Source organism: Pan paniscus, chromosome 1, assembly GCF_029289425.2.
Source record: "Pan paniscus chromosome 1, NHGRI_mPanPan1-v2.0_pri, whole genome shotgun sequence".
NCBI lineage: Eukaryota > Metazoa > Chordata > Mammalia > Primates > Hominidae > Pan > Pan paniscus.
Window position 1 is genome coordinate 19,497,614 of NC_073249.2, and position 124,194 is coordinate 19,621,807.

Genomic DNA, 124,194 nt, shown 5'->3' on the forward strand with positions numbered 1-124,194 from the left:
GGTGCTTACATATTTCAAATTATGATGTCTTCCTGACCCCTTTATCAATATAAAATATTCCTCTTTATTTCTGGTAATATTTCCTGTTCTGAGATCTAGTTTCCTGATATTAGTATAGCCACATCAGCTTTTATTTAATGGGTAGTGTTTGCGTAGTATATTTTTTCTCATTCTTTCACTTCTAATCCACCTGTGTTTTCATATTTAATGAGCGTATCTGTAGACTTCATATAATTGGGTCTCGATTTTTATATCTACTCTGGCAATATCTGACTTTTGATAGTAGTGTTTAGATTCTTTATTATAATTACAAATATGGTTGGAATTGAGTCTACCATGTTGCTATTTGTATTTTATTTATCCTCGTATTTTCTTTCTTGCTATTTCACTTCACCTGCCTTCTTTGGATAACTGATTATAATTTTAGGATTCCATTTTATCTCTAATATTGGCTTATTAGCTATTTCTCTGTTTTCTTTATTTTTAAGTGTTGTTCTAAGACTTAACATATGAATTTTTAGCCAGGCAAGCTGTAGTTCCAGCTACTTCAGAGGCTGAGGTGGGAAGATCTCTTGAGCCCAGGAGTTCAAGGCATTAGTGTACAATGATCACACCTGTCAATAGCCACTGCACTCCAAGCCTGGGAAACATAGCTGAGAACGTGTCTCTAAAAATGACAAAAATGAAAAAAACAATATTATACTTCTTCAAGTACAATTAAGAAACCTGTAGGCCGGGTGCAGTGGCTCACACCTGTAATCCCAGCACTTTGGGAGGCCGAGGCAGCGGATCACCTGAGGTCAGGAGTTTGAGACCAGCCTGGCCAACATGATGAAACCCCATCTCTACTAAAAATTCAAAAATTAGCCAACAAGGTGGCACATGCCTGTAATCCCAGCTACTCGGGAGGCTGAGGCACAAGAATCGCTTGAACCTGGGAGACGGAGGTTGCAGTGAGGCAAGATCGCGCCACTGCGCTTCAGCCTGGGCGACAGAGCAAGACGCCATCTAAAAAAAAAAAGAAAAGAAACCTGTAACACCATAGTTCCAAAGTATACTTTCTATCTTTATGCTATTGTTTTAATAGATTTTTACTTTTATATATGTTATAAACCCCATGATAGATTGTTACTACAGTTATACATTACATAACAATGTTTTGGTCAGTGATGGACCCCATACAAAACAGTGATCCCATAAGACTATAATTGAGCTGAAAAATTCCTATCACTTGGTAACATTGTAGCACAATACATTATTTACATGATTTGGTAATGCTGGTGTAAACAAATGAACTGTGTTGTCGGTTATATAAAAGTATAGCACATACAATTACACACAATATGTAATACTTGATAGTGATAATAAATGACTATGTTGCTGGTTTATGTATTTACTATACTATACTTTTTATTGTTATTTTAGAGTGTATTCCTTCTACTTACATTATTAAAAAAAAGTTAATGGTAAGATAGCGTTGGCCAGGTCCTTTGGGAGGTATCAGAAGAAGGCATTGTTATCATAGGAGATGACGGCTCCATGCGTGTTTTTGCCTTGAAGACTTTCCAGTGAGACAAGATGTGGAGGTGGAAGACAGTGATGATCCTGACCTGGTGTAGACCTGGGCTAATATGTGTGTTTGTGTCTGTTTTTAACAAAAACATTTAAAATGTATCTAAAAAGCTTTAAAAATAGAAAAGTGCTTATAAAATAAGGATATAAAGAAAGAATATTTTTGTACAGCTATATGATTGTTTGTGTTTTAAACTAAATGCTATTACAAAAGAGCCAAAAAGTTTAAAATTTTTTAAAGCCTATAAAGTAAAAAGATTACAGGAAGCTAGGGTTAATTTATTATTGAAGAAAAAAATATTTATATAAACTTAATGTACCCTGAGTATATAGTGTCTGTAAAGTCTACAGTAGTGTACAGTAATGTCCTCAGCCTTCACATTCATTCACCACTTACTCATTGTCTCACCCAGAGCAACTTCCAGCCCTACAAGCTCCATATAGGGTAAGTGCCCTATACACATGTACCATTTATTATCTTTTATACTTTATTTTTACTGTATCTGTTCTATGTTTAGCTATGTTTAGATACACAAGTACTTACCATTGTGTTATAATTACCAACAGTATTGAGTACAGTATCACTCTGTAGAGGTTTGTAGCCTAGAACATAGGCTATACCATACAGCCTATGTATGTAGTAGGCTTTACCATTGAGGTTTGTAGCCTAGAACATAGGCTATACCATACAGCCTATGTATGTAGTAGGCTTTACCATTGAGGTTTCTGTAAGTACACCCTGTGATGTTCACACAATAATGAATTTGCCTAATGATGCATTTCTCAGAACATATCCACATTGCAAAGCAATGCATGACTATATTTTGCTTTAAATAGTAAATTTATCTTTTAAGAAAATTAAAAATAAGAAAAAACGTCTCATTTACCTACATACTAATTATATATGGCATTTTTCATTTCTTTGTGTAGATCCAGGTTATATCTGGTTTCCTTCTGTCTGAAAAACTTCATGAAGAATTATAGTTCTTGTAGCAAAGGCCTACTGTTGAGAAATTCTTTCAGCTTTTACTTATCTGAAAGTCTTTATTTCACCTTTATTTTTGCACTGGGTATAGAATCGTAGGTTGATAATTTTTTCTTTTTTTTTCTTTCAGTACTTAAAAGATATTGCTTCATTGTCTTAAGGTTTGCATAATTTCTGACAAGAAGTTTGCAATAATTCTAATTTTTATTTATCTCTGATATAATGTGCCTCTTTTTTCTCCAGCTATTTAATACTTCTAAGATTTTTCTCTTTATCACAGGTTTTCAGCAATTTGATTATAATGTGCCTTAGTGTTGTTTTAATTGTGTTTATTCTGCTAATTGGGGTTTGTTCCTAGATCTGTGGGTTTCATCAATTTTTGGAAAATTTTCAGGGACTATTTCTTCAAGTGTTTTTTTGTTGTTGTTTGTTTGTTTGTTTTTTGTCATCTCTCTCTCTCTGTCTCTCTGTCTCTCTGGATTCAAGTTCATTGCTCTGTTCTTCTAGAGTGTCTGATCTGTAAATTCCACTCAGTAAAATTTTGTTTTCAGATGTTATTCTTTTCATTGGCTTCTCTTTTATAGTTTCCATTTCTCTCATAATTATATTTATGTTTTTATTTAAATATTTTAGCATATCAATCCCATTCATAATACCTGTTTTAATGTTTTCATCTGATAATTTCATCTTCTTTATTATTTCAAAGTTTTTTTATTGACTGATTTTTTTACTGGTTATGTGGCACTTTTTTATTTCTTATAAATCTAGTAATTTTTTTATTAATGTAGGCATTTCTTTCGTTGTTGAGTGCTAGATATTATTTTATTCCTTTACAAGTTGGAGTTTGTTCTGACAGGCAGTTAAATTACTTGAGGATCAGTGTGGCCCACAGAGAGCTTGTTTTTAAGCTCTTATAAAGCAGATCTATAGTAGCCTTTACTTTAGGACTAATTTAGTCGCATTCCTAACACTTGACCCTTCTGGGGTCTCTGCTGAGTGGGATCTCTGTAATTCAATGAAGTCTCCCTACCCTATGGCTGGTGGACATTCAAATGATTCCCACTTCTGTGTAAGCTCTAGAAACTTTTTGGCTTACAGCTCTCTGGTAATTGTTCTTTTCCTGGAAATTATTCTTTGCTCCACCTTGTGGAGTTTTATCCTAACCACATAGTGACTGGTTTTTCAGACTCAAGGGACCCCTGTTCAGATTTCTGGAATTCTTTCTCTGTGAAATCCTCTCCTGTCTGTTCTCTGCCCCACATTCTGGCTGTTTGACCTCCCTGAACTCTGATTTATTTTGTCGCAATTTGGTGAGATTTCCAGAATCTGTTTGAATTCCCCTTCCCTGAACTGCAGTTCAGAAACTGCTTCCAGGCAGCAAGACTGAAGGATTATCCGACTTGCCCTCCCTGCTTCCCTTCTCTCAGGGGTCACAGTCCTGGGCGGTCCATAGTCCAGTGTCTGAACGCTGTTGTTTCACATGTTTTGTTCAGTTTTCTAGTGTTCTAGGTAATTTTGTACTGTTTTATTTTTCTCATGCCTATAAGTGTAAGTCCCTTTCAATGAGAACTAGAAAAAAAACAGAGATATTAAAAGTTGATGGGATTTTATTTGGGGATGGGAGTGCGGTAAAGAAAATTACAACAAGCCGTTTATTAGTATGAGTTCGTAGGCTTGAGACAGATGGGGCTAACCTGCAAATATATAAAAGACTTTCTTATAAAGAGAAGCAGAAATGAGCTGAGGTGATGCCCAGCAGGCAGATCTATAGGTGGGAAGGGCTGGGCCAATTGTTCTAAAACTCGAATGCAAAGAGAAACATTTGGGTGTTTGTTAAAAGGCAGATTCCATGCTTCCTGCAAGTGATCCCATGGGCCCCCCAATTTGTATTTTTAACAGGCACCCTAAGGTGGTACTGATGCAGTTGGTCTGTTGGCCATTCTTGAAGAAATACCAGCTGAGGATCCTAGGTAGGGAATCCTCATATGAACCCAGACAACTCCATCTCAGGCACACAGGTAGGGCCCTCTATGTGGATAAAAGGCTAGAAGAGGAATCATTATGGAGTGAAAAAAGAGATGTCAGAGAGGAAAGCAGTTGGCCTTCAGGACCAGGTAGAAGTGCAAGGGATAAGGAGAGTCGGAGCAAGAGGTGACAGGGTCTTGGGTACAAGAATTGCTTTCCCTTGGCCAGCCTGATAGACCGTCTATGGAAGGTGCACCTTGGGATGAGGTAGCCAAAGGCCTCCAACAGGGAAAGCCTCAGACACATGAGCAGGAGCAGCCCTGAAGGAAAACAGCTGGAGTCAAAACAGAATGAAAACCTCACTTTGCTGGCTGCATAACAGCAATGACAAACACTGATTTAGATGAACCTTTTGCCTCTGCAGTGATCTAGCCTTTCTCATGAAATACTCATGTCCATTTCAGTGAGCTCTCTAGGGACACAATTTCAGCTTTGTAGTGATTCACGGTGGGTTGTTATATTGGCCAAATTGCCTTAGTGCTGTATTGACGAGCTCAGTTGAAACAGAGAGCTGAGTTTATCTCTTCATCAGGGTTCCTAAAAGCCCAATCTCAGCAAGAATTCTAGATTCAGGTCGATTGAGCACTGTTCAGAATCCTTTATTAATTTCCTCTTGATGTATCACCAGCAAGAGTAAAATCTTCCTACCTCTGACCAAGCCTGCTAACCACCACTAGGGCTTAAAGCCCAAAGAGAAGAATTTCAACTCCAGATAAAGGAAATATACCAGAGGCATCCTTGGAGACAGGGAATGTGTACTCTGACGAGCAGGCTCACCGCACCGTCCCTCAGGGCAGGACATGCACTTGGACCAGTGGGGAAGGAGAAAACATGGAACTTTCATGTTAATTAATGACAGTAAAGAGTACAAGAACAGAGGTAAAACAATGGGGCAAAGTCTTCCTGGCTTAGTTTATGGTCTTTGGTGATTGAGAACAGCTCACAATGCCAAAATATGGCTCTGCTCAGAGGGACAGCCATGGAAGAAAGAAAATATCATTTCAATGAAGAACCAGCCTTCTGTGCAGGAAGTCAAGAAATCTCAATGTCTTGGGTCTTTTTAAGTTAATCACAGTTCTGTGGTGGGATATCTCAGAAGAGTCACGGAAACCTTATTCTTAAGAGGATCAATAAATTAAGAAGGAGAACTTCTTAAATGAAAAAGTTCACTTTGTAGAGAAGAAAACTGTTTTCAGTTAATGCATGGTTACTGAGTATCCACAGATTATTTTTCTTCTCTCTGTGAATGACAGCAGCATTTCCTAAATGAGTTTTGCCCAATATTCAACCTTTGGGATGCTCCACAGGCCAAAGAGTTCCATCTTCAAATTTCAGGGGAAAACTGCCTACTGTCTCTTCCTGTGGACAGTCATTATGCACATAGGCATATTAAAGATACTGGGTAGTCTTGTAGCATGGAAACTTACTTAATTAAAAACAAAAACTTCTTGAGTCCTAAACTCTTAATTGATAATGGAATCCTTTTTTAGATTATCCCTGATAACATCCCGAAGCTCTACTGAGCTCTGAAGCACCCTCAGAAGTGTTCATAAATACCACCAACAGAAAATGAATTGGACTCTTTCATGCTTGGTCAAAATATCATCAAAGTTTGACTTACACACCTATTAAGATGGCCAAAATAAAAAAAAATTACTGATAATGCCAGGTGTTGGAATACATGCAGAGCAATACAAACTCTCACCAATTGCTGATGAGAATGCAAAATGGTCTGGCCACTCTGGAAGACAGTTTGATGGTTTCTTAAAATGTGACATATCTGTGTGTGTGTGTGTGTGTGTGTGTGTGTGTGTGCTATATCACCCAACAAATCTACTTCAAAAAATTTTTAAATTTTTTTATTTGATACATAGTAATGTATATATATATATATAATAGTACATATTTTGGGGTAGATTTATGGGGTACTATTACAAACATGTAATAGTACATATTTATGGGCTACATATGATTTATGACATACTTATTTATGGGGTACATGCATAGAATGTGTAATGATCAAATCAGGGTACTTAAAATACTATTTAAGGTACAACAACAAAAACTTACATTCACACAAAAACTCATCTATGAATGTTCATAGCAGTTTTACTTATAATTGCCAAGAGCTTCAAACAATCCAAATGTTATTCAATGGGTGTATGAGTAAACACACTGTTGTACATGTGTACAATGGAATGCTACTAATTAATAAAAGAGCAAACTATTCATACACACAACATGGATGAATCTCAAATATATTGTGCTAGATGAAAAAATCCAAACCAAAAAGTTGCATATGGTGTGATTCTACTTATGTGACATTATCGGGGGAACCAGCCCCCAATATTTCAACGTAGATTCTTTTCTATTTTCTCTAAGTGTCAGCCAGTCTGAGAAATAAAGGGAAAGAGTACAAAAGAGAGAAATTTTAAAGCTGGGTGTCCGGGGGAGACATCGTATGTCAGCAGGTTCTGTGATGCCCCCTGAGCTGCAAAACCAGCAAGTTTTTATAGCGATTTTCAAAGGGGAGGGAGTGTATGAATAGGGTGTGGGTCACAGAGATCACATGCTTCAAAGGCAATAAAATAACACAAGGCAAATGGGCAGGGCAAGGTCACAAGGCCAGGGTGAAACTAGAATTGCTAATGAAGTTTCATGTCCCACTGTGCACGCATTGTCATTGATAAACATCTTAACAGGAAACAGGGTTCAAGAGCAGAGAACCGGTCTGACTAGAATTAGCCAGGCTGGAATTTCCTAATCCTAGCAAGCCTGGGGGCGCTGCAGGAGACCAGGGCGTGTTTCATCCCTACCTACAACTGCATAAGGCAGACACTCCCAGAGCGGCCATTTTAGAGGCCCCCCCTCCCCCAGGAATGCATTCTTTTCCCAGGGCTGTTAATTATTAATATTCCTTACTGGGGAAAGAATTCAGTGATATTTCTCTTACCCGTTTTCAGTAATAAGAGAAATATGACTCTGTCCTTCCCAGCTCCCAGGCAGTCAGACATAATAGTTATCTCCCTTGTTCCCTGAACATTGCTGTTATCCTGTTCTTTTCTCAAGGTGCCCAGATTTCATATTGTTCAAACACACATGCTTTACGAACAATTTGTGCCATTAACACAATCATCACAGGGTCCTGAGGCAACATACATCCTCAGCTTACGAAGATGACGGGATTAAGAGATTAAAGTAAAGACAGGCATAGGAAATTATAAGAGTACTGATTGGGGAAGTGATAAATGTCCATGAAATCTTCACAGTTTATGTTCAGAGACTGCAGTAAAGACAGGCATAAGAAATTATAAAAGTATTAATTTGGAGAACTAATAAATATCCATGAAATCTTCACAATTTATGTTCTTCTGCCATGGCTTCAGCCGGTCCCTCCGTTTGGGGTCCCTGACTTCCCGCAACATGACATTCTGGAAAAAGTGAAAATATAGGAACGGAGAACAGATAGGTGGTTGCCAGGGACAAGAGGGTCTGATTACACAGGGAAAGCAGAAGGGAATTCTTTTTTTTTTTTTTTTTGAGGCAGAGCTTCGCTCTTGTTGCCCAGGCTGGAGTGCAATGGCGTGATCTCGGCTCACTGCAACCTCCACCTCCCAGGTTCAAGTGATTCTCCTGTCTCAGCCTCCTGAGTAGCTGGGATTACAGGCACCTGCCACCATGCCCAGCTAATTTTTTGTGTTTTTAGTAGACACAGGGTTTCACTATGTTGGCCAGGCTGGTCTGGAGCTCCTGACCTCAGGCGATCCACCTGCTTTGGCCTCCAAAAGTGCTGGGATTACAGGTATGAGCCACTGAGCCTGGCCAGGAATTCTTTAAGGTGTTGAAATTGTTCTGTATCCTGCCTATGCTGTTAGTTTCAAGATTCTATGCACATGTAAAACTCATAAAACTTTACACCAAAAAAGTAGATTTTACTCTATGTAAGTTTTTAAAATTAAAATAAAAAGATGATGCTGTTGGCAATATTTATCTATGTAGGAGCATTTTAACCCAGTAATACCATTCTATGAATTTACCCTATGAGTAAGTTTCTGCAAGTACCTAAAGATTCATGTACCTGGTTACAGAGCAGAGAAAGTACAGAGGCTGCATCTGGCTCCCGCTCTCACAGCCATTGCAGTACGTTGAGCTCCATAGAGACAACACTGGGGCAAGGGAGAGCTGGACTTGCCAGACAGGCAATGGGCAACTCTGTGCCTCGCTGAGGAAAGATAACTAAACATGGTCAAGGGAGATCCTAAGAAGCCGAGAGGCAAAAATTTCATCATCTGCATTCTTTGTGCAAGCTTGTCAGGAGGAGCATAGGAAGAAGTACCCAGCTGCTCCAGTCAACTCCTCAGAGTTTGCTCAGAAGTGCTCAGAGAGGTGGAAGACCATATATGCTAACGAGAAAGGAAAATTTGAAGACATGGCAAAGGCAGACAAGACCTGTTATGAAAGAGAAATGAAAAGCCATATAACTTCCAAAGCGGAGAGAAAAAAGAAGGTCAAGAATCCCAATGCACCAAAGAGGCCTCCATGAGCCTTTTTCTTGTTCTGTTCTGAGTATCACCCCAAAATCACAGGAGAACATCCTGGCCTGTCCATTGGTGATGTTGCAAAGAAACTGGGAGAGATGTGGAATAACACTGCTGCAGATGACAAGCAGCCCTATGAAAAGAAGGCTGCAAAGCTAAAGGAAGAATACAGAAAGGATATTGCTGCATATTGAGCTAAAGGAAAGCCTGATGCAGCAAAAAAGGGAGTCGTCAAGCTGAAAAAGTGAGAAAAAAGAAGGAAGATGAAAAGGACAAGGAGGAAGAAGTTGAAGTGAATATGAAGAAGATGGCGATGGTGAATAAGTTGGTTCTAGCACAGTTTTCTTTTTCTTGTCTTTAAAGCATTTAACCCCCCTGTAAACAACTCACTCCTTTTAAAGAAAGACATTGAAATGGGAGGCTGTGTAAGATTTATTCTTAACTGTACAGTTTTTTTTTTTTGTATAGTTAACACATTACTGAATGTGTCTTTAGATAGCCCTGTCTTGGTGATATGTTCAATAGCCACTAACTTTGCCTGATACAGTATGGGGTTGTAAATTGGCATGGATATTTCAAGCAGGTTGTTGTTAGTGCACAGCACAAATTAGTAACATATGGGGATGGTAGTTTTTTCATCTTCGGTTGTTTCTGATGCAGCTTATATGAAATAATTGTTGTTCTGTTAATGAATACCACTCTGTAGCCGCAAAACAAAAAAAAAGTTGCAGTTTGTTTTGTTGACATTCTAAATGCTTCTAAGTAAATACAATTTTCTTTATTAATAAAATAAGATTAATTTAGCTGTGTATTCATTCATTTCATCATTGTTGGTAATAGTAAAACAAAAGAAGAAAGACAAGAAAAGAATCTAGGAGGAGTCCATACATACAGAACCACTTACTTATAATTATTATAAGTAAACTTCTAATAATAAAATACAAATCAGTCATAAATCAGAAAATCGTATTATCAAAATCAATGCCTTGATTTTGATCATCATAATGTAATTATGTAAGATATTAATGTTTATGGAATTTGGGGAAAGGTATATGGTAATTTTCTCTAATTTTTTTGTAAGTGAGAAATTAGCTTAAATGAAAAGTTTTAAAATACAGAAAAAATAAGAAACCATCATAATAAGATAGAAACTTACCAAAGTTCCTGTTTTTACACCCCAAGGGACGTAAGACACAGGAGACAAAGACCAGGGGCTGCCTAGGGTGGGAAATGTACTAAGAGATACCTTTGGGAGCTAAGCTATGAGGATGCAAAGGCCTAAGAATGATGCAATGGACCATGGAGCCTCGGGGAAGGGTGGGAGGGAGTAAGGGATAGGGAACTGCACGTTGGGTACAGTTTACACTGCTCAGGTGATGGGTGCACCAAAATCTTAGAAACTGCCATTAAAGAACTTATTCATGTTACCTAAATAAATAAATAAAAGGCTTACTGTTCAGAAAGAAAGAAAGGAAAGAAGGGAAGGGAAGGGAAGGGAAGGGAAGGGAAGGGAAGGGAAGGGAAGGGAAGGCTATGGCTGGGCGCCGTGGCTCACGCCTGTAATCCCAGCACTTTGGGAGGCCGAGGCGGGTGGATCACCTGAGGTCAGGAGTTTGAGACCAGGCTGACCAACATGGTGAAACCCCGTCTCTACTAAAAATACAAAAATTAGCCCGGTATGGTGGCATGTGCCGGTAATCCCATCTACTTGGGATTGCACTTCCCTGGGCAACAAGAGCGAAACTCCATCTCAAAAAAAAAAAAAAAAGAAAGAAAGAAATGAGAGAGAGATGGCTTAAAAGCACTTGTGCAAGGTAATGGAAGGATCTTAATTGGGAAACTGAGTATGCAGGAACTCTCTGTACTCTTCGCAACTTTTCTGTAAACCTCAAACTACTCTCAAATGACTATTATTATTACTGTTATTAAACAGCAAAAAAAAAAAAAAAAGAAAGAGAGAGAGATACCATCATAATGCTAGGATCCCAAAGGGGTATACTCTCAGTGCAAGAGCAAATCAGAAGTAAGCCTGCCCTCGCCCAGAGTAGACTATGAAGAAAATTGCTGTCTCATAAATTGGCATTATATGGATGGGAGAAAAAAACTCAGGGATTCATAACCTCATGGTAGTTCTCAGATAGTTTTGTAGCCCAAATCCATACTATTTTTATGGCTAGAAAAACTTCAAACTGAGTCTTTTTAAAAACCAGGTTCTGAGTTAATAGTGCCCATCTAGGCCAGGCACAGAGGCTCACGCCTGTAATCCCAGCACTTTGGTGGGCCAAGGCAGGTGGATTGCCTGAGGTCAGGAGTTTGAGAGCAGCCTGGCCAACATGGTGAAACCCCATCTCTATTAAAAATACAAAAATTAGCTGGGCATGGTAGCTGGCGCCTGAAATCCTAGCTACTTGGGAGGCTGAAACAGGAGAACGCTTGAACCTGGGAGGCAGAGTTTGCAGTGAGCCAAGATCGCGCCATTGCACTCCAGCCTGGGCAACAAGAACAAGACTCTATCTAAAAAAAAAAAAAAAAAAAAAAAATAGTGCCCATCTAGGAGATACATATCCTTCCTGAAGAAAACTACTTTCATCAGGGGACATAAAGAATTCCCACAAATAAAATTCCAACAAATATGAAGTCACAAAAAATATCACTTAATACCAAGAAAACAAATCTCCATGAGATGGACCCAGGAAAAACAACAAAATCAAATCCACAAGGACTTCTGAAATTTAAATTAGACATAGAACATAAAAGAATATATACAATATTTTTAAAGAATAAAAATGTTATATGGCCAAGATTTGGAAAATGAAAAACATAATAATTTTTTATTGTTGTTTTTTGAGACGGAGTTTGTCTGTCTCTGTCGCCCAGGCTGGAACCCAAGCTGGAGTGCAGTGGTACAATCTTGACTCACTGCAACTTCTGGTACAAGCGATTCTCATGCCTCAGCCTCTTGAGTAGCTGAGACTACAGGCATGTGCCACCATGCCCAGCTAATTTTTGTATTTTTAGTAGAGAGGGGCTTTGCCATATTGGTTAAGCTGGTTTCGAACTCCTAGCCTCAAGTGATCTGTCTGCCTCAGCCTCCCAAAGTGCTGGGATTATAGGTGTGAGCCACCGCACCCAGCCAAAACATGATAATCGAAATTAAAAACTCAATGTTGGTTTAACAGCAGATGAGACACAGATGAAGAGGGAATTCATGGAATGAAGAATAAATATGAAGAAATTACATAGAATGAGGTGTAAAGAACAAGAGACAAAATTTTGAATCAGGCATGGTGGTGCATACCTATAGTCCCAGCTACTCAGGAGGCTGAGATGGGAGGATCCCTTGAGCTCAAGAGTTCCAGACCAACCTGGGCAACATCATGAGATCCTGTCTCTAAAACAATTAATAAACACAAATAAATAAATGTTAAAAAATAGAATAACTGTTTTAATTTTAAAAATAAAAGAAATTTTGCAAGAATTTCAAATATGATGTGAAGGGTATTACACATACGTATGAATACCACTGAAGGCCATCTTGGAGGCCAGCTCCCACAATTGTGTCATTCAAGTCTTCTATATTCTTATTGATTCTTTTTACGTACTTGTTCTATCAGTCATTTAGAATGGAATGTTGACATTTGCAGCTGTGGTTGTGAATATATCTATTTCTTCTTTAGTTCCATCATGTTTTGCTTTATGTATTTTGGAGCTGTATTTTTCCATATCTACACACTTGGGGTTGTTATAGCTCCTTAAGGAATTGGCCCCTCCAACATTATAGAAAGACTCTTCTTATCCCTGGTAAAATTCCTGGTTTGGGATTTGACTTTGATGTTAATATAAGCACTCCTGCTTTGTTTACTGTTCTCATCCATTTACTTTTATCCTCTATATGTCTTTACATTTAAAGTGGGATCATCCACATCCCTTGGCTTGTGACTCCCTTCCACCATTTTCAAAGCTGGCAACAGTGGGCAGAGTCCTTTTTATGGAGCCATTTCTCTGGTTCTCAGCGGCCAGGAAGTGTTCTCCACTCTTAAGCACTCATGTGATTAGATTGGGTCCACCTGGATAATCCAGGCTACTCTCCCCAGCACAAGACCCTTAACCTGGAGGACCTCAACCTCTTCAAAGAGCTTTATGCATGACTGAGTAGTCTAACCTTTCTCTCTTTCTGAGGTCTTAGCACAAGACTGTGAAGCCACACCTTTGATTTAGCACATTTGAAATTCAGTCCCCTGGTTGCTTTATAACCTATAACCTTGAAAAAATTATTATTTTGTAGATTACCTGGATTTTTCTTGTCAGGTAGGAGTGACATGTTCTTGCAGTATCCTAAGCAACTGTGGAAACTCTACTTACTATTTCATAAAAGCATTTTTTAAGAAACAAGAAAAAAAAGGGGAGAACATTATTGATTGTGAGGTGAGTGAGGGTAATTGCTAGTCATATAACTGAGAAGTTGGTTCAAGACATCCAAATACATAGAGGGAAAGATAAGACCTGTGATGGACTTCATTTTTTTACTTTTCGATTAAAAACAGAAAAAGCCAATGTCCAAAGATATGATTCCTGGTTAAAGCATCCCCAGGCCCTCACAAAAAAAATTGGCATATTTGATACCCTCTGATAAGCAAGATAAATGGTCTCTGGGGTACCCTCAGCTCAGCTGACCTCCATTACCAGTCATTAGCACAATGTGGTCAGAGATTAACTCAGCACATTTTTCTCCTTCCCACCACCATGGACATCACCACCATCCGAAGGCCGAGGCCAGGGCAACTCCAGCATTTACAATAAACGGCAATATGTATTGGGAGCTAGCAAAATCAATCCAAAAGTCTAGGGGGAAAAAGAAGGTATCTTCCTTGGGTCCTGTCTCTTGCCCTAAACGGAGATAAAACATGTTTCTAGTTCAATACTTGAAAGGGCAGGGATTTGTCTCTGTCACAGAACTGGAGACTTGGAAGAAACTCCAAATATAACTCCTCACCCTGGGCAAAACCAGCATAAAGTGATTTGTGGAGCATCTGTCAAGACCAGGAAGTGTGCCCTACATATATATGGAGAAGATGTGTTTGTCCCTTGAGTCTGGGCTGAGCCTATGTATAAGAACTATTTATTCATTTATATGGTATCTGTTCCTGTTATTTTTTTGACATAGTTAATAAAACGAACTAAAACTTATATAAAAGATTTTAGTTATTACATTATCTCAAGTAATTTCTACATGGTGGGGTTTTTTGTTTATTTTGTTAGAACTCCTGAGATGCTGTTGGGTCAAGCCAAAAAATCAAAGAAACAGCATCAAAAATGAAAGAGCAAGTTTAGTCTCTGCCAAGCTCACTCCTCTCCTACAAGTTGGAGGGTGGGGAGCTGGCATAAAACCAATACGTACTTCTCTCCCATCGGTGTGGAAATTTTTTTGTTTTCTTAGCATTAACACATCTGCTGAAAATACCTCACGCTAGGAAGACTGTCTTCTCACAGAAGTCCTGAGGGATACGTGATCTTGTACATATGTTTACAAAATTGAGGCCAACAAAGTATGAGGGTATTTGAGGTCACTTGGTTCTGTGCACAGCAATCATCTGGAGGCTGTGTCTTTGGTGCCTGTTTAAGTCTGGCCTTGCATGGGAGTCCCAGAGGAGCAAGAAAAGCAGGACAAACAAGATACAGAAGACTCTGGCATCCCTGTGACGTCATGAAGGGTCTGTTTGCTGCTGCCCAGAGTAAGTTGGCTTCACTGTTCAAGTTCTGGTCCAGTGCCTGTAGGAAGAACACATGCCCTGTAAATGAGGAAGAGAGGGCCTGTTGTCTGCCAAGGTCTAGCTGCACATGAACCTGAATCCTAACACAACCCAGCAAGATTAATATTGTATCACACTGGGCCAACACCAAAACCAGCTCATAAAGGTTAAGTAACTTGTTTAAGGTCACACAGCCAGTAAGTAGCAAAGCAAGGATTCGACCCCATTAAAACCTTCCCTCCTTTGAGGGCACCACACTGCCCTCAGAGAGACACATCCTGAATTAGGTTGTGTCCACCCTCACCCTGGGAAGCAGCTCTACCTGATAGATAGAAAAGTGGAATACAATTGACTCTTGAGCAATAGGGGTTTAAACTGTGCAAGTCCACTTACATGTGAATTTTTTTTCAATAAAATTTATACCAAGTTCACCTGCCTCCCTTTCCACCTCCTCACCTCTTCTCCCCCAGTACCCCTGAGACAGCAAGACCAACCCCTCCTTTTCCTCCTCCTGCTCAGCCTATGCAACATGAGGATGAAGGCCTTGATGATGATGATCCGCTTCCACTTAGTGAAGAGTAAATATATTTTATCTTCCTTATGATTTTCTTTTCTTTTTTTCTGAGATGGAGTCTTGCTTTGGTGCCCAGGCTGAAGTGCAGTGGCTCAATCTCGGCTCACTATAACCTCTGCCTCCTGGGTTCAAGCGACTCTCGTGCCTCAGCCTCCTGGGTAGCTGGGATTACAGGCACCTGCCACCATGCCTGGCTAATTTTTGTATTGTTAGTAGAGACAGGGTTTCACCATGTTGGCCAGGCTGGTCTTGAACTCCTGATCCACCCACCTCAGCCTCCCAAAGTACTGGGATTATAGGCTGAGCCACCACGCCTGGCCTGTTTTTTGGTTTTTTTGAGACTGGGTCTCACTCTGTCACCCAAGCAGGAATGCAGTGATGTGAACATAGCTCACTGTAGCCTCAACTTCCCGGGCTCAAGTGATCCTCCTGCTTCAGCCTCCCAAGTAGCTGAGACTACAGGCACAGGCCACCATGCCTGGCCCTGGTGTGTGTTATACCCTGAGAGCTGGTGGCTCAGTAGGGCTTGGCAGTTTTGCAGCGTGGTGAATATATGCAGAGACATACATCAGCCAGTCAAGTTCAATTCCAGCTCTGCCTCTCCAGCTGGGGGCCTTTGGGCAAGGCCTCACTTGAGTTTCCTCCAGCGTAGACTGTAGATATTAACAAGATTCACCTAATAGGCCTAAGGGAGTGAGTGGGCTAAAGGAGATAATCCACAGAGCCGCCTGTGCAGAGCAATGCATGATAAATATTAGCTATCTTCATTTTTCTTCCTTGCATTTACCATCATTTGCAATTGCAAATTCATTTGTGTGATTATTTGACTAATAACTGTCTTTTTCACTAAAAGACATGCCTGGTGAAGCCAGGGACTGTGTCTGTTTTGCTCACCAGTGTATCTTCAGTGACTCCCAAGCAGAGTCTGACACCCAGTACATGATTGTCAAATGTGTAGTGAATAGGTAAAGGCATGAGGAATAGAAGGCACTTAATACATGTTTGTTGGATTGTAAAAGAACAAAATGCTCTGGAAATGGCTGGTAATGTTTTTTGACCTTGGTGCTGGTTACAACTTGTGACATTGTAAAATATATATTTGGTCTTTATCCCGTTTCCTGGCATTTAACTCTTAAAATCCTTGAAATCTCCAAAGGGATGCATTTTTGTATGCTTATGTTGACTGATAGCTTTAGGATGGGGCCCAGTCAGGTCACCAGAAAGAACAAGGTATAATTAGAGGGCTGGGACTTTCAGCCCCACCCCCTAACCCCTGGAGAGGGGAGAGGGGCTGAAGGTCAAGCTGATGGCCAATGACCAATGACTTAATCAATCATGCCTACCTAATGAAGTTTTCATAAACCCAAAAAGGGCAGGGTTCTAGGAGCTTCCAGATAGCTGAACACATGAAGGTTCCTGGAGGGTTGCATGCCCAGAGAGGGCATGGAAGCTCTGTGCCCCTTCCCCCATACCTCACCCTACGCATCTCTCTGTCAGTATCCTTTGTAATATCCTTTATAATAGACTGCTAAACATAAGTTAGTGTTTCCCTGAATTCTATGAGCCGCTCCAGCAAATTAGCTGAACTCAAAGAGGTGTCATGGGAACCCCAACTTGAAGCTGGTGGGTCAGAGTTCCAGAAGCCCAGACTTGAGACTGGTGTCTGGGGTGGGGGGCAGTCTTGGGGACTGAGCCCTCAATCTGTGGGGTCTGATGCTCTCTCCAGGTAGACAGTGTGGGAATTGAATTGGAGGACACCCAGTTGGTGTCCACTACAGAACCGATGGCTTGCTTGGTGGTAGGAAGAAATCCCCTCCACATTGGGTCGCATTAAATTGTTGTGATGTAAGAGAGAAGAAACTTCCACTCGCGTCCGTGTGAAGAGACCACCAAACAGGCTTTGTGTGAGCAACATGGCTGTTTATTTCACCTGGGTGCAGGCGGGCTGAGTCCGAAAAGAGAGTCAGCTAAGGGAGATAGGGGTGGGGCCGTTTTATAAGATTTGGGCAGGTAAAGGAAAATTACAGTCAAAGGGGGTTTGTTCTCTGGCGGGCAGGAGTGGGGGTCGCAAGGTGCTCAGTGGGGGAGCTTTTTGAGCCAGGATGAGCCAGGAAAAGGACTTTCACAAGGTAATGTCATCACTTAAGGCAAGGACCGGCCATTTTCACTTCTTTTGTGGTGGAATGTCATCAGTTAAGGCGGGGCAGGGATTTTCACTTCTTTTGTGATTCTTCAGTTACTTCAGGCCATCTGGGCATATATATACGTGCAAGTCACAGGGGATGCGATGGCTTGGCTTGGGCTCAGAGGCCTGACAGAAACAGTTTGAGTTTTTCCCAAACGCAATTCTAAGGCAATACATATATGTTTTGAAATGTAGATTTTATCATTATTCAGGTCTGATGATGCCAACAGATCAGAAGACTGCCATTGATAAGGTAGCTTGTTGCAATTACCAAGAGGAGGAGGCACTCACTCCTCCACACGGGGCACACAGGCAAGCACTAGAGTTGGTTGAAGACAGAGGGAGAGGGGAAAACCGTGGGCAAGGCTCTCTATTGTGGTTTCCAAGGGAAAGAGCATGCAAAACAGGGCAAGCGGGTTGAGGATTGGCTTGTCTGAGTAATTTCAGCAAGCTCTGGGGTATAGGGACTGTGCCTAGTTGTTTGCTACCTGGCCCTGGGGTGATGAGGGCAGGGAATCATGGCCTGGTCAGGAGTGTAAGTGCAATAGAGGAAGTGTCGCTGGTAGGCATTCTAGATTGGTTGGTTTGCATATGAAAGGTGCGCTCTCAGGCCAGCCCTTGACTTTCTCTAGTAATTAGCCCTGGGAAGGGGGACTCCCGCCAAGACAGCAAGGCCCTAAAACAGCAAAGCATCAGAATACAGAAAATAAAAAGACGCAGTTAATACAACATGCGACTGGGGCACCTTCCAGGGCATAGGTGTCCACAAAAAGTGCACACAACAACAAGGACACAAAACAGCGTTTCTAAAGCCACACTGACACTGTGAGAGAGATGCCTGACTTCTCAGGGTCACAAAATGGGAGACAAAGGCAGGCAGAGGGTGCAACTTTAAGAGGCTGTTCTCTCAGCTGGTGACTGAGGCTAAGGGAGGACCATGTGGGGAGGTTCTGTGCCTCCTCCAGGGGAGGGCACTAAGGCTCTGTTCTCCCTGCCCAGCCCTGTCCACCCGCACACTTGTTCCTCTGCCCTGTGAGCTTCCTAAGCTGCTTGTTTTGAGGGGCTTCATCTGAGAATGTTGGCCAGGGGTATTTTCCTGAACTGTGCTGCCTTCTCTGACAGACGTGCTTCCCATCCAAGACCAAAGCCCACTCCATTCTGGCTTCCAGGGGCCTGAGCTTGGCTGGGCCTTTTTCACTCGGATGAGCTTTCATTGTGTTTCTAGCAACTACACTGTGGTGTAGCGATCAGAGCCACCAGTTCTGGAACCAGGCTGCTCCTCATTTGCAAACTGCAAATGATGAAATTAAAGTTAATAAGACTTGCTCATAGGGTTACTATATTAAGTTACTCTACTTAGAACATGCCACTTACACAGAAAGTATTATGTAAATGTTATGTTTGCATACATTATAGCACTGCCTAATAATTGGGCAGAAATGACAATCAGCTCAAAAACACTGATTATAATTACTGATGATTTTAAGAAACTTATCAGGTTCTTTCTCCCTCAAGTAGTCCTTGTCAGACCCTTACTGGACCCACACTAAGTGCAGGGCCTGAGCTAGTCCCCGGAGGCAGATGTGGAAACCTGTCATCCCAGAACAGGAACAGTAGCAATCATTTGTTGAACATTTACTAACTATCAGATGGCATTTTAAACACTTGGAACAAATGAGTCAACTTCACCCTTGCCACATCATTAAGGGATGGGTATTACTAGTCCCATCTTACATGCAAAGAGAATGTGGCTTGGAGAGGCTCAGTATTTGCCCCCTCTGCAGCAGTGCATGGCAGAAGGGATCCAAGCAAGCTGCACACAGGATCTTCTATGATGCAAATTCACACAGGGAGGAGGCAGAGCACCTGCCTGGAAAAGTGTCTCAAATTGAGTTTGGAAGGATATACACGGGTTGGCCCAGCAAAATGGGTAGTTAGGATAAAGTCAACCTATGCAGAGAAAAAAACACATTTCCAGAAGTGGAAGTGTGGGGTGGGCCCGTGCCTGGAAGACGCCAGTGTATCCGTGAGGTGTAAGACATGAGGCTAGAGAGGTGGGAAGGGCCAGGCCATTCTCCAGAAGATTCTAGAGCAGTCCAGAATTTATTCTCAGGGGTTAAATTCAGTCATTTTGTGTACCCTCCTACCCATTTGAAACAGCCAAAATTTCAACCACAAACTCACTAAAAAAAAAAAAAATTCCATTATTTGTCTTTTCAGATGCCAGAGGTCAAATCTTAAAACTATCTGGCCTGCCTTTGACCTTCATGGGAAAACCTGAAGTGTTCTGTCTCCATAGAACTAGATGTTCATCAAATCCAATTACCTCTCCCAGCTGCACCGCTCACCAGGAGGCAGGGCTCTGCTGGGGACAAAGAGAGGCAGAGGAAGCAGACCGTCCCCAGCCCCGCTTCCTGCTGCAAATTAAGCCAGGCATCAACTGTGCCGACTCACCACCTGGCTGCTGCCACAACAGCAGCTGCAGCCTGTTAGCACTGAAGAGTTTCTCTCCCAACTATTCCCATTAGTGTGGCCAGCGAGGGGGAGGATGAGTAAGTGTCTGTGCTCAGCTGGGGGCTCTGGCTCCTGCTGTCTCTTCACTGGGCTCTGACCTCCAGGGGCTGGGCGGGACATCCAAGCGTCAGAAGCCAACATAGGCCTGCTGACTCCCAGAGTTCTGCGCCTAACTTGGAGACAGGGCAGCAGAAGAGATTATCAGCCCTGGCTGCCAAGCATTGCTCAAGAAGCTTCAGATTCAGAGAGACTGGGTAAGGCGGCCCCTCTGGGTCTATAAAGCACCACTGTGATTCCAAAGCACAGCCAGGGTCAGCGCTTCACCGATCTGTATTCACCAGCTGTCCTGCACATGTGTCTTTGATAGGACATGTGGGAAAGACATTAGGCCCTTCCAGCTCCCAGTAACTAAATATAGTCCTTCACATATCTCAGGGTAAGGCACTCTGTACCTTTTCAAAGTGCTTTCATATACCTTGTCTCATTTGAGCCTGTGAGCAAGGGGAGGAGGCCGCTGAAACCCCAAGGTGCACTGAACGCCCCTGATGCCTTTAATCACGCAGCCAATTAGAGGCAAGGTTGGAACTATGCACCTTGTCTCCCTGGCTCGTGGTCTGATATTTCTCATGGCTATCATGTAGCCAGGCAAAGATCCTATTAGTATGGTTATGCTTTCAATTATTCAATACTTCTGTATTGCAATACACTGCTTATGTGGAACTGCTTGTAAGTGCCATCATTGACTTCACCGATGAATCTGCTCCCCCTCTGTTGGAGAAAGTACCGAGTCATTGCCTCTAACCCCTAGCAAATGTAAAATACCTTTGCAATAGCTGGAAAAAGAAAATCACTGATGCCGACAGAATCTCCTTCATTCTCATAGACTAGGTAACAAAAGGGGAAGAAATCATGTCAGCTGAAAGATCTGGGGAGAAATTGATTTGGGACTGCTAGAATCACAGGAAGTTTTTGTTGAAGGATCAGAAACCCACGCAAGCCAGCTCAAGCAAAAGGTTTATTGTACAAGACACAGAGCGATGTAACAGAACCCAGCTGTAGGAAGTGCAGCTGGGTCTCCAGGGAACCAGAGAATGAATGGCAACCGTTTCTCAAGCCACATCATCTCTCATCTTGGCTTCTCTCTGTACACCTGCTCCCATATCCTCCCTATGGGCTGGCTTCCCCTTGCTGTTCAGGTTTTCTGCTCCTTCACAACTTCAGTTTGCTTATTGCTTTGTCTAAGTAAGCCTCACCATGAAACTTGACTCTACATAACTGTACTTGGAACCTATAGCTAACCAAGTCAGTCCCCGGAATTGGAAGCATCCCTATTCCAGATTCTCAGGGAGAGGATCTGACTGTTTGGCTGGGCTGGCAGGGCCCACCCCGCTGTCCACTCATCTGATTCCAGGAAGGATTGAGTCTCATGGGATGCTGCCTAGATCTAACCTGGCAATGGGGATGACAGGTAAAGAGACCAGTCACTTAGAACTGAGCCAAGACAAGCACTCAGATGACTCTATCCCAGGAAGAAAGGCAAAGCCTCCCTTCTGAAAGCCATTCAACAAGCAGGTCATCGAAGTGTGTTGGAACACAGGTTAGAATAATAAATAATAGGCCGGGTGTGGCGGCTCACACCTGTAATCCCAGCACTTTGGGAGGCCAAGGTGGGTGGATCACCTGAGGTCAGGAGTTCAAGACCAGCCTGGCCAACATGGCGAAACCCTGTCTCTACTAAAAATTTAAAAATTAGCTGGGCATGGTGGTGCATGCCTGTAGTCCCAGCTACTTGGGAGGCTGAGACATGAGAATTGCTTGAACCTGGGAGGCAGAGGTTGCAGTGAGCCGAGATCGCACCACTGCACTCCAGCCTGGGTGACAGAGCGAGACTCCGTCTGAAAAAAAAAAAAAAGAATGATAAATAATAATGTGGGAAAAACCAGGACGCACAATCTACTGGACCACATTCTCACTGAGGAAGTTATTTTCTAGAGCAGTGACTGTATAATCCTTTTAGTAGGTGAATCAGTCAAGCAGGTCAAAATACCTCATTTCCCAACAAACCTTACAAGAAAAAAAGCCCTGCCAGATTAAACAAGAATATGAGTCTCTTCTAGATGAGATTCTGAAAACCCGGATAAGTAAGAAAAACACTGGACCAGGACTCCGAAATCCTGAGTTTTCATTCAGGCTTTGCTATGAATTTTTCATCTGGTGGCCCTTCCTTCTTCATTTAGCTAACTTCTCATCAAGACTCAGCTCCCAGGGCTGAGGCCAGTGACTTACTCCTGTCATTCCAGCACTTTGGGAGGTCAAGATAAAAGGATTTCTTGAGGCCAGGAGTTTGAGACCAGCCTGGGCAATATAGTGAGACCCTCTGTCGGCAGAAAATTTTAAAAATTATCCAGGTGTGGTGGTGCATGCCTGTATTCCTAGCTACTCAGGACACTAAGGCAGAAGGATCGCTTGAGCCCAGGAGTTGGAGGTTACAGTGAGCTGTGATGGCACCACTGCATCTAGCCTGGGCAACAGAGTAAGACCTTGTCTCAAACAAACAAACAAAAATGCTCAGTTCCAGGAAGTTCCTGCTCTGTGCTCCCACAGGACCATCTACATGCCTCCATCATGGCAGCTCCCCATTGTCCTAAAATTGTTTGCCTACCATCTGTTCTCTCACTGGAAGTACATTCCTCTAGCATGGAGGCCTCTATGTCCTCAGTTATACCCCCATGTGTTCTGCCGTACTTGACATATAGTACTCAATAAATGTTTTTCAGCTGAACTGACTGTGAGAAGATATTTATCTGAGCTGCAAATAAAGGTACACACACTTGTCTGGCTGAAAACATTGAGCCCTTTGTGGTAGGAGATTGGGTACCACTTGATAGACAGTAGAGACCACAGGGACAGCCAGTACTCTAAAGCATAGCCAGCCCCGCCTGGGACACTGATGTATCCGCCTGCCGTATGTGAAAAGAGATAAAATTTTAGCACCTTCCAAATGTACTGTGCTAAGAATAAAAGTTAAGCCCTGCAAACTGAGTCATATAACATGACCGTTCTTTTCCTCTGGTGCATGACCATTGCTTCCTGACTTTTGTGTTGAGATGTTACATGTCAACCAGACTTCCCATTCTTCATTCAAACCTACACAAAATGATGCTGGAGACCTTGTGGTTGTTATCTCCTTGCAATAGGATGTTAAGCCACCCCCTTAGCGTGGAATCGATAGTAGCCAATCAAATCTTATATCTGCATGTTAGCCTCTGTATGGAAAATGCTGTGATTCCGTTCAACACCTCCATTTTTGGCCTCATAAGCAACCCTCACTTTTCCCCACACCAGGACACCAGGAGCACCAATCACCATTCTTTGGTGTCCATGTGTCCTGAGACGGCCACCCTGACAGTGCACTTGAATAAACTCTCTTAACTGGGTCCTGAGCCTTTTGATTATTTCAAACTGCCAAATATTAGGAAGAAAATGTGCATATTCTCAAACTAAAAATGAATAAAGCCACACCACCACTGATGCTTTTCAAGATATATTTTATTACAAAAGAAAGTTTGAATGTAAAAACAAATACAGCAACGTCAGCACAATGGCAGAATATGACGCTCCAAGCTCTTCTCCCCCAACAGAAACTTTCTTTTTTTGGAGACAGGGTCTCACTCTGTCACCCAGGCTGGAGAGCAGTGGTGTAATCTTGGTTCACTGCAACCTCCACCTCCTGGGCTCAACAGAAATATTTTTTTTTTACAGCAGAAACTTAAAAAAAAAAGTTTCTATTGAGCCCAGGAGGTGGAGGTTGCAGTGGCTCACGCCTGTAATCCCTTTGGGAGGCCGAGGTGGGTGGATCACTTGAGGCCAGGAGTTTGAGACCAGCCTGGCCAACGTGATGAAACCCTGTCTCTACTAAAAATACAAAAATTAGCTGGGTGCGGTTGGTGGTGGGGGTGCTTGTAATCCCAGCTACTCGGGAGGCTGAGGCAGGAAAATCGCTTGAACCCGGGAGGCAGAGGTTACAGTGAGCCGAGATCGTACTATTGCACTCCAGCCTGGGCGACAGAGCGAGACTCCGTCGCAAAAAAAAAAAAAAAAAAAAAAACCATTTGTAACTACTTTAAAAAATAGTCTAATGTTTATAGCAACCACATAAGGGCTGAGTACAGAAAAAGACACTTCAAAACCATAGCAGGGGGGCAGTGTTGTCTGCTGGGTCCTGGAGACCTTCGGTGTTGCCACTGCTCTCACCATGCCTTCAGTCCAGACTGCGTCACAGCCTCTCGGGAGACGTGGGCCCTCAGAACCTCTTTAGCGCCGGACTCCAGGCCGCAGGCAGCCCAGCAGCAGCAGCAGGATAACAGAACCTCTGGATGCACTCTTCCTGGGAAGCTTTGCTAATTTGCAGCTGCTGCACTGTGTTCCTCATTAACATCTGTCAGCTTAGTCATTACATCATTTCACTGTGGTGGCAGGGACTCAGCTCAGAATTCTATATATATGGAAAAAGCACCTGGGTCCCAGTCTTTCATTGGCTTCAACACAACCAGAAGTGCCTGCTCTTGAGGCTGGGTGGGCTTCTAGGCAAGATGTCCCTGCTCATCGGGATGAACTGCTGGGCATCCAGCTATGATGATGCCCTCGAGGACCCTGTGCCTGTGACTCCTCCATCGGACACGGGCAGCGTCCGCTGGAAGCCAGTGATTCCAGAGTGCAAGTATCAGTGCCTCGCCAAGGAGGAGGAAGGAGAGGCCAGCCTACCCGCCCCTGCCATGACCCTGTCAGTCATTGACAGTGTGACATGGTCCCAGTGGTGAAGTCTAAAGCTACCCATATCATCATGAATTCTCTGTTCACAAAACAGACCCAGGAAAGTACTCAGCATTTTGGGCGACAGGCAGGGTTGAGAGGTGCTGGCTACACACCACACAAGGGCCTCACCACAGAGGAGACCAAGTACCTTCGAGTGGCGGAAGTGCTCCACCAACTAAAGCTACAGAGTGGAGAGAGAACAAGAAAAGAGAGGCAGCCTGCATCAGCCCAGTCAGCCCCAAGCTGCACTCCTCACTCTTCCCCTGAGCAGAGACCCAGGGGCTGGTTCACTTCTGGTTCTTCCATAGCTTTACCTGGCCCAAATCCCAGCACCATGGATTCTGGAAGTGGAGATAAGGACAGAAACTTGTCAGATAAGTGGAGCCTCTTTGGACCGAGATCCCTTCAGAAGGATGATTCTGGAAGTTTTGCCACCCAGGCCTACCAAGGAGCCCAGAAGCCCTCTCCGATGGAACTGATCCGTGCCCAGGCCAACCACATGACTAGAGATCCAGCAACCTTGAAGCCGCCCAAGATGGACATCCCAGTGATGGAAGGGAATAAACAGCTGCCACGGACCCATCATCTCAAACCCGGTGACTTGAATGTGCTCACACCCACTGGCTTCTAGAGTGCTTCCTCTTCCAGTCTTCTGGTAAAGAGGGTTTCTTGCCCCACTCCCCTTTTAACTTGGCTCTCTCTCTATATATATATTTGTTTTGTTTTGTTTTGAGATGGAGTCTTGGGCTGTCGCCCAGGCTGTAGTGCAGAGGCACGATCTTGGCTCACTGCAACCTTTACCTCGCAGATTCAAGTGATTCTCCTGCCTCAGCCTCCTGAGTAGCTGGGATTACAGGTGCCCACCACCACGCCTGGCTAATTTTTGTATTTTTAGTAGAGACAGGGTTTCACCATGTTGGCCAGGCTGGTCTTGAACTCCTGACCTCAGGTGATCCGCCCCCCTTGGCCTCTGAAAGTGCTGGGATTACAGGAATGAGCCACCATGCCTGGTCAGAAAGGTATATTTTTAAAAACCTGTTAATTAGAGGCCAGAGCTGGAGACATTATTGGTTTTTGAGAAACATTAGTACAAAGCTTGCCCTTGTTGTGTGGAAGAAGCCATTTTGTACTGCTTTAAAGCTAGACTATATCACTTTGGCAGTGATGTGTGGGGGACCTCATTACCTAGTTTTTCATCATTTACCCTAGATAAGAACTTTAAGAGATGCTCACTGACTCGCTGAGATGACTCTGGCCCTCTTGACGACTGGCACTGTGCTCCAGCCTTGTTCACTTAGGGAACCCAAGATCTGTTTGGGACCTGGGTACAGGTAAAAGCCAGACTTGGCAGGGACCCCTCTTTCTAGGCTGAACCTTGAGTCCCCCCGCTTTTTGGTAGACCTAATGGATCACTGTCCTGCAGCCAGTTCTTCATGTGGGGCCTCTTAAGTCAGTGCCAGGGGAGGCATGCTCCTCTTTCTATGCCACAGAACAAACACTAGTCTTGCAAAGCTTTCCTTGCACTTTAAAGTGAGATTAATTTAACTCCAATTTGGTTAAAAACTTACTAAGAGAGAAAATTCAGTCTACTGATTTGGTATAGGTAAATGGACGTTAAACTTTTTTTTTTTTTTAGACGGAGTCTCGCTCTGTCACCAGGCTGGAGTGCAGTGGTGTGATCTCGGCTCACTACAACCTCTGTCTCCCGGGATCAAGTGATTCTCCTGCCTCAGCCTCCTGAGTAGCTGGGATTACAGGCAGTGCTACCACACCCAGATAATTTTTGTGTGTTTTTGGTAGAGACAGGGTTTCACCATGTTGGCCAGGATGGTCCTGATCTCTTGACAAGGCCACCCACCTCGGCCTCCCAAAGTACTGGGATTACAGGCATGAGCCACCACACCCAGCCTGAACTTTTCTAAAGTAAAGAAGATGGTAGGTACAGTTAGATTATAGTCTTGAGGTTCACGTGAAGCCAGTGTTACCGTATTTTGATTTCCTTGTTCAGAGCCTGAAACATCTACAAGGAGAGGTAAAAGAATTCAAACTTTTCTGTATGAAAGCATTTTTCACCAAAATGAGCCTCCTCCCTTTATGCAACACATAACCTCACTGAGGAAAGGAAATAGGGAAACTGCCTTCTTATTTCTCCTCACTGTGGACAAGTTCAGTCATTGTCTTGAACACCATCTCAAATACCCGTTTTTGGTTTTGGATAGTATCTTGTCTGCATAAGAAGCTGATCTTTCCATAGAGAGGCCCTGGAGTCTAAAATTATCAGAACAATTAATTTATTTGTGTCTTCTATTATGACATCTTGCTTGACAATAAAAATCCTTACTACTTCCAAAAATAAAAAAAAATGTAGAAGGGCTGGGCGTGGTGGCTCACACTTGTAATCCCAATACTTTGGAAGGCTGAGGCAGGCAGATCATTTGAGGTCAGAAGCTCGAGACCAGCCTGGCCAACATGGCAAAACCCCATCTCTACTAAAAATACAAAAATTAGCAGGGCATGATGTCACGTGCCTGTGGTCCCAACTACTCAGGAGGCTGAAACAGAATCACTAGAACCTGGGAGGCAGAGGCTGCAGTGAGCTGAGATCACGCCACTGCACTCCAGCCTGGGCAATAGGGCGAGACCCTGTCTCAAAAACAAACAAACAAACACCCACCCACACACACACACACACACACACCTGTAGAAGGTTTTGAGGTGATTCTAGATGTCTTTGCCCCACCCCTCTCCTATATCGCAGCTATCTGAAAGCAGTAGTGATGCTGATGAGGCAACGGCCCAAGTTCCCAGTGCAAGACCATTTCCCCAATTCTGGAGGGATCAGAGCAGACCTTATTTGCAAGTTATTGTATATGTCACATTTGTCTGAGCCGCATTTCTATTCTAACCTGTATAGGGGCTAACACAGAAAAATTGATGCAAGTTGATTTTCTCTCTGTTTTGCCTAACTCAGGACTGAGGCCAAAAAAAGCTAAAAAATATTGCAAACCAAAATAACAACCCTAAGATGCCTGGGAGAAAAGATTACAGGTCAACATATAACAGACTACCTAAGGCAAAATCTGTGTAGAGTTTCTCTGGGAAATTAGGACACTCAAAAGTAAATGGGGAATTTTGACAGACATGTGCATGCCCAGAACAAGATGCATGCTCAGAAAAGACCTGAGAAAACTTAAGCTTTCACCTTAGACTGATCCCTAGACACAGTGCAAGCCTAGCATGGAGTTGAAGGAAATCCCAAGCACAGTCAATTTGCAAAGAGTAGGAGAGCTCCTAGCATTCAAGGAATTCTCTGTCTAAACACTAGCTGAACTCAAGCTAAGGAACAGAGACTTTAGTTGCCATGTCAACAAAAAATACAGTATTTGAAATATAGCTTGGGAATGTCACTAAACAAACAGGCTACTATAGACTTCAATAACAGAAAGAAAAAGAAAAGAAAAGGAGCCAGAAAATCCCGGTGAAGGGGAGAATCTGATTTTCAGAGTTACCACATTGTAGTAATCAAATGTCTAGTTTTCAGTGAAAAATCACAAGGCATACGAAAAAATACAAAAATATGACTAATTCAAAGGACCAAGGTTAATTGACAGAAACTATCCTGGAGGAAGGACAGAAATTGGAGTTACTAGACAAAGGTTTTAAAAAAACGGTTTAAAGTATGATCAAATCATTAAAGAAAGACACAAAAAAAATAAAGGAAATCATTATAACAATGGATGAACAAAATGAGAAGTCAGGTACAGGGGTACATGCCTGCAATCTCAGCTATTTGGGAGGCTGAGGTGGGAAGATCACTTGAGCCCAGAAGTTGAGGCTGCACTGAGCTATGATTGTACCACTACACTCCACCCTGGGTGACAGAGTGAGACTCCATCTCTATAAAACAGAGAGAGAATGAGAGAGAGAAAGAGATTATCAATAAAGACATAAAAATTATCTAAAAAGAACAAGACAAATTTTGGAACTGAAAATAAATAAAATAATTGAAATGAAAAAATTAACTATAGGGTCCAACAGCAGATTTGAGCAGGCAGAAAAATGAATCAGCCAACTTAAAGATAGAGTCATTGAAGTCATCAAGTGTGAGAAAAAGAAAGAAAAAAAAAGAACGCATAAAGTGTAGAGTCTAAGGGACCTGTGGAACACTGTCAAGTAGACAAACATACACATTATGAGAGTTCCAGAAGGAAAAGGGAAAAAGGAGCAAAAGAATATTTGAAGAAATAATGGCAAAAAACTTCCTGACTTTCATAGAAGATATAAATATACAAATCCAAGAAACTCAATGAACACTGTTAGGACAAACACCAAAATACCCACACCTAGACACATTATAAGCACACTGTCAAAAGCCAAAGACAAAAAGAGAATCTTAAAAGCAACAAAAGAGGCCAGGTGAGGTTCACACCTGTAATCTCAGCACTTTGGGAGGCTGAGGCAGGCAGATCACAAGGTCAAGGGATCAAGACTATTCTGGCCAATATGGTGAAACCCCGTCTCTACTAAATACAAAAATTAGCCGGGTGTGGTGGTGCATGCCTGTAGTCCCAGCTACTTGGGAGGCTGTGGCAGGAGAATCACTTGAACCTGGGAGGCAGAGGTTGCAGTGAGCCAAGATCATGCCACTGCACTCCAGCCTGGTGACAGAGTGAGACTCTAACTCAAAAAAAAAAAAAAAAGGCAACAAAAGAGAAGTGACTAGTCACATACAAGGGATCCTCAATAAGATTAACAGCCAATTTCTCATGAGAAACCATGACCAACAGAAGAAAGTAGGAGGACATATTTAAACTGCTGAAAGCAAAAATATGGCCAGGCACAGTGGCTCATGCCTGTAACCACAACACTTTAGAAGGCCAAGATGGGTGGATCACATGAGGCTAGGAGTTCAACACCAGCCTGATCAACATGGTGAAAACCTATCTCTACTAAAAATACAAATTAGCCAGGCGTGTTGGTGCATGCCTATAATCCCAGAGGCTGAGGCATGAGAATTGCTTCAACCTGGGAGGCAAAAGTTGCAGTGAGCCAAGATCATGCCACTGCACTCCAGCCTAGGCAACAGGGCGAGACCCCGTCTCAAAAAAAAAAAAAAAGAAAAGAAAAAAATCACCTGAAGTCTTACATATGATCCATGAAAATAAACAAATAAATAAAAATAGTTAATGAAGAACTCCATACTGTCCTTCAAAACTATGGAGAAATCAACATGTTTCCCGATAAACAAAAGCTGAGGGTGTTTGCTACCAGTAGACCTGTCCTGCAAGAAATGTGTTAAAAGATTAAAATTATACAAGATATATTTTCCAGCCACAATGGAATGAAACTAGAAATCAATAATAGAAAGAAAACTGGAAAATTCACAAATATGTGAAAATTAAACAACATACTTTTTTTTTTTTGAGATGGAGTCTTGCTCTGTTGCCCAGGCTGAGAGTGCAGTGGCGTGATCTCGGCTCACTGCAACTTCCACCTCCCAGGTTCAAGCCATTCTCTTGCCTCAGCCTCCTGAGTAGCTGGGACTACAGGCAGCTGTCACCATGCCTGGCTAATTTTTTGTATTTTTAGTAGAGACGGGGTTTCACTGTGTTAACCAGGATGTTCTTGATCTCCTGACCTCATGATCCAACCGCCTTGGGCTCCCAAAGTGCTGGGATTACAGGCGTGAGCCACCACACCCAGCCTAAACAACATACTCTTAAACAATCAATGAATAAAACATGAACTCACAAGGAAATTAGAAATACCTTGAGACATGACAATAAACCACAACACACTAAATCTGATTCAATGCATCAAAAACACTACTAAGAGGAAATTTTATACCTGAAAATGCTTACATTAAAAAAGAAGAAAGATCTAAAATCAATAATCTAAACCTACATCTTAAGGAATAAGAAAAAGAAAAGCAAAACAAAATGACAGCTAGCTGAAGGGAGCAAACAATAAAGATGAGAGTATAGATAAATGAAATAGAGAATAGAAAAACAATAGAATCAATAAACCCAAAAGTTGCTTATTTTAAAATACTCACAAAATTGACAAACCATAACCTAGACTAACAAAAAAAAAAAAAATGGGAGAAGACACAAAGAAATAAAAATCAGAGATGAAAGTGGTTGTTACTATTGGTTTTGCTGAAATAATAAAAAGGATTATAAAAATAGTATGAACAATTGTACACAAAAAAATTGGATAACTAAGGTAAAATAAACAAATTCCTAGAAACATGCAAATCACCTGTACTGACCGAAAATGAAATCGAAATTCTGAACAAACCTATAACAAGTATAAAGATAGAATTAGTAACTCAAATTTTTTAAAAAGTCTAGAATTAAATGGCTTCACTGGTGAATTCTACCAATTATTTAAAGAAGAATTAACACTAAGTCTTCTCAAAAACTTTTAAAAATAGATAAGGAGTTAATATTTCCTAACTCATTCTACGAGGCCAGCATTACCCTGATAAAAACATCACAAGATATAAAACTACAGACTAATAACCTTTTCAATATGATGCAAAATTCTCATCAAAATGCTAGCAAACTAAATTCAGCATCATATTAAAAGGACTATACATTGCCGGGCATGGTGGCTCAGGCCTGTAATCCCAGCACTTTGGGAGTCTGAGGCGGGCGGATCACAAGGTCAAGAGATCAAGACCATCCTGGCCAACATGGTGAAACCCTGTCTATACTAAAAATACAAAAAAATTAGCTGGGTGTGGTGGCACACATCTGTAGTCCCAGCTACTCAGGAGGCTGAGGCAGAAGGATTACTTGAACCCAGGTGGTGGAGGTTGCAGTGAGCCAAGATCACACCACTGCACTCCAGCCTGGCAACAGAGCAAGACTCTGTCTCAAAAACAAAACAAAACAAAAAAACCGAAAAAAACAAACAAACAAACAAACAAAAAAGGACTATACAACACCACCAACGGGAATTTATTCCTAGAATGCAAGGTTGGTTCCATATATGAAAATTAATCAATATAACACACCGCATTCCAAGAATGAATGGGGGAAACTTCATGATTATCTCAATTGATATAGAAAAAAGGTTGAAAATTTTAACACTTGTTCATGATAAAAACAGTCAATAAACTAGGGTAAAAGGAAACTCCTTCAACAAAACAAAAGCCACATATGAAAAACCTACAGCTAACATCATACTCAATGGTCAAAAACTGAAAAGTTTTTCTCTCAGATCAGGAACAAGACAAGGACATCCACTTTCACTACTTCTGTTCAACACAGTAGTAGAAATTTTAGCCAGAGAAACTAGGGAAAGAAAGAATGAAAAAAGAAAAAGAGAGAAAAAGAAAGGGAAGAAAGGGAAGAAAGGAAAGAAAGGAAGAAAGAAAGAAAGAAAGAAAGAAAGAAAGAAAGAAAGAAAGAAAGAAAGAAAGAGAGAGAAAGAAAGGGGAAAGGAAAGGAAAGAAAAGAAAGAAAGAGAAAGAAAGAAAGAGAGAGAGAGGGAGGGAGGGAGGAAGGGAGGGTAAAGAAGGAAAGAAAAAAAGAAAGAAAGAGAAAGAGAAGAGAAAAAAGAAGGAGAGAGGAAGGAAGGATGGAAGAGTGGGAGGGAGGGAGAGAGGGAAGAAAAAGTCATTAAATGGAAAGGAAGAGTATCATTATCCCTATTTGCAGATGACATGATCTCATATGTAGATACTCAAAAGAAAAACTGTTAGACCTAATAAATGAATTCAGGAAAGTTGCAGGATACAAAATCAGCACTCAAAAATCAATTGTATTTCTATACATTTACATTTAACAAACCAAAAAGGAAATTAAGAAAACAATTTCATTTGCAATATAATAAAAAAATAATAAAATACGTGGGAATAAGTTTAACCAAGGAGGTAAAGACTTGTACGCTGAAAACTGCAAAATATTGCTGAAGGCATCTTTTTAAAAATAATAAATACAGTGACATCCATACTCATGGATTGGAAGACATTGTATTGTTTAGACTACAGTAACACTCAAAGCTATCTACAGATTCAATGAAACCCCTATAAAGTCCTAACAGTGTTTTTTTTTTCAGAAATAGAAAAACCATATAGAATTTCAAAGTACCCTAAACAGCCAATCTTGAGAAAGAAAAACAGAGCTAAAGATCTCATACTTCTTGATTTCAATATATATTACAAAGCTATAGTAATCAAAACAGTATCGTACTGGCAAAAAGACAGTATACACACTACAATAGAATAGAGAGCCCAGAAATAAGCCCTCATGTTTGTGGTCAAATGGTCTTTGACAAGGGTGTCAAACATACACAAAAGGGAAAGGATAGTCTCTTCAACAAATGATGTTGGGAAAACCACACATCCACATGCAAAAGAATAAATTGTACCCATCTCACAGCGTATTAAAAAATTAACTCAAAATGGATCAAAGACCTAAATTCAGACCTAAAACTATAAAACTCTTTGAAGAAAACAGGGCACCAGCCCATGACGTTGGATTTGGCAATGACTTCTTGGACCTGATACCAAAAGCACAGGTAATAAAAAAAAAAAATAGGTAAATTGAGCTTCATCAAAATTAAGAACTTTTGTGCATCAAAATACACCATCAAAAGATAATTTATACCATCAAAAGAGAAGTAATATATCTTATATTACTTATACTAATAAATTACTAATTATATATTATTAGTAATATATTTTGATGCACTTACCTTTTGTGCATCAAAATATACCATCAACACATAGAATGGGAGAAAGTATTTACAAATCATTTATCTAATAAGAGGTTAATGTCCAGGATATACAAAGAACTCTGATAACTCAATAACAATAAAATAAACAAACAAATTTAAAAATGGGCAAAGGACTTGAATAGACACATCTCCAAAAAAGATAGACAAATGGCCAACAAGAACATGAAAAGAGGCTCAGTGTCACTAATCATTAAGGAAATGCAAATCAAACAAAACCACAATGAGATACCACCTCACTCCCATTAGGCTGGCTATAATCCCAAAAGCGGAACAATAACAAGTGTTGGTAAGGGTGTGGAGAACTTGGAACCTGGGTGTGTGGCTAGTGTGAAGGTAAAATGGTGCAGTCACTGTGGAAAACATCTGCTTCCTTCTCCTTGGCAGGTTGGATTTCACTGCTCTTCCCATCTATATGGCAGAAAACATGGCCAGTGATTTGCATGTTACTGGTCTAGACTCCACTCTCTCTCTCTGCCTTAATTCCAAATTCCTAGGAAGGAACATTTTAAGGCAGGTATCAACCCTTAAATTCCTCAATTGTGGCCTAAAGTAAAGGACAACAATTGACGTATATTAGCTGCCTTCTGGTCCAATCAGCTGTGACCAGGAGACAGGGTCACATGGCACAGGTAGCCACAAAGAGCCCACCATGGCTATCATAAGGACTCGAGAGGAGAAATAACAGAAAAGTCAAGAGGTTGTTTATTATAAGGGGGTGTGAAACATCAGAATATAATCAGTAGCACAACATACCAAAGGCACCATTTTACCTTCCCACTAGCCACACACCCAGGTTCCAAGTTCTCCACATCCTTACCAACACTTGTTATTGTTCCGCTTTTGGGATTATAGCCCTGGAACCTACATGGTAGGAGCAGAAAGAAATAGGCATCATAGAGTTCTAGCAAGGTAGAAATGGGAAACCCAGGACCTGGGACTGGTCAGATGGAGCCAGAAGGATGCACAGTTGAAATTCACACGGCTAATAATTTATAGATTGAGCTCTGACACCACCTCTATCCAATTCCAAAGCCCGTGCTCTTTCTTCTACTCATCATTGCCACTCTTTGGGCAGAAAAATATTTTGCTAGTCTGAGCAAGTATGAAAAGAGAAAAGGTCATAAAAGTCTTCATTTGTTTGCTGATAGAATGCCTTGTTTTTATAAGGTTTCTGAGAAACATACAAACACATAATTTTCAAAAATTACTTATTTATCATGTGGTAGGCATATATTAAATTTTTTACCTACATTATTGTATTTAATCATCAATAACTCTTTATAGTAGCTAATATTATTATTTCCATTTTCTGGATGAAAAAACTAGAATTTAGAAAGGCTGTCTGGGCGTGGTGGCTCACACCTGTAATCCCAGTACTTTGGGAGTCTGAGGCAGGCAGATCACTTAAGGCCAGGAGTTCAAGACCAGCCTTGCCAATATGGTGAAACCCCGTCTCTACTAAAAAATATAAAAATGAGCTGGGTGTGGTGGCACACACCTGTAATCCCAGCTACTCTGGAGGCTGAGGCAGAAGAATCATTTGAACCCAGAAGGCAGAGGTTGCAATGAGCCAAGATCACACCACTGTACTCCAGCCTGGGCAACAAAGCGAGACTTTGTCAAACAAAGAAAGAGCTAAAGAGAGAGAGAGAAAAGAAAGAAGAAAGGAGGGAGGGAGTGAGGGAGGAAGGAAAAAAGGAAGGGAGGGAGGGAGAAAGGAAGGAAGGAAGGAAGGAAGGAAGGCAGGCAGGCAGGCAGGCAGGCAAGCTTTTAGTAATTTTCACAAAGTGATATATGTAGTAAATGACAAAGCTAGAGTAGTTAGGTCTGAGCCCACAGCCTTAAGCTCTTAAGTGTTAGGCTAAATAGTTGAGAAGTCAAGCTGAAGAAAAAACATGGTTAAGAAATTACAGTCTGGGTCAGGCGTGGTGGCTCACCCCTGTAATCCCAGCACTTTGGAAGGCGAGGCAGGTGGATCACCTGAGGTCAGGAGTTCGAAACCAGCCTGGCCAACATGGAGAAACCCCATTTTAGTCTCTACTAAAAATACAAACATTAGCCAGGCGTGGTGGCACATGCCTATAATCCCAGCTACTTGGGAGGCTGAGACAGGAGAATCGCTTGAACCCAGGAGGCAGAGGTTGCGGTGAGCTGAGATCGCACCACTGTACTCCAGCCTGGGCGACAGAGCAAGACTCCATCCCTGCCCCCCAACTCCGCCCCCCAAAAAAGAAATTACAGTCTGATTATCCTCTAGAATCATACCTCATATTGTCTTGATTGGAAGCCAAGAATATACCAAAAAAAATTAAAGATTCCTAGTGGCCAATGCAAAAAAAGGAAGAAAATGAATTATAAAAGTTGTGATATCGTTAAGATCAATAGAAGTTTAGGATGGCCCCAATTTTTTTGATAACTCTCAGTACCTCATGAGTCTTTATAAAGAGAATAGTATGTGATGTCATAGATAATGTCCTTGACAGCATCTTTACAAAAAAATACCATGACGAGTTTTATACTCATGCATTTGCAATTCACCCACTTAATCACAGTCAGTATAAAGTCAAATAATGTGAGTTTAGGAAGTTCTGTATGAGGCCAAACCGTCGTTGTCTCATTCACAGCTCTCTGGAGAACTGGTTTGAACCAAGGTTGTATGTATGTGTGTGTATGTGTGTCTGTGTGTGTGTGTGTGTGTCTGTGTAAGAAAAAAATGGATTGTATTTTCTTCAGGGAACTTACCATACATATTTTAATAAGAATTATACAGAGATCCATGGTTGTGATTTCTGAGATAAAACCTGGAGTGCAGGTAGTCTACGTTGCTGATTAAAAACAGAGCCCCAGGCCGGGTGCAGTGGCTTACGCCTGTAATCCCAGCACTTTGGGAGGTTGGGGCAGGTGGATTGCTTGAGCTCAGGAGTTCGAGACCAGCCTGGGCAACATGGTGAAACCTCGTCTCTATGAAAAATACTAAAATGAACAGGGCATGGTGGTGCCTACCTGTAGTTCCAGCTACTTGGGAGACTGCGGTAGGAGGATGGGTTGAGCCTGGGAGTGCAGAGGTTGCACATTGTACTCTAGCCTGGATGACAGAGCCAGACCCAGCCTCAAAAAAAACAAAAACAAAAACAAAGCCCCAGAGAGAGATAGAGGTTAAACTTAAGGAACTAATAAAGATTTACTTGGATGGGGTCACCCTACCTAAATGTTATAATTTGGTTTTGATCAACACGAATCAATATTATCTCATAAATATTATTTTTAAATGTCAATAAGCAAAATTCTAACCTATTCTAACCAATTTTAAGAGAAATATGTAAAATGCGAATCCATATGCCAATGCTATTTTGTGTTCCTTCTGTTGTTTTCAAAATATAAAGAGGAGTGACTCTTACTGTTTACTTGTAAATAGAAATTTTAATCTCATAAATAATGACCAGGACTTGCAATCATATTACAAATAAAAGCAAATGAGACAGCTCCCTTTAAACTATAGTTTTGATTATGCAATACAGCATTGTGGTTTGAAAGATGTTCTTCTCTTTTCTTATAATGGAAATAAAATGCCTTATAAATGAAGATTTTTATTAGGTATTGAAAAAAAGCAGTAAGAATAAAAAGAATTTGGAATAAAGTGGGATTGGTGAGAAAGAAGTATTAGTAGAACATACCTCAAAATATATGAAGTTGTCAAATAAAATATTACTTGAAATGTCAGCCAGGTAATATTCATCATGCATCTTGAAATATAGAACAAAATATTCAGATGTTTCTATTTAAGTCAGAAATAACTAATATGCCTACCACCATAAAGTTAAAAAGTCACAATTTGGCTCATCAAAAGATATTCCTGGGTTTCAACATAAAAGCAAAACTATTAAATTCATTTGAGAATCATCTACGATCATTTTGGTTCATGAAATGGTTTGCATAATATAGACTGAAATTACTGGTAGCTAAGATCCAAGGACTCCGCAAAAGTGAAATATATTGAGTGCAAATCTTAATGAGAAAGGAAATGATAATTAGGGACAATGGGCTGACGTCTTAATAGGACTAATTACAGAAACCAGAAAAAGTTCACTGAAGAAAAATGTGAACCTGTACCAACTTTTTAAGCAACATTTTTACTGCTGTTGTATACGGTAAAGAAATTATATATTTATGTTTAAATTATGATGGCCAGGCGTGATGGCTCGCGCCTGTAATCCCAGCACTTTGGGAGGCCGAGATGGGTGGATCACGAGGTCAGGAGTTCAAGACCAGCCAGGCCAAGATGTTTCGTGAAACCTCGTCTCTACTAAAAATAAAAAAAATTAGCCAGGTGCAGTGGCAGGTGCCTGTAATCCCAGCTACTTGGGAAGCTGAGGCAGGAGAATCACTTGAACCTGGAAGGCGGAGGTTGCAGTGAACCAAGATCATACCACTGCACTCCAGCCTGGGCGACAAGAGTGAGACTCCATCAAAAAAAAAAAAAATTATGATGCTGATTTTAGGCAAATTCCTTAAATTCACTTTTAACTAGCATTAAAATAATTTGGTCAAAATACTTTCCTTATAGCCTCATTCACATAATACCTTTGTAATTATAGCTGGATGGCACATTAATCTTCATGGCATCACTAGAATATAAGCTCCATGAGGGCAGACCTGTCTATTTGCTTCACTACTATACCCCTGGCACCTATAACAGTATGGTGCATAATTGCTGCTCTAGAAGTATTTGTTAAATAAATGAGTGAATTTTCTGTAAGATATGTCATTTAGACACAGAAGTAAAATGTCCCCAAAACTGGGAAATAAGGTTAACCCCTGGGAATAAAACTCAGCCAGCAGGACATACGAAAAGATGATAGCTATCTATAAAAATAATGTAAAAGATTATCTATGTATATGAAAAGGAGGAAACTTAGGGCTCCTGAGTATAATCAGATATGGGGTATAGTATCAGTGAGTCATGATACAAACATGATTGCCACCAAGAAAATAAAAGCCTAATTTTTTACATGTTGTTAGAAACTATATCTAATGGAATAGAGTCCTGGGGAATAGGGAATAAGAAATTAAAATTTTTTATTCCCCTGGCTCCTTTACTAGTAAAAAGATAAGCTCCATGAAGGCAGATATATTTTTTTTCCTGTTTGGATGGATGGATGGATGGATGGATGGATGGATGGATGGATGGATGGATGAGTGGGTGTGTGGGTGGATGGATGGATGGATGGATGGATGGTTGGGTGGGTGGATGGAGAGAAGTGTGAAGGGAAAGAGGGATGGAGGGATGAGTGGATGAACAGAGATTTATTTGATCATTTATTCATGTATCAAAGAACTTGCCCATGCTAATCCAGCATGATTCAGGAGAAAATTATGAAATCTGGCAGAGGGCTGTGGCCACCAGAATGATATACTCTATTTTAAAAGAGAGATAGGTCATTCGACTTTACTGTGCCTTGGTTCCATTAACAAACAGTTATTGAGCACTTGCTATTGAATAGTTCTCAAATGAGATATCAAGACTCATGGGAGGTCATTAGGATACAGAACCAGTTGGTCGTGATTAGAAACATAATACTAACAGTGGCCTAAACAGGTAGAATTGTATTTCTCTCCTGTGTGCATGTCTAGAATAATATGGTGGCTCTGCTCCATGGAGTTACTCCACAAAGAGCCAATGTGCTCTTCAGGTTAAGTTAAGCTATGTTGCCTGAAAAACAACGCTGGAATCTCAGTGGCTTAACAACGAAACACTTTTTGGTTCTTCCCCTGCTCATGCCAATGGCTGCTGTGGATCTGACTGCTCCTCTGGGAAGCTCATTCAATAGTGGTGCAAGGATCCACATTGATCCTGCCTTTTTTTTTTTTTTTTTTTTTTGAGATGGAGTCTTGCTCTGTCGCCCAGGCTGGAGTGCAGTGGCGTGATCTGGGCTCACTGCAAGCTCCGCCTCCCGGGTTCACGCTATTCTCCTGCCTCAGCCTCCCGAGTAGCTGGGACTACAGGCGCCCGCCACCATGCCCAGCTAATTTTTCTGTATGTTTAGCAGAGACGGGGTTTCACCGTGTTAGCCAGGATGGTCTCGATCTCCTGACCTCGTGATCCGCCCGCCTCGGCCTCCCAAAGTGCTGGGATTACAGGCGTGAGCCACCGTGCCCGGCCTGATTCTGCCTTTTTCTCAAGCACAAGGCTTGGAGGCACAGCTCAGCCCCTAGTAAATTCAGCCAGGAAAGCAACAAGAAGCCCCTTTTTGATTGTGACAGTTTACTACGTACATAGGCCGTGAAAGGAAACACAGACAAAGGTGCCCACTCCAGAAGTCCTTGTCCCACACACTAAAAGGATGACTCTGAAACAAGAGGCCCAGTGCATACAACATGAGTTGTAGGACACCCCGTTGCAGAGGAGCTAATTCCCACCTCTAACCATGTGATTTTATAGTCTGCAGCTTTATTCTGAGAGAGATGGTGCACAAAGCCCCACAGCTCCTCAGAACCAGGAGGCAATGGGAAACGGTGTAACAGCTGAGCAGGGGGAGAGGGAGGCTGTGGGCGGGGGCTCAGAGCAGCTCACGCAAGCCTGCCAACTTCCTGTGTTCTGAGAGGGCCGTGAGGCATTCTGGCAAGACTCAGATTCACTGCAGGGCAAGCCAGTGCCTAGGTGGTCAATATAGATGGTGCGAGATCATCAGGGTGCCATGTGGAGCTGTTACCTACATCTGCATCTCCATCATCCCCACTTGTCTCAGAGGAGAGGATCAGGCTGGAGAGTTGTGTGTGCTCCAGCCCAGAAGCGATCATATGTCACAATTGAATATAGTTCTGCCTGATTCCTGGAGGGGAGTCAGGGAACTCGAAGGTGTTTAGCAAACTGTAAGCAATGTCTCTGCCTCAGCAGGCACGGCACTCAAGGCATGGGACCCAGGCTCCTTCTCCCTGGTCATCGACCGTCCCCCAAGCATTTGCCTCGTCTGTATGATCCAAGGTGGCTGAACTCCAGAAAGCAGGAAGGACAATGTATTTCCCTTACTTTTGAAGGAATGACCCCAAAGGTGTGTGCATTACTTCACCTCACATCCCACTGGCCACATGACCATGTAGCTGCAAGGTAGACTAGGAAATCTAGTCTTTATGTTTGGTAGCCATGTGCCTGGCTTAAACTTCATTATACTGGAAGAAGAGGAGGACAGATCCAGGGACAGTGTGTAGAATTGGTCACAGGTATGTTGGGATCATTTGTAAGGTGTTTTCCAGGTAATCTGGCACCAATAAAAGTTAAAATATTGAAGCTTGTGAATGGTTTTTTGCCATTTGCGATTTATATATCTTTCATTGTGTTTCATGTTGACACGGTTTTGAAGGAAGAAGCGAGCTGCAGGTAGCACATTTGAGAAAATGAACCTAATCTTGGTGGAAAGGCCAACATGAAATACCCTTTAGAATAATGCAGCTCCTTTCACATAATGTCATCCTCTGCAAGCAACCCTCCAGATGACGAATCCAGCTTCCCGAGGATTCTGAAACCAGGTAGAGCTCGTGCCTTAGTTAAGAGCTTAAATAGCGCAGTCACTGTTGATGAATCTTGTCCATGGTGAAAACTCTTTTTATTTGGTTATCATGATATTGTAAGTTAGCTCTAAGTATCTAGTTGATGCTGATTTACTGATATAGTGAAGTTTCTAAAGCTGCTAATAAGCTTAATCGAGTCCCCAGGACATAGGGACTCTGAATCAGGGGCCTGCCACACTGTAAGCCCTGCCTGTGCATGCAGCCAGCTAGCTTCCCTCTAAGTGGTTTCTATTGCAGGTATGTCTTAGAGCAACAGAAGGTTATTCTGATACTTTGCAACCTCATAGCCTGAAAACACATGTTTACACCAGCATGATTTCCCACCAGAAGCTGCACTGTAGAGGCAGAACATGTTCATACAGCAGCATCCCTTTGGGATAGGAAGCACTACTGACATCACCAAGAATCACAGAAACTCTTAGGGCAAATACACATAGGAATTCCCAAATGCCTTTCCCCAGCACTGAAAAATAGGACCATTCCAGTATTTCTGATTTAACATCTGATTTAAGATTCATTGACCAGGGGAGAAAAAAGAAACAGATCTCATGCCAACACGATACCTTGAAAATAAAATATTGAAACTTTACCAAAAACCCAAGTCAGAAATACATTGCAAATATAATAAAAGATGTACAGCACCCTGCCTATCAATTTTCTTAAATGATCTTTTCATGTTCTGTGGAAATTATAAACACAGCTATTCTCAATAAATGTGTAATTTGGATGGAGAAAAGCCCAGAGCTGGCATAAAACTCATCTGTCGGTAGGTTTTCAGATGTTTCTAAAATGAAATAGAGCAGAAACAATTTCAAAGCTCTGAGAAAGTGAGCTGTTTCAAAGAGGTAGCAAATAAAAATGAAACACCTGCAAATCCTGCAGAGACGTGTACAGCATCATCAGCCTCTGGCTTCCAGGCTCGGTGGTGGAGATTTTGATTCTAGTAGGATTGTGTCCACATTAGAAACTCCAAAAGGCAAGCTTTTCTTTTCTTTTCTCTTTTCTTTTCTTTTCTCTTCTCTTCTCTTCTTTTCTTTCTTTTTCTGTGCCAAAACATTCTTTATTGCCTACAGCTACGGACAGCAACTCAAGCTTAATGAACCAATGGCAAAGACCACAAAGAGAATAGTAGCTAAGGTCGGGGTTTTTCCTAAATTCCATTATGTATTTTATCATCACTGATTCTGTTATAAACAACTTCTGACCTTTGAGACCAACTTCAGTGTCCACAGAGACAACCCACCAAACCCTGTCTCCAAGCTCTGTGATGTCTCAACATAAATGTCCTTCTCCTGTCCCAAGTGGGCAGAGTAGATCTTGTCTGACTACCTAGAATCACTCCAACCTTGACACTTTAAGACATCAACAATGCACTTTCCAATCAAAACCTCCAGAAGAACCTACTAACAACCCTCTCTAGAGCTGCCTGGAATGTCCTCATTGAAGTGCACAACCTAACTTTCACCATCTAGTTCTTGCTTATCTTTAATAATAACAGCTTCTAAGAACATTTCTTATGGCTTTTGAATGAGTGATAGTGGAGAGGGGAACATTCCAATTAAGGTTTAAATATTGTTGGTTTTATCTCATAATCTCTTAATCTAAAATAACCCTTTCACCTTTTCCTTTCTTTCATGACACTGACGTTTTGAAGAGTTTCAAACATGCCCCACATTCTGGTTTTATCTGATTGTTTCCTTGTGATATCATTTGCCTTGTTCCTCCACCCCCTGACTTTCTCAAAGTTAGGTCTACAGCAGTGCTGTGCAATAGAAATCTGTAAACCAGCCCGGCGCAGTGGCTCACACCTGTAATCCCAGCACTTAGGGAGGCTGAGGTGGGTGGATTGCTTAAGCCCAGGAGTTCAAGACCAGCCTAAGCAATACGGCAAAACCACATCTCTACAAAGCAAAAGAAAAAAAATTAGCCAGGTGTGGTGGCATGCGCCTGTAGTCCCAGATACTCAGGAGGCTGAGATGGGAGGATCCCTTGATTCAGGATCACATCAATGCACTTCAGCCCAGGTGACAGAGCAAGACCTTGTGTCAAAAAAAAAAAAAAAAAAAAAAAATCTGTGAACCACATACATAATTTTAAATTACCCAATAGCCACGTTTTAAAAAATGTAAAATAGGTAAAGCTAATTTTAATAATTAACTCACAAAATGCTGATTTCAACACAATATTTTCAAATTATCAGTGAGAGGCTGGGTGCGGTGGCTCACACCTGTAATCCTAGCACTTTGGGAGGCCGAGGCAGGTGGATCACCTGAGGTCAGGAGTTCGAAACCAGCCTGGCCAACATGGTGAAACCCCATCTCTACTAAAAATACAAAAATTAGCTGGGCATGGTGGTGTGGTCCTGTAATCCCAGCTACTTGGGAGGCTGAGGCAGGAGAATCACTTGAATCCAGGGGGGTGGAGGTTGGAGTCAAGATGGCACCGCTTCATTCCAGCCTGGGCGAAAGAGTGAAAGTCCATCTCAAAATAAATAAATAATCAATGGGAGATTTCACATTATTTCTTCATCCTGAGTCTTTACAACGTAGATAATACATGCCTACAGCACATCTCAATTTGGACTAGCTACATTTCAACACTGAATGGCCACACATGGCTAGCGGCTACCATATTGAACAGTGCAGGTCTACAGGCTTGATTAGATGACAGGTAAAATTTTGGCAGTGATACATCTTAGGTGGTGGTATGCACTTCATGTTACACTGCCGCAGACCACTACTTATTATTGTTAATATGGACCGATATTTCTATAATAAAGATACTTTCCTCCCTAATCGTACTCAGCAAGTAATCCTTGGGGTAATTCTTTGGCACCATGCAAATATTTTTGGAACAAGTGAAAAAATATTGACTATAGACTGGACAATAGAGGGTTTTATGGAATTTGATTTTTCTTAGGTAAGAGATGGGCATTATGGGATGTAGGAGAATGTACTTTTTACTAGGAGCAGGATGAAGTTTTTAGGAGTGAAATATAATGTTGGCAATTTCTTTTCACACTGCATTAGCAAAACATATAGTGTGTGTGTGTGTGTGTGTGTGTAGAGAGAGAAAATAAGCAAATATATCAAATAGTAACAATTTTTTAATATAGGTGGAGTATATGGATGTTTATTGCACTATTTTTTCAACCTCTATAATTTTGAAATTTTCACAATAAAAAGTTGGGGACAAAATTTTTAAAATAATAATAACAGCACTTATTCTCTACCTGGGACTGTACTAAAGGATTTTTGTGCATTTCAAACTTAATCCTTGAAACAACAATACAAGGTAGTTATAATTATTACCATAGTGTTTCCTGACAATGAAACTAAGGTACAGGGAAGTTAGGTGGTTTTCACAAAGTTACACGGATAATTCTATCAATGACAGGTGAGATTCAAATTGAGTATATCTAACTTGGAATCCGTGTTCTGAATAACAAAAGTATATTGCCTCCTGAGCATTCAAAAGAAATATTTCAAGTTCAGAAAAGTCATTTTTCTAGGTCTTGATAACCTCAATCTTTATTCTAAAGACCAAGCAGCGTGCGAGGTGAACCCAGAGAGATGAAAACCTAATTCAAGACCCCAGATGACAAGGCCACATACCATGATGGTAGTCCAGGGCATCTGCCTACTTGCAGGGCCAGATTCACTGTGTTCTTACATCAAGAAACCTTTGCACTGGCTTGGTCTGTTTCCAGGAACTGGAACCGATGGTTTTCTCCAGACACCCACAGGCAACGGGCCAACACAAATAATCTCAAATACAACTGGCTCTTAAGCCAGGTTTTATTTCAACTCACTTCTCTCATTGGCTATAGAATGACAAGGATGATGACAGCCACTATTTATTGAACCCTTATTGTTTATGTGCCACACACTGTTCTAAGTTCTCTTCACATAGCACCTAGCTTAATTCTTTCAACAACTCTGGGAGGCATGTTCTAGAAGAAAAATGAAACACAGACACTGAAAATAGTATGTAGGGCTGAGATAAGACAATTCCAGAATAGTTACTTCTCACCACTGCATGGCAGAGTGAGAGGTGCCATCCCCAGAGAGCTCATGTATACTGGAACTGGGCAGAATGGCCATGAGCTCCTGGGTAGCAGCCACTTCATCATATTCCCCACTGGGAACCAGGTGAAGGGATGGCATCAGGGGGGACATTCTTACCCACTGGACACCTTCTGGGCTGGCATCTGATGAAGCCCTTTAAAGTCCACTATCTTGTTCAAGGTGCAGGACCACACCAGAGCCAATCATTATTACCTCCATTTCACAGAGAAGAAAATGACACTCAGGAAACTTAAGTGATTTATCCAGAGTCTCACAGTTATGAAGTGGTTTCTGCTATGTAAAAAACTTAATAAATGTTGGTTAAATGAAAGCACGAATGAATGTATAAACATACATATAATTTCATAAATTTAGAAACACATGTTTTATAAGCCATACATATTTATTCACCAAAGAAAAACTATGGCCCGAACGCCCAAGGATCCCCTGTCAATAGAGGTAGCCCTGATGCTGAGGCCTGCAGGGAACGCCTGGCAGAAAGGAGGGAGGGAGTTGAGGAGGCCAACAGGAAGAAAGAAAAAGGACCTAGGGCCAAATCCACAGATCTGAGCAGGCACAAGAAATCCAAGGCAACACCAACTCACCACAAGAAATCAGAATCTAGACTAGAGCGCAGGGCAGGTGAAAAAAGGAGGACTTTTGAGCAGTGATTCTGTTCATGAGGAGGGTCTGGGATATAGTTCAAGATGCCTGGTCTGGGCCACAGGGCCTGATGGCACGGGCAGAAACTAGAATGTGAAGGGAGCTAAGGAAAAGGAGGCTGGACGGGGTGATATGGTTTGGCTGTGTCCCCACTCAAATCTCATCTTGAATTGTAGCTCCCATAATTTCCACGTGTTGTGGGCGGGACCCAGTGGGAGATAACTGAATCATGGAGGTGGTTTTCCCCATACTGTTCTTGTGGTAGTGAATAAGTCTCATGAGATCTGATGATTTTACAAAGGGAACATACTTTTGCTTGGTATTCATTTTCTCTCATCTGCCACCATGTAAGACGTGCCTTTTGCCTTCTGCCATGATTGTGAGGCCTCCCTAGCCACATGGATCTGTGAGTCCATTAAACCTCTTTTTCTTTATAAATTACCCAGTCTCAGGTACGTCTTTATCAGCAGCATGAAAATGGACTAATACAGGGGGCAACCTACCCCTGACTGGTCACTTTAGAAAACCAGGTGAAGAGAGCTCCCCCTGAGCTAATTTGGAAAAGGCACCTGCTCTGGGTGGACAAAGGTACAAGACTCTGTAAAGAGAGCTCAGGTCAGATTCTGGTCCCAACTTGTTCCCTCAGCCAGGAATCTTTGGGCAGTGCACAAACCATACAACTGTATGAAGCAGACTTGAAGTTAAGCAGGTAGTTGGAGAATCTGCATCAGATACCTCTTTGCCCCACTGCAGAGCCTCTGGACCTCACCTGTCTCTCATTCCAGCTGTGTGGATTTTGACCTCCTACAGACACAACCTGACTGCACCAAACCTCCGGCCCCAGTTCTTCTATTGACAGAGGCCTCCTCCCCACTCCCCTACCAGATGCCCAGACAATGCAGGTGCAGCTCGCAGGGCAGGGGTAGAACATGTCCTCTTATTAGCTCTTTCTATGCTTGGTGCCCCACGTCCCTCGCTCCTGCTCTCTGAGATTGACCTCCATAATAAAGTAATAGCACCTGTGTCCTCCATCTCTTACTTTGCTTTCTGGAAGCCTGCACTAAGGTAGAATCAATGGAAGCCACGGGCCCACCCAGAAAAGTGCACATACAAGCAGAAACTGGTACGGGTTCTCAGCGGGTTTGTGGCTCCCCTGAAGGCCAGTTTAAAAACCTCAGCCTTGAGGAGAAAGGTAGAAGTTACAGTTCCTGAGTAGAAGCATGTTAGCTTTTTCTTACTCCTGGATACACCCCAGCTCTCTGATTCTGAGGGTACTCAAGAATTGAGCATGGAGAAGGGAGCTCAACACAGCAGAGTGCAGCCTTCAAACACTCACCAGAAGCCCAAGCCTAGCCAGAGTGAGGCAGCCATCAGATTACTGAAGAACTAGATGAAGATTTAAAACGGATTCTGAGATGAGAGAGGGTATTTCGCCCCCACCACTCTCTGGGTTTTGAGAAGCCATCTCCTAATCTCTGCTTATATAGTCTTTTCACAAAAAGTCCTTTGCATCTTAGCAAGAAGCAACAAAATTGCTCTATAAGATAAACAAAAGGTTAATTACAAAACCCTGAGTACTCCAGAAGCCCACAGGCAAGAACAGCTATTTATTTCCCCAGCTCACAGCTCTGTCTGCCCTGCTGCAGGTGTCTGTCCAATGCATGCAGCCATCTGAATCACTGCACCTGCTCCCACCACACAGCAAAAGAAAATACCACCTGGGATTTGGACAGTTTCCCATAAAGCATTCCAAAGTGAGTATTCCAAAGACAGAAACATTTGCCCTTTTGGAGACCTTGAAAGGAACCTTGGCAGTTCTCCCCATTGTCTTCTAAGGAGGGAAGAAGAATCCCTCAGACTGATGCCCCATCTGTGATGAATATGCGTTCAAGAAGCTGGAGGAAACCATTAGCAATTGCTGCATGCACGCGTAAGGCACCAGCCGCGGACGTTCATGCTATCATTCTGACAACCTGTCCATCAAAAGTGGCATCCAAATGCCACCCAGAGAATCCCAGAAGTGGACATTTAAGTCTCCCCAGTGCCCTTGCTCCATGCAGATGTGCTGTGGATGAACAGCTGCTTTTCACCAGCCCAGCTCCTCTGAAACTTCCCATTGCAAAGGGAGCCACCAGACCCGGCATTTCCAGCACCACAAGCCAGCGCCAGCAGCAGTACATGTCACAAGAGCCTCATCGGAAAGTCGAATCTGGCAGAGCTGTCTTCTGCCTGTATCTCCAATCCCAATGACGATCAGAACTAGGTGTGTGGCAAACAGGTGCTGAAAACCTCAGCCCCCAGAGTATAAAGCAGCCCTCCTGACATTTGCTGGATTAGGGATGAATGCATCTGGAAATTGAGACAATCAGGAAGCTAATGTCACATTTCCAGATTTTCTGAAAACCTAAGCTGTGGGTGTTTAGTGAAACAATGACGCATTGTAATAGGAAGCATCAGCAACACTTTGCTGTGGTAAACTGCAGCCTCTGTACAATCAGGCCACGCAGCCACACATAGTGCATGGAAAATTTAATTCACACAGTCACTTGTTTTTCAAATATTTATTCTACAAAGACGCATTCATTGACATTTATGGAGACAGGCGGGTGGAGCGCAGTTTTCAAATTGTTCTACTCTGCTGGAAGACCAGTGTTCCCAGGGCATTCTTCATCCAACAAGTATTAATTGAGCACCTACTATGTGCCAAGTGCCCATTTCGGGTCCATACTCATAGCTGTGAGTAGCACAAACAGGATCCCTGCATATGCGGAGTTTAACTTCTACTGGGAAAAAAGACACCAGACAACATGCATAAGCAAAACACCTAGTAAATTGGAGAGCAACACATACTGAGGAAAAAGTAATGAAGCAGGGAAAAAGGGGACAGGATGGTCAAGGCAGGTGGGTGGGATTTTAGATGGAGTTTCCAAAAGTCATCATAAGGCCAGGCGTGGTGGCTCATGCCTGTAATCCCAGCACTTTGGGAGTCCAAGGATGGTGGATCACCTGAGGTCAGGAGTTCAAGACCAGCCTGGCCACCATGGTGAAACCCCGTCTCTACCAAAAAAATATAAAAATTAGCCAAGCATGGTGGCACACACCTGTAGTTCCAGCTACTCAGGAGGCTGAGGTGGGAGAATCGCTTGAACCTGGGAGGCAGAGGCTGCAGTGAGCCAAGATCATGCCACTGTAACCCATCCTGGGCAACAGAGCAAGACCCTGTCTCAAAAAAAAAAAAAAAGAAAAGAAATTTGTTTTTTGAAAGGAGACTCTTTGGAGGTTTGAAGGAAGATGGAGGGACAACCACTAGGACTATTTAGAAACAATCTCTAGGATGAGTGACCACAGGCAGTAAGAGAAAAGAGGGAAGATGCTAGTGAGAGCTGGGACTGAAGGAGAGTGAGGAATTGGTTATGTCTTCCAGATTTTCAACTCAATTCAATGAGCAGAAATTGGCAAGTTTGAGAAGGACTTGCCCAGAGGCAATGGTGACATCAGGGAGTGGAAGGTCAGGAAAGTTAGAAGGTCTAGAGAGAATTGTCAAGGATTAATCCTTGAGGACACCAGTATTTTAGGGGAAGGGAGAGAAAAAGGTAACCAAGAGCATCAGAGATAGTCGAGGCCCTAGAGGATGCAGAGAGCCAGCGGGGGGTCCGACCAGCCAAGGGTGTCCAGCGATGGTCAAGGACCTACCACACATTCGTGAAGCCAGGTGTCTTTCAGAGGGCAGTTTTGATGGGAAGGATGACCAAGGAGCAAAGGTAGACTCCTTATAATTGTTGGGTAGTCAAGAGAAAAGGCTGATGGAAATGTGAGAGGATAACAGGATCGATACTGAAGATAAATTAAGAGTATTCTGTGTGTGTCTATAAACAGCAGGGAAAGTGATAGCAGAGACTCGAGAGACAGAGGGCTATGGTTAGATGGGAAGAGATTGTGTGCCTGATTTAATCTGTTATAAAGCTCAAAGAGGGCTTAGAGAAAATACCAGTGCAGGCTGTATGCCAAGTCAGAGAATATCAGACACTGAATGGCACCGGCACCCACATCTGTCCCCACAAGAACAGCCATTCTGAGTCTTTGAAATGGCCATAGTTGGGAAACAGTTGGCCATGCCCTCTAGCATGACATTAAGGTACAGGAAGACGAGGGCCGTGCACTGATTTGTGTTTCTGTGGGTGCTTCTTTATCACCACCTTGGCAGCCGGCCAGGCGTTACTGCTGGGATTTCCCGTGGCCTCATTTTTCTGAGTGTGTTTCTCGCCCCAGGCCCCAACACACTTTCACCTCCGTTGAGCCTGGTCTACTGAGTCACATCCCCTCAATCCTCCTTTGTAATGAAAAACCACTCCCACTACTACTAGTTGTGTTCTTTCTGGAGGATTTCACAAACCTCTTCCTTCCTCTCATCCAAATATTTATGTTCTACGGTCAACCAGAACTTCACATTAAAACCATTGTAACAATCCAGTCTCCACAAGCTCCTAACATCCCAAAGCTATGCTGCCTCATGGATGTTTCTCCCTCTGATGAAAAAAGAGATCTTCCTCCCAATAGGTGGCCCCAGCAGAAGAGAGAGAACAGGATTTTGTAGAGAATCAATCCCCATGACTCCATTCCTTTCTCCCTCAACAGAGCTGGCTCTGGAGTTGAGGGGAGGGCAGGACAATCAGGGGACTCCAAAGACGAGGAAGGAGGTGACAGACCTAGGGATGCCAGTGAGGCACAGTGGTCATGGTGGCAACGGGGAACAAGCTGGGTAGAGGGACAACAGGGCAGGCCAAAGAAAGGACATTACAAACAGGCTCATTGGGCCAGGCACGGTGGCTTACACCTGTAATCCCAGCACTTTGGAGGCCAAGGCAAGAGGATCACCTGAGCCCAGGAGTTCAATTCCAGCCAGGGCAAGAGCGAGATCCCATCTCTACTTAAAAAAGATTAGCCAGGCGTGGTGGCATGCACCTGTAGTCCTAGCTACTTGGGAGGCTGACATGGGAGGAGCACTTCAGCCCAGGAGTTGGAGGCTGCAGTGAGCTAGGATCACACCACTGTACTCCAGCCTCTTAAAAAAAAGGAGCAAGGGAAGCCAAGAAGAGTCCAACAAGGAGGCTCAAGTGTGAGTTCTCACATCAGCGATGGCAGATGGGCAGGGGTGGCAGTCCTGGGAATGTGGGGTCAGGACATTTCAGAAGGGTCCCCAGTGTGGACATGAGGCTACAAAAAATATCAGCAGGAAACAAGAGGGAAGACTGGGAAAGAAGAGAGGTCACCAGCAAGCAGGAGTGATTGGGAGAGGTGGCCCAGACACACCAGGGAGGGAGGGCAGAGAAGTCAGTGAGTGGGGATGGCAGAATGGTGTTGGAAGGACGTGGGGACAAGAAAGCACAGGGCAACAGAAGTAACATCCATTAGAGAGACACGAGAGACATACGGGCTAAGGGGGAAAGGGTGAATATCACCTCTCCCTCCAGCCACTGAACTTGTCTGCTGGAAGAGATGGAAAAGGTAAACGACAAAGTAAAATTTAAAAAAAAAGGAGAGTGTTTAGAAGTTGCACAAGGGGATGAGGAATCAAAAACGACACTGCTGCTGCCTCTACAGTGGCTTTTATGAGACATAAAGCAGGCTATAGCCTGGCATGCTGGCAATAAATCAAAGTTACCTCTATGAGTTATGAGAAACCAGGGCCGGGTGCAGGGGCTAACACCTGTAATCCCAGCACTTTGGGAGGCCAAGGAAGGGAGCACTGCTTGAGGCCAGGAGTCCCAGACCAGCCTGGGCAACATAGTGAGACTATCTCTACTAAAAACTTAAAAATTAGCTGGTTGTGGTGGTGTGCACCTGTAGTCCCAACTACTTGGGAAGCTGAGACAAGAGGATCGCTTGAGCCCAGGAGTTGGAGGGTGCAGTGAGCTAGGATTGCACCACTGCACTCCAGCCTAGGCAATAGAGCGAGACCCTGTCTCCAAAGAAAAATGAAAAAGAGAAACCGAAAAAAAAAAACTCCCCCAAATCCCTTCCAGTACACACCCCCTCTTTGCTGTCTTTTTTTCTGGAGACTTCACATCACTCCTTAACATTGGGCAGTTTCCACAGCTACTGTAGGAGGCTGAGTCTGGGAAGCTGCAGAAGACAGGCTGTGAAGGAGACCCACCCACTGTGGTCCACAAGCAGCGGTCAAGGGCAAGGTCAACGGGGCTGTGTGTTGTCTGTGCCATTGGGGGCCCCCTGATGTACTACTGTCCAGGACCGCCCAAGGCAACATCCCAGGCAAAGTCACCCTGCTGAGCCTTCTCTCGCCCAACTCCCCTTACGCCCACCCCTCCCTTCAGGTGTCCGCTCTCAGCCAAAACCAGGCTGCCACATGGATTCAGTGCAGGCATTAAGGATCAGCACCCCAGGCCCTTCCAGGGGCGCCTCTCACCACCCAGGCAGGTCTCAGTTCAAATATCACCTCTTTCTCCAGCCACTGAACTTGTCTGCTTTGCTGCCAACCCCGCGATCACCCCCTGGCCTATTTGTTTCCTGGCTCATTGTCAATGTCCTCTACTAGAAAGCTCCCTGAGGACCACGGCCATGTCTCCGTGCCTGGTACAGACAGGTGATTCATGCACATCTGTCAGGTGATGGGGGTCTGGAGCCACAGCAAGTCCAGTGGGGACAGTCTCTCTGAAGCCCAGCATTTTGCCGTTCCCCAAGCTGAGTCCCCAACTCTGCCATGTGGAGAGCTGGCTGGGCCAACTCTCTTTGCTTGTGAGGTCTATTCTAACAGGATAAAAATGAACAACAGAGCCTCCATATTTGCCAGCCAGAAACATGTTTCTTCTACCCTATGAATCAGCAAAATGGAGTTAAAACAAATTCTTTGCTGAGGAGCGTTTAGAGTTCAAATAGAAATGACTGTGAGGAACCTGTGACTGCTTCCCCAGAAATGGGAACACAGCAGAGAGCCCTTCAGAGCTGTGCAGGGAGGAGGTGGAGTCCCAGCCTTCTTTTCTGCCTTCCCTTCCTTCAAGGCTGACTACCTGGCAGCCGCTGCCAACTCCCTTCGAAAGGCCCTGCAGTGCCACCACCAGGACGCCTGATGAACTGCTCCACGTTCGTCAGCTCACCCAGCATTCCCAAGGCAGGGGGAAAGGATGGTCCCCTCACCTCTGGCCTTCAGAACTTTCAGCACAGGAAAAACTAGCCATGGCTCCATGAAGGCCTCGGAGACAGTGAGCTTCCAGTCTGGGCACTTGAACCAGAGGCAAACCTAAGACCGTGTTTTAGCTCCCGCTTGTTTACAGCTCGTGTCCTTGAAAGGTCGCCCGCTCCAATTGTGAACAAGAAATGGCGCCACCAGACTCTCTTCGGGCTCCTGCAGGGAGTTTACTACAGAAACAAAATTCTGTCAACACAAAGCATTAAGCGAAAGGATGCCAGACCAGCCGAAGACATTTCTGGTGGCCAGAGCTTCGAAAGGCCCTCTGCACACACAGTCTAGATGAGGAAGGGAAGGGAACAGATGACATGTGCAGTGCGTAAGGCAGGACTGTCCCCCAGCCCCCACAAGATAGCACAGGAAATAAAATCAAATGTGGGGCGTAAAACAAGGGCCATTTCTCTTAGGTATCAAAGACATTCATTTCATATTGTCTGCTCCAATCACATCTGCTTGAAAATATAGTGTTAGAAAAAAAAGCCTTTGCTTAAGGATGATCCTTCAAATAACTTTAAAAGTCTGCATTTTGAACTAATTAAAAAGGGAATTCCAACATGATTCCCACAAAGATAGTGAGTAATAGTAAATATCCCAATTGAGAAATGTGCTATTACAGAAGAAAGATAATTATATAAACATAATTTACATAAGAAATAAAAATGGTAAATGTGAAAAATGTATAATCTCTTAGTAATTAAACAAATTCAAAACAGAATAACATCTCTCTCCTATCAAGGAAGCACAAAGAAACAAAAATCAATAATATTAAAGTTGACTCACTAGCAGGAAAATAAATTAGTACATATTCTAGGGGGCAATTTGGCAATATTTATATAAATCCTTTAAAAATGATGTGGTTTTCTGACAAATAATACAACTCATGAGAATTCATCTTCTGAAAATAATTCAGCTGCAAGCACCATCTATAAAAGGGAATTTGGAAAGATAACTATGTCTAACCATGGGGTACTTATTAAATAAAACAACAATATCTACTCAATGGACTACTATGCAGCCAAAAAAAATATATGTCGAATGTTTTCACTGACCCAGAGTTACTTAAATATTACACAGGAAAAAAGGTAACTTTAAAAAAATGCATTTATGATCCAATTTAGCTACTATATATATTTATATGCACATCTATATACATACACATAGTAAAGGGACTACAACAAGATACTCCAAGGTGACAACAGAGGTTATCTGGGTAACTGAGACTATGAATGAGTTTTTTAAATTATCCTTTTATTTTTCTTTTCTGAGGTTGCTATAATAAAAATATATTGCTTAGGTAATAAGAAAAAACAATTAGGATTATTTCTTAAACTGAATAGGAAAAAAAAATTCCTAAATGAACTTCACAGAGCTAACACAGGAGGAGCAGGCAGGAGCCCTGGCACCTGTGCTAAACGTCACCCACCTGCCTGAGGTGCCCACTATCGCCACCCAGAGCAGACACCTCAGGCCACAGACTCTAACCTTCCCTGACTTCTTCAGAAAGCATGCTTAGAGGGAAGGCAGAAAAAGTGACATTTCAAGAATACTTCCCATGTTACTTGAAGAATTTGAAAGGCAAATATATTTAAACAGGGCTGAATTATATGCCCGTGTACCCAAAGTAAAAAGCCAAGTTTTATGTAGTTTCTAGTGCAGATGAGGGAACACCAAACCACTGAGCCAAGACGAGAACCAAACACGGAAAGGTCCCAAGAGTCAGCAATTTTTCTATTGAATTAATCTCATCCCAGGGTCAATTTTCAGGATTCTATTGCAATCTTACTGCATAAAACTATGTATTAAAAAATAGTAAGAAAAACACGATGTAAAATACATCAAAATATACTACATAAACCCCAAAGGATTTTCTATGTATACCAATACTATGAATTAGAACATCTTAAGTCTTTCATTCTCCAGCTCTTTCAGACCATGCAGCCAAAGCCTCTGGACAGTGTCCCTGGCGGCACTTCTGTCCCATGGCCTTAGGCCGTATATCTTTTCTCTCCTTCATGTTTGGCCTTGTGGTACTTGAGATAGTCATTATAGAGCTCCTTAAAGATGTCTCTCATTCCCGGCTGCAGCGAGGCCCGCAGGAACTGGACGTCAGGCTCGATGCAGAGGTCCAGGATGAGGTAAATGCCCTCCTGCAGCAGACTTTTCACAGCTGGATATAAGGTCACCTGAGGAAAAAGGCAAACCTCTGTGAGAACAATTGGGGGCAGAGATCAAGCTGCACCACCTGCCGACAATGCCTTGGGAAGCACTAACAAGTAATTTCAAACTGATCTCCAAATTGAGAAAAAAATCGACATTCACTTTTAAAATATAATTTTATTACTAAGTCAAACATTTAAATACTCATATTTTTAAAGTTTGTATTTTGGGGAAATAGAAGCTAACTCAAGCAAACACAAACCTGGAATAAAACTCCATGAAAGCACAAGGCTGGCTTTGCTGTTCAGTAAATGATGCTTACATGTTTACCAGGGGCATTTTAAAAAACTGGAGTCTTTAAATTTAAAAACCTTATAAGAAGATAAGCTGCCTGCCCATTGTGTCAAATTCTTCTACACCGTCAATCACCTTGGAAGCTATGCCAACCCTGTGGGACAATGACAACTACGTTCACCATAACACTATGACCCCCATCTCACCCCAGAGCAAGGCAGCAGGCAGGCTCTGAAACTACCAAAACAGACCACTGATAAGCCTACACTAGTAATTAGATCACATCATATCACCCAAGAGCAGAAGTGATTTCATGATTGCCACTTAATAGATTCCTTTTTTATTTATGTCAAGAACAGCACAATATGCACTTAATTCCTAACAGCCCTGGAATGGTTGAACTGGTCCTCATCCCTAAAGATGCACTTCTCCCCTGAAGTTCAGGGTTAACTAAAATCTGGAGCACAGGAGTGCGGGTGGCAGCCAGCTCCAACCTGGCTGTATCTAATGCTCCACCCAAACTTCCAGAGAAGAGACTCAGACTAATATCAAACCAACCTAAAAGGCTGGGGGAGCAGGTGCTCTTCACACTTACCACATCCATTCAGGTTTCAACTAAATGTGGGCTGAACAGAGTTTGAAACCCTAGTAACTGAAACTAAAAAGCAGTAGTAATGAACAGTTCTGGGAACAGATGGTGGTGATGGCTGCACAATATAAGAATGTATGTACTACTACTGAAGTGCACACATAAAACAGTTAAGCTGGTAAAATTCACCTTATACTAGATGTATTTTGCCATTACTTTTAAGAAGTAGAAAAAAACCAAAGCAGTGGTAGAGCATCAGCAGACAGGCCTGGAATTTGGCTGATCATTTATTGCTACCCTGATAACCTGAAAGAGTTAATGTGTCTCTGCAAACACAGTTTCTAATGAGGACATATTTTATTAACCAGAAGAACTGATTCACGAAGGCAACCACTGGGAAGTACATTCCTAAAGAGGCAATTTGTTTCTGTCTCTCAGATGATGCTACTCTTCAAAGTTATGATCCTTTTCATGTAATAGTTCAGAAATTTCTGACAAGTGATCATCTTAAATTTTACCATTTTATAGATGATAGCAACACTCAAGGACTGAAGGTAGAATGGCGTGTCTGTGAATTTTACAGCAAGGTAATTGGGAGGGAAAGAAAAAAACAAAACAAAACAAAAAACAGACAAAAACACAAAGTCCTTGATCATACTGGCAGGGTGAGGGCTTTGTAAGTGGACTACTTATTCATACTTGTTCATTCATTTAATTATCACTTACTAAATAAATAATTCCACTTCCAAAGGCAAAAAATGAGGTTCAGTGACCTCCCCAAAGTCACACAGCTAATAACTGGCAGCACTAAGACTTGAACCTAGGCAGTCTGAGCCCAGAGCCCATGCTCTGAACTACTTACACAGTTTCTCAGTAGTGAAAATGCAGCTAGACAGCCTCTAGCAAAGAGCTCTGGGGGTAATAAGAAGGCCAGTAGGTTTTAGACAACACAACCACTTTAAATCTTTAGGTTTCAGATAACTTATTTATAAAACAAGAAAAGAGTCAATTTCTACAACACTAAGATCACTGGCCAACAAATGAAAACATCACTAAGTAGCTTTTAAAACCTTAGATAAGATGAGCAGCACAAACTACTTATTCTAAGCTATCACCATACAGATGGTTCCTGACTTAAGACGGTTCAACTTAACACTTTTCGACTTGACATTTTTTGAATTAACAACAGATTTATCCAGATATAACTGCATCATTAAGTCAAGGAGCATCTGGACTTAACGATGGTTCAACTTACGATTTTTTCACTTTTACGATGGGTTTATCAAGTACTGAATGCATTTCAACTAATGATATTTTGAATATACTATGGCTTTATTGGGACACAGCCCCCTCCTAAGTCCAGGAGCATCTGTAGAGGGACATTGTAAATTTGCTCTACAGGTAAAAAAGGAGATGAAAGTAACCATAATTTCCCTGCATGTTTCCATGGGGACTCATTACTGCTTGGAGGAAAGAAGACAAGCGGGCCTCTGGAGCTGCCCCTTCTCCTGACTGACACATCTCACCAGGTCGTCTTCCCTGACTACTGACAGGTCCCACCAGCAATAGTCAACTCTGCAGAAGTACAAGGAAAATGCAAAGGAGATCTATTTAGCATTAGATCTGGTATTTAATTAAACTTAAACACGCTGGTCTAGAAAGATTTATGGCTCTCTCAGTAGAAGCCGCTAATGCATATGGAATATTTTCTTCATTACTGAATTTAAAAACAAAATGAAAGATAGAACATGGACTGTGGTGCCAGTGGATTCTGGGAGGCTATGACCCTAGCTAATTCCCAAAGCCTTTGGCTTTCAAGATTAAAAATAAAATATAACTAATGAGCATAAATTAGACATGAATAATGAGGCCAGGAAGCCAGAGACTTTTCATAAAGTAAATTTCAGAATAATAATTAGTGACTGAAGGGTTCAAATTACTGCTTCTCTTCTTGGCTCTTAGTGAAGTGATATTACTATGTCTCATTTTATTATTCAGTAAGACAGAAAATAATGCCAGCTTTTCTTTCATCAAAAGCTTACATGTTAACGACTGGTGTGCTTGGGAAATACTAAGATTCCATAAAAAGGCCAAATAACTGCAATGAAACCAAACTACAAGCCCACATCTTGGTCAAAGGACAACGTGAAGGGGTGTTCTCAAGATCCACAACACTTACCAGGTGTGGGCTCCACACCCGGTAAGGTGTGTGCACTCACATGGCCAGGCTGCCCCCATGTCCCCACCCACAGGACAGGCATCGCCACCTGCCGAGGTGAGCAAGGCCAGCGGGGTAGAAATTATTTAGTAGTTCTAGATGTATCTAAAACAGGAGCAGGGATGAAAAGTGATGCAGCTCCAGGTTTTCTAAGGAAGCCCATTCAACCCAGCCTCCCTGGACAAATGCTGACACCTCTACCCTAACAAGCTTACTTGTGATTTTACTATTGTTCTTACAAGATTTACAAAGGGGAAATGGGTATTTTACAGAGAGATTGAACACAATATAAATGTATATCTATACATACAGAAGAAGACAGTCAAAAGAATACACCGCACTTTGCTCAAGCCTATGACAGTCAATTTAAACCAAGATTTATACAGCGTAGATTTACAAAGTTCTGTAGTGAACTTACTATGGGTCACACAGGATCCTATGGAATTTTGAAAATAGCATAATGACATTCCAAAGTAAGATAACTGTTGAATGGCTGGGCGCGGTGGCTCACACCTGTAATCCTGGCACTTTGGGAGGCCAAGGCGGGTGGATTACCTGAGGTCAGGAGTTTGAGACCAGCCTGGCCAACATGGCAAGACCCTGTCTCTACTAAAAATACAAAAATTAGCTGGGCGTGGTGGTGGGCACCTATAATCCTAGCTACTCAGGGGGCTGAGGCAGAAGAATCACTTGAACCCACGGGGCAGAGGTTGCAGTGAGCTGAGATCACACCACTTCACTCCGGCCTGGGAGACAGAGCAAAACTCCATCTCAAAAAAAAAAAAGATAACTGTTGAATAATGAATTATCCAGAACACTGAATCAAAAAGTCAGATTAATTTGGACAAACATGTTTTTTCTTAATCTGTCTATCTGAACAACTACCTGTATCTCCACCTTGTCATCTACTTTGAGTGTCTGAGAGCAGCTGAGTCACATGAGTGACACACCGCCAGAGTAAAGATACATGAACTCTCGCAGCTGAGGGGATCCCAGAACCCTGAGGTCTAGAACTCCTCTTTCTAGTCTCCATAAAGCCTGGTCCTATGAGAGTTCCTGTTCTTGGACCTGAGTAACATTTCCTCTCCTTTTATATTACTCAAGAAACTAACCAAATAGACCCCAAAGTTTGTGCTGGAGCGAGACAGATAATCGAGCATTTTCTGTGTACAAGGCACCACTGAGCCCTCTGTATGTCATTTCATTTGGTCCTTACAATAACCCTGTAGGAATGCTGCTAAACACCTTGAAATAGACAGGACTCCAGAGAATGGGGAGGCTGAGGAGAAAGGAAGGCCTGAGGCCAGGAGTTTGAGACCAGCCTGCACAACATAGGGAGACCCCATCTCTACAAAAATTTAAAAATTAGCTGAGTGGAGTAGTACATGCCTGTAGTCCTAGCTACTTGGGAGGCTGAGGCGGGAGGAACATTTGAGCCCAGGAGTTCGAGGCTGTAGTGTGCTATCATCACACTAATGCACTCCAGCCTGAGTGAGAGAGCAAAACCCTGTCTAAAACTTGCACACAGCAACGGAGAACTGTCAGATCCACAACACCGCTTGCCATTTTGGTTGAGAAACCCTGCTTAAGGACCATAAACACAGTACTTGGTGAAAGACATTGAACCCAATTTTACCTTCTGTACCTCCAACACGTACTGGGCCACCATGAATGGGGAAAACACAGCGAACTCCTCAGCTCGTGCGGCGATGTGGCTGTACATCCTTTCAACCAGGCGTGCACACTTTAGGACCGTAGGCAGGTCATCTATGCTTCCTACAGACAGCAAAGTGTTTCCCAACCAATTAGTTCAAAAACAGCACATTTTAACTCTTCTATGTTAGACTTTTAATATGGGTGAAAATTATCTCAAGTGTTACATGTTTTCCCAGACTCTTTAATTGGCTTATTTTGCAGATAGAATAAGGGAGAACAGATATGTCCAAACAGTTATCTACACAACAAAGGGAAGGACACTTTAAAAACTCAAGAGTGCTCAGGTGTTTTTAAGAGTCTAACCAGAAAAGTAATCAAGATTTTTAGGATGAAATCTAGGATTACTAAAAACAAAACAAAACAAAACAAAAAAAAAAACAAAAAACAAAAAAAAACACCAAGATGGAGTTCTATAATAAAGGCAAATGGAAAACAAATTGAAAATTATCTTAAGTGGAGAAAATCATCTACCGACATCATATGATTTAAAAAATGAGATACCCTAAATTATGTCTTTGCCTCCTTACATTTCAGAAATTGTTTGGGTATGTGCCTTTTATAGGTGGACGGACATAGGACTCAATTATCATTAGCAGACATTCTACTGTCTTCTTAGATTTACTTCTGATTCCTAGTTCTTTTCCTACCATATGGTGTCAGGACCGTCCAGGGCCTCTTAACAAACTCCTCCCAAGAATCCTAATTGCATGAGTGTCCCCACAGCTTGAGTTACAGCTCATGGGGAAGTTCCAGCACACACCGGAGCACCTTCCCTGCTGTCATTCAGCACAATGGTAGGCACATTTTTATAAAACTCCAGAAAACACAAACAAATCCATAAGGACAAAAAGCAGATGGGTGACTGGGGCTGGGACCAGAGTGGAGAAAAAACTGCAAAGAAACAAGAGGAATCTTTTAAAGATGATGGAAAATATTCTATATTTTGATTGTGGGGACGGCTTCATATACACATAAAACCCATTAAATTGCATACTTTAAACAGAAGCAATTTGTTATGCATACATTGTATATAACTCAATAAATTTGATTTTTAGAAGGCATATCTTTTTTGAAGACCGTGAATAAGCATACATACATCTTTTATAGATGTAATTTTTCTAGATCAATGTAATTGTATGAAATTATGTCAACTGTTAACATTCATGTAGCATTTCAACAGACAATATACTTTAGTGATATGCTTTAATATCTAACATTGACTGTTTCTTCTCTTTTCAGACTGTTCACCATATACATGCTATTTACAACATGAATACATAGCACTTGTTATTTCGGCCACCAATTTAATGCATGCTCATTAGAAAGAGCATATTAAATACCAATAAAAGAGATAATAAAATAGTTAAAACTCTACTCAGTTAAGCCATGAATATGTCTGAGAACCAGGTCTTAGCAGATAAGATGACGAAGCTACCTTCACATGAACACAGCACAGAGTCCCAGAAGTGTGATGTGCTCCTGTGCTTCCTCAAATACATGACAAAGGACATGCCTGTGGCAGTGTGACCAGACTGTGCTCCACCACTGCTGAGCAAGGCCCCGGCCTTCCGTCCAGGCAGACATGACTACAAGAACAGAGATTCCTCCTTGCTGAGCTCAGACATGATGGGAGAGGCCTTGACACAGAACTGTAGGCAGCCACCACCAACTCACTGAGGCTGGCATGGGAGGGGAAACTTGTTTACTAAGGCTGCTCCTAAATCGATTCACAATATGAAGCTGACGTGCTCTGCACCAGATACAGGAAGAAGCGAAATATCTAACTGTGCCACTGACTGATCCCAAAACCGGGCAGAGGAATTGAAGCCTAGTCTTAACAATGCCCTTTTCCTTTTCTCAAAAGATGTCTGGTTAAAAGCCTATTGCTTAGGTCTACAAAACTGAACCACAATGGTGGGAGAGAAGCTGAGCACCACTCCTGTATTTCCAGTCGGCCCACAACTACGGTCACAGGCTCTTCTCTGACACCCCGAGTTGAGTTATGGTCCCAGAGCCTCTGAGCTGACACCCTGACCTACCGCTTAGCACATCAGACAGTACAGGGCTGGTACATGCTATGCAATTTCAAAATACTGCAAAATAAAATCGAAATTCATGCAATTTTTTGTTTTTAATTTTTTTTTGGAGACAGAGTCTTGCTCTATCGCCCAGGCTGGAGTGCAATGGCGCGATCTCAGCTCACTGCAACCTCCGCCTCCCGGGCTCAAGCAGTTCTCCTGCCTCAGCCTCCCAAGTAGCTCGGATTACAGGAGTCCACCATCACGCCCAGCTAATTTTTGTATTTTTAGTAGAGACAGGGTTTCACCATGTTGGCCAGGCTGGGCTTGAACTCCTGACCTCAGGTAATCCACCCACCTCAGCCTCTCAAATTGCTGGGATTACAGCCATGAGCCACTGCGCCCGGCCAGCAATTTTTAAAATAATAAAAGTCTCCCTCAAATTAGAAATTCAACAAGAATCAACTTCAAAGCTGAAAAATGAATTGTACACATAATATATGCTATTGCCATATGGCAGTTAGTGTTTCCCTAGTAAACAAACACACCCTTGCCAAGGTGAGGCTGGAACAGTGAGCGGCAGGACCTTATCCCTTTTATAAAATGAGATTGCTCTATACCTGCCTGTTCCTTTTCATCTCCCTATTGAACCATAAGCTCCTTAAGGGCAGGAATGGGGTTGTAAGTCATTTTTATATCCCCTTTACATGATATACATGCTCAGTAAACATTTCCTAAATCTGATATTTTTTTCCCAGAAAAGGAACTATTTCAATAAGGAGATGCCTGATTCATCCACTGTTTTGGATAAGATAAAATGTGACCATTTGAAATTTTAAAAAATATATATTTTGAGTATTCATTTGATATCATTTCTCTTATTTAAACACAAGTGAGTAGTTTTATTTTCAGTAACATATGTGGCCAGCAGCCACACCTCATGATGAATATATTTGAAACTGTATCTGATGTTACTCCAAATTACCTTTGTCCTTCTGCCGCCCTTCCCGCATAACTGAAAACACCAATCTATTGAAAGAGTTCAAGAAAGAAGGGATGGCTTTCAGCATTACCTGTAATGACAGATAACAGAATGTAAAAGTACATACGTGATTATTTAAGTTTTTCTACTTTAAAGGAGCTCATACTTATTTCTTTCTTAGCCTTGTCTATCGGGACACTCAAACCAGTTATGTGTGCCCAGGGATAGCCACATCCTTTCGCCTGGACATGCTGCTGTCACTGCTCACCCATCTTGTATTAGACTCTTTGACCCTTGTTTTAACTATCTAGGGTAGAGAACCCACACTGCGTAACTTCAGGAGGTCTATGGGGCAATCCTGGTTTGGAATTTGCTGAGTCTGTACCTTTTGCTCTAAGCTGGTGCTAATCCATTCTGGAAATGGGTAGAAACAAACAATAATAGGAACAGTACTAATTAATATATTCAAGTATCATTGGTACAAAAAACAAAAAGATTATGTTGAAGCAAATGCACTTAAAATGGGGACCAAAACCTCTCAATTAATAGTGGTGAAAAGGTCTGCTTGAAAACTTCATCTCGAAAAATGAGATTTCAGCCGGGCGCAGCAGCTCCCACCTATAATCCCAGCACTTTGGGAGGCCGAGGCAGGCGGATCATCTGAGGTCAGGAGTTGGAGACCAGCCTGGCCAACAGGGTGAAACCCTGTTTCTACTAAAAATACAAAAATTAGCCAAGCATGGTGCCGGATGCCTGTAATTCCATCTACTCGGGAGGCCAAGGCACAAAAATTGCTTGAACCCAGGAGACAGAGGTTACAGTGAGCCAAGACTGCACCACTGCACTCCAGCCTGAGTGACAGAGCGAGACTCCATCTCAAAAAAAAAAGAAAATGAGATTTTGATGACAAAACATGCCTCTTTTATAGTCAATCGTCTTTAGGTCTGAATCACAACCACACACTGTCCAGCAGAGCACCACCAGCCACATGTGACTGCTTACATTTAAATTAATTAGAATTAAATAAAATTAAATATTCAGTTCCTAGTCATACTGGCCACATTTCAAGTGGTCAAGACAGCTGTGGCCAGTGGTGACCATGCTGGACGATGGAGACACAGCACACACCCACCACTGCTGACCACTGCTGGACAGTGCTGCATCACGTGTGAGAGTGAACAGAGAGTAAGTCAAGTGTCGGGATTATTCTCTTTGGCATAATCTGTCCAACAAAATTTTTGATAGCATAATACCACATTCTTCATGTCAAATTACTGACTTTTTGCAGCATATTCAGAAAGAAGTCGTTTTTGCAAAAGTATTCCAGCGTTTCATCCAGTTCCCCAAGGACCCTCTCTTAATCCTTTGCTGTCATACTGATGAAAAGCACACAAATCCTTCTGGAACTATCTGGGTTCACACTCTGGCTCCTTATGATCTTGAACAAATCATCTAGCTTTTCTTTGTATGTGTGCACCTCAGTTTCCTCATCTGCAAAATGAGGATGATAGGTTGTCATGAGGATTGAACAAGCTAAGCCATGTAAAGTGCTTGGAACAGCACTAGCTGCTGATCATTCTGCTGGGTATGCTGGCTGTGCTGACTTCTTACCATACCCTTTAGATGCACCTAAGAGGATTCTGGCTACGTGTTTACATCAGTGTGGGCCTACCATGCACACTGTTGATGCTGTGATCATCCATCAGATTCCCCACACAACCCCAACAGATGAGAGTGAGCTATGATTAATTCACATCATTCTTTACTGTAATACCATGTCATTATCCTTGTCAATTTTCTCCATTCGTTAAATGATCTAATTCCACGAAATGGTCATTTGCTAATGGTTTTGCAGAAGAATCAAGCTGCTTTCTAGTATTACTTTCATCAACTTCATGAAATCCTGCACCTGTAATTTGTTTGTAATTTATGTGCATTGCATTTATATTGTACAGTTACATACAAATCTAACATCAGCAGAGAGATTTTAAAACAAAGATGCTGACAAGATAAATAGGGTCAAAGGCAATTGTTAACAGGGGAAGGCTTTAGAGTTAGAACCAATGTCATGAGTGTTTAGCTTACCAGAGAATATTTTTCTTAAAAACTGCATTGCTGGCAGGTCTCTATCCTTAGGACATCAAAACACTTAAAAGTATCTGAATGTGCATGAATATATGACACACAGCCATGCACTACAAAACAATACTCTGGTCAAAGGCATACTGTGTAAACAACAGTGGTCCTATAAGATTATAAGATTGTATTTTTAATGGAACTTTTCTCTGTTTAAATGCACAAATACTTACCATTGTGTTACAACTATCTACAGGATTCATTAGTCACGTGTTGTACAGGTTTGTAGGTTTCTAGCCCAGAAGCAACAGGCTATACCCCATAGCCTAGGTGTGCAGTACTCTGTACCATCTGGGTTTGTGAAAGTATTATACGATCTATGGTGTTTGCACAACAAAAATGCCTAACGACACATTTCTCAGAACAAGTCTCTGTCATTAAGCGATGCATTAACCGTCGTATCTATGAGTTCCTACATACATAGTCAGCCACACATACAGTGGTGGCACCATGAAAAGAACACTGGTCAAAGATAACAAGTCTTGAGTCTAAGGTTTAGACTCAGCTAAGTGACACTGGTCAAATTATTTGGCGGCACTGAGCCTCAGTTTATTCATCAATAAAATGGGATTACTGCCTCCTTCACAGGCTTGCTATAGGGGTGGAACACATCAAATGTTCAATAAATGTTAACTGAACTGTAATTTTTTCTGTGGGACATTTATCCCTAGTTTCAGTTTAACTTAAAAAGGAGCATACTATAAAACTGGAACTCAGGATGCTTCATTCCCTATATCCATTTGAATTATAAGCCCAGCAAGAGATCTATGCAAGTGAGTGGCTTATTTAAAGACGTGGTGAGCAAAAACAGAGTAATTTTTAATGAGCTTCCTTAAATAGTATAGATTGTGTATGCCTTATCCTAAAGCTTTGGGACCAGAAGTGTTTCAGATTTCAGATTTCGGAATATTTGCATATATACAATGAGATATCTTGGAGATGAGACCCATCTAAATATAATTTAAAAGTTCATTTATGTTTCACTTTATATAGTTTATACACATAGCTGAAGGTAACTTTATGCAATAATTTTAAATAATTTTTTGCATGAAACAAAGTTTTGACTGTGTTTTGACTGCGACCAGTCACATGAGGTCAGGAGTGGGATTTTCCACTGGTAGCATGATGTCAGCACTCTAAAAGTTTCAAGCTTTGGAGCATTTTGGATTAGAAGTGTTCAACCTGTAGTATACAAACACTATTCATAGCACCAGATCCAATGAAGAAAAACTCGCTCACAAACCCAGTATGAAGGTCGAGCATTTTTATGCTTGAGAAACCACCTGGCTCTGAAATTTACTACAACAGAAAGTTTGCCTAAAAAATCGTTATTTGTATTATTATCCTGCAACAGTAAAGTTTTGCTGCCACTTTTCTACAGACTTCAAGTACCCTGCTCGCAGAGGAAAAGCTGCCTGCCACTCTCACCCTCCTTCTCACCTTAGGGTGACACTGCAGGATTGAGAAGAGCACGTTGTGCAGCCTCGGGAAGACGCTTCCATACTCCAGCGGCTTCAGATGGTCCAAAGGGACAGTGAGAAGGATGCTGAAGGCCAGGCTGACGTGGTGGGGGTTGCCGATGGCCTCCTCCCCCTGCCGCAGCAGTGCAGCCAGGACGTCTAAGACAGGCCCGACCACCGTGAGGGACACAGGCTGCTCCTGACAAGCTTCTCGGTTTAAGAGCTAAAGGGCAAAATAAGATAGAGGAAAAATGAAAGTAATTCCCCAAGGAAATAACACAAACACTGCAGCACTGAGTGACTGAGGTAGAAATGTCTGTGCTCCAAAATGAATTGATGTGGTCCGTGGGCCGTTAAATACTATTTGCTAAACTTCTTACAGATCAGCTCTAGTGAAAGATATTCAATTCATGATCTAGAATATAAAGAGAACAGACCCAAGAGGAAGGACAGCTCAAAGTCTTACCTAAGTAACCTGGGACAGCTCACCTGTGACCCTCCTTCTCAGATACACAGCAGCCCTGGTGAGGCCTTTCGGGTCCTGTCTCTCACAATGCTCACTGTTCTGCTGGGTATTCTGGCTGTGCAGACCCCTGCTACACCCTCTGGGTGGACATAAGTGGATTCTAGCCCAGTGTTCTTATCAGTGAGGGCCTACCACACGCATCATCAACACTGTCCCTGCCCGTCAGCATGGGTCACCTCCCTATACAGCCCACGTGCCTCTCCTGATGCTCACCACACACGCTCGGTGACGATGACCCCTGCCATCCACCAACACGGATGCTCAGGAAAATGACAAAGCAGCCAAATTGGAAACAAGAGAGAATATTAAGTCTGTTTTTTAGACCCTTTTGCCCCAGGAACATGCTAACCCAGGGCAATTGTCTCAGGTAGCAACAGCTAGAATTAGGGCAGAGGATGATGGTAAAATAGATACTGCTCCTTCACACCTAAGTGTAAGAACGCCCAGGTCAGGGTTTTTAGAGGGCAGGAGGCAGTCCCAATCTGAACCAGACTGTTCTAGTGAAACAAACAGCCTAGCAACAACTGGACACAAATTTTAACATTTGAGTAAGACTGTAACAAAATAAACTCCTATCTGCAACATTACTATCCCATCCTATAAAGCATTTTATTCTCACTGTATCATAGGCCTTAAACACACACACACACACAACTCCTACAAATAAACGAGTGCATTAAACTAACCACAACATTTTGTGGGGACAAAGAAAGCCCCAGAAGTCCTTCTTTTATCATCTGATTAAATAGGCATCTACAAGCTGGCTGCAGTGGCATGCACCTATAATCCTGGTGACTTGGGAGGCTAAGGCAGAAGGATCACTTGAGGCCAGGAGTTTGAGGCTGCAGAACACTACGTTTGCAACTGCAAATAGCCACTTCACCTTAGCCTGGACCACACAGTGAGACTCCGTTTCTAAAAAAATAATAAAACATAAAATTTTAAAAATTAAGCAGGCCTCCACGATAGCCTCCCTTTATCACTACATCCCTCTTCTTACTGCCTGTCTGATGCTTCCCAGTGCTACTAAATGTCCCTTGATAGCACCTCCCTTCCACTGCTCCAACTGTTGATACCAATGTGCTCAGGCAGGACACACAAGCTCGGCATCCTGCTCACCGCCGCCCTTTGGAAGTAGCCCACACACACATTCTGCATAAAGCTACAGGGCAGCAGACCCCAAAAGGCTGACTTCTGTCTTTACAGGAAGAGGGAGGGGAGGAGCTGGAGGACACATCTCCAGAGGGTACTCACTGTTAAAGCTGTGACTATCTGGGGACACGCACGCCACAACAGACTTGCTTTCTCTCCACTGAGTGGGCAGTTCAGTAGCAGCCTCAGCAGTGTAACAGCTGACACAACAGCCTGGGGCAAAAGAGAAACAACTTAGCAGCAGAGATAGCGTGTTCTCCCTTAAGAACTCCGCCTGGGGAAGAAGCCAGCTCTCTGGGGCTGTGGCGTTAGAGTGGATTGAGAGCCCTGGTGTCAGGGGAGGTGGACAAGGCCTGCTTGGGGTTAAGTCCTGGGAGGGACACCCTTCACATCAGCATGCAGACAGGAAGGAAGTGAAGAAGATGAGCAGAGCTGGGGCAAAGTCAGGGTCTTTCAGCAGCATTTCACTAAATCAAGCACGTAAATGGGCCAGGACAGTGAATTGCAAAAGGGTCACACACTGTGACCTAATTATGGAGAGCCCGTGTTGTCAAGGCTCTGTCCACGCAGAGGACATTGGCTGTTACTTCACTGAGCAACGATGCACGATTACAGATAGGAGGGGCTGGAGGAAAATGTGAAAACAATCGGATTAGGTGCTGTGGTCACGGGTGCTACATGCTGACATGAGGGCAATATGACCCAATCGGGTCACGTGTTTCAAAATATATGGTGGGAGAGGTCTTAAGCACAGAGTGAGCAGAATTTAACTTTTTTTTTTTTGAGACCGAGTCTCGCTCTGTCACCCAGGCTTGGAGTGCAATGGCATGATCTCTGCTCACTGCAACCTCCACCTCCTGAGCTCAAGCGATTCTCCTGCCTCAGCCTCCCAAGTGGCTGGGATTACAGCCACCCACCACCAGGCCCAGCTAATTTTTGTATTTTTAGCAGGCACGGGGTTTCACTATGTTGGCCAGGTGGTTTCGAACTCCTGACCTCATATAATCCACCCACCTTGGCCTCCCAAAGTGCTGGGATTACAGGCATGAGCCACCGCACCCGGCCAGAATTTAACTTTTATACATATCAGTATTGTGAATATGTAATACTTAGTATTTTACATAATAAGACCACACATTTGTAATTTGAAAAACTTCCCCTTTGAAAAATAAGGTTTTAAACCATGAGACGTGGGCAGAGCCCTACCTTTACGGGGTGCCTATATGAACAAACAGACCCAGTGCCAGGCATTTCACATTGTCAGTGAGTTCCTATTTCAGCCTCACACCGTCCCTTTCTCCCCGAATGCTGTGCAGCCCGCCCCACAACCCTAGCCAAAGTCCTGGCTTCTGCCTTTCACTCTCTTCCCTTCCCTGCTCCCTCTGACTAGGCACACCCCAAAGCCCCATCTCCACTCCCTCTCTCCTGCCCACCTACAGGCTATCTCCCCACCAGGGCCTGCCCCCCGGCACCACTTCTCCCTGTCCATCTTCTCACTCTTGCACATCCCCTGCTCCTGGCAGCCCAACACGCTGCCTGCACGGTGCACGCCTCCCTTCCCCTCACCTCTGCTCCTCAATCAAGTCCCCTGCATTCTTCAGTGCACAGCTGGAGTTTCACTTCCTCCGGGAAGTCTCCTGACCAACTGGTCCAAACAGAAATTTGGGTTTGTTTCCTCTCCTGCCCAAATCAGTACCCAATACCAGTGTGCTGTATATGACCAGGAGTCAATAAGCCATTCATGAGGCAGAATATGCCTAGACCAGAGACCTTGGCTGGACTCTCTGCCCCACCAACCATTGGCTCTGTGGCCTGTGGCCTTCTTCCTTGCGTAAGAGATGTCTGACCAGTCCAGTGCCCACAGGCATTCAGAGAAACAAATCCCAGCATGTGAGCTCTGTGCAAAGGCACTCAGCAAATGCAACACCATGCAGGCTGTATTAGCGACTTCTGTCAGAACTGAAGGGGGTAGGCTAACCTAGGTGCTTCTCAAATGCTGGCATGAAGGCAGTATGGCCCAATCAGGCCACATGTTTCAAGAAGTATGGTGTGAGAGGTCTTCAGCAAAGAATGAGCAGAATTTAACTTTTTTATGGATCAGTTTTGTGAATGTGTAACACTTAGTATTTAACATAATAAGACAACACATTTGTTATTTGAAAAACTTCCCGTTTGAAAACTAAGGCCTCCCTACGCCGCAGCCTGGGCTGTCCCACAGGCCAGGGCTCCCTCTCACAGCCTCCCCCTTTGCCTAGAGTCTCTACCAGTTAGAACTTGTTTAGTTTTAAGGGTGACACCACATCTCAAATCAGTTTTCCCATTTGAGCCGACGTGGTTTCTGAGCCTGCCACACAAGGAGGGAGAAGGCACCCACCTGCACATCTGCTTTCCACATGTTACTGACATCCAGTCCCTGGAGAATACACTGCATCACCAGCCTCAAGTCCTCTGTCATCCCAACCTCTAACATTTGGGTGAACAAGGCTCCCAAATGAGGCTCAATATCCTGAGTGACCTGAACAGGAATTTCAGGATCTGTGTGGGAAAGAAACCAAAACTGTTAAGATGTGACAGGTGAAATAAACTACCAAGTAGCCATAGGATGAAACTGCGCACAGCTGTGGCCGCCATCAAAAATCACCAAGTTAGGGGCATGGTGATATAAGCACTGGTGGAAAAAGCAGGTACACGTATTTACTGTGATGCCATGCTCTCACACGCACAGCTACGCCTGTGCATTGTGTGTACACACACAAACACAGAAGACGACAGCCATGCTTAGGAGGTAAACCTGAACCACAGAAGACAGTGATTATTGCTTTGTGCCGTTGACCCTTGAACAATGTTTGAACTGCATGGATCCACTTATACATGGGTTTTCTTCTGCCTCTGGCACCCCTGAGACTGCAAGACCAACCCCTCCTCTTCCTCCTCCTCAACCTACTCAGTGTGAGGATGAAGAGGATGAAGACCTTGATGATAACCTACTTCACTTAATGAATGGCAAATACATTTTCCCTTCCTTGTTATTTTCTTAATAACATCTTCTTTTCTCTAGCTTACTTGATTGTAAGAATATAATACATAAATACATACACAAAATACGTGGTAATCGACTGTTTATGTTCAGCAAGGCTTTGGTCAACAGTAGGCTATCAGTAGTTTAGTTTCTAGAGAGTCAAAAGTAATACAAGATTTTTTTAATAGAATTGTATCAGAAGGAGATACACGGAATTTTTTACTGTGCTGGGGGCTGGTGCCTTAACCCCTATGTTGTTCAAGGGTCAACTGTATTTTCTCTATTTTCTTTGTGTTTCTTTATAAAATCGGTAGGGCTGCAAGAGTAGGTGGTATTTTAAACAGATGGGAAAGTCAGAAAGACTGAGAGAGCTCCACTTTTCAGGCCTGGATGACTGTCAGGAAGTCACCCAGCTGTTCCCCATCATCCCCAGTGTCCTTGGGCCCACGGTTTCACAATAACGCCCAAAGCCAGGGCACTCAAGGCCCTTTATCGTCTGGCCCCAGGTCATCTTTCCAGCCAGCGCTTCAGCCCCATCTGCCTATTCCACATTGCCAGAATACCTTCCTGCTTTCCTGTCTTTGCTTACTATTTACAGCACTGGGGGAAAGGGGACTTTTGAGAGGTAAAGACCTAGGTCCAAGTCTCCCACAGGCTATAAAACCCTGGACCCATGATCTCTCTGAACCTCAACTCCCTCATCAGTGAAGTGGGCATAACAGCACCAACTCCTGTGGCTGGCAAACAAAAAAAGGCCACAGAGCTCACAACATAGTGCCCTCGCATGAAAGGCTCCCATTTCCACCTGCCCTAGCTACCCTTCAAGGGCCACTCACACGTGGCCTGTATGTGGCCTCTCCACCGAGTCCCATCGCTCTGGTTCGCTTTATGGCGTCTCCCCCACCTTTACCCTGTGATTTGTGCGAATGTCTGTTTACTTAATTACACAGGCCAAAATCAACACCTCACTCATCTCCAGAGCAGGATACAGCCTCAAACATACAAGCATTTTAACTGTTTTTTTTTTTTATGTTTCTGGAGACAGGGTCTCACTCCATCACCCAGGCTGGAGTGCAGTGGCACAATCATGGATCACTGCAGCCTCGACCTCTTGGGCTCAAGGGGTCCTCTCGCCTCAGCCTTCAGAGTAGTTGGGACCACAGGTGCACGCTACCCACGCCGGCTTTTTGTAGAGATGGGGTTTTGCTTTTTCACCCAGGTTGGTCTCAAACTCCTGGCCTCAAGTGATCTCTTGGCTCAGCCTCCCTAAGTGCAGGATTACAGATGCCAGCCACCACTCCCAGCCAAGAAGCATTTTTAGAAGTGTTGATTTCTGTAATTGAATTCAGGTCCTCTGTTCCGCTGTCAGAAGGCATTCTTTACAAAAGCCCACCTCTGAGCCATCCTTAAGGACACAGGGAGAACTCCATGGCTGGGGCACCTGCATGGCGCCTCTTCACACTCCCTCTCCCTGCCCAAAGCCTTGGGCCACTCCTCACTTGGCATTTCTTCCAGAGCACTCACAACTCTAGCACTTCCCTGGACAGTATCTAACAGCTCAGGTGGAAGAGGCCTGGACACAGCAACACCCCAGGCCCATGAGCTGAGGGCACAGTGTGGCAGGCTGGCCTTGCCCAACCCTGACCACACTGTGACCGAGGTGCTCTGTCCCTGGGGAAATAAGGTACCAGCAGTCCAGGGACATACACTTAGGACTTAAAGACTGCCTCAACTTGGCCAGGCACGGTGGCTTATGCCTGTAATCCCAGCACTTTCGGAGGCCGAGGCAGGCAGACCACTTAAGGTCAGGAGTTCGAGACCAGCCTGGCCAACACGGTAAAACCCCATCCCTACTAAAAATACAACAATTAGCCGGGCATGGTGGTGAATGCCTGTAATCCAAGCTACTCAGGAGGCTGAGGCATGGGAATCGCTCAAAGCCGGGAGGCGGAGGTTGCAGTGAGCCGACACCGCGCCACTGTACTCCAGCCTAGGTGACAGAATGAGACTCTGTCTCAAAAAAAAAAAAAAAAAAAAAAAAAAAGAGATTGCCTCAACTCAGTAGGGTTGAAGAGGAAAAGGAGGACACAATATTCTGTTTAACTAAGGGGCACAGGGCAGAGCTTCAGACCACCAGCTGCCGTTTCTTGGGCCAGTCACTTAGAACACTGTAATTAGGCTTAATAAAAGACTCGATTTTAGCCCCCATTAAGAAGGTGAACACCATTTGCTAAAAGAGACCCTGACACAATAAGACAGAACAATGTAATATCAAAGCCTTTCAGTTAATCCACAATCCAGCCAGAGACAGGTTACTGAAAGGGAGACAACAGCAGCGTGATTTGGCCCATGGCACTTCAGTTCTGGCACTGGCACAGGCAGACCAGATGGCTTTACTTTCTGCGAGAACCCATTTAACCCTCACGTACCGAAAGGCACGCCCGTGGCCCCACCCGTCACAGCTTCTCCACCCAGAAACACAGAGGTTAAGGTGTGCTTAACACAGACGTTAACGTGACATTAACGAGGGTCAGATTTGGCTGACTTCCAGACCTCACCTCAAAAGACTGACCTGACCCCAGCCCTTTCGTTACCACCAAAACAAAAAAAGAAAAGACCCCCCACAATTGTGATGTGTGCCATCTTGAAACAGAAGAAATCTCTTCCATTAACTGTTTGGGAGGAGTAAAAGTGTGTTTTATTTGTATACCCTAATAAAGGTAACAAATCTTAATCATCCTTCACTATAGAGGAAAACCTCAACAAACTCTAAATGGGCCTCCAAAAACATTATAATCTATCCCCTGCTTATGGCATATTTAATTAAATCATAGAAAAGTATTTTGATGTATTCTTATTAAAATGCAACATTAAAGTGTACAAAATAAGAAAATAGCAACAATCACAACATGTTAATGCAATAATACAATGCATGTTAATACATGCATGTTAATACAATAATTATTTTAATTTTTGGATGCGTTTCTAGCCTTTGCACACATGTATATCTTATATAGTTGTAATTGTGGCATATTTAACATTTCATACTGTACTTTTTTTGCTTAATATTTTCTAGATATTTCTAGCCCTTGTCTTCATAATAGTTTTCATAATTATATTTTTAACGGCTGCATAGTAACCCATTAACCTTTCACCAGGGGGGCTGTAAAGGTCGACTCTGTGCAGGAAGACATGAGCTCTCTTGCTTCGAGGCTGCGTACGAGGTCCTAGTTTGCTGCTTGGAAGGCTGCCTTCAGACTAAAACACTTTGATGACATTGAAGGTTAGCCTTGGTCCAGTGAGCACTTGCACCTGGCAGCACCCTAATACGGTGGGGGGACAGGGGTGAACTAAGGAAGGCACAGTCCTGTCCTCAAGGAACTGTAAGAGGCTCTTTGGAAATTAAGTGATTTGGCTGGACATGGTGGCTCACGCCTGTAATCCCAGTACTTTCGGAGGCTGAGGTGGGCGGATAATGAGGTCAGGATATCGAGGCCATCCTGGCTAACATGGTGAAACCCTGTCTTTACTAAAAAATACAAAAAAATTAGCCGGGCGTGGTGGCGGGTGCCAGTAGTCCCAGTTACTTGGGAGGCTCAGGCAGGAGAATGGCATGAACCCGGGAAGCGGAGCTTGCAGTGAGCTGAGATTGCACCACTGCACTCCATCCTGGGAGACAGAGTGAGACTCCATCTCAAAAAAAAAAAGAAATTAAGTGATTTGTACTTCTTTTAATTTTTTTTTTATGAGACAGGATCTCACTGTGTCACCCAGGCTGGAGTACAATGGCAGGATCAAGATTCACTGCAGCACCGACCTCCCTGGGCTCAGGTGATCCTCCCACTTCAACCTCCTGAGTAGCTGGGACTACAGACGCATGCCACCATGCCTGGCCAATTTTTGTATTTTTTGTAGAGATGGGGTTTTGCCATGTTGCCTGGACTCAAGCAATCTGCCCCCTCAGCCTCCCAAAGTGCTGGGATTACTGGCGTGAGCTGCCACCCCTGGCTCTGATTTGTACTTTTTTAAAGTTGGCAGATTTTCATATCTTTTTAAAGTCAATTTATGGCACTGAAAGTCTGATACATAAGAACCTACTAAGGATGCAGGTATCTATGTATCTCATTGCAGCCAGGACAAGTTAAAGGCTAAAAAGCTGAAGAGGAGCAGATTTCAAAACTATAAACGTACACAGAACAACCTCCAAAATAAGTGAGCAACTGAGGTGCACAGTAACATATGGAGGAGGCTGCTGTGTGCACAGAAAGCAAGGAAACAGTTGTAGCAGTAATTGCTTATGTACACCTAGAATGTAAATAGAGGGCATGAAGTCGTGGGTGCTGGGCCTAGAAGGGAGGTCTTCTCACTGTCCACATGTAGTACTTTTTTTTTTTTTGAGACAGACTCTCACTCTGTCGCCCAGGCTAGAGTGCAGTGGCGCGATCTTGGCTCACTGCAAGCTCTGCCTCCTGGGTTCACGCCATTCTCCTGCCTCAGCCTCCCAAGTAGCTGGGACTACAGGCGCCTGCCACCACGCCCGGCTAATTTTTTGTATTTTTTAGTAGAGATGGGGTTTCTCCATGTTAGCCAGGATGGTCTCGATCTCCTGGCCTTGTGATCCGCCCGCCTCGGCCTCCCAAAGTGCTGGGATTACAGGTGTGAGCCACTGCACCCAGCCTCACATGTGGTACCTTTTGAACACATCACGTGTTCACTTATTCCCAGTTCCAAAAAGGGGAGCAATGGAAACCAGACCTCTATAACACAGAATTAGCTCAAGAGAAAATATCTTACCTGCAAGAACTCTTCTCACAGAATGAAACATGGAGGTAAACACGGAGTCCTTTTTGGGATGCAGTTCTGGGGCCAAAAAGAACAGAGTCAAAAACTGCAAGGCTGCCTGAAAAGACTGATCATGTCCCGCGAGAGCTGGCAACTCCAGCAGTATCTGAGAGTAAACATCCTGGTAGAGGGCAGCATGGGAGAGCAGCGTCCTGTCGCTTCCTTGGGAAATGTCGGCCCCTCCATCCCTGCAGTGCTGACCCAGGTCGGCTTCCAAGAGCGTGCTGACGGATGAGATGAGGACCGAGGGAAGGCGCCAGCCCTGGGCCCCCGGCACTGAGCAGAGCTGCAGCACAGCTCCTGTCTGCAGCACAACCTGCTGCAGCAGCTCAGACAGTGCTGCTAGGGCCTCTTGGCCCAGCTTCTGCTCTTTGAGGAAAGGTCCCAGGACATGGCACAACCTGGTTAAAGACACCAGAAGGAGCTGCCTGCCCTGGGGGTTCTGATTTTCTAATTGTTTGCTTGAAGCTGCCTCCGTGTATGGTTTGGAACTAGAGAGGAATGCGGTGATTTTTCTAAAATTGAGCACCAAGCTCAGCTTCATTTGAATGAGCATCTGCATTAGCTCCTCTAAGAACGTCCCTATCACTTGGAGGAATTCCAGCCAAGCGGGATCATCCATCTCAATAAGGAACCCACTACTAGCTCTGAACAATGAGGTCAGTACAATCTCAAAAATATCACTACCATACATGATCTTGAACACAGAGCGAGCACTTTTCCCCCTTTGCAAGTAACCAAGAAGTTGGTAGCAAGTCGTCAAGAACTTGAGAGCCAGTGAGGAGGAGCAAGAGCATCCTAGTTTGGTGACGGCCATGGACAGTAACAGAAGAAAATAATGCACATGATAGGGTGGCAAGAGGCTGTCCAGCTGTAAGGCAGAAATCACTTCCAAAAGCCCCAGGATGCTTTCCAACTGCTCTCCCTCCAGCTGGATAGGGAAGTCACTCTTGACCAGGGACAGTAAGTTCTGGGCAATTTCTCCTCTAGGTTCTATACCTTCGGGTCCAGCTTTTGCAAATCTGTTTTCCCAATGACCCACAACCATGTGGTCCTTTTCCAAAAGCCAGGGAAGCTGCTGACTGACAAGACCTGAGTCACGCTGGGCACCAGAACACAGAATGCTGGAGCAACTTGTGGTTACGCACGTTAAGAAAGCAGAATGAAGGGACTGCATCTCTGGAAAGAGAGGGCTATGAAGGAAGGCTTTGGATATTTTTTCCAGTGTGATGTATGCCTCTTCATCTATTGAGCCTTCCTGGGCTTTGCCCATGGGTAAAGTTCTCAGCAGGACACTGGCCAGGTATCCCACATCATCTGGACACAGATAGGATATTAAAATTGTGAGATTTGACACAATCAAGTGCCAGTGTGCTACAGGGTATGTGAGTCCACTCACCATCCCAACTTGGCCATCCCAGGAAGCCGTCGTTCTCTGATTCAAGCTTTTTCTGCCGGAGCCAATAATAAAGGCAGCATCGCACCTCAAACTTTGGATGGCTCCTTCAGACCGGAAACTAGTTTGCATTAAAGTCCTTTTCATTTTCTGCAGGTACAGCTGTTCTAAGCAATATGTACCAAGAGAGCTGAACTGAGCTGTAAACTTCTCTATCTTCTTCCAATGCTGTGTTTTTACACCTGGGAGCAACGAAGGGAGGTTCGAGATCTCCAGAGCAACACCTATAAGGGGCCCAGACATAGAGTGATACTGGCTACAGTTCAAACTGAACATAGCGTCCACCTGGGCCCAAGTGTAAGAGAGCAGGAGCACAGAGTCACTGACCTTCTGCAGCCACAGCTCTGGCTCTGGGCCTGGGGTGTCCAGGAGAAGGGCCAGCAGGGGCTGCACGAGCTCCCTCAGCATCCTCTCCATCATGCACTGTGTCCGTCTGACAATGGGCAGGGGCGTGCTGCTGTCCAGGCTCCTCATGTTGAACATGATGCAGTGCAGCAGCGAGCTCAGTGACAGTGACTTCAGGGCCATGTCGGCATCACTCTGCAAATAGGGCAAGACTAAAGACTGGAACTTCTCCAGCACAAGGGACCACGTGTCCAGGATCTGACTCGGAGGCAGCTCCAGGAGGCATGCAGAGAGTACCGTGGACGGGCCCGAGGCCAGCACAGGCTGCCTCAGTGCCTCAGCAGCTGGACGACAGATCACCCCCAAAACCTCTTCAAACAACCGTGGCACTTGTCGGAGTTTGGCATAAGTCTGGAAGACAGTATGAATAAGCGCCTCCTGGGCTTTTTTGGTTCGAAACTCTGTTACCTCTGCATCGATCCACGCTGAAGCCAGCAGGTCATCCAGGTCTGGCTCCAAAATCAAATGATTCAGAGATATCAAAGTCTTCAGACAGCGGAACCAGGCCGGTATGGGTGCTTGTGCATGGTTTATCAGCAGCTCAGCCACGTGGCGGTAAAAGCGGAACTGAGCCTCTTCGTGCCGAATTCTGTCGGCAGCGATGTTGTAGATATTGTTGTTGGCCACTGAGTTTAGTAGCTGTTCCACAACCAAAAGCTCTGTGGTCCAATCTGATGTGGACAGGGCTTTGCTCTGCTCCTCCTGCAGGTGTGAAATCTTCAAGCAGCCAAACAACCTGGGGAGAACCTGGAAGCAGAGAAGCTGGTTTCCCTCCTTAGAGTAAGAATCTAGAAAGAGCTTATACAGCAAGGCCACTGAGTTGGCCACAACAGAGGTATGAAGGGATGCTGCACAGTAGCCAGCATCAACCAGCCTGGTAAGCACGGTGTCCATGGGAGCCAGAAGGTTCTTCATGGCTCCCGTCTTCACATCCCCTTGCTGCTGGTCCAAGAGCTCCTCCTTGTAGGATGACAGTAGCTCAGGCTGAAAAATCCCTCCTCGGAACATGGCCTCAATCTGACTCCTGATGTCCCGGCTCAGCACCTGCCTCAGCTGGCCCTGGCCAGCCTGCGTCCATGTGCCCCCGGAGAGTAAGTGCCTCAGGACCAGGCACGGCTGGAGCAGGTGAGCAGTCACATCGCCAAAGGCACGTCTTGGGTTGACCTGCTGCTGCAGGATCAAGAGATAATGGCCAAGGGCCAGGTGAATGACCTCAAACAACTGGGCTACCACAGCTCCTTCGGGCTGCCTGCAGGCCGACCAGCAAAGCTGGCTCAGCAAGGCCACCATCAGCTCCTGTTTGGCCGTGTAGATGACAGCCAGGGCAGGTGTCGACAGGATGCCCTGGCAACATCGAAGGACAGCACAGATGTTTCTTTGGGATCCCGAAAGAGAGAACTCAGCTACTCTCTCATTGATGATCTGAACATTAAGAAAGAAAGAAAATTCATTACTGACCTTAAACCCATACATACACAAGAAAAGTATTAAAAAAAAAAAAAATCAACAAACTCACCCCTTTCCCTCATCTTGGTAAGAAAGAAATGCCCAGATTACCATATTTCAATGAACCTGACATAAGCTTAGTGCATCAAAATAAGGCAAAGCATCTGTTTCAATTCCTCCACCCATCCATCTTCTACCAATGCAAATCTAGAAAAGGATCCGTGCCTTTGTAAATTTGCTGTCCCTTTTTTTAAAGCTGGGTTTTAAAGGGCTTAAATGCCAAATGTCACTTTCTCTTAGATCCTAAACCTGCAATTGAGCTTAGATGTTACCAGGCAGAGGGAAAGTTGCACTTAAATTATGATCTTGTGGTCCAAAATACATGTTTATAGGCCAGGCACAGTGCCTCATACCTGTAATCCCAGCACTTTGAAAGGCCGAGGCGGGCGGATCACTTGAGGTCAGGAGTTTGAGAACAGCCTGGCCAACCTGGTGAAACCCGACTCCACTAAAAATGAAAAAATTAACCGGGCGTGGTGGCAGGCAGCTGTAATCCCAGCTACTTGGGAGGCTGAGGCAGGAGAACTGCTTGAACCTGGGAGGCAGAGGTTGCAGTGAGCTGGGATCGAGCCACTGCACTCCAGCCTGGGTGACAGAGCGAGACTCTGTCTGAAAAAAGAAAAAAAAAAAATGCATGTTTATAGTCAATTATACTTTTTCTATTTAAAAAAGCCAAAGCAAAAGGCACTCTTTTAAAAAGGAAAGCAGCTGGGCATGGTGGCTCATGACTGTAATCCCAACACTTTGGGAGGCTGAGTCGGGGCAGATCACTTGAGGCCAGGCGTTCGAGACCAGCCTGGTCAACATGGTGAAACACCATCTCTACTAAAAATATAAAAATTAGCCGAGCATGGTGGTGCTCACCTGTAGTCCCAGCTACTCGGGAGGCTGAGGCACAAGAATCGCTTGAACCCAGGAGGCAGAGGTTCCAGTGAGCCAAGATCACACCACTGCACTCCAGCCTGGGTGACAGAGACTCTATCTCAAAAAAATTTTTTAAAAAGGAAAGCAAATGTTATGTTGCTACTGCTTATTATACAGCAAATCTATTGTCTACTGCTCTCAAAATTCCAAAATTCACAAACACCAGAAATTATGAGAATCAGGCAGATTCTGTAATTCAGTCACAGGTTAAGTTACTTGCTCCCAGCCTTATGGAATCTGAGAACCAAACCTATCCCAGGTGCTAAGTTATCAGTGCCCTAATGAGATAGGTATTATTATTTCTATTCAAGTAATTGCTGGCCGTGGACTTTTAAAGTTACTCTGGAAATGCTGTAACAAAGATGAGAAATCCTTAAATGTCAATGCACTATTACAGTGATCTCCAAATTTTTGATGATGATACAACTCATCGATTTTTCCTGCATTTATATTCAATAAGTGTAATTTATTTATAAATTATGCACATATGCTGCAGCACTAACATTTTATATAATTATGAAGCATACATAAAAATAAAATTTAAGTATGGCTTTTTAAACAAGGAGACATTCTAAGATTTTCTTCCCATATTCCAAAAGATCCTTTGAAATAAGCCACTTTGGTGACCACTGGTTTATTATTTTAAAAAGTGACCCAGTTTGGAACATAATCTCAAGAACCGTTAAGCCCTATGTGCCATCGGGCAGCTCAACCTTCGTTCCCCTCCGTTACTAGCCTCTAATGATTTTCTCTCAGCCCGCACACTCATGAGGGTGAGGTAGTGTTATGGCTTCATAGCCCAGGATTTACACTCAGGCAGAGTGAGGTTCAAATCCCAGCTGTGCCACTAACTAGCCATGTGACTTTAGGAAAGTTAAACTTCTTTGAGCCTGGCACACATTAAGTGCTCACTAGTAGTAGTTTTTATTGTTTCTAGCTATTCTCATGGGATTTAAACACACTCAGTTTTGACAATGAAGTTCCTACTTCTGATCTGAGACTTCAAAATCACTTTCAGTCAAAAACTGAGGAGGCCCTGGGTGGCCGGCCAAGCCACTAGTGGCACTTGTGGCTCGAAGGCCGTAGTGGCAAAAAAAAAAAAAAAACCTTTGAGGAAATTCCTGTCCGGATTTTGGCCTTTGATCTCCCTCTAGCCCAAAAGAAAGGTGAAGAAGAAGAAAAACAAATCAGAGAAGCATAATTTGCTAGCTACCTTTTCCAATTAAAAAGGTAATCAATGACCTGTTTATGAAATCGTTCCAAGCTTTTTTTGAATATTAAACAACAAAATGCTTAGAGCATATGATACACATTCAATAGTTACTATTTTAATTCCAATAATATTACATCCTTTTTCTCCTACCTTAATATTTCCTATATCTTCATACAATTGACACTAAAACAAGTTTCCAGCATTAACAAGAAATCAATGGAGATGCATGCAACACATACAGAACAGAAGAGTGAATTACCTTGACTAGGGAAATCTGAAGATTAACGGTCTTTCCATTCTTGAGGAGATTCTGCAATTTTCTGCTATGTAAAATGTTATCTATATAGATCCAAAGCCTTTCAACAATATCTTCCTTCAGTTCAAGCTTTTTCTTATAAAATGCAACCAATGATTGTCTTGCCCAATCAAGTAACACCTGAATTTGAAGGAAACACACTGAAAATAAATTTATTTGCTGAGAGAAAGATGTTAGACATTATAGGGACATTACAGGTATAACCAAATCCAATTGCCACGGGGGCGGCGGGGGAGAATCTCTCTTTTACAACTTACCTTTGGTAATATTACTTACGTGTTCTGGTATTTTAAAATGTTTATTATTAAAGGATAAGAACAGGAAAACAACAAATTTGTCTTCAGCTAGGGCAAATTAAAAGTTTCAGGTGAAACTAACACGTCTTAACCCGTTTTTTGAGCTTATACAGGCATACCTCATTTTATTGTGCCTTGTAGATACAGATATTGCATTTACAAATTGGAGGTTTATGGCAACCCTGTGCCAAGCAAGTCTATCAGATCCTTTATTCCAACGGCATGTGCTTGCTTCATGTCTCTGCCACATTTTGGTAATTCTCCCAGTATTTCCAACTTTTTCATTCTTATATTTGTTAAGGTACTCTGTGACCAGTGATCACTGATGTTACTATTCTAATTGTTTTGGGGCACCATGAACCGTGTCCTTGTAAGTCAATAAGCCTAATCAATAAATGTTCTATGCATCCTGACTGCTCCACCAAAATGCTATTACCCTGACGGGCTATTTTCCCCTCTCTCCTTCTCCTCTGGCTTTCTATTCCTTGAGACACAATAATATTGCAATTAGGCCAGCTAACCCTACAATGGCCTCCAGGTGTTCAAGTGGAAGGACTAGCTGCATGTCTCTTTAAATCCAAAGCTAAAAATAATTAAGCTTAGTGAGGAAGGCATGCTGAAAGGTGAGATAGACCAAAACCAAGCCTCTTGAGCCAATTAACCCACTTGTGAATGCAAAGGAAAAGTTCTTGAAGGAAATTAAAAGTGTTACTCCAGTGAACAACAAATGATAGAAAGTGAAACCGCCTATTGCTGATATGGAGAAAGTTTTAGTGGTCTGGATAGAAGATTAAACCAACCACAACATTCCCTTAAGCCAAAGCTTAATCCAGAGCAAGGCCCTAACTCTCTTCAATTCTATGAAGGCTGAGAGAAGTAAGGAAGCCGCGGAGGAAAAGCTAGAAGCTACCAGAGGTTGGTTCATGAAGTTTAGGGAAAGAAGCCATCTTCATAACATAAAAGTTCCAGGTGAAGTTATCTAGAAGGTCTAGCTAAAATCACTGATGAAGTTGGCTAAACTAAACAACAGATTTTCAGAGTAGAAGAAACAGCCTTCTATTGGAAGATGCCATTCAGGACTTTTTTTTTTTTTTTTTTTTGAGACAGAGTTTCGCTCTTGTCGCCCAGACTGGAGTGGAATGGCGCGATCTCGGCTCACTGCAACCTCCGCCTCCCAGGTTTAAGCGATTCTCCTGCCTCAGCCTCCTGAGTAGCTGGGATTACAGGTGCCCGCCACCATGCCTGGCTAATTTTTTTTGTATTTTTAGTAGAGATGGGGTTTCGCCATGTTGGCTAGACTGGTCTCGAACGCCTGGCCTCAGGTGATCCACCCGTCTTGGCCTCCCAAAGTGCTGGGATTACAGGCGTGAGCCACTGTGCCCAGCTACCATCTAGGACTTTCATAGCTAGAGAAGTCAATGCCTGGCTTAAAAGCTTCAAAGGACAGGCTGACTCTCTTATTAAGGTCTAATGCAGCTGGTAACTTTGACACCGGTGCTCATTTACCATCCCCAAAATCATAGGGCCCTTAAGAATTATGATAATCTACTCTGCTTGTGCTCTGTCAATGGAAAAACAAAGCCTGAATGACAGCATATCCGTTTACAGCATGGTTTACTGAAGATTTTAAGCCCATGTCAAGACTGATCAGAACAAAAAGATTCCTATAAGAAGATTACTGCTCTTGGGTGACCAAGAGCTCCGATGGAGATGTACAAGGAGATGAATGTTGTTTTCATGACTGCTAACACAACATCCATTCTGCAACCCATGATCAAGGAGTACTTTTGACTTTCAAGTCTTATTATTTAAGAAACACATTTCCTAATGCTGTAGGTGCCATAGTGATTTCTCTGACGGACGTGGAGAAAGTCAAACTGAAGATCTTCTGGAAAGAATCACCACTCTAGATGCCAGTAAAAATAGTCCTGAATCATGGAAAGAGGTCAAAATATCAACATTATCAGGAGTTTGGAAGAAGCTGATTCCAGTCCTCATGGATGACTTTGAAGGGCTCAAGACTGAAGTGGAGGAAGCAACTGCATATATAATGGAAATAGCCAGGGAACTAGAATTAGAAGTGGAGCCTGAAGATGGGACTAATAAAACTTGAATGGATAAGTTGTTTCTTAGAGATAAGCAAAGAAAGTGGTTTCTTGAGATGGAATCTACTTCTGGTGAAGATGCTGTGAACATTGCTGAAATGACAGCAAAGGATTGAGAACAGAACTTAAACTTAGTTGATAAAGCAGTGGCAGGTTTTGAGAAGTCCAATTTAGAAAGAAGTTCTACTGTGGGTAAAATGCTGTGTCTTTCATGAAAGGAAAAGCTCCATCAATGCAGCAAACTTCACTGTTGTCTTATTTTAAGAAGTTGCCAGTCACCCTAACCTTCAGCAATCACCACCCAGATCATCAACATTAAGGCAAGACCCTCCAGCATGATGACTCCCTGAAGGCTCAGATAACCAATAACCACTAGCATTTTTGGGCAATTTTTTAAAATTAAGATATGTACTTTTTTTAGGCACAATGCCATTGCATTCTTAACAAACTACAGTATAGTATAAACATAAATTTTATATGCACTAGGAAACCAAAAAATTTCTGTGACTCACAATATTGTGATCTATTTCGGTGACGTGGAACCAAACCTGCAGTATCTCTGAGATATGCATGTACTAAGTTCTAAAAGTTAGAAATACAAAGACTGCTCAGAATGACCACAGAATGTATCAGACACACAAAGCAAAAAAGTAAGTAAGAGTTGAAAGTCTGGGATTTGTGTCCTGGCTTCCCCCACATTACCTACAGCTTAACCTCTAATACTACTAATATTTATACATCATCTGGGAGACAGACACAGTCGATATGAAATCACACAAGTGCTTTATGAAAAGGAGGACTGTGCCTATCTATACAGGTTCCATTACGTGTCATGTTTCCTCTTTATAAAACATTGAAGAAAGCTCACAATCCCAGAACTGTCAATAACAGTATGAATAGTGACAGATGCCAGAAGGAATAAAATCTCTCAGTATAACAACAGCAGAAACCTTGATCCAATTGGCTGCTAGAGCCTCCCCTTTGTTTCACCCTGGGCAGCACCTGCCAGGTGATGGCCACGCTGCCAAGATGACTCCCAAGTGCAGCTAGGTGTAGAAAGCACTGGATATGACCGCTGCTCTCCACACCACACGTCATCATCGCTTTACATATGTCATCCATCTTGGAAGCATTTTGCGCTGTCTTCTTTGACAACAGCAACTGGATGTGTATTAATCCAGTTTCATGAGCTTGTCATCCTGGTGTTTATCATGCCAACTAATTTTTAGCCTAAAAAGCCTGAGAAATTCTAACAAAATGCAATGCCTTTCTTGGTACCTAGCCCATTTCTAAAATGGCTTTATACAAATACTGACATTTCTCTACTTCCCAACCTTCAATTTATCCAATTTGGAAGACTTTTAACAAAGCACCACCAACCAACAGTTTAAGAAACATCACTTTGGATTTATAAGCAAATGCAGCTATCAATGGACTTTCAGAACCTAACTTCTGTAACTTAATTCCCAATGTGTTCATTAATGCATATACTTAATTTGTAATATAATGTCTCCAAACAAAAGAAATGCTAAATTCGGTGGGTTCATTTATTTTAAAGAGACAAGGTCTTGCTCTATCGCCCAGGCTGGGAGTGAAAGTGGCACAATCATAGCTCATTGCAGCCTCAAACTCCTGGGCTCAAGGGATCCTCCCACCTCAGCCTCCCAAGTAGTAAGGACTACAGGCACATGCCACCATGTCTGACTAATTTATATACATATATATATATATAAATATATAATTTTTTTTAAGAGATGGGATCTCATTATGTTGTCCAGTCTGGTCTAGAACTCCTGGCCTCAAGCGATCCCCCGCTTTGGCCTCCCAAAATAGAGATGACAGGCATGAGCCACTGTCCCCGACCTAAATGAGGTTTTTTAACAGAAAAAAAAAATGTATTAATGAAGTACCTGACTCATTACTTTTTTCATTGACATTACATTTAACTTCCAACAAAGTTCCCTCCCCAACTTTTTCTCTATTTTTTTATTTTAACCAATTGTCAATATCCAAATTATACAAGTGATAATTACCTTGACAGACTGTAAAAATATGAGTTTCACATTAAACTTACTTGTTCTTTATTTGGAAGAAAGCACTGGTGAGAAATCCAAGCAAAGTGAGCTAGTTTTAGTTTATCTTCCCAGGAAGTTGTCTTGCTTTTAAGCTTAAGGGAAATGCCAGAATAAACAGCAGCCATGGCTAGGCTTTATCTACAATTTAAAAACAATGGGAAAAAAAATACTATAACAATGTCAGACTGAGCAGGCACCAGAAAACCAACAGTATTGCAGTACTGTATCTTGTTTACCTAATATGTGTTCTTTTAAAAGTTTTTAATGAATCAACAGATTTGTCGGGGTAAATCTACATACAAGATGCTTGACTCCAGAATTTTCTGGGGGAAATTCAGACAAAAGCAAGCAAAAGATGGACTGCACACACAGAAGATGGACTATATGTATCCCAGCTGTGATCAAACATCACTTCCACAAAGGTGAGTGTTCAGGAATTCCACAAGGCCAAAATCAGTGATTACATTACTTGTGAAAAGAGTCATTCATACATGGTTTCGAATTGAAAGAGGAAAAGATACATAAGCAATATCCGGAGAAAGTAATATGTCTCCAAGTGAAAAAGAAAACCCCAAAGGAATACAGTTATTTCAGCTGCAACAGTAACCTTCCATTAACACTTTCATTCAGTCATGTATAAATTTACAACGCACATACACACTTCAAAAAAGACTCTACAAGAGATACTTGCACAAGGAAAAGACTAAAAATAGAAAACAAAAAACCATGAAATCTCGGGGGTAGCAAACATACCAAACACCTACAGTTACTATTAAACTGGGTAAACTTGGCTTTGAGTTTCCTAAAAGTTATAGTAAAAAGGAACGTTAAGACGTTTTCATTTTAGAAATTAAGTTATCCTTCACTCTACTGCAGAGAACAAGAACATCAAGTGCTGTCAGTTTTCCTATTTTGTCAAAATGTCCAAAACGAATTCAACGATGCCTGACTTCTAAGTTCAATACCATAGAACCGCCATCGCGACAGCTACAAAGTGCATAACAGGTGTTTGCTGAACTGGCTACAAAGACAACCGAGATGCTCTCCCCGGCTCCGCCAGAGTTCGGCTCTCCGGGCCTCCAACCGCCCTTACCGGGCAATGCGAAGTCCAGGGCGGACAGCACAGCCCTGCCAGCACTCCCTGCCCAGCAGAAAGAGACCAAGCAACAAGAACCAGGGGAGAGCAGCTAGGAGCCAGGAGGGAGTTCGCCTTCGCGAATGGAGCGTGCCCAAGCCGCTCTCGCCCAGAGTCTGCTGGTGGCACCGGAATTGGGCAGGGTTGGGGGGCCCCCCATCTGGGCCCGGCCTTAGGTAGGGGGATCTCCTCTGGACCAGCCCCGGGTGGGGGGACTCACCTCGGGACCTGGCTGCCCGCAGGGGCTCACCGCGGGTGGGGGACTCACCTCGGGACCCGGCCCGGTAGGGGGCTCAGGTCGAGACAGCTCCGGGTAGACAGCGGAGGACGGCGGCAGCGGCGGCGGCTGCTGTCCCGGTGCGGCGGCGGCTGCTGTACGGGTCCCGCGTCCCCACCACGTGGGACCGGTACCCGCGCTCCTTCCGCCCGACGCCGGCGGCGCAGCGGGGAGGGGCTGCACGCACGCCAGGCGTCGCCAGCCGAGCGCCGAGGCGCCTCGCCCATTGGCGGAGACGGTTGCGCGTTGGAGGCCCGAGTGGCCCAGCCCGCGGCCCGCTCCGTGTCAGTCAGTCATGGAGCGGCCGCCCAGAGCGGCGGCGGGGGCGGCGGGGCGCGGGGCGCGGGGGCCCAGCTGAGCCGGCCGTCAGAGTGAGACCCTGCGGCAGAGACGACGGAGGCGGAAGCAACCCGATCCCGGAGGCGGCGGCGGCCGGGGGAGCCGGAGCCGCCTGGGATGTTCAGTGAGTGCCGGGCGCACGGGCGGGGAGGGCCGGGAGGGTCGCGAGGCGCGCGCGCGCGGGCGGGCGGGGACCGGGGCGGTGGGGCCTCGGCGGGGCGCGCCTTGGCTCCCGCCGGCGGGCGGTGGGGGTGGGGCGCGGGAGGCGGGGCTGGGGGGCGGCGGGCGGCTCTGCGCGGGCGCGACGGCCGCGCCTCCGCCCTCGGCCTCCCGAGTCCCGGGCTGCGGCCGGCGGCGTGGCCTGCAGTCGGCGGCTACACCTGGACTGGCGTCGCGTTCCTGCGCAGGGGTGGGTCCTGCGGGTTGGATGCCGGGCTCGGGGAGGAGGTGGCGGGCGCCCGCGGGGAAGGTATCCCAGTGCCCGACAGCCAAGCAGGGAGCACGGCTCCACAGCTCCTTTGCATGTAGGGGAAAAGGAAATGTCTTTGCGGCGAAGTCGGGATTCAACTTTGCACATGGTGATCGTGCGTGGGTGGGTGTGGAGTCGATCTCCGCGTGTGACACGGAGGAGCCAGAGTTAGACTAGCTGCTGCAGGAGAGTGCTTACCTGCAAGGGTGTCTCTCGGGGCTCGTTGCCTCATGACAGCAAGGTAAGGTTGGTGCGCCCATGGTGTGGGACGGGTTCACCACCTCCAGCTCGCGAAGCTGCCAGGCTTTTGAAAATGTATTCGATAAGGCGTTGGTCCGAAGTGAGTGGATGGTTAGAAACAGTGGTGTCATTTTAGACTTAGCGGAAGTGGAGTGCAGGAACGCTACATGCAGTTCTCCCATCAGTTGTGAAAGTCGTTGTAATGCGGATCTCGCAGTCTTTGTGGTTCTGGGATCAGAAGGTAAGTGCCAGTCCCATGCAGTGTCTGTCTTAAATTACTGTACCTAAACTGACCTTGCAGATTGGAATCTCGGAATGGTGACTCCTGCTAACAAGCAGTTGGGAGCTGTGCTGAGAGGAACATTAAGGGCGGAGCGTGTCTTACATCAGGCGATTCAAGTGTGCCAACACCTGAGTTGGGGATGTAGGGGAGGACACGGAGGCTGTTCCCCAGTTCCTGGTCACAGCTCTACTTGGAAGGGGGAGTAGGAAAGGGAGTTTTGTGCTTAATAGGTTAAATGCATCTGGCCACATCTTTAAACTTTGGAACAGCATAATGTAGTGGATAGAGCTTGGTGACAGTAGACCTAGGATGGAAACCATGTAGCCATCTGCATAACCTCTCTGAACTGTAGTTTCCTCATCTATAAAATGCGATGATAAGGAATAACTTAAACGTGGATTTTTTTTATCTTTAAGAGACAGGGTGCCTCTATGTTGCCCAGGCCTGGGCTCAAGCAGTCCTCCCGCCTCAGCCTCCCAAAAAACGACCTTTTTAAAGGTACCCAGAAAAAGAATGATGTGTATGAAGATAGCTAAATGTTAGCTATTATCGTTTCCTTTTTGGCAAAATACCTTCTAGGTTCCCTGTAGTCCTAAGTTTTTGCGTTAAATGGAATATATGCTAATTTTTTAATGAATCGTAAATTCTTCCTGCCTTAAAAATCAGCGCTAAGCTAGAAAATTAAAAGGTGGGCTTGTTTTGAGTATTTTTCTTTGTCATCAACAACAAATTAGATTAGTGTATCTTGGAATAGTTTTGTTGCTCCTGCCTGTAAATGTGAGGCTTATGTGAGCTTCTGTCCCTGTGAAACTAGGTAAAGGCCTCACTTAACTACTCAGTAACTGGTTTTTGGTTTTGCAAGCAATATATTAGCACCTGTGAAGGACATCTCTGGGGAAAGAAAGGGGGTTTTGTTTCTGCTAATTTGTTTTGCTGGAAGGGAGCTCTAGGGGTCATCTGTTAAACCAGCATTACTCAGTGGACAGTACTAGAAGTCAAGTTTCCAGCCTGTCTTGTATGTGACTGGTGGCTTCTCAGGTAGTAAGTGTTCTGATCATTCTCTCAGCAAGCTTCTAGTAAGCATTCATTGTTGTGCTCCCTCAGGAAGCCCCTGGTCACATGTAGAATCCTTTGAGCAGCAAGATGCTGTAGAAGGTGAGAGCTCAGACCCTTCAGCCAGGTGTCCTGAGTTCCCATCCTGGCACTGTGTAACTTCTTTGCGCCTCAGCTTTCCCATCTGAAGAACGTTACCTACCTCATAGGTTTGTTGTGAGCTTAAAGAAGGCAGTCTATGTAAAGCACTTAATTTTAAGTGCTCTAAGTGTCTTAGCGTCGAGTATGCTCAGTGTTAAGTATTCGTAGTGGTAGTGTATGAAACAGACAAGAATAGGGTAAGTTCTGTGACAGATTTGTTCCTGGGTTCGTGTGTGGAAGGGATTGTGATCAAGGAAGCTTTTGGGAGGAAGACATGGCTAAGCTGAGCTGCGAAGTGCGGGTGGGATTTAGCCAAACCAGGTTGTAGTGCCAGTGTGGCAGTGCCTCCAACTACTGGAGGGCCCCTGAGGGGAGAAGGTGGAGTGGGACCCACCAGTAGAGTAAGAAGAACCAAAGATTGGTCCAGTGAGGTAAACAGGCAGATTAGAGCAACCTGGAAATGACACAGTAGACACTCAATTTTTCTATCCTTCACACTAGTGGAGGCAGTAGAAAGTATTTTGTTTTGTTTTGTTTTTGGAGACGGAGTTCCACTCCTGTTGCCCAGGCTGGAGTGCAATGGCGTGATCTTGGCTCACTGCAACCTCCGCCTTCCGGGTTCAAGCGATTCTCCTGCCTCAGCCTCCCCAGTAGCTGGGACTACAGGCATGCACCACCATGCCTGGCTAATTTTTGTATTAGTGGAGATGGGATTTCACCATGTTGACCAGGCTGGTCTTGAACTAACCTGACCTCGGGTGATCCACCCACCTCAGCCTCCCAAAGTGCTGAGATTACAGGCCCGAGCCACGGTGCCCGGCGGCAGTAAATGTTTTTAAGCTTAGCAGAGATAACATCAGATTAGCTCCTTGGAAAGATTGTGCCTATAGTAGTATAGTATTATGTTTAAAGCAGGGCCAGGTGTGGTGGCTCATGCCGATAATCCCAGCACTTTCGGAGGATCACTTGAGCACAGGAGTTTGAGATCAACCTGGGCAACGTAGTGAGACTCCGTCTCTACAAAAAAAAATTTTTTTTTTTAACTAACCAGGTGTGATGGTGAGCATGCCTGTAGCCCCAGCTGCTGAGGAGGCTGACTCAGGAAGATCTTTGAGCTCAGTCAAGGCTGCAGTGAGCTGTGATTGTGCCACTGCACTCCAGCCTCGGTGACAGAGCAAGACCTTGTTTCAAAATTAAAAAGAAAGACTTTTATTTTTATTTTATTTTACTTTTATTTTTTATTAAAATAAAAAAAGTCTTGGCAGTTCCCTATCTGCCCGTGATTTCAAAAGGAAAATGGTAGTAGAGTTGGGCATTTTATTCCAAATCTCAAAGCTTAGACAGCACTTACAGAAAGCATGAAGAAACCAGGCAGCCTTCCCTCTTAAAAATTATCTTCAAGTATATATTGTATATGCTTGATCACAAGCAAGGTTTTCCCCCAAAAGTCTCATGTTTGGGGCTCCCCTGTTACAGGGCACTCTTTCTCAGTCTATTTTGAACAACAAGGTGCTGTTTGGGAAGGACATAATGGGCTGGAACAACTGGAGCAACCTCAGCTGGTGCTAGTTTGGGATATTTATTCAATCTTACCAAATAAGTGAAACAAAAAAATAGGAAAGATTCAGTCATCAAGTCATTCTTCCTGATGGGGGTGGGGGGTATCACAAAGTGCAAGTGTTAAATGCAAAACATAATGTATGTATAATATATATACACACACATATCTGTATATCTATATATATCTATCTGTATAGATAGATAGATAGATAGATAGATGATGATGAATGAAAAGAAGTTCTGCTCACCCGAACAGGCATTGATGGCTTGGGTTGAGATTTCCAGCAGGAGTATATGGATTTAAGACGTGCTTTATTGTAACTGATTTAGTAGATGGGAAAGGTAAAGTGCTCTGGAAATGGAATTTGATGATTCATAGTGGCTTAATTCATCACAGACACTGGTGTTTAAGATATTCATGAACAGTTGGAGTGAATTTGTTTAGTGAATTAATATATTGCCTTATATATTTTAGATATGTGTAAATTAATAGAGATTATAGTTAGACATTTGATTTTCATCTGTAACCCTCAGGGTTTCTCTTTTTTTAAATTAAAGTTGACTAAAATGTTTTCTTTTTAATTTTCTTATTGGTATGGTAAGGTAGTCATAGGTTTGGGCTTACCTTTTAGTTGGACATTTTACAGAAAGAAATTAGCTGCTGCTGTTTCTCTGCTGAAGCAAATTGTCTTTTTCCTTCCTATTTTTTAATTTACAGAAGATTTGAAGAGTGTTGTATATTGTCAGTGTTTAGAAAACACTATAAAATACTTCCATTTATAATTGTTTAGTAGTCAAAGAAGATATCCTCCCAGTAAGGTGTATCAAGGTGGATGGGTATGTTAATAACTTCACAATGTTTGGCAATAATAAAAGGTAGCTGTGTTTTTAAAACAAAATACTAACTTTTGGAGACTTTGTCATTAGTAAGCAGAAGTGTTATGCAAAACTTTGTGAATTAACTTTTTTAAGCCAAGATGCTGATGCATTAGTTTCACCAGGTAATGTCATTCTGTAGAACTCTGTTGTCCAATACAGTAATCATTGGCCACTTATGACTACTTAAATTAAAATTAGTTAAAACAATTCAGTTCCTTAGTTGCACTAGTCATATTTTCATTGCCCAATTGCCCTGTGTGGCCAGTGACTACTGTTGTGAACAGTGCAGACTTACAACACCTCCGTCGTTTGCCAAAAGTCCTCTTGGACAGTACTGCTCTGGAATGAAAAATTGAAGATCATTCCATCCACTTTGAGACACACACACACACACACACACACACACACACATAAATGTTTTAATGAAGCGTCTTCAAATCCTCATGTACTGCATTTGAATTCAGTTTCAGGAACAGTGATAAGCATGGGAAAACATCTTATCCCTTATTTTGAGAACAGGACATCCTATTTCTGTCTGCAGTGGTGTTTGCAAATAGAGCATTTGTGAAAGTTTTCTTTATGTAGTCAAGCATAGTAAGTAATGTAGAGAGCCATTCTGTAGATTGTGCCACACTCTTCCATGTTAATAAGATTTTGTATAGAAGCAGTTTTTCTGTGCTGTAAAACAGTATTAAAGTAGAAATTCAAAAAGATCATGAGCTTAAAATAAACTCTCAAGAATTCCAAGAAGCTAGATAGCACTCACGTTATTTTTATGATGAGTTTCAAAGATAAGCCCTGTCCTCAGGGAACTCTCCATCTGTTTAGGGGAACTGAGGAAGAGTGATGGCAAGAGGGGATAACCTGCATGAGGGTTGGGGTGATTTAGGCTTGGTTGTAACATCATTAGATTTGTCATGTACTTTGGCTGCTTTTCAAAGGGCCATATGAGTAGGGCCTAAAGGTGGAAGAATATTGGAATAGTCCAGTTGAGAAGTGATTTGTAGAGTCGGGCATAGTGGCATACACCTGTAATCCTAGCTACTTGGGAGGCTGAACTGGGAGGATCATGAGCCCAGAGGATGGAGACCAGCCTGGGCAATATAGCCAGACCACTTCTCTAAAGAGAGCGAGAAGCAATTTGTGCTGTCAAATAGCAAACAGTCAAGATGGGGCAGCAGAAATGGTTGAGTTGCACTAGCCGCATTTTTTTTTTTTTAAGTTGAGAGAGAATTCCCATTTAGAATAGGAGTTGGTGGCCTCTTTGAAGTAAGGGACAGAGAGAACAGAATTTTATCATGACTGGCTTTTTGGTTGTTTTGTTTTCTTTTGTTTTGTTTTTGCTTTAATGGTGGATAGTGGCACCATTAAGCCGGCTAAGAAAACCGGGAGAAGGAAGAGGTATTGCAGGTGGAAATGTCTGTTAATTGACTGAGTTCAGGAAGGTGGTCTGACTGTAAGTCTTGCATGGTGGTGTGGTGAAGCAGGGAATGTGAAGAAGCAGTGGCAGACAGTAATGGGAGGGCAGAGCCACAAGAGAGGCTTGCAGTGGGAGGGACCAAGAGAGTTTCAAGTAGGAGGTGAGTTCAGCAGCATCACATCCAGCTGAGAGATCGTGAAGGGTGGTGCTGGAAAGTGACCGGTTAGATCAAAAAGTTAAGGAATCCCAAGTCTCAGTAGCCCACTGAGGTCAGAAGCAGGGTCAGCTGGCTGGGTGAGGAGACTGGTGAAGGTTTAGAATAGCGTAGGTGGAAGGCTGTAGGGTAAGTAGTTGATGAAACAAGACTTCTGGAACATCATGGAGGTCCCAGCTGATGTTGGAGAAAATCTACTTCTCATGACATCTGTTTGCTGGATTTCGTGATTTCCACCTACTTTCTACCACTGCTGCCATCCCCACCAAAACGCCACATTCTTCACTGCGTCCTGAGCCCAGCTACGGCCTTATCCATGTGCCATTTTATTTCTTAGGACACCATGGGAAAAAACACAGCTTCTAGTTCAAGTGTATTTATGTCAGTCTGAGCAAAGATTGAATATGAAAGGCTATCATAATTTTTAAATTATATGAGGTATGACTGAAACTGAAAGTAGTATGGCTCATTTATTTTTCAGTTGTGATTTATATTTTCACAAAGCATATTGAATATACTTTATCATGATGATTAATGCAAAGCTAGGGCTTTAGGTCCTACTTAGACTGATCTTTTGATGTTACAACTATTTAGTTGCTGTGAGTGAAGAGAACTAATAACTTGAGTTACCTAGTAGACACTTAACAAAAAAATGCAAAAAAATAATTTTTTTCTTCTGTTATAAGCATAAATTTGCCATTGGAAAAAAGATACAATTACTCAAAAGCCAACAGTCAGAAGTCTCAGTTGAAGAGCTGATTTGAGGATTGTGTAGTGAGTTTGCCTGAATTTATCTTGAACTCACCCCTACTCAAAACTGCCACCTTATTGGGGCAGGGGGAGGGATGGGGGAGCCAGGTAGTACTCTTTTGGCATTTCGTGGAACTGTGTAGTACTTTAACCTGCGATATGGTGGATGAGGGTGCCTCCCAGCTCTCCTCTACCGACCGACCGTGTACATTAGAGCCTAACGGGGGTGGGGGTGGAGGGATAGGATGCAGCGTGTAACCACTGAAGGGATTGACCAGACTAGAGTTCCACACTGACAGCATCTTAAGAGGATGCCTGGGTTCCATGTATCTCCACCTCCCCATGTTTCTGTAGTTGAATGTTAAGTGTGGCTGTGGTTTTCCCTGCAGAGTTGTTACATTGAAATGATCGTGTGGGATTTTATATAGCAACTTGGTTGAAGTATCTGGCAACTGTTGATACATGAGAATAGATATACATTGTGTCAAAATCCTCCAGAAATTTTTGATTTCCAGAAATACTAATAATGTGATATGAAGAGCAGAGTATTTGACATCTGTTTTTACCTCTGAAAGTATTTTATATAAATTGAAAATCATGAGAAATTCTGAAATGTTAACAAAGAGTATAATTATATCTAAATCCAATTTCAGTTTGAAAGATTTTATGATTATAGGAAAAGCTAGGCAGGTAATGAAACTGCACTGTTCGTCTCATGTATGAGTCTCTCCAGAGACTTAAGTCTAGTTTAAGGAGAGTTTTTTTCTTCACTTGTCCCTTTTTGGATATTAGTACTCTGGAAATCAGTCTGGGTGGAGGGGACCGATTTATCTCAGGTTCATTAATTATCCATGTCACTTGAAATATATGTACATTGGAATAAAACCCAGCTGAGTTGATTGGGTCGTGTCTCTAGTATTTGAGTTTAGCGTGGTTATGCAAGAGAGTCATTGCCAGAATTCCTGCCCTTAAGATCCATGGCCATACAGTTGGTTCACCACCCACCCTCAGGGAAGCGCCCTTATCATAAATGGTAGTTTGGACTCAGAGAAATTGCTATTTGGGGCAGCTAATTTAAGCATATTTGTTAGAATCAGTATTACAGACTAGTTTCTAGCAATCTTAAATATGGTCAGTGTTGACTATCATTCATTCTTACTGCGTTCTGTTTACTCTTTCCTAACTTCGCATCTTTTCCCTTCCTCCTCAGACACATAGGTATATTGTCGCACCTTGAGGACACTGTGTCATTGCAGAGCCTGTTCTCCAGATCAGTCATTCACGTGTCTTTCACATGCAGAGTTTTTTCCTGTCAGAGGTGATCTAAGAGATCGAGGCCCATCTGCCTGGAATGCTCACGGATGTGCATCAATATGTGCATGCATTCCCAAGTCAGCAAAAGATCGGCAGTGTGGAAGCCGGAAAGATTTCAGTCTCAGCTAGAGTAGGGAATTGGGCTGGTTTGGGAAAGCCCGCAGAGTAGGAGATCTTGAAGTTAGATGAAAAGCAGCTGTAGCAAGTGATAGGAAGAGGCACTGGTTGGATTGACTCGTCTTGACTTAGGGCCACACGGGAAAGGACAGTACTGTCACAGCCTCTGTGTGCATTTAACTTTTTTCCTCTAAATATAACACAACCAGAATCTGCAGGGCTGAAATTATTTATATACATATCCACACACTCACGGGATTCTTATGTATAGCCAGGTTGGAGGATCACTGATAGAGCAGTGCTGATCAGTGGCCACAGAGAATGGGAGCAGGGACCCCACTCTCAGAGTATCAGAATCCCTGTATTAGCAATTTAAAAAAACAGCTTAATTAAAAAGTAACCTAAGTCATCAATACAGTGAGAGAATAATACACCATACCCAAACAAGGTAAATTTCATAGTGAGAAGAGAGTTCAGTATTTGGAAATTTATTATTGTGTTTCATTATGTCACTAATTCACAACCATAGTGTTCCTTCTTTTTAACAATCACACACCTAGTACCCCTTCTTTGTAACAAATATTTTGAACTCTTTGGCAACCTAGAAATAAAATGCACAGATAATGTAATCTTTCTGGGCATATAGTTTAATATATATATAATGTCCTAACATTTTATATTTATATGTATATATACTTGTGAGTATGTCTCTAGCCTTCACAGTTTGCTCTGTTGTATGACTTGTAGGGAATTGAAAAGTAGGTCTTCAGAGTATATTTTTAAAGGGCTCCCACAAATCAGTTTAGAAGGAAATAATTACTTGCAAATGGTATTGGGACAGTGTGTTAGCTACAGTCACTGGGCAAAACATTTGTTTGGTTATTCACCACACATACACTAAAAGAAACTGCAGATGGACGAAAATTAGATACAAATAATTTTTTTATGTTTAAAGAAAAATAAGACCAGGCATGGTAGCTCATGCCTGTAATCCCAACAATTTGGGAGACTAAGGCAGGAGAATTGCTTAAGCCCAGGAGTTTGAGACCACCCTGGGCAACATAGCAAAACCCCTTCTCTACTAAAAAAAAAATATAAATAAATAAATAGACTTCCGGAAAAGGTGGAATTTTACATCTTAAAAAAGAATGGTGGAAGGGCAGGCACGGTGGTTCACACCTGTAATCCCAGCACTTTGAGAGGCCAAGGCAGGCGAGTCACTTGAGGTCAGGAGTTCGAGACCAGCCTGGCCAACATGGTGAAACCCCATCTCTACTAAAAATTTAATAATTAGCCAAGCGTGGTAGCGTGGGCCTGTAATCCCAGCTACTCGGGAGTCTAAGGCAGGGAATCACTTGAACCCAGGAGGTGGAGGCTGCAGTGAGCTGAGATCATGCCATTGCACTCCAGTCTGGATGACAGAGCAAGACACTGTCTCAAAAAAAAATAAAACAAAATGAAAGAATGGTAGAACTCTCAAAGGAAAATACTAATGCATGTAACTGAAACTGAGAACTTAAAACACATCCAAATAAATGATCAAAAACAGATCTCCCACACAAAACAACTGGGAAACCTTGATTTAGAGAATGTTACTTTGGTTGGGATGATTGTGTGTGTATGCGTACATGAAATGCATTCCAAAATGGACACAATATTTTGGTCCTGGAGGGGAAAGTATGTTTTACATGACAGAAGTGAACCCCAAAATTCATCCAGCTGTCATTGGTCATCTGGACTGCAGTATTTATTTCTGGCAAAGTAGTGTTTGAGGCCATGGCAATACTAGGGGTTCCTGTCATTCTTGATAATAAACTCAATAGTCAAAGGAAACAGTGCCTCTTTTTTTTTTTTTCTTTTTCCCTTTTCTTTCTATTTTTGTGAACCTACAAATTAGCTTGAATTATTCAAAAATAATTTACTTCTGTTCAGGTCACTTCCTACCACTTTCCTTTCTTACAGGAATTTATGAGACATATGCTAACACATATACATACCCTCTTAGTGTTGTGCTGCCTTTCTATACCTGTGGTTTAAATAAAGAGCAAAAAAGGTAAATAATATTATACAATTAAAATGAAAACACGGCCAGGCGCGGTGGCTCACGCCTGTAATCCCAGCACTTTGGGAGGCCAAGCCGGGCAGATCACAATGTCAGGAGATTGAGACCATCCTGGCTAACACGGTGAAACCCCGTCTCTACTAAAAATACAAAAAATTAGCTGGGCGTGGTGGTGGGTGCCTGTAGTCCCAGCTACTTGGGAGGCTGAGACAGGAGAATGGCGTGAACCCAGGAGGCGGAGCTTGCAGTGAGCTGAGATCACACCAATGCACTCCAGCCTGGGCGACAGAGCGAGACTCTGTCTCAAAATAAATAAATAAATTAAATTAAATAAAATGAAAACACATTTTGCAAATCCCTAACTTAGAGCTGGCAGTCTTTTCCTGGCTATTAAGCAAAAATATCACAATCCCCTTCACCATTGTTAACTTCATGCTTTGTTAACATCTATTTATCCAGTTTCTGTGGTCTTTGATTTGGCACTGCCTCCTGCCTGCTTTTTTGGCTAGTTCACTGCTAATTAACACCTCTCTCACAGAGTAGGCAGGAGAAATCAAAGGCCCTAAATTTCAGACTGGCCCTGTTTGCTCTTTGTTAGCTTCTCTAATGAAAAGTTTCATGGGGCTGATTGGAATCTTGGTATTAAACAGAGTTTGGGGGTGATCTAAGGACTTTATTATCGATGCTTTTCCTATTTTCTGTAATTGAAGTTGGCTGTATTGTCATTGGAGAAACAGACAAAATGGAAGAGTATACCACGTTGGTATTAGGGAACTTAGATTTGCGTCTTAACTAGGCCACTTAGCCACATGGCTGGTCTTTCTCTCCCATGTATCCTACCCATCTGCGATGGTGCAGTTGGATAGGTTGCTCTCCCAGGCCCCTGATGTCTCTGTATCCTGTCGTTGCCTCCCTTGAAGGTCATGAAACGAGTGCGTACCGAGCAGATTCAGATGGCAGTGTCCTGCTACCTCAAACGCCGGCAGTACGTGGACTCAGATGGTCCCCTGAAGCAAGGACTGCGGCTGTCACAGACTGCTGAAGAGATGGCGGCCAATCTAACAGGTAATGGTGGGGGCTTGTCTGGTGGGGTGAGCCTGGAGCAGGAGAACTCATGTCAATATCCATGTGGAATTACTTCTCCTCTTCTCAAGACAGTGCCAGAGAGAGCAGACTGACCAAAAACCTCAGTGAGCTACATTAAGTGAATGATGTTGGCCTCAGAGACCCTGTCTGTCATTCAGAGCGGTGCTCACATTGTCACTTCTGATAACCTCTGTGATTCCCCTGGCTAAAGTCATTTCCTTCCTCAGGACTTCTCAGTTACTTTATCTGTACCTGAAAGTATGTGCAACTTTTTCCTTCTGTAAACAATTAACCTACAAGACCCTTAGGGACAGGGTCTCCCTCTGTCCCCTTCTTGCACAGGTCCCCTCTCCTCCAGCATGGAGCCTCACATGTAGAAGTCAGGTTTGTTGAATAAATTAGTACTTCAGGATCTGTAGTTGGAAATATTATTATTATTATAGACACATTCCTGAAGTTTTTTTAATTTGTTTTTGTTTTTTAATGTTTTGAAATCCGATTCTATTTTAGAAAAACTTGAGTTGACTCCATCTGGATTAATAAGTATAGTCATCCCTCAGTATCCATAAAGGATTGGTTCCAGGACCCCTCCATGAATACCAAAATCCACGGATACTCAAGTTCCTGCCTGATAAGACGTGGTATAATATTTGGCATAGCAGGTTACATCTACAGACATCCTCCTGTATTCTTTACATTGTCTTTAGATTACTTATAATTCCTAATACAGCCTACATATCACCTCATTCACATGGATTCATCATAGTATTCAGCACCTGGTAAATTCAAAATTTGCTTCTTGGGACTTTGGTGTTTTTTTTCCCCAAATATTTTTGACTTGCAGTTGTTTGAATCCATGGATGTGAAACCCACAGATACAGAGGGCCAACTGTAATTGTTAGCTATTTTGTGAGTTCATGTTTTTATGTAATATGACTTTATGACTTTCTTCTTCTTCTTTCTTCTTTTTTTTTTTTTTTTTTTTTTTTTTTTTTTTTTTTTTTTGAGACAGGGTCTCTCTCCATCACCCAGACTGGAATGCAGTGATGCAGTCACAGCTCACTGCAGCCTCAACCTCCCAGGCTCAAGTGATCCTCCATCTCAGCCTACCAAGTAGCTTGGACCACAGTCATGCACAACCACCTGGCTAATTTTTTTTTTTTTTTTTTGCTTGTTATTCTTGTTAGAGGTGGGGTCTTACCATGTTGTCCAGGCTAGTCATGACCTCCTGGCCTCAAGTGATCCTCCCACCTTGGCCTCCCAAAGTGCTGGGATTACAGGTGTGAGCCACTGTGTAACAGGACTTTCTTTTACTGAACTTATTTACTAGTGATTCTGGGGGAAAAAAATTGCTGGGATACTTTAGGGTGATTATAAACTACTTCAATGGCTGTGTGTGGAGGTGGAGTTAGCAGTGATTTCTGCAGCTCAGCCCTGGTTCCCTTTCTTATATGCTCAGGCTACATTCTTCTCTCTTCTTTGTTCCTGGGCTTTCTGTGATCTTCCAAATATCTTTCACCACGTGCTCCATTTCTTAATGGTTTCATCCTCCATCCTAGTAGCCGCAGTTACCTCAGCTCCCTCTTTTCATATACCTTCAAAGTCAAGGACCCAGGGTTCATTGCCATAGGAAGAGAGTGCTAGGACAGTAACAACCTGAGGATGCTCTCAAAGGAGTGGTTCCTGACTTCCTCTGAAACGCTAACAGAAGCCCAGTCAGCAGCCTGCCATCACGTATTTCAGGGTCGGATCCACCCATTATTCCTTGCCTTCAAACTCCTCAGAGATACCCTTGACCAAAACAGGGCCAGATGATGGCCTTGGTATAGAATACTAAGTGCCTTATTGTTTGAATAGGGGAGTCCATTTACAAGGCCTCTGTCCCATTGTAGAGTAATTCCTTCTGAACATGCCATCCTAGCCGTTTAAAAAATCTGCTGCCCTGCATCCTTTGGAACCAGAGAGCAGTAATTCTTGCTGTTGCTGATAGAAAGTAGGAATGAACAATATTAAACAGACTTCCAGAACTTTGCTCGTCTAAGTTGTCTTAGTTTCAATAGAATAGCTTATTAGGAGAAAGTGTTGTTGCTGGAAAACCACCAGGAAAAGTGAGAAACATGAAATACGATTATCAGAAGATTTTGTCCTAGATTTTTCCATTAATTGAGTAATCTGAAGAATTCTTTTCTCAGCAGACGTTTAGTGAACATCTGCTATAGGCCAAGTGCTGAAAAGTTCTAGAGATAGCTACGATTTGACCCTAGCTCTGAGAAGCTAAGTGTTCTAATTGGGAAGTGAGGCAGGTAAGTCAGTGATTGTAGAAGAGCATGAGGTAGTAAGTTCTGTGAGGGGGAGGTTCAGTGGTAGCAGAAAAGATCATCCAAATTAGGCTGGCAAGCCAAGGAAGGATCCCCAAAAGGCCTTGTGATTCCTGACATATAGTTGGGGGTCACTAAATAGTTGAAAGAGTGAGCTGAGTTGCAAAGGAACCATTAGATGTTTACCAGGGAACAAATTGGAGGAGGGTATCCAGGTTTTCAAATGTGAATTTTAGAAAACTCAGTCTGGTGGCAGTATTGATAAGGCAGCCCAGATTAGAATCGAGGAAACTAGTTAAAAGACGCAGTCCAGTGAGAAGTGAGGACAGCCTCAGTTGAGGAAGTGGTAATGGGAGTGGAGAGGAGAGGATAAATTTTAGGAATCTGTAGGACTTAGTGACAGAGTAACTAAGCGGGGGGCAAGAAGAAGGAGGAGGAGTCCCTCCCTTGCATGCAGGCTTGCAGCAGGTCCTCTCTTCTGACTGTCTCTTCCTTCTCCTGGAGTAGGTTGGCTTTCCTCTCACCTGTGTTTCCCTTTCTACGTATTTCCTGTTATGGCGCCCTCATTCCTGCCACATTCATCACCATTTCTCCATCCATATTCCATTGACAAAATGCATTCATGTTTCATTCAGGACACGGTTAAAGGTGGCTTCCCTTGGTTTTTAGCCACCTTCTTTCCCCGGTGTTCCCCACTCCTCTTGTAAACAGGAGGAGAATAGTTTTTGTTTTTTGTTTTTAGAAAGCATAAACTCACAGATTGGAGATTAAGTGTGTGGTTACATACTGAGTATTGAGACTCCAGCCTTGTTTCCCCTGCACCAATTCATATGCCCGGAATACTGCAGCCAGGCACACATGCTCCAGGAAGGCAAGTAAACGATCCTTCCCTGGTGAGTCCAACTTGCCCAAGAAGAAAGACGAAAAGACAGTGATGTTGGGACATTGCTCACCCTGGTCACCCTGGAGGATGAGCCTCACCACCCAGAGTGCCTCACTGTAAGACAGCCAGGGGCCATTGAACCCTAGAAGAAACATATCTCATAAGAAGGGCAGATGGAAAGAAACAGAAGAAAACTTCAAAAATACCTTGTTTTAAATACTTAAAATTCAAAAAGCATAGCGTGTTTGGGGGAAAAAGAGAATGTTGAGAATGAAAAAAGTTATCAATTAGATACATGGTAGTAAAAAATAAAAACTCATTAGGTATTATAAGTAATGTAGGGGGAAATAGTAGAAGGGCTGAAAGGTGAGGAAGGCTTTCAGAAAGTAGAGCAAAAAGACAAAAAAATGGAGTAATAGGAGAAAAAAATTAAAGGATTGGTTCAGGATATCCGACCTTGAAATTGTAGGAGTCTCGGAAGATAGGGAATTATCAAAATGATTCCAGAAAACTTCACAGAACTAGAAGACATGAATTTCCAGATTGAAAGGGCCCACTAAGTGCCCAGCACAGTGATTGACAATGAACCCACACCAAGGCACCTGTGAAATGTCAGAACATAGGATCAAACATTTCCTGATGAATCTCATGGATTTATGTACCTGTCCTCTCTCATTCACCTTGTCCTGTGCTTTATGCCTTTCCTTCCCTGGCCTTCATTTTATTGGGCTTCAGGAGGGAGGGGAGAGAAACAAGTGTCATCAGTCTGTCATGTTTAACCAGGACCCAGCATGCTTTGGAAACCTGCTGAAATGTCAGTTGCTGTGCATGTGTGCACAACACCCTCCTTCACCCATCCTGCCACATACTGGGTTAATAATAGTCTCTCTGTTTCCCGCCCTGACTTGTGTATCTTCTCCTCTTTAGTGCAATCAGAATCTGGTTGTGCCAACATAGTGTCTGCAGCCCCTTGCCAGGCAGAACCCCAGCAATATGAAGTACAGTTTGGACGACTGCGGAATTTTCTCACTGGTAAGTACTCAGCTCTAGAACCTTTTCTTATTAAGAAAACAGAGTAATACAGACCAACTCTGGGCACACTGCTTGTGAGTTAGCCCTGCTCCACAAGGAGTGGTAAAAAGAAAAATAAAAAAATAGAGTAATGCAGATTTCCCTCAGAACCAACTATATTCCACAATTGGTGTGAGGTACTAGGGATTCGAAGGTACTCTTAACACAGTTCTTGCATTCAAACTTATGGTCTATTGGAATTCCTGAAGAGTTCAATCACGAGGTTTAAGTTTACAAGGGCAGAGCTCTGGGTGTTTTATTCACTGTTTTATTCATGGCCTTCAGCACAGTGACTTGTGACTTGTATTGAATAAGTAAAAACTGTCAGCTATGCAGAGAAACATCCTTAAATACAGCACATTTGAAATGTACATGACATCTCTATTAATAATATAGTACATTTCACAATGGTCTTTGCCCCGTATTTCCAAAAGTGCAAGTAAATAGTCCTTATGAATGAACAGGCAAAAATGCTAGAAGTTGTCGTTTAGACCAGTTTTTGAGTGGCAGAATGACCACTTGAGATAAGAATAAAAAAGATACTGTAGCACATATTAGGAAGAAAAACATTAAGAGCCCCAGAAGATAAATCGGAAAGGGATGTGAACATAAAAATTTACACCAGGATAACTCACTTTAGCAATCAACCGAGTGTATTAATACTTCACTGCAAAAATCATTGCAGTTCTGTAGCAATAAAATTATGCCATTGAGTTTATTTTATTATACACCTATGCTTCAGTGATTAAAAAAATACAAAAATGTATGTAATGTCATTAGGGTCATCTGAGTGTCACTCATAATAGAAATAAGTCATGTCCATGACAAGAGCCATCTCACTGTCATGAGTCAGAATATACCACTATTAAAATTATACATTTGGTGATTTACTTTTGTGTCTGTTTTCCTCATTAGACTATATGCTCCATGAGGGCGGGGACCATATCAATATATCTTAGGACAATATCTATCCTGGCATGTAGTCAGCACTTAACATAAATACAGGCTGAACAAATGAAGGAGACAAGCTCAAAGAAGCCAGATAATTTGCTTCTTTTTCTTTTTTTTGAGACAGGGTCTTGTTCTGTTGCCCAGGCAGGAGTGCAGTGGCATGATCACGGCTCACTGCAGCCTTGACCTTCTGAGATCAAGTGATCCTCCCATCTCGGCCTCCTGAGTAGCTGGGACCACAAGCATGTGCCACAACACCTGGCTAATTTTTTAAAATTTTTTTGTAGAGACGGGGTCTCACTGTGTTGCCCAGGCTGGTTTCAAACTCCAGGCCTCAAGCAGTCCTCCCATCTTGGCCTCCCAAAGTGCTGAGATTGTAGGCACAAGCCACCACACCCAGCCAAGACATTTGTTTCTAAACCAGCTTCCCCACCACTAGTATGGTGAAAATAAATCTGTCATGGAGAGATTAATATCATATTTTTTTAACTGAGTAAAATAACTTTCTAAAAACTGAGTTAAATTTTTCTGCAAGTTGCTTAAAGCCTCAGAAACCAATGCCAATGATAAAAAATATCTCTAAGTTCTTACCTCTCAATGAAAGAAACCCTTATTATAAATTCAGTTTTTCTTTTTTTATCCTTAGTGGAAATTGATCACTGCACTGAAATATTTAAGATTTATATGATATGCAGAATTAATGGAACTTCCTTTTTTTCAAACATAATAGAGTCATTTTACTAAAGCCTTAATTTTCATGATTTTTCGTTTTTGTAACTATTAAACAGACTATTCTCTACTTATGAATTCTGTCACCCAACAACCATGAAACTGATAAGATAACCCCACTAGAGGGTTTTATTTTGTAACCCTTATTTCCTGTAATATTTTGACCATTTTCTCCAACTGTAGACTATAGTAAATATAGATTCTTTGCTTTAAAATACCATTATGGGGGCCAGGTAAAACTAGGATAATTCTATGCGTGTGTAAGGCCAGGTGTATTATTTTGGTTTATATATTGATTACTGTATACTCGTCGTTTACCATTAAAAATTATTACCACAAAGATTGTTTGGCCAGAACTTTACATTTCAAAAGATTATAGTCTATCAACCATTTCCTTTAAGTTCTTACTTTATTTCTGAACTGAGAAAGTTGTCTGTTATTTTGTCTGTAATTTGATTCTTTAATCCTTTGGTTTAAAGGATCATTATTTTAAAGGGGTTAATATATATTGATCACTTTGGACTGCCGCTCCTGGAATATTTTTCTCTACCCTCAGGTCTCTGAAGAGCAGTTAACCAAATCAAATGAATAGTTATTTCCTGATCACCAAGATAAAGTATAAGATATACTCATTAATCTATTTTAGAAGCAGTCCTAGCATAAAAACACTATAGGTAAAAGTTTTTACATAAAATTTGAATATCACAGAAGCACTTTCACAGACCAGCATGAGATCAGTTGCTGAATCATATAGGAATTGCATTCAGAATGAAAGGAGAAAGTGATTTGGTTGGGGGTAGTCAGAGAAGGCTTTACTGAGCAGGAGGTAGGCTTTAAGTCAGCACTTGAAGGATGGATTGAGTTTCAGTAGACTGGAAGAGGAGGAGGAAGAGGAGTAATTTGGGTAAGAAATAACATGAGCAAAAAGGCAGGCTTGACGACTGTACAGGAACAACTAAGGCTTTGTTGTGAATGGGGGTTTCAGGCTGGAGATCAATGAATATTAGTCTGAAAGCAGTTTGTAAAATTATTTGTAAGAGGAATGGCAGGGAGACTGACTGTTAATTAAAGTGCTTGGCAATCTTGAGAAATGAGGTGAGAAAGGACCAGAATTTGACAGCATTGTGGAACTGGAAGGCAGGAGCTTTATTTCATAGTTAAATTACCAAGGTGGAATCTCCAAGGCTCAGGAGTAAAGGAGGAAGAAGAGGTGACGATGGCTCAGGCTTTAAGACTGGAGTGGAGATGAAGATTTATTGAAAATAAATAAGTCAGAAGGGTTTATGTTTGTTAAATTGTCATGACAGTGGCATCCTACTGCATAGCTTGCAGTGGGAAATTTGAGGCTAGGATTTAGGAGAAAGATAAAGACTTGTAATAAAGAACATGTAGCATCAGCTACATGGAGATGCAAATTAAAGTCTTAAGAAATGATAAAATCTCAAAGGAAGATACTAGGGAAAGATAGAAGAGTATCTATGTCTATATCCACCTGAATGTATTTTTCCTCCACAGGTTGTCTGTAGATGAGAGATTCTGTGAGCTCACCTATTGCCGTAGGTCCTATTCTTCAGGAGGTGTAGTGGGAAGAACAGCCTTTGGAGTCAAGCAACCTCTGGATTTGAACCAGGGCCAGCTGTGACTCTTAAACATGATCATGGATGCAAAGTACCTGGCTCCTAAGAGGCACACACCCAGTGTTAATTCTTTAAAGTGAAATGAGCATTTGAGGATTGACAGGAGGAAGAGGAACCAAAAAGGGAGTGACGACAGGACCAAGTAGTGTGGGGTTTCAGAATGAAGGACAGAGGAGTGCTAGTCAATAGAGCCAAACCTTGAAGAAAGGTAGAGGAGAATGAGGACCGACAGGATTAGTTTTGTTTAATTTAGTATCCTTTTTACTACTAATTTCCATGAACTCATGAAAAACTCCATTGTTCTCTCATTTACCGCCAGTAGAGTTGGGCACCAGGTAGGCATTCATTACATTTCAGTGGGTAGATAGAAGGAAGAAAAAGTGTACTTTCAGAGGATATGTTTGTTACTTTTGCAGTTAGAAAAAAATATATTTTAAGTGAGTACACTTTCAGTAAAATACAGAGTATGTTAGATTGCAAGGGAATAATTTAAAATGGGAGTTAGAATTCTGAATCTCACCTTCTTCCAAATTGATCAATTTTTTTGTTTTATACCCAGCACACTGTTCTCTTCAGACAAGAGAGAGCAATTAAGCAATTTTGAACCTATGAGCTGAAGCAACAGTGAATTTCAGTAAGTTTTAAAGTAGTACATCACTATTTCTTGATAGCTAGGTTTTTTTCTAAACTTACTCAATTAAAATGCCTCTCATTTTAGAAAAGGAGCCTGAAATTTTGTTTCTAAGGAATTGAAAACAATCCTTCATCCCAATAAAATACAAAGGGAAAAGAAAAACCAAAATCTAGTCACAGTTCTCGAAAGAAACAGCCAAGAGCCAACAGGATGGATATGTAGAGGTTTACTTTAAGGAATTGTTCCATGCAATTGTGGAGGCTTGGCACATTCAAAATCAGGGCGGGCCAGCAGGCTGGAGACCCAGGAAAGAGTTAGTGTTGCAGTTCAAATCCAAAGGCTCTCTGCTGGCAGCATTCCTTCTACTAGGGGAAGATAAGTCTTTTTCTATTAAAGCCTAAACTGATTGATTGATTGATTGGATGAGGCCCACACTTTATGGAAGGTAATCTGCTTTACTCAAAGTCTACTGACTTAAATGTGTTAATCTCATCTAAAAAAAAATAAAAAAATACCTTCACAGAAACATTTAAAATAATGTTTGACTGAATATCTGTGTGCTGTGGGCCCCCCCACAGTTTGACATGTAAAAGTAACCTCACAAGTCCACTCCTTATTAACTTGGCACCTGTATGCATCTCCTTATTCCATACTTAATCTCCAAATAAAGAGAATAACAAGTTCATACTTCCACCTAACCTAATAAAATTATCCTGTGTACAACCAAAAAACACACTAACCTTTTCCCCGGAGGAGAATGCAAAGTCCTTGGATGATGTTTACTCCTCTCCGTGATATTCCATAATTTTGATACGGTGAGGTAAAGTTAACAATACTTAAATACTATGATATGGAGTCAGTAATCTGGCCAGGCACAGTGGCTCACACCCTTAATCCCAGCACTTCGGAAGGCTGAGATGGGTATATCACTTAAGGTCAGGAGCTCAAGACCAACCTGGCCACCATGATGAAACCTCATCTCTACTAAAAAAAAAATATATATATATATATATATATATACAAAAATTAGCTGAGCGTGGTGTCACACGCCTGTAGCTACTCGATAGGCTGAGGCAGGACAATCACTTGAACCCAGGAGGCAGAGGATGCAATGAGCCGAGATCGCGCCACTGTACTCCAGCCTGGGTGACGGAACGAGACTCCATCTCAAAAAAATAAAGTCAGTAATCCGATGTTCCATGATAAGGGAACGAGAAAGGAAAGAATGCGAAGATATTTTCTTTTTATATATCTATATATAGATATTCACACCAAAACATTCGTAACAAAATAAGAAATACAACAATTACAGTCCTCGTTTCTGTAGCTGCTCACATGGTGGTTGCTGGTATTCATGGTTGCCTCTTTCCACTACCCATTCTGTATTCCCTTTGCACTCATCTCGCAAGCTGATCGTGGTTTACCTGGTGGGGTGACCCAAACCTTCATTCTTCAGGGGTGTGGGCCATTCATAGTCCTGTATGGATTGTTGTCATTTTTATCGACTGTAATCACAGGGCAGGGTACAGAGATGTCCTAAGGGATCTCCTTAAGCCAGACATACTCCTCCTTACCTCCATTGTGTAGCAGTTCCAGTTCCTCTTGGGCAGGATCAATTACCCCAGCCAACACTGTAACTCCCTTCCTTGCCTATTGATTCAGAGGTGTGAGGAGCCCAAAGTGGCTGGGTGGCTGTCTTAACTTCCAGTTCAGTGGAATGATTGTAATTTTTCATCCTCTAAATAATGTATTTGAGTAGGGATACATTTATTCTAAAATGCATATTATGAATATTATGCAGCAGATTCATTCACCTTGTGATAAAGTGAAATAGGGTGTTAAGCAGAAATAACATGCAGATATCTTTTATCATCAAATTAGGGAGCAAGATTCTCTGATGCAGTATTCCTCAGTCTTAAACCCTGTATTGATGCCTTTTCATGAAAAAAAAAAAAAAAATGCCACCAGAACATAAGTGCTGACTTAAAACATTTTTATTTTAATTTATTTAAATATGTACAAACATTACACTAGATCTAAAACCTTTATGCTTATTATATTTCTTTATGAAACCCAGACTCATTACAGATAAGGGACAAGCAAAACCCCAAAAGCAGTCAAGTTGAAAATAACACTGAGTGAATGTAACGGATGGATTTTGCCAGAACTACCTTGCTACTGCAAGCAGGCATCTGGACAGCACTGGTGACTGTGACACGGGCTGGTCTCAGCTCCTTGGGGGGCTTCTGCCCTGCAGTGGCCCTGCTGTCTCCCCGCTGTGTATGAATCACATCGAAACCTTTGCTCCCTCACAGCATGCCTTAAGCACTTATTTAGGTGTCAATTATACCTCTGTTCTTTTCTCATTCACCCATGAATTCAAGCTGTACACCTTTTAAATAACATTCTCTGTCTTACAGTTCATGGCGCTAAACTCCCAAGTTAGTAAGTAGTTGAGTCTTAATGACGTAAAATAGTCTTATTTGTAAATTATCACTGCAAAAGAGAATTTAACTTGTTAACCAACAAAATCAGAATGAATATGCTGACGAGACAATTGTTAATGAAGGCTGTCATGTTAACACAGGACACGCCAGCCTGTATAACCAGACATGTTAATGAGCCCACTAAAATAAGTGCTTTGATTTTACTTGAGACAATGGATGCCAAAAGTAATCACAAAACACAAACTAGAGCACTAAAATCACTTGTCACTACTTACTTGTTAAGCAGACATCCAGATAATTCTGAATATACTGTGTGTTGATTATTTTTTACATTATCATCAAATTAAAAAATTGTGAAGAACTCAATCTTCCAAGAATATGTCTAAGTACCCTCAGATATCTGAGGTCCCCAATTTGAAGAAACACTAACGTATTGGGAAAAAATACTAAATCTTGAAGACCTGGGTACAAGCCACTGTATTGTTGTGAACTCTGGCAAGTCACTTAACCACTCTGGGCATTAAGTTCCTGAGTTGTGCCCAACTTCAAGCCCTGATTTGCTGGACTTCAGAGTTCATGCTCTTTCTTCAATCAAAAGGCCTTTGAAATTCCAGAATCCTGTGTTGGGCTTATAGTTCAATCAGTACTCTTAAAAAATGGGGTCCTGGCAAGAAAGCATTATATGATGGTGGTGATCCCCAGGAGGGATCACATTATTCTGTAAGATTATGCTGATTATAAAGCCTTCTTTTTCTTTCATTATAGATTCTGATTCCCAGCATAGCCACGAAGTGATGCCTCTCCTCTATCCTCTCTTTGTCTACCTCCATCTCAACCTGGTCCAAAACAGTCCGAAGAGCACAGTGGAAAGTTTTTACAGCCGCTTCCATGGAATGTTTCTGCAGAATGCTAGCCAGAAGGATGTCATTGAGCAGCTACAGACCACTCAAACCATCCAGGACATCCTATCTAACTTCAAGCTTCGAGCATTCCTAGATAACAAGTACGTGGTCCGTCTCCAAGAAGACAGCTACAACTACCTTATCCGCTACCTCCAAAGTGACAACAATACTGCCCTGTGCAAAGTCCTCACCTTACATATTCATCTTGACGTGCAGCCTGCCAAGAGAACAGACTATCAGCTGTATGCCAGTGGCAGCTCCTCCCGCAGTGAGAACAACGGTTTGGAGCCCCCTGACATGCCCAGCCCTATTCTGCAGAACGAGGCTGCCCTAGAGGTCTTACAGGAGAGCATTAAGCGCGTCAAGGATGGGCCTCCCTCCCTCACTACCATCTGCTTCTATGCCTTCTATAACACAGAGCAGCTGTTGAACACTGCAGAAATCTCCCCCGATAGCAAGCTGCTTGCTGCTGGGTTTGACAACTCCTGTATAAAACTTTGGAGTTTACGATCCAAGAAGTTAAAATCAGAGCCCCATCAAGTAGACGTGTCCCGCATCCATTTGGCTTGTGATATTCTGGAGGAGGAGGTATGAATATCATTTTTTTCTTCCCTGCACCCGCCTTCCTAATTTCCTTAGAATGTCCTTACCAAACACGACATATCTTAGAATGGACTTCCTAGTTTCCCTCATCATATAGCTAAAGCCAGACTAATGACATGTAACCTGTAGCCATTGAATTCCTGCACATGCCTAACCTAAGATGCAAAAACAATTTTTAGCATTAACTTCTTATTAATGAATGGTCAGTATTTATACTATGTGAAATGTGGATAGCAACACTAAGCCTAATGAAAGACCTTTAGCTAATATTGACTTTAGCTGAGATTTGCAGTAAATATACACTTATGTGTGTGCACATTTGCTCAGGTACAAATAATCGGTAGTAGGATAACTGAGTCGAAGGGCCTCCATTGTCAACTGTAATGAATATTATTTTCCCCACAGAAGGTTGTGCCATTTCACGGTCTCAGCAACAGTAGTAAGAACACTGGCATCCCTGCACCCTCACCACACTGGATGGTATTGGCTTTCTGAGGCCAGTGCGTATCCTGTGGCTCCATGTACCCCGGGGTGTTCCCAGACCCCACTTGGAGAAGTAACACAGGAAGTAGAGTTGCCAGCTCCCCTCCCCCCGTCAGTCAGTGTTCAATCTTGTTTGGCTTGTAACCGTTTAGGACAGTCATTGAAAAGGGCAGGCGCAACTTGGGTTTCAGGTCGCCAAAAATCACTACCTTAGAAAAAATGTGGGCCAAGGAAGATAGAAATTAAACTTCACAGCATTAACTTTTCTTTAGAGTGGTCCTGAAAAAGCTGTGGGCCAAAGTGTTTTTGTCTTATTACCACTGAAATTCAGGTAGCTCTGCCTCACATTACTTTGGATGGAAAATTCTTTACACAATGTTGAATAATTAAGGAGCAAAAAAATCACTCTAATTAAATTACAGTTAATGATAAGGATGTCAAGAATATTGGGTGCCCTAAATTAAACCATTGTTTTCCTGTTCCTGTTTTCTGAGTCCACTTCCAGTTAGGATGGCCTTTGAATTTTTGATTCTTGCAACCGAGACAGTATAATTGAAGGATTTTCTTGTGATGAGTGAAGAGTCTAGATTCCCACGTAGAAGCTTTAATTTCTAGAATTTTATAGTACTCTCCAAAATATTTTTTATTACATTTGTATTTGAATTTTCAAACATCTCTTTTCCTTGGAGACAGTTCCCTTTTTGGGAGTTCTTCTGATAAAACTGAGGAATACTGCCTGCATTTGCTTTCGATTTTCTGTAAATACAAAAAAAAAATTACACTGACCTTATTAGCTTTGATGATACAGAGTTTGGAGATTATTCTGTGCATTAAAAATTAATATTAAGGAAGATAGCATTATGACATCTGATAACAGTAGACCAAAATAAAACATTTTAAGACTCTGGCCACTACTGGTAACTAGCTCTGTAACTTGTCCTATTTCCGGGTATCAGAAGTGTATCTGAAGACTCAGAAGTGAGGAACCGCATGCGGAATTCCAGGAACTGAAAGAAATTAAGTATGGCTGGAGTTAGGAGAGGGGCCAAGACAGGAAGTGATGTAGTGACACTGTCTTATATGAGCAATTATGGCAGCCAAACTAGGGTAGTGGCAGTGGCAAAGGAGACGTGGATGGACTAGAGAAGAGCTCGGTTATTCAATTACTGTAGGGGATAAGGGAGAGCAAGCATCAAGGGTGACGTTTGTGTTTCAGGCTTAAACAGTTGGATGTCCATCAAGAAGAAAGCAAAAGACGTCATTGGAATGGTGGTTTTGTTTAAGCATTTCTGGCTTTCCATCATGGTTCATACTGAAAGTACTGTAGATGCTAGCTAACCTCTGCCCTTTTTAAGAATAAACCTTTTTTTAAACTTAAGAACTAAAGCTGAGATTCTCCTATTCTGTTGTTGAGGGGCTTCCTGCGTGGGATTTCTGCATGCCCGCCCATTTTATCACAGCAATTTGAGAAGTTTTCTTTTTGGTTTCTGACAACAAGCATTTGGGGAGAAAGCCAGGCATAAATTAGTTACGATAGTTGGTGTTTAATGTTTCTCCAGTGAAAATTTGGACTTTTCTTTTTCCCTTATAGAATGCACAATTAAAACAGACTATTATTTTGAAATGAAATATTGAATATTAAAAAAAATAAAATAGAGACTCTTAATACAGGAGCCACAAACTCACATACCTAGAGAAACCAAACAGGTAAAAGCAAGTGGTGAAGCCACATGGATTAATGAGATGATAGAAAGTACAAAATCACTATGTAAGTCAGATTAAAAAGCCAGCTTGCACTCTCTGCTTTCATCTTTTTGAAGCAATAACTATTACATAAATCAGTGAATACAGTATTTCTACAGTATTTGAAACAGTGTTCACACCCAGCAATTCCACTTCTAGACATATATCCAAGAGAATGGAAAACATGTGCACACAGGCACTTGTACATGAATATTTATGGAAGCATTATTCACAATAGCCAAAAAGTGGAAACAGTCCAAATGGCCATCAAGATGAATGAATAAATGTAGTGTGTGCATGCAGTGGAATATTATTTGCCCATAAAAAGAAATGAAGCACTGATGCAGGCTGCAACATGGATGAACTTGAAAGCTTTATGCTACGTGAAAGAAGCCAGTCATAAAAGGTCACCTACTGTTATTCCTTTCATAGGAAATATCCAGATAGGCACATCCATAGAGACAGAGAGGAGAGGAGTGGTTGCCAGGGGCTGGGCAAGGAGAATGAGAGTGACCGCTAATGGGTGTGGCATTTCTTTGTGAGGTAATGAAAATGTTTTGTATTAGATAGTGGTGATCATTGCACAACTCTGTGAATGTACTAAAAATCATTGAATTGTACACTTTGAAAGAATTATATAGTATGTAATTATATCTCAGTTAAAAAAAAACAGGAAAACAGTAACCAAAATCTTCTATGTAAGCTTAAAATTTTCTCTGTTAATTATGCCAAATAAAACTGAATTCACAGCACTGTCCTGTAGCTTCTGTTGTCTCCCACTTAAAGATAATCTAGGTTAACCTTTGGAAAGGTGTTAAGTGACATAGCAGTCCCTTGCTTTTTACCTTGGTATGAGCAGCCCTTCTCCTGTTTCAGACACTGAGATGAAGAGTGAAACCTTCATTCTCCATCTTTTGTTCTATATGAAATGGAGTTAGAAATGATATCCGGCTGGGTGCGGTGGCTCACGCCTGTAATCCCAGCACTTTGGGAGGCCGAGGCAGGTGGATCACAAGGTCAGGAGTTCAAGACCAGCCTGGCCAAGATGGTGAAACCCCATCTCTATGAAAAATACAAAAATTAGCTGGGCCTGGTGGCAGACACCTGTAATCCCAGCAACTCAGGAGGCTGAGGCAGGAGAATCGCTTGAACCCAGGCAGCAGGGGTTGCAGTGAGCTGAGACCGTGCCACTGCACTCCAGCCTGGGCAACAGAGTGAGATTCTGTCTCGAAAAAAAAGAAATGAGATATCCAACCCTTACCCCTGTTGATTGATACCTATGTATTTTTAATATTTGAGCAACATGGCAAAACCACAGAGATACCAAACCAAGGATTTGCTCTTCTTTCTTTTCAGCTGTGTGTATGCAGCTACCCTTATTCACTACCAGCACCCGCCTCCTTAACTCAGCAATAAAACAGCTGTGTGCAATTCATTTATATGTCTGGTGGTTTTGCCCCCAATCTGGTCTTCTTTAGGTTTGAAAAGTAAAGAAGGCAATATTAGCAGCAATACTCAATTCTATAATCTGTGTATCAAATTGTCATTTAGATTAATGCTATCCAATGGGAATATGATGTGAGCCATATAGTAATTTAAATTTTTCTAGTAGCCACATCTAAAAAGGTTAAAAATTTGTTAAAATTAATTTTAATGATGTATTTCATTCAAACTAATATGAACAAATTATTTCAGCATGTAAGCAATATAAATAATCATTCATGAAACCTGTTACATACATCTCTTTTGGTCCTAAGTTTTAGAAATCTGATATGTATTTTACATGAACAGCACATGTCGATTCATGCTAGCCAGTATCAAACTTTTCTGTTCTAGTTCAGGCTGCTGTCATCTCCCACATAGATAGCAGTGATTCACTTGCTTCCAAGTCTAATACACTCACAAGTCCAGCCAAATTTAATGTCTTCCTGTTCCACTGACAGCTAATTAGAGAATAGATGGAGGCTAAATTCCAGACCCCAAGAAAGGACCCCTGGTCTGGGGGAAACGTGAGTGTGAGCTCTGAGGTAGTTGGAGCCTCAGAGTCCAGGAGCAGACGGCCATAACAAATCTGAGGTTTTAGGGACTCCATAGTCCAGAGCAGGGGCAGCAAACTACAGTACAAGGGTGCATGAGATGATACTTGATCTCTTTATGTTTATTTTTCTTGTTAAATTTCTATTTCATGTGTGTTTCATAATGTATATAATAAGATTTATTATTACATGAATATGCTTTACAAATTAAACATTTCTATTTGGGATGCATACCCAATTACTGTGGAGTATTCAGGCTGAGTCGTAGGGTATGGTATTATCCTGTCGGCAGGAGAGAGAAGTGAAAACCCATGGAGTTGGGCCCTTGTAAATCAGCTGCTCGACCGTGCTGAGGCCCGTGTGGGACTGGTTGAGCCACACAGAAAATGTGGCTGGGTTATTTTAAGCTGTGGTCCTGGCAGAGGGCTGACAGTGATAGCCAACAGGAACATTCTGGTTTCTCCATTCCTTGGTCTACAGAGTCAGCTGGACACGTTTCCCCCAGCCTGGGACAATCATCAAGATCCCTGGGGAGCACCAGCTGGACTCCCAGCCCATGCTCCTAGCCCATGCACCTTCATCTCCAATTGTGATGCCTTCACCACTGAGGAGGTGAAGGCCACTTCCATAGCTTCTTGTTCCAAATGAAGACCACTTACACCTCAGAGGCAGTAACGTGTCCTTTAATTCACAGTTAACTTTCACAGGATCTTTGTTTAATTCATCTGGTGTCATTTTTGTTCCCACAGTCTTTATATAAACTTTCTGGTGTAGAGCAGTGAGTCATTCTTGAAATTTTAAAGTGTTGTTGTAACTTCTTTGGAAAGGAAAATTACTAATATTCTTGGTAGCACTCAGTAGACCCTTAAGCTCCCAAATACTTAATGTATTTTTAATGTTGAGTGTTTGGAATAGCCATTGTGAATATTCATGATCATCAGTGTTTATTTTCTCTCAACTTTTTCTTAAATATGTACACATGGGAGGCATTCATTTTATTTTGAATTTAACTATTTTCAAGTAGAAAAAAAAGGGTGCCCTTTTCTTATACAAGAACCTAAGGCTGCCACAATGAACCAACAAAGCTGACTGGTTCGGGGATCTTCATCATACTCCTTTCTTCTGGTGTTTAATTAAAACCCATTTTAATAGATGAATTCTGGGACAGAAGAGACAGCTGTAGTTTTGAGGAGTTTATCTGTGTGGGAATAAAGGGAAATGAATTTTGAAAACAGATGGTATACTTGTGGGGAGAGGACCAGGAAAGGGGACTCTTTCTGAGTACCATTAGTTGCCGACTTTTCTGTCGTCACACACAGGAAATTATTTCGAAGAATCACATGAATCGCTTGGCTTTGCTTAAAGCACTTCTGAATCCACACCTTGTTTTGTTACTTTGGGGGAGATGTTTTTTGAGACCCTCCAGAAAGTCACTTTAAAAACTTCATTCTTATTTATTTTGAAACACTAAGCAGTTTGTGGCTGGTCACTAGGCAGGGGGAGCTGTGATTTACTAGTAACTGCACCTTTCTAGCTTACTGTTAATTCTTAAACATCCAGGTTTTATTTTGGCTAAACTCCTCTGATAGTTTTGGGTTTTGTTTGTGTTTGTTTTTGTTTTGGGGTTTTTTGGGCACAGGGTCTTGCTCTGTCCCCCAGGCTGGAGTGCAGTGGTGCCATCACAGTTCACTGCAACTTCAACTTCCCAGGCTCAAGTGAGCCTCCTACCTTAGCCTCCCAAGTGTCTGGGACCACAGGCATGCGCCACCATGCCCAGCTAATTTTTTAAATTTTTTTGGTAAAGAGTCTCCCTATGTTGCCCAGGCTGGTCTCCCAACTCCTGAGCTCCAGTGATCCTCCTGCCTTGGCCTCCCAAACTGTTGGGATTACAGTGCGAGCCACCATGCCTGAACCAATAGTGTGTTAATCTTGAAGTGAGGCCGGGCGCGGTGGCTCACGCCTATAATTCCAGCACTTTGGGAGGCCAAGGTGGGCGGATCACCTGAGGTCGGGAGTTCAAGACCAGCCTGACCAACATGGAGAAACCCTGTCTCTACTAAAAATACAAAATTAGCCAGGCGTGGTGGCACATGCCTGTAATCCCAGCTACTTGGGATGCTGGGGCAGGAGAATCGCTTGAACCCAGGAGTCGGAGGTTGTGGTGAGCCGAGATCACACCATTGCACTCCAGCCTGGGCAACAAGAGCAAAACTCCATCTGAAAAAAAAAAAAATCTTGAAGTGATACCACATCTGCCTTCATGTGTTGCTGTGTCCATCATTAACCCCCATCATGGGAGTAAGGAACATGTCAGGACTTAACGAAATGTTGTTGTCAGTTAAATGGAGTAAAAACAGCAGTATGGCTTATAAAGCAGCTAAAACTGATGGATGAAGGCAATGCCCATAGAATAGAACAATCTAAGAGCCTCACGTAAATTCAAAAGTAAATATTTTCAAATGGCACACATCAGAATTAACCATACAAGCTATCCTCAATCGAAGGGTAAGGTCCACAGTCATTACTCTGTAATGGCCTTGCATTTCTGTATCTTTTAATCTGATATAGTCTGAGCTGCAAGGTGAATTTAAGGGGAGCAATTTGTAAGTCGTAAGAGACTTTTATTCAGTTATGAGTTATCTTCCTGGGGTAGCGTTCAAGGGCAAGGCCACTGTCATTTGCTGGATAGATGCTATTTCCCAAGCAGTCTCAGTTCTCTACTTTTTTTTCTCCTGGACTTGTTTTCCTTGTCAGACCACTGAACATTTTTTTTGTGTGTTTCTTTTCCCACCCCACCCCACTGTTCCCAGGATGATGAGGATGATAATGCAGGCACGGAGATGAAGATACTGCGGGGCCACTGCGGACCAGTGTACAGCACGAGGTTCCTCGCGGACAGCTCAGGGTTGCTCTCTTGTTCTGAAGACATGTCCATCAGATACTGGGATCTGGGGAGTTTCACCAACACTGTGTTGTACCAAGGACATGCCTATCCTGTGTGGGATCTGGACATCAGTCCATATAGCCTGTACTTCGCCAGCGGGTCCCACGACCGCACCGCCAGGCTGTGGTCATTTGATCGGACGTACCCGCTGAGGATATATGCAGGACACCTGGCAGATGTGGACTGTGTCAAATTCCACCCTAATTCAAACTACTTGGCCACGGGCTCAACCGACAAGACCGTGCGGCTGTGGAGCGCTCAGCAGGGGAACTCGGTGAGGCTTTTCACAGGCCACCGTGGCCCCGTGCTGTCTCTCGCCTTTTCTCCCAACGGTAAGTACTTGGCGTCTGCTGGCGAGGACCAGCGGTTGAAGCTGTGGGACTTGGCCTCTGGGACCCTTTATAAAGAGTTGAGAGGCCACACAGACAATATCACCAGCCTCACCTTCAGTCCAGACAGCGGCTTGATTGCCTCTGCCTCCATGGACAACTCGGTGCGCGTCTGGGACATCAGGAACACTTACTGCAGTGCACCTGCCGACGGCTCCTCCAGCGAGCTCGTGGGCGTGTACACCGGGCAGATGAGCAACGTCCTGAGCGTGCAGTTCATGGCCTGTAACCTTCTTCTGGTGACTGGAATTACGCAAGAAAATCAGGAACATTAATTTTTTAACTTTGTTGGAACGGACTGGGGTAACAGTGGAAAGCCTCCAGTTGCAATCCTTCAATGAGCTGAGATTGAATCATTGACTGTGAAAGAGCCCCCTCCTCCCCTCTCTCCTGGGCCCTTATTCCGGGCAGGTCCCCCTTCACTCAGCCTCCCAGTGTCGAAGGCCAAGGTTGGGGAGGGGAACAGGAGAGAGGCAATGATGAGTGATCAAGAATTAGGGTGCCCTGGAGGTCACTCACAAGTCCTCATGGAGACTCTGCCGTGACCTCGCGCATGCGAGCACCTTCCTGTCTCTCATTTTCCCCATCTGACCGGGGCTAGGTTTGGTTAGAGGGCGGCTGTAGAGCACCCTCAGGAGAAGTGGCGCCGCAGGGGTCACGCATGGTCCAGCCCTCAGGTGGGAGGGAAGTCCTTGTTGGCAGAGGGATGTGGGGCGGGAATGAGGAAAGGGGAGGGCATGATCCTGGCAAATAGTCTTTCCTTTTCCGTAATTACAGAGAACCAGGATTTTTTTTAATTATTGTTATTATAATTATAATTATTATTATTATTGACATGAGGAAACCTAGCACTGGCAGAGGGCACCTTCTCTGCTTTTAATCTTTCAGGTTTGACTCCTGGCACTGGCTTTGATACTTGGAATTTTGAGGTTCAGGGAATTCAGAGAATTTGGTAGCACAGTGTATTGGGAGAAAGGGAAATTTCGGGTGACAGATTGATCACCCTGGCTGACATGTTTCTGGAAGTGGGTGGGTGGGTTTGATTGAGGACACTTTGGGCTCCTGCAGTGATGGTGGGAAAGAAAAATTCTTTCCAAAGCTGCACTTCTCTTAATAATTCTCTCCCCTCAAAAGAAAGATTATGATAAAGAATAATTTGGAGTAATAAGTAACAAGATAGAATTAGAAAAATGTTGAATTTCTGAATGACCATTCAGAGGTGTGGCTTTTTCCACGTCTTTTTCTCCTGCAATGAACTGCTCCCACGTCCTGCACTGCAATACCAGTCTAATGAACACTTTGTGAAACAAATCGTAAGTATGTACGCACGCATATCAAACTATGCTCTGAGGATAAAGCAAGTTCTAATTTGTGGAAAAAGGATTAAATATTTCTGTTTTCTGAAAAGAGTTATTTTGTATTTTGTTTTCTATTAAAATGTATTTAGTTTCAAAAAAAAAAGTGTTGGCATCTCATTTCATCTCTGAGGACAGGCGGGTGAGTGTTCTGTCCTGGGATGGTGTGTCTCTCACCTCTCATCAGGGCAATAACCCGTCGGTTACCTAGGCCACACTGTCCCCAACGAAGGTGCATTTTTATCTGTTCTTGGGTTCTGTTTAGCTTACTTTGAATCATGATTCCCTTAGTATTCACTTGGATTATTGATGGCATTTAATGCTGTTTGTACATCCAAGATTGATAGTTGCTGACTGGAGACCACATACATTTCACCATCTAGAGTCATTTGATGAGATCCTACTTCACACTTCCTTCAAAGACCCCACTATAAAATCTCCAAGGGGCATAAGAACTGGACTGTTTAATAAACTCAAACTATGTATTGAACAATTCCAGATAAAGGACTCGTTCAAAGTAAAGTGAACTTCAAAACATAATTTTCTCGGCCAGGTGTAGTGGCTCACTCTTGTAATCCCAGCACTTTGGGAGGCCAAGGCAGGCAGATTACCCAAGGTCAGGAGTTTAAGACCAGCCTGGCCAACATGGCAAAACCTCATCTCTACTAAAAATACAAAAATTAGCCGGGCGTGGTGGCGGGCACCTGTAATCCCAGCTACTCAGAAGTCTGAGGCAAGAAGAATCGCTTGAACCTGGGAGGCGGAGGTTGCAGTGAGCTGAGATCGAATCACTGCACTCCAGCCTAGGAGACAGAGCGAGACTGTCTCAAAAAAAAGAAAAAAATAATAATTTTCTGACAAGGACACCAAGAATCATTAGGAAATTAAGTAGGAAGACTAGAATTCTATGCCATTTTTTTTTTACTTGAACCTACAATGCTGATTAATCAGAAATGTTTCTTATTTATAAAATCCATATATTTGAGACACTGGAAGAAGGGTCCTTTGGTAGTAGCCTGATGGCATCACCTTCCGTGTGTTCTGCACGTAAAGCCTAGAGTTCAAATGTGTTCTGATCTGTAATAAGCAAACTCTTAGGTGAGATGCTGTGGTATATTACCAGAAACAACAAAATCTCTAAGTTGGACAGAATTATTCTCTGAAGTGAAAGTACATCTCTGACAGGATGATTTGGAAAGGTTTTGTGTGTGTTTGTGGGTTAGCGCAGAGAGATTGCACTCTTTTCTCCGAAGGGTAGGCATGCAGGACTTGCACCATTTTGTAGACGACATACTTAATGCGCAGCAACGCTCTGTTACTCGTCCATATCTGACATGGAATAGTCACAGGTCTTGAATATGCTCCATAGATTCAGTATCCTTAGGTTCTAGCAGGAGGGTGTAGCCATGGAGATAGAAAAATATTTTTTAAAAACCTCCAAAAAAGAAATAAGGATATTTAATAAGCGTGTAGGTAGTAGTTACCATGGGCCAGAAACTGCTCCAAGTGGTTTATGAAAATTAACTTATTTTATCTCAAAAACCCTCTGAGGGGAGTGTATTTTTAACCCCATTTCACAGATGAGGATTCCGAGGCGCTGAAGGATTAAGTCACTTGCCAAGGGTCACAGCTGGTTGTCGAGGAAGCCAGATTTTAACCTGGGCATTCTGGCTGCAGAGTTCCTGCTTTTATCCCTACTGTGTTGTCTGCCTTCATTCCTGCAGTACCAGGTAAAGACGGAACTGTGGTTAGGAGTAACTAAATGTTCCCAGCCAAAGTTACGAGACTCTTGCTTCTCTGTGCCCAATAAACTAGCAGCAACAAACAGGATCAGGACCTGGCAGTAAGAATAGACCTAAACAATATATGGCAAAAAGAAACTTCAGGCCATGTGTGGTGGCTCACGCCTGTAATCCCAGCACTTTGGAGGCCGAGGCGGGCGGATCACCTGAGGTCAGGAGTTCGAGACCAGACTGGCCAACATGGTGAAACCCTGTGTCTACTAATATTAAAAAATTAGCTGGACCCACTTGGTGACGCATGCCTGTAATCCCAGCTACTTGGGAGGCTGAGGCAAGAGAATCACTGGAACCCGGGAGGCGGAGGTTGCAGTGAGCCGAGATCGTGCCACTGCACTCCAGCATGGGCAACAGAGCGAGATTCGGTCTCAAAAAAAAAAAAAGAAAGAAACTTCAGAATATTCTGTTACTCTGAACCACAATGATAAATCTCTAAAATGTGTATAAGGTGCGGAAGTGTTTAACCAGCTGAGGCCAGGCATGGTGGCTCACACCTATAATCCCAGCACTTTGGGAAGCCAAGGCAGGATTACTTGAGCCCAGGAGTTCAAGACCAGCCTGGGCAACATAGTGAGACCCTATCTCTACAAAAATTTTTTTAAAAATAGCAGGGCGTGGTGGCTCACTACTGTGCCCCCAGCTACTTGGGAGGCTGAGCTGGGAGGATCACTTAAGCCTGGGAGGTTGAGCCAGCCGTGAGCCATGATGACATCACTGCACTCCAGCTTGAGAGACAGCACAAGACCGTGTCTTAAAAATAAGTTTTTTAATAAAATGTAAAAATAACCAGCTGAAATTTCTTAGAATGACAGACTCAGAAAATCAGACTGTAATGTTAATTTAGCAAGAGACTGGCCAAATGGAAGAAAATTAAAGCAATGAATAAAGATGAAATAGGGAACAATTTAAAGTTTTTGTATCCAAGATTCAGCTTCTAAGGATATGATTACCACCTTTCTGTTTGTTTTATTTACATGTTTAAAATGTCTTGGTGGCATAAGAAAATGTATTGAGCATGGCAGGCTTCTGATTTTGCTATTGCCCAGATCGGTGTTTAAGTGTATGGATTAAAAGATTAGTCTGTGCTTCAACTTGGCTCTCAGTCGCATATTTTAGAAAGGTGTTCATTATATACCCAGCCCAGACCAAAAATTCTTTTTTTTGTTTGAGACGGAGTCTTGCTGTGTCACCCAGGCTGGAGTCTAGTGGCGTGATCTCAGCTCATGCAACCTCCACCTCCCTGGTCCAAGCCATTCCCCTGCATCAGCCTCCCGAGTAGCTGGGATTACAGGTGCACACCACCATGCCTGGCTAATTTTT

General features: G+C 42.8%; 2 protein-coding genes and 2 pseudogenes across 4 annotated transcripts; 3 read left to right on the plus strand and 1 right to left on the minus strand.

The window, feature by feature from the left end:
- Window positions 1–8,824: 8,824 nt before the first annotated feature.
- On the plus strand, window positions 8,825–15,126 carry LOC100969218 (high mobility group protein B1-like; annotated as a pseudogene).
- An 8,614-nt stretch (window positions 15,127–23,740) lies between these two features.
- LOC100968874 (putative monooxygenase p33MONOX) lies at window positions 23,741–25,808 on the plus strand (annotated as a pseudogene).
- A 27,164-nt stretch (window positions 25,809–52,972) lies between these two features.
- On the minus strand, window positions 52,973–88,246 carry URB2 (URB2 ribosome biogenesis homolog). The gene is made up of 10 exons (XM_034948697.3): window positions 88,015–88,246; window positions 86,611–86,749; window positions 82,079–82,255; window positions 76,268–79,598; window positions 70,829–70,989; window positions 68,557–68,667; window positions 66,757–66,999; window positions 63,184–63,271; window positions 60,101–60,240; window positions 52,973–55,389 (listed from the first exon to the last, which is right to left on the minus strand). The coding sequence occupies exons 2-10, from the start codon at window positions 86,734–86,736 to the stop codon at window positions 55,192–55,194; spliced, it is 4,575 nt and encodes a 1,524-aa protein (XP_034804588.2). The 5' UTR covers window positions 86,737–86,749; window positions 88,015–88,246; the 3' UTR covers window positions 52,973–55,191.
- Window position 88,247: 1 nt separating this feature from the next.
- On the plus strand, window positions 88,248–121,181 carry TAF5L (TATA-box binding protein associated factor 5 like). Of its 3 annotated transcripts, none has more exons than XM_034948703.4 (5): window positions 88,248–88,486; window positions 99,785–99,929; window positions 104,079–104,183; window positions 111,386–112,110; window positions 119,198–121,181. In XM_034948703.4, the coding sequence occupies exons 2-5, from the start codon at window positions 99,788–99,790 to the stop codon at window positions 119,993–119,995; spliced, it is 1,770 nt and encodes a 589-aa protein (XP_034804594.1). In that variant the 5' UTR covers window positions 88,248–88,486; window positions 99,785–99,787; the 3' UTR covers window positions 119,996–121,181. The 3 variants fall into 3 exon arrangements, with proteins under 3 accessions (XP_034804594.1, XP_008976416.1, XP_034804602.1); XM_008978168.4 differs by lacking the exon at window positions 88,248–88,486 and adding an exon at window positions 88,655–88,771; XM_034948711.3 differs by lacking the exons at window positions 88,248–88,486; window positions 99,785–99,929 and adding an exon at window positions 108,099–108,173.
- The last annotated feature ends 3,013 nt before the right edge of the window (window positions 121,182–124,194 follow it).

Coding starts and splice junctions, on each gene's coding strand:
- TAF5L (XM_034948703.4), top strand. CDS start 99,788: ATGAAACGAGTGCGTACCGAGCAGATTCAGATGGCAGTGTCCTGCTAC. Junction 104,184..111,385: donor ACTGCGGAATTTTCTCACTG/GTAAGTACTCAG, acceptor CTTTCATTATAG/ATTCTGATTCCCAGCATAGC. Junction 112,111..119,197: donor GTGATATTCTGGAGGAGGAG/GTATGAATATCA, acceptor CACTGTTCCCAG/GATGATGAGGATGATAATGC.
- URB2 (XM_034948697.3), bottom strand. CDS start 86,736: ATGGCTGCTGTTTATTCTGGCATTTCCCTTAAGCTTAAAAGCAAGACA. Junction 70,990..76,267: donor TGTGAGAAGAGTTCTTGCAG/GTAAGATATTTT, acceptor TTTCCCACACAG/ATCCTGAAATTCCTGTTCAG. Junction 55,390..60,100: donor ACGTGTTGGAGGTACAGAAG/GTAAAATTGGGT, acceptor CTTTTTCCTCAG/GTGACCTTATATCCAGCTGT.